At 42.0% G+C, this 121,219-nt stretch overlaps 1 protein-coding gene and 1 long non-coding RNA gene across 2 annotated transcripts; one reads left to right on the top strand and one right to left on the bottom strand.

The window, feature by feature from the left end:
- Nucleotides 1–1,431: 1,431 nt before the first annotated feature.
- On the top strand, nt 1,432–81,665 carry RYBP (RING1 and YY1 binding protein). The gene is made up of 5 exons (XM_072785378.1): nt 1,432–1,616; nt 2,497–2,622; nt 76,863–77,039; nt 77,130–77,228; nt 77,633–81,665. The coding sequence occupies exons 1-5, from the start codon at nt 1,585–1,587 to the stop codon at nt 77,883–77,885; spliced, it is 687 nt and encodes a 228-aa protein (XP_072641479.1). The 5' UTR covers nt 1,432–1,584; the 3' UTR covers nt 77,886–81,665.
- Nucleotides 81,666–111,275: 29,610 nt separating this feature from the next.
- Nucleotides 111,276–114,004, bottom strand: LOC140611284 (uncharacterized). The gene is made up of 2 exons (XR_012012563.1): nt 113,073–114,004; nt 111,276–112,542 (listed from the first exon to the last, which is right to left on the bottom strand). It is a non-coding gene; the product is annotated as an uncharacterized lncRNA (long non-coding RNA).
- Nucleotides 114,005–121,219: the final 7,215 nt, after the last annotated feature.

Consider the following 121,219-nt stretch of genomic DNA (forward strand, 5'->3'; position numbering starts at 1 on the left):
GATCCTAGGACTTCCTGCTCCTTGGGTGATTCGGTCTCAGTGAGCTTCCCCGGGGTCTGGTCTCGTGCCTCCCTCGGTGATGTTTCCCTTCCAGGGGGCAGTCCTTGATAACCCACTTTGTGTTTGCATGTAAATATATCTCAGTAGATGTCGTGGGCCTGTCTTATCTTCCCTCCACACCCCTATCCCCACCTCCCAACTTCTGGCATCATTCTTTGACCAGTTCCCTACCCCCTACCCGGAGCTTCCGCCCAGCCGAACCTTTTATCTAATCATCTAGGGTCCTGACTCCCCGAGGGCAAAGGGGCCTGAGTCACGTTCAAGTCAATTTGGCGAGCATTCCCGAAGCTGGGCAGAAAGCAAAGGGTACTGACTGCTGCTACCTGTTCCTCGCCTTCAGGAATGTTCTGAAGCTGGGGGAGCCGCTCGGTGCTCAACCCAGACCCACTTAACGGTAGTTCTTAACCCAGTACTTTGGACTGGTCCTTCCTCAACGCCAGGCACCGGCTTGCGTGCTTTCGGTGGATTATACCCGAATTCCCCGAACGGTCCTGGGAGGAAGGTTGCTCAGCCTCACCTTGCAGGCAGGCGAAGGAGCTGAGGCACAAGGTTAGGCTGCTGGCACGTGGCCGCCGGGGATTTGAACAGCAACTTCCCTCGGGAAACGCCCCAGTTAGGCTCCGGCGGGGCGGGGAGGGAGTCGGCGGCCCCGAGCTCAGCGCCGGGTTTCGGGGGGACCCTTCAGCCGTGCCACACCCTTTCTGCACAGTCCTGCCCTGCGCCGCGGGCCGGGGCGGGGGCTCGGGGCCGGAGTGTCGGCAAGGAGGCCGGGGCTCCAGCAGGGGCCGATACAAAGCCCCGCGTGGCGGAGCAGCAGAAGGGCGCGGGGGCACACGGGCCCAGAGAAAGAGGCCCTGCCAAGCTCCCGGGGCTCGAGCCTCGAGGCGTTGCAAGCGGCGCGGGGCGGCGCGGGGCGGCGCGGGGCGGCGCGGCAGTTGCGAGCCCCGGTGGCGGGCGCCAACTACTGCGCCCAACTACTTCCCCGGGGGCGGCCCGGCGGCCCGGGGTCCCCGCGACAGCCCCGCGGGGCGGGCGCGCCCGGGCGGCAGCCCCGCGCCGCCCCCCGGGCGCGGCCACGTGCGCCCCGCCGGGCTCGCACGCTCCGCCGCGCCGGGCCGCCGGGCCACCGGCAGGCACGCGCGCCCCCAGCGCGCACACACTCCCGGGCACGCACACCGACGGCCCGGCCCACGTCCGCCACGCCCCGCCCTCCCCCGCGCCCCGCCCCCGCCCTCGCGGCGCCGGCCGCCGCGCTCCCATTGGCCGCCCGGCGCGTGACGCGCGGCGCCCGGCCCCGCCCCTCGTCAGTCACTCGGCGGAGGCGGCGCTGGCGGGGACTAGTCTCGTCCGGAGACTGGCGGCGGCGGCGGCGGCGGCGGCCGGAGCTCGAGCCCCAGCGGCGGAGGGCGGGCGGGCGGGCGCGGGGGAGGGAGGGGGGCCGGTCCGCGACGACTCCCCGGACGGCGTTTCTCCTCCGAGCGGCGCCGGGTTCGGCTTTGGGGGGGGCGGGGGTACAGCCCATCCATGACCATGGGCGACAAGAAGAGCCCGACCAGGTACCTGCTCGGAGCGGAGGGGGCGGAAGGGGCGGGAGGGCGGGGGGCGGGCGGGGGCCGGCGACGACTAGGCCCCGGAGCCACCCGGGGCGGGGGGAGGCGCTGCTAAGATGGAGATCCGGGGGCGGGGGGAGGCGGCGGCGGCGGGCGGTGGCGGCGGCGGCGGCGGCGGCGGCGGCGGCGGCGGCGGCGGCGGGAGGCGGTGTCGCTCCGGCTCGGGGCCGGCGGCCGTGCGCGCCGCAGCCATGGCGGCTCCTCCTCGGCCGCCCTCCGCCGCCGCCGCCGCCGCCGCCGCCGCCACTCCTCCCAGACAAAGGGAGATTTAACCAGGTGGGGAGGGAGGGAGGGAGGGAGGGAGGGCGCGAGCAGGGGAGGGGAGAGCGAAGGAGCCGGCCCACTCCCCGCCGCCGGCCTCGGGCTGCCCCTGCGCGCCCCCTCCAGATCCGGCCCGCGGCTCCCCTGCCGGCCCCCCCAGCCCCACGCTCAAGTCCACAAGTCCGCCCGCTTCCTGCGCCCGCCGCGGCCCTTCCCGGGGCGCCGCCGCCGCCGCCGCCGCCGCCTGCCGCCTGCCGCCTGCCGTGCGAGGCAGCGCGGCCCCGGCCCGGAGGTTGCAGGGTGCCGGCGGCGGGGGCGCCCCCTGCCCTCCTCCCTCGGTCCCCGGAAAGGGGGGGAGGGGGGAGGGGGGAGGGAGGAGGGAGGCTGGGTGGTCGCCCGAGCGAAGTTTCCAGCGCTGGATCCCTGCGGAATCGCGACGGCTCACCAGCGCCTGTGTTGTGTTTTTTTTTTTTTTTTTTTTTTTTTTGCCGTTTCTCCCCCCCCCTCCCGCCCGCTCCTCGTCTCTCTCGCCTCCCCTTTCCCCCCACTCCTCACCCCTTCGAAGGCCAAAAAGACAAGCGAAACCTGCCGCAGACGAAGGCTTTTGGGATTGTAGCGTCTGCACCTTCAGAAACAGCGCTGAAGCCTTTAAATGCAGCATCTGCGATGTGAGGAAAGGCACCTCCACCAGGTACTTGAGGATGTGTGTTAGCTTTTGTTGAAGGACTTTTCCTAATTTTTTTTTTTTTTTTTAAAGGTGGGAGAGAGGGTACAGAGCTATACTTTGTGCCCCCTCTCCAACTTGTTGATTATGGCTTTTTTTTTTTTTTTTTTTTTTTTGGCATTTGGGGGTGGGTGATGTGTGGTCTTGGTTGTGTGTATTTCGTGTTGGGTGCAAAGCCTCCTATGCACTGAATGATTTATGGGAGGGAATTTTTCCAGGTTTTCGTCTTATTTCAAACAGGCTGGATTTATTTGACACTTGTATCCATTGGCTTATTGGTATTGGCTCAAAAAGAGAGGAAGCAGTGCTTTTGCTGTGGATTGTAGGACTTTAGACCTTTTATTTTTGCCATGTGTAGAATGTTTTTAATTTGCCTGAACTGAATTATTTTTTTTCTTCTCTGAGCCATTTATAGTTATCTGAGGATGCTGGTGGTTGTGTGTGTGTGTGTGTGTGTGTTTTCTGCCTTGAGCTGCAAACGTCTGTTATTTTCTTGGGCTTGAAAATAAATGTTGGGGATTGATAAAGTGCATTTTTTTTTTTTTTTTTTGGAAGGCCGAGCTGTCAATTTGTGTGTGTTTTTTTTTTTTTTTCCGATTAGCTTATGCAGAATGGTGATGGAGGACGATTTTGCAAAATGGTGAAATGGATAGACTGTTTTGAAGTTTTTTTTGTGTGTTTTAAAGCTTTATTACGACGCAAAGAATGTTGAAAGAATTCCTTTTCCTTCTTGGGAAGGTAGTAAATCCCATCTGGTATCAAAACGAGTTGAACTGCTCCACATTTTAACATTTAGATATATTTGGGTAAAACGTCAAAGCTGGATTTTGTAGTCTTCTGGTCATCTTTTAAACTGAATCTGGAATTTGTGTCAGTGATGTTAGAGTTTGAAGTTAAACTATTCTTGATACTCATTTAATGGGAAGACATTGTGCTATATGTATGTGAAAGCTGGGGAGAAGGAATGAGTTCCTAGTGGATCCTTGAAGGCTTAAGTTGATTGCCAGGAGTCTTCATTTCATCAGGTACTTGTTTCTGAGTTGGTGGTGTTCCAATATGACTGTGTAGTAGTACTCCATAGTTCTAACTGGATGTTATTCTTTGACTAAATGAAGGTGTCCTGTTAGGGTTTCCTTGCTTTATTTATACCTGGGATTACATAGGATATTGGATCACCTGAAGAATTTAATTCCGGGATGAATTATATTGGTCCAATTACTTTACTGGTGGAGCAGTTCTGTGACTTCCACTATTTAAATAATGAGTGATTTGAAAAAAAGTACTCAAGAACTAAAAATATTTCTCCAGAAGTTGTTTTTCTAGCAAATTCATGTCCGTTTTTGTATTAACCATAGAACAAATTTAGTTAAAATAAAAAGCACTTATTGGGAGCTTAATAGATTTTGTTTTGCTCTCTGAAACAGGGAATTCCATCAAATGGCATGAAAGTTTAGAAATGTATTTATTATTTAAAGCAATAGTGATTGTATTATATTTATGAGTAATGTTTTTTTACATGTAGAATCCCTCAGGGGCCAAACCTCTTTATTGTGGTTTTGCTTTGAGTGTTACCGTAGATGATGTTCAAGTAAATGACTAGGAAACTCCTAAGAACTTGAGAACTTTACTGGTGAAGAGCAAAACCAAATTCAAGTTTATATCTGATGTATTGCTGGGAATGATTATCTTATAATGAAATGCATTTCAGTTTCTACGTGTATTTAAAAAATCTGACTTATCAACTTTTTGGAAATAATGTGGGAGGTTTTGATTTTAAAAGCAATAGAAATGTTTATAAAGTTTTTTTCAGAGTTACAGATGATGACAGTGAAATTCAGTTTTTTAACAAATTGAAGATGAAATATTTTAAAGTCTGTTCAGGAACAGGATACTTTTCTCTTTAAGGGTTTTCCTGTAGTTTTTTGAGGTCTCTTATTGAGTAGAATTTGAACACAGATTTCCAAGATCCAAGGACTTAGACGCTTATCAAATCGTGATACCTGTATGTGGCCTAAGTTTGTTTCATCTTGGTTATTATCAGTGTTTGGATGTTTGAGATCTATTCTTGAAGGCATCATTAAGTGGAAAGTAAACAGTATTTTGGCTTTCTTACAGTATGAATGGGTTTCATGTAGAAAGGTGAATATCACAGGTCTTCCTTCAGGCTTATCAGGTGTAGAAAACTGTTGGTTAATTTCTCTGCCATACTAGTTACTGCTGTGTGATTTTTCCTGGGTCTTACTCTTGTACTGTATTTGGTACCTCAAAGACTTTAACATTTTCTGCCTTGCATAGTTTTAACCAGACCTGGTATTGATGACAGTACAAAACTTGTTGGGTTTTGGATGCTGAGTAATAGGCAGAAATTTGTGATTTTAGAATGACTTTTAAAAATAATAAAAGGGCTTTGTTAACCTCTGTTGACTGGTATAGAAGTTGGGTTTTATTGCTCAGAGCTGGTGTTTGGTATTCCTCTTATACAGCCTAGCTGGTGGCCTCGCCAGTGGTCATTTGGAGTTTGTTCATCATTTTTGTCATTGTTGCCATTATCTACCAAGTCAACCAAGGAAGTCAGGTTTTAATTAGTAGGTCTGGTAGGACACAGAACTGTATGCACTCTTTGAGGATAGAATTGATGTTACTTAATTTGATGAGGAAAATATTGAGTGTTCTACAAAGAATGTTTATTAAGCTCCTAAGATGCAAAATACTGGTCAGGATAATTGGCGAGGGGTGGGAGGGTTGGTTGGACATGTACAATGATGATCAGAATCCAAGCTATACAGGCTCTGAGAGATGTATAAGTGAAGTGCTATGGGAGATTGGAGCAGTCTGAGTTGGGGAATCAATTAGAAGGATTCCTTCTCCCCATTTCTTCTGAAAAGGGAATTGATTTCTAAAAAATCACCTGCCAAATTTTTATGGTTATTGTCACGTGTATGTTATATATTGAATTCTGCAGGTAGATTTGTGAAAGTGATGGATAAGGCCTTTTTTTCTTCTTGCAGCAGCATAGAGCAGAATGAAAGTCGAGGGTCAGATGCTCCCAAGGAACATGTTAGGGGAAGGAGGAAGAGATACTTAATGAAAGGCTACTTGGAGGCGCAGGGGGCAATAGAGATCTGTATTTTGGATGTGTCAATTATATGGAGGGTCTCTGGGTCTTAGATACACTCCTTTTTCTAACTATATCATCCCGCTCTCTACCTTTTGCTGGTGATTTTTTTTTTAAATATAGTTTTATTGAGTTTTATATACTATAGAATTCACTAATTTTAAGTGTATATATGATTCATTGAATTTTAGTTATCTTAAAGACTTGTGCAACCATCACCACAAACCAGTTTTAGAAGATTTCTTCATATCATATGGTTTTCTCCTGCCTGTTCTGTGATACAACTTAAGAGATTGGAGGGGTCACCTGCAGCCTCCTCCCTGTGCTGAGAGAACTCCAGAGTAAGCCGTACAGTATAGGAAATAAAGGAGTGTGTATATAAGGTGGCTGTGGGTGGGGAGGAAACACTATCCCTTTCCTAGGTGATAAATTGAAGATAAAGTGGGATTTCCCAGCCTTGTTTGCCAGTCTCATGAAAGATGATAACCACCAGTTTTCTGAAGGAAAAACGCCTGCAAATTAACAAATTTACTTAGCCATTTTGTTAAGTTGAAGCTCTTGAGTGTTGAGCAGAGTAACTTCCTATACTTGGTGATGAATAAAATATACTTAGCTTTGGTTTTGCTACTTTTATGAATCCAACCATGTTTTTGTTGGAGATACAGATTGCCAAGACCCTGCTGCAACTCTAGCTGATTGGTGAGTGGTTCTTTGATCATAGTGCTGCATTTTGACCTTCAGCTACCGCTTAAATGACATTCATTTGAAAATGGGTAGATTTTTGCTCTGGGTAGTTACCATAGATTTAGAACTTATCCAGTCTTTAGTGCCAGATTTTATCCTGATACTGGGTTCAAATCATGTTTATTTGAATACCATCCCCCTGAAAAGTGTACTGTTTTTAGAGCTTTTGCAGACAAGTAGAGGTGAGGAATTTACTTTAGATATGTAATAAGATCATGGCCATTTAAAAATAAAAAATGTTGGTATTCCGTTTGTAAAATGCTTTTTCCTTGTTCAGGAACTTGTATTTCAGTGTTGTAAATTTGGATGTTTTCTCTTCCTTAAGTTCAGATAGCCTAATAACTGAATATCCATTGAATAGTCATGAAGTACTTCAGTTTTAGGGGAAAAAAATACATGATTTGTGGCAGTTCCAATCTCGCTTCAAAAGTGCATCACCCTGAGTTACTTTTCAGATAGGAAAACTCCCAGAAAGCAGGGGTGGGGGTGTACCTAATCTGGAGCAGAGCCAAGCCACTTTCCTATGGTTTTGGATCATCCACCACAGTGGTTTTGCTCCTTAGGTCACATTGGTTTTACTGTAGTGTTTGTCTTTCACAGAATTTCTCCATAAAATACATGGAAAAATTACCTGTCTTCCGAACCATCAAACCTTACCAAACCTTTCGGCCTCAAAGCTGGTAGAGTTTTTAAAGATCACTCTTATCCAGAAACAGTGATAATTTATTTTGTATTTGCTATTACATTGGACTTACTGATTTATTGGTACTAACTTGATCTTATGTATACTTGGTGACCTTAAAGTAAATTACCTGGGTAGTTGTGGTTATTTGACAAGTTTTTATTGAGCTCACAGCTAAATGGGCTCTGGATATACAGTAGTGGAAAGACAGACAAGGTGCTTGTTCTCATAGAGTCTGAATTACTATGGAGAAGAAGAGAAATAAACAGAAAAATAAAGTAATTTTGGCCAGTGGCAAGTGTTTTGAGAAATTAGAGCAGAATGTGGAACTATAGAGTGATGAGAACTGGGGGAGTGACTGCTTTCTAGACAGTGTTAAGATACACATTTGCCTTTTTAGGCAGCATGCATGCTGCTTTCTTTTGGAACAAGGGGATAGTTATTTCTGTAGGTTATTTCTCTAGCCTGTGCCATCTAGCTCATTGGGTTGGGGACAGTTTAGAGTTGGAACCTTTGTGTACAGGCTACTCAGCTTTTCCTTAGTTGCATGCCCTATACTGAGGCCAGGCCAGCTAACTTGTCAGTATATCCTGTTAGTTACTGGGATGGGAGGTTTGAATGGATTATTCATGTGGCATACATTTATCCTGTGCTGTCAATGCTGAAGAAATGCCAAGATTAATAAAAACTATTTTGGTAAACAACAGCTACTTGAGGAAGTTGTCGGCACTAACTCAGTTCATTATTAGTACTTCAGGTAACAGTGGGTCTCTGTCTCCTTTGCAGTTTGAACTAAAACATTCTACAGTCTTTCTGGCTCTCATTTTCTCTTTGGCTCTGTCACCAGGGCCTTTTTTTGTTTGTGGCATCTTTTATCCTCCCCATCAGAAATGTTCCCTTCCTCTTTTTTAGGTAAAGAGGTTTTTTCTTTTTTCAGGTTTATTTATTATTTGAAAGATTTTATTTGTTTTGAGAGAAAGTGGGGGAGGAGCAGAAGGAGAGAGAGCGCACTTGATTTAACGGAGTGGGATTAAGGGCTCAATCCCATGATCTGAGCCACTCAAGAGATGGATGCTTAACTCACTGAGCCACCCAGGTGCCCCTTTAAGTAAACTTTTTGAACAGTAGCGTACATATGGAGAAGTGCACAAATCAAAATTAAAAGGCTTGAGGGACCTTCATAGGATGAAGACACCATGTATCTTGTACCCAGGGTAGGAAAACATTACCAGGACCCCAGAGTCCATTGTACACTCTTAGGACGGTCACTTCAGCCAGTGTCCTAACTTCTAACGCTGGAGAGGAGTTCTGCATGTTTCTGAACTTCGTATAAGTCATACAGTTATGTTCACTTCTGTGTCTGGCTTCTTGAGATTCATCCATGTTAGTGTATGTGGTTCTTGTTTTTTCAACCAGTGTTGCTGTTTTATCCTAAGAGTATCTTAGAGCTCAACTCTGCATGTAGACCCTTCAACATTCTAGAGATAGGATCTCTCCTTGATAGCTTTTTATTACCTATTTAGTTGAACACAGTTGTTTTCTTTCAGCTGTAGTGTAAATTCACACATCATTAGGTGTAAGGATAAAACCTGGTATGTGGAACTTTCTACAGTACAGAAATGGAGTAAACTTTTGCTTCTCATCAGATGTAGTGTTTATCAGTCATTTATATTTCAAGTCATTGGTTAAGTAAACAGAAAATTCCTGCTTTCAGAAAACCTAACAAATGTTGAAAAGGTAAGACGGTAAAAAGATGTTCAGTGATGTAAATAGGCATGGAATGAATGAGCACATGGTAGAAATAGTCTGTATGGGTACATTGGGAAAGGCCTCACTGAATCTGGAATTTAAATGAGGCCTTTATGATTCTGTAGAGTTTCTTGTACCGGCTAATAGAAGTTGTTTGCTCCCTCCTACATCCTTTTCAGCTCTTCCTCATTTCAGATGTCATCCATACCTTTCCATTTCTCCCCACAGGCTGGTAATTCTAATACACTATTAACCATCCATCACCACCCTTATGCATGCATGTTCATGGCTATCAAATCCAACTGATTTTGGGGCCTCTCCACTTGGTCAACTTATATCAGCTCCTATTCTTATTGCCTTCAAGATACAAAGTCCAAATGCTGAGCATCACAATAGTCCTTTCTTGTTCCTTTAGGATTTCTGGAAGCAGACTGCCACCACACCCCATCTGCCCTCCACATACAGCATGTGTGTGTTTCATGCCAAACTGCTTGTTTCCCAAGCATGGGCCTATCTCATTTCCATACCTTCACACCTTCCCTTCTCTTGATTTTCTCTGAAGTGCTTTCCCTTGCTTCTGTGTCCTGCCTAACTTCTATTTGTCCTTCTAGATGTTTCAGGAGGCCTTTCCATTGCCCTCCAACCAGGTGTACCTCATCGTAACACTTGAACAGAATTTTTATTTGATCACTTACTATGTTTTCACCTTTTCGGAGGGCAGGACCTTTCTTTCTTTCTTTAATTAATTAATTTTAATTTGAGAGAGAGACGGAGATTGAGAATCTAAGCAGTCAGTCTCTCCGCGCAGCCTCAGAGACCGATGTGGGGCTCCATACATCTCATGACCCTGAGATCATGACCTGAGCGGAAACCAAGAGTCTGATACTTAAGTGGCTCAGTCAGTTAGGTGCCCCTTAAGGGCAGTACCTTTCGTTTCACAGCTTTATTTTTCTTGAAAATCTAGTACAGTGCCTGGCACTTGACGGGCTCAGTAAATGTATATAGAATAATGAAGACTAAGAGTTTAAATTGGGAGTTCTCTTTAAAACTGTTCCAGTTTAAAAGTTTTATCTAGGGCAGCCAGGGTGGCTCAGAGGTTTAGCGCAGTCTTCAGCCCAGGGTGTGATCCTGGAGATCTGGGATCAAGTCCCACATCAGGCTCCCTCTGCCTGTGTCTGTGCCTCTCTCTCTATCTGTGTTTCTCATGAATAAATAAAATCTTTAAAAAAAAAGTTTTATCTAAGAAATATGCTTTCATACTGAGGCTTGGATCATGTATGTGTAATGTTATTGGTTTAGGGGAAAGTTGTCTTTATGAAGTATGTCCTTAAAAGTGGTATTCCTGTTTTTCTGGTTTTGTTTTTGTAAACGTGTGCTGGTAATTAAACACGAACCTTCAGCGTTCGCCGCTGTAGGCAGTGCATTTTTTTTTTTTTTTTACTTTTAGGCAGTGCATTTAAAGTACTTCCTGGAGTGGTTTGGAGCTTTATAACATAGGCACATTTACCTAAATAAGAACTGTGACGATTCTTTTTGGGTGCCTATGTGGGAACTAGATGGGTGTGCTTGTTTGTAAGCTGGCATTTAAAGGCAGTTTAAAAATGGGCACAAAACGTTTTGAGTGTTATTATGCTGTCCATTGTATAAGTTGTGTTAACGTACCTATAAGTTGGAAGTTGTACCTTGTACATGGAGAATATTACTATCCTGTTGAGTAATTTGGATTAAGCACTTCTGTTAAATTGAAGTTTTGACTCATTCACTTCATTTATTTAGCATTAATTTCAGTTCCATGCAGTGATTGACACAGACTGTTGTGTCAAAGAAGAAATCTCAGTTAAGGCAATGAATGTAGTAAACTACAGTGTTAGAAATCATGAATAGTTGAAATCACAAGGTAAACAGGTGAAATTTTAATTTTTCAATAGCATTCGATACTACTGCTCTCCTTCCCTGCCTCCATCAATTTAGAAAAACTAAATTATCTTTTGGTTGGAAAAAGAAATGGTGGAAGGGATATGTAAAAAATAAAATCTTAAAACTTTATAATTTAAGAACATTAACAATATATATTAAGATGAAGTTCACTTTGAGAGGGACAAGAAATTAAAGGTGATGTAGGATGCTAATTTCATCAGCCTATATTGGATCTAAAACCTAGTCAGTACGTGGTGGTTAGTCATGGAGGAAACAAACTTGGTGACTGCTTTCTTTTTGTTTTTGTCTTTTGAAGACTTTATTCATGAGAGAGACAAAGAGAGGGAGGCAGAGACACAGGCAGAGGGAGAAGCAGGCTCCATTCAGGGAGCCCGATGTGGGACTCGATCCCAGGACTCCAGGATCACGCCCTGGGCCCAAGGCAGGCACCCAACCGCTGAGCCACCCAGGTGTCCTGGTGACTGCTTTCTAAGAAGAGATCAGATTTCACATATAGGTTATAAGGTTTATACTTGTTCATTCCTTTATAGAACTAAGAGTTGTTTAGTATCATAAGTCTGCCAGAATATTCAGGGTTTCAAGAAATAATTCAGCTCAAACTATCTTAAGTCAAAATAAAACAATTTTGTTGTCTTGGGGCATCTGGGTGGCTTACATGTCGGTTACATGGTTGCCTTTGAGACTCAGGTAATGATCCTGGGGACCTGAGATCTAGCCCCACATCAGGTTCCCTTCTTACTGGAGTCCGCTTGTCCTCCCCCAGCCCACATTCTCTCACGCACACATGCTCACTTTGAAGGAAATAAAACAATAAGGTCTTAAATTGTTTTTGCTGTCTTAACCAGTAATGAGAAGGATACCATTTAAACTCAGAATCAACTGCAGGAATCAGGACTCCTGTTAACTTGCCCAATTCCCGGGCCATTCTTTGTTTCCTGGAGGTTGGGACGGTTGGATTGGCCAAGGCTAACCAGTCTGCAGAGTCTTACTTGAAGAAAAATGGAACACTTAACCAAGTGGATAGGAAAATAGCTACCATAGTAACACACCTTTGTAACTGGGTAATAATACTCATATATTCAGTTCGAGTTTCAAACTATAATAAACTGGATGATTGGAACTCTGTTTACCTGGTACTTACCCATTTTTATCATACAGATAAAGGAAAGATTATCAGTGCTTTGGTAAAATTTAAAAAATCTGTATGTTATAGGTTAATTTCCTGTACTATTACCTATGATCATGGTTCTCTTATTTTAGTTCTGAAGATGGTAATACATGCTTATTATAAGAAGTTTGAGGACAAAACAAAAACATAAGCAAAGGCCACCTATATTCTGTCATGCAGAATTTTTTTTTATTTGTTGACCAATTTATTCATGCTCTGGACCACAAATATTTGAGTCGCTATAGTTCTCCATGTGCTGTTTAATATGCTAGTTCATTGAATTTTCAGAGTATTGTAGGTGGTAGTTCCATGTAGGAATAGGAATGTCAGGCAGCGTGCGATACAAAACATTTAATCTCTGGTTTGAAGGATATGCATTCTGACTTGTTAGTTTTATGTGGTTTATTTTGGGTTTTTCTTCTAAGGGAAATTTTTTGTGAACACTTAATGGTTTGGGGGATTCCTTTTTGCACGAAATAAAGCTAACATCCAGTTTCCAGTTTTCTTTTTGAATTGTTTTAATTTGGGGGAGAATGAAAATACATCATTGAATTCTTAATATCTGGTGTGATTAACTTTGCTGAAGTCTTTCATGCAAAGAATAATGAAGTATACAAAGCAATCCAGATTTAATGTTTTTATATTAAATTCGTTTAGAGTGGTGATTCTCATACTTTGGCATGTATCAGAATCACCTGGAAGGCTTGTTGAAACACATTACTTGATTCCCTACTCTATCCTCCACTTTCTGGGTTTTTATTAAGTAGGTCCGGGTAGGGTCTGTGAATTTGCATTTCTTAAAAGTTTTAGGTGATGTTAGTGCTGCTGGTGCTGGTCTAGGGAGCACACTTTTCAGAACTATTGGTTGAATGACCTTTAATTCTCCTAAAGAAAAGCCAACTTCTCTTAATGAAACTGGAGATAGTTTTTGATATTTGTTTTGGAAAATTATGTGTTGGCATTTCACTGGGATTTTAAGAGAAGTGATCAACATTCGTGTTTTTAATGAAGAGCTGGCATTGGAGGTGATTTCTTAATAAATAGGTTGTGTGTAATATAGGAATATTTAAAAATTGCTACCATATCAACTAGTTTCTTTTATACATTGGAAAATCAGGATACTGTCTTGCGTTAATACATCAATTGGATTTCAGATATATGTATTTTTAAAATCTTTGCAAAATATGCTAGAACCAACTTTTACAATCAGTAAACCAACATTTCAGTAAATAGTTGCCAAAGAACAGGAATAGGTAGTTAATAAAAGAACTACAAATTAAGTCAGTAAACATGAGAAATTTACAGCCTTCCCATTACTTAAATAAATACAAAGTAACATTTTTGATAAGCCACACTTTAAAGATTAAAAATTTTTTAGTGAGTCTAGGAAGAAGTGGACATTCTCACAGACACTTGGTTGCTGGGGAAGTTGCTTTACGTTTTCTGAAGGCCATTATGACAGTTGATATCAATTCCTTTAAAAATGTTTGTACCTTGTAACCCAACAATTCAGTTTCTAGGAATTTAGGTGATCTGCATATAAAAATATCTGTGTATATATATTAATTACATCATCATTATAACAAAATGACTGGCAGGCTGATGGACTCAACAAGTGTTGATAGTGTGCTACATGAGGGGCAGGTCTTTTGCTAACACCACAAGGTCTTTGGCCCAACAAGTGGAGTTTGATAGTAATTCTTGCTGCAAGTTAAAAAATTACCTGCATAGGAATCAGCAGGGAATTGTTAAAAACTATGGACTAGCTCTAAATATTTTGCAGATCTAAAAAATGTTTTGAGTTCTTTCATACATTTGTGTTAGAAATGTAGAATGATAAAGCCACTCTGGAAAGTAGCTTGGCAGTTGCTTGCAAAATTAACCATATGCATACTGTATGACCTAGTAGTTGCATTCCTGGGCATTTATCCCAGAGAAAGGGAAACTTAGGTTCACAGAAAACCTGTTAACCAATACTCATGGCAGCTTTATTTGTAATGCCCTAAAACTGGAAATAACCCACATGTCCTTCGGTAGATGAGCGTTACGTTTATACCTCATGGAATACTACTTACTCAGCAGTTGAGAAGAAACAAACTCTTGATACATACAGCAACTGGCATGGATTTCAAGGTGATGATGTTGAGTGAAAAAAACCAGTCTCAAAAAAAAAAAAAAGAAAGAAAAAAAACCAGTCTCTAAAGGTCATGCACTATAGGTGACCAATTAACATTTTTGTAATAACAAAATTAGAACAGATTATCAGATTATTGGTGCCAAGGATTAGGGCTGTTGGGGTGGGAGGGAGATGGGTGTGACTCTAAAGGGATACCAAGAGGGAAAGTTTTACGTTGATGAAATCTAATCTTGATAGTGGTGGTGGTCACGTGAATCAACGCATGTGATGAGGTGAAATAGAATGGTTACACACACATCCCAATGTGAACTTTTTTTTTTTAAAGATTTTTTTTATTTTATTTATTCATAGACACAGAGAGAGAGAGGCAGAGACACAGGCAGAGGGAGAAGCAGGCTCCACACAGGGAGCCCGATGTGGGACTCGATCCCGAGTCTCCAGGATCACACCCCAGGCTGCAGGCGGCGCCAAACCGCTGCGCCACCGGGGCTGCCCCCAATGTGAACTTCTTGGTTTTGATGTACTATAATCCAGAGAATGCAACCCTGCCTGAGAAATGGGGTGCAAGTTATGTAGGACCTAGTACTACTTTTGCAATGTCTTGTGACATTTATTTCAAAATAAAAAGTTATTTATTTCAAAATAAAAAGTTATTTATTTCAAAATAAAAAGTTAAGTTTTAGAGTATGTAATAGAGGAAATGTTCATAATATTAGCAAAAAAACGGTTCAAAATGATATGACAGTAAGATCCCACTTTATATTTCATGCCACTGGGATCCCTGGGTGGCACAGCGGTTTGGTGCCTGCCTTTGGCCCAGGGCGCCATCCTGGAGATCCGGGATCGAATCCCACGTTGGGCTCCCTGAGTGGAGCCTGCTTCTCCCTCTGCCTGTGTCTCTGCCCCCCCCCCTCTCTATCATGAATAAATAAATAAAATCTTAAAAAAAAATGTTTCATGCCACTTAATCTAATATATACCTGGAAGTAATGAGTGATCAAAATATTAATTCTGAGCAATAGCACGATGGATTCTTTCGTGTGTGTGCTTTTCTGTAATTTCTGCAGTGTAGATTAGTTGGTATCACTTTGTAGTTGGCAAAACCAATTTTCGTGATAGGAAGTTCAAAAAAATTAATTCTGGAATATTTAACATTTTACATTGAGATTGTAAAGTTTTGTTTATATTGGTTACACTAATTTAGCATTTAAATAGCTATTAACGGAGATTGGAAAATATATTTATACTCTAAAACATGTTATGTTTGTAAATTTAAAGCTGTTTTGTGCTTGTGGTATTACAAAAACATACAGTATGATGTTCTAACATCATAACTTATGCTGTCCAACATAAGTATATGCATTGCAAACCACACGAAATTATAAACTTCATTAGCCACAGTGGGAAAGTAAAAAAGCAGGTGAATTATTTTGAAGAATTTATTTTAATCCATTATATCCAGAATACTATCATTTCAATATATGATCAGCATAAAATTGCAACGAGATATTTTACATTCTTTTTAGTGTACTAGGCCATCATACTTTGGTGTACATTTTATAATCACAGTGCAACCAAGTTCAGACTAGCCACATTTCAAGTTCTCAGTAACACATGTGGCTACCATATTGAAAGTAGTAGTAGGAGTTGAGAGCCAGGGCTTTGGTGTCAGGCCTAAGTTAAGTAACACCAACTCTTACTTGCTAATCTTGTGATCTTGGGCATGTTACTTAACCTTGTGCTTCAGTGTTTCATTTGTGAATAGTAACTTCTCCATGGTGGTATTATAAGGATTAAGTGAGTGAATGTGTTTAGCAACTTGGCACAGGACCTAGCACAATAAATACTGTAAAAAATGATAAAGCTGTTGATGGATTGTATTGTATTGTATTGGATTGAATGACTAATCATTTTAAAGGCACAACTGGTTTCTTAATAATATTACCAGTGAAAATACATAAGTAGTACGTGAGACCTGCGTTTTCTGGAATTCAACTTTTGGGACCTAAGTTTTAAATGATGATCGAATAAATGGACAAATATTTGAGCACTTATGTGCAATGTATTGCGCTAGGCACTTGAACATTTAGACTGTAAATCTTAAGATGATATTCTCAAATATTATATATTTGCATAGCACTTTACATTTACCATACCAGTTTTTTATCTGTTTTCCCAATGTAATACTCAAAGCAATCCTGAGATAGAGTTGTTATTCCCACTTTCACAGTTGAGGAAGTTGAAGATCAGAAAAGTGAAGTAATAACTTAGTTGATTTCATACCTAGCTAGTAGAATAGAAGAAATAGAAAGTTGACATAATTAAATGGACAAATTAATATTGTACCAAAGTGTTTTAACTGGCTTCTTTTAATTCCTTCCCTTTCTCCTTTGCTGTCTCAAGAGAGAATACTTTTCCAGGGCCATTTAAATTAGATAAGGGCAATAATATAATGTCCACTTTATTGAGAATTATCCTGAGATTTATTAGCTTAACCTTATCTATAATATAAAAGGTTAAAATAAGTCTATATAGGTTAGGTGATTTATTGTGCTTATTGTGATTTTTTTTTTTTTTTTAGAACGTTGACTTTTTCTCACTCTGTCTCTTGGTGAAATATACTCCGAAAATGGGCTGAGAATATGCAGTATATACTGTCTGAAAAATAAACTTTGAAGTAGTTTGTCATGTGACTCATTCAGAAAATGACACAATTCTTTGAAAGAACCTGGCATGCCGCCATTAAAAATCAGTGGTCAGAGGCAGCAGTGGGAGGTACCTGCTCCTGGGCAGAGTCTCATGGAGCACATGTCATCAGGCATTAGGTATCTGTGTTCTCTAATATGTAGAATCTGCTTTCAGTGTATGCATGGCTGTCTGTTTGTGGGATTTTTTTTTTCCCTCCAGTTAAGAAAATTGAGGGAGTCACAGGAGGTCTAATTTGCTGTTGAGTACTCTGGGACAAAATGTATGACAGTGAACTTATCCTGACATGTACTTTTGGTGTGCATCATTGAAATGTATTTATAAGAAGGAGAATTAGATTTTGGTGCTCAAGACAAGAGTGATAATAGGGGGAGGTGGGAAGGTAGGTAGAGTGTTCTTTGTTCCCTTGGTTTTTTCTCTGCCTTTTCTTTTTTCTGGCTCAGCATAATGTGCCTGACAATGCGTCTCTTCTTGTCTATCTAAAAGAACCCCTCAGAATTCTATATGAAAAACTCACTTCTGATCTTTGTGAATTTTAGCAATGTGAAATTCTGCAATTAGAGTTTTCTTTCCCTTCATTGAAGGGTTGTGAGGCTTGTGGAATGTGGTTCTCTAGACGGACTGAAATTCGACGTAATAGGATTCAAGATTTTTGTTTTTTCTCCATGCTAAGGATGTCTTAAAAGCTTGACTGTACATAGTTCCTGTATATTGAAAGTAATTGATTTGCAATGTCTCATTTCTCCACCCTCAAGATATGTCAGTAGATATTTATATATTTCAGAATCTCTGAATGGGAAGGCTTTATCTTGCTAAAACTTTTGGCAACGGAATGTGTAGTTGAAATTTCCTTATTTAAGTTATAGTTAATGCGTTTATTTTGAAATCCTTCATTTATGTACTTAAATATCTTTATCCCTCTCTTTCCCAGTCTAAGAAATTAAACTCATCACAGACTGACCAAAACAGTAGATTCAGTTAATCTCCTATTTATGGATCTCTAAGATAAGGGCTTTCTGTCACAACACTTGATGTAGAGGGTATATTAACTACAGACAGGTGTACTACAGCCCTAAGGGTATTCTTAGTCTTTGTTATTTCATTTAATTAAAAGAAAACTCCAATGCTTCTCTTGGGGGGCGGGGGGGGGGGCGGGAGTTTGTATTACTGAAATAGTTAATATTGTGTCATGCCCCAAGGCAAAGCTTGTTTCTAATAGAACAGGTGTACATTTGTACTTTTTTATGCTTAGCTTTTATTGAACAGCCATTATTGAGTGAGTTAAGTACTATAACTGAAACACAGACCTAGGAATTTCATTGGTTAATAGGAAGAAGAGTGAGACACAGCTCTTAAAAGGCTTCATCAGTGACCTGCAACTAACCCAATAATAATGCTGATAAGGGCCAGCATTTAATGGGCATTTGGCGAATAGCAGGCACTGTATTAAGCCTATTTCATGGATTGTCTCCTTAGTCTTTTTTTTTTTTTTAATAGATTTTAATTACTTATTCATGAGAGACACACAGAGAGGGGCAGAGACATAGGCAGAGAGAGAAGCAGACTCCCTACAGGGAGTTCAGTTCGGGACTTAATCCCAGGACCCTGGGATCATGACCTGAGCCAAAGGCAGATGCTCAACCGCTGAGCCATTCAGGTGTCCCTCATTTAATCCTTTTAATGGTATGATATTGTATCTCCATTTCACAGATAACAAAATGAGGCTTAGAGTTTATATCCCCAGCCCGAGTTTATATAGCACAGTTGCACTTGACTCGGATCTTTTCCAGCTTCACATTAATATTATTTCTGATGGTGACGCCCGGGTGGCTCAGTGGTTGAGCATCTGGCTTTGGTGTAGGTTGTGATCCCAGAGTTCCAGGATCGTGTTCCACATTGGGCTCCCTACAGGGAACCTGCTTCTCCCTCTGCCTATGTCTCTGCCTCTCTGTGTCTCTCACGAATAAATAAATAAAATCTTTTTTAAAAAAAAATTGTTTCTAATGAGTTTTTCTCTGAAAATGGCATTACCATCTATACATACACCAGTCTATGGACATCACTTTAGACACTCAGCTATAGCAGTCAGATGTCAAATTCTGTGGCTTTATTCCTCTTGTATTCCTGTTTTACCGCCTTTAGGTCCTCAATATTTCATTTTTTATTTCAGTGTGAACTTCATTAATTGCAAGTCTCTATAGTCCAGGCCTGCTTCTGGACTATTGTAGTAGCTTTGGTCTGCCAGGTATTCAGTGATCTCTAGAAAACACATAGATCATGTACCTTGTCTGTCTAGAATCCTTGGTTATTTACTGCCTTATTGCCCAAGGAGGTATTGCCTTGTCTCCTTAAACGACCCGTGAGGCCTAGCATGATCTGGCTCTGTCCTATGTACCAGCTCATCTTTGCCACTTCTTACCATGCACCTTCTGGTCAAACTTGTGTTCCATCAGCATGTTCTTTCATGTCACTGTGCTGCCTGGAGACTTTTACCTTAGTATTACTTAGTAAATGCCACCCGTAGATGTAAGATACAGCTCATGTCAACTCTTTTGGGAAACCTCTCTTGATTCTTTTTTTTCCTGTGATCATTGAAGAACTTTGTGCATTTCTTTAGCATAGCACGTCTTCATTTTGTAGTGAAATTTGTTTACGTTTGTTGCCCCAAATTTAAATTTGAAGCCCTCATGGGCAAGGATAGTACCACTGACACATTGTTAAATCTTCAGAGGCAGGATCTTAATGCCTCTACTGCTTTGTACTTTTAGGTGTACCTTTTAAAGGTTAATCCATTCTTCCAATCTCCAGTTTAAAATGTTTCCTTTTTAAAATGTCATATTGGTTAACCCTTTCTGCAAATAGGTTATGTCCATTAAAAAAAAAAAAGGCACTTGAATGACTTGGAAATACTGCCAGCATTCATTTACTTCCTCTCTTTAGTTTCTAATTTTACTTTTTGCATAGTCTGTTAACATAGGTCCTTTTATTAGCTTCCTTTCAAGTTCATACCTGCTCCTCTGCTCACAGCTGAGACAACAGTTTATTGCAAAATCGAGTTCATCTGAACTAGTGTCTGTTTTAAAAAGGTTCACCTTCTCAGGAAAACTAAAAAATGCCTTTCTCTTAATGTTTTGTGCTTGCTGGCTTAAGGTTTTAGAAACAGAGCTATCTTGAAAGGTTTGTAGAAAAGTGACTAGAGTGGTCTAGATGCACTATGGCTTAAGGAGGAAAAGGGTTAAAATGGACAAGATGGTGAAGTCTGTCTTGGAATTTTGCAACTGAATAGGACTCAGAATGGCTGGAGTTTTTTTAGCAAAGGATTTTTGAGAGGTGGGCTGGAAAGTTTTTTGAACTGATAAGTAATGTAGATACTGGTGGTTTTATCTATTATTTTTCAGGATTGAAGTCCTAGATGCTCATTCCCTTTCAGTTGGTACTGTTTTGTAAATGAAGATCCTTAGTTGTATATCAATATTTTTCAAAACTCATTGATCTAAAAATTTCATGAAAGAAGATGCATCTGATGAATTGGAATCTTCTGGTAAAAAGAATTTGTTACATTTTAAATTAATCTGTTAATGGGGTGCCTGGGGTCGATCACTTCGTTAATCTGCCTTCTTTTTGCTCAAGTCATGATGCCAGAGCCCTGGGATTAAGTTCCATGTAGGGTTCCCTGCTCAGTGGGGAGTCTGCTTCTCCCTCTGCGTGTCCCCTACTTGTGCTCTGGTTCTCTCTTGCTCGTTCTCAAATAAATAAAATCTTTAATCCGTTAGCTATTAATAAGCATTTAATTACTGGAGCACAAACTTTGAGAATATATAAATTCTCAAAAATAGAGACTAATGCTGAACTGCAAAGTTGGCTTCTAAACAGATTTGCAGGCAAACTTTTGCAAAATCCATACTTAGTTTTAAAAACATTTGCATCAGGGAATGTCCTATACAAACATGAATAAATTTAGTACACAGCAACGATGTTGATCCCTAACTGGGGAACTTTTGCTAAATTTAGTATGGGGCTTAATCCTATTAGTTAAACCAGCTAATGGTAACTTGATGAATCATTGTGATCCTCTTGTGGTTTTGAAAGGTGTATTTTCAGAATTAATTTTATTCATAACACGCTTAGAAAATTGTATAAGGATATTGCTTTGTTTTTCTCTGTGACCAGTATAATCTTTACTTTTCAGTTTTGTTTTGCAATCACCATAAGTTTGTTTTGTTTCCAGTTCATTGATTTGGTCAAGTAAATAGGCCCTAATTATCTTATCCCATTTCTCCTTCCTTTATCCAGGCCCTCTAGTTTTATATGATATAATGTTTTAGAAATGATAGTTGTATTTATAACTTATAGTTCTTAGAACTCTTTGCTTTTTCAAGTGTCTTATCCATAAAGTGAAATTTAAATATTCAGTAGATGTCTCCAAAGTCTTAGTAATAGTGTGGTAAAGTGGAAAAATCTTTGAAATTCTAACATAATGACAAATATATCTTGGCTATTTTTGTCTCATTTTAACTTTTCTAACTTTAGTACTAACAAATCGGATTTTTGAGGAAAGACTTTGACTTCATGGTGGTGTCTGCTGCTACTTAGTCTTTCATTGTAAAACCCTTACCTTTATATAATTGAGTAAACATATCTAGATTGTAGAGAATAAATCACAGAATGCAGCTTTTTTTTTTTCTTTAGTGAACAGCCTTTTGGGCTGATGGATTGTCCTTTAGAGTAATAATATTTGTAGTTTTCAGGTAAATCAGACTTCTTCTATAAGTCCATTTGTCCTAGAAGATTATAATTTGACATTCAGGTTAGCAAATATTTGTATTAAAGTGTGGAATACTATTTATTATATACAAATGAATACGTTTTTTAAATCTTGCCACTTGGCTGTATTCAAAATCAAGAAAACAATCTTGTCCTCCTGCCTCTGCTTTACAGCAAAGAGTGGCCTAAGAGTGATGAGTGCAGAACAATTAGTGCCATTTTCCACTTGTTCTTTTATGATTTAGACTTCACATAACCTTCACATAACCTTCACAAAACCTGAAAAATTCATTTTAATCATTAGTTTAAGCCTTTTCATCACCACCTGACCCCAGCCCCCAAAAACCAACCAACCAACCAACCAACCAACCAACCCAAGCCCTGGAATTTAAAAAAGAAGGCTTCTGGCAAATTAAGAGTTTCTTCCCTTACCTCTGGCTTTTCAAGACTCAGGGATTCAAAAGTAGTGAAAGAATACCCACCTCTCCCTGTGTCCAGCCCCACAAAAACTTTGAGATGCTATGAAGCAAGAAAGAGGTAACTAGAATATTGACCCTTAAGTAAACTTAGCTTGGCTATGTTTTTTGCCTTTCCTGTCTTTTCACATGTTTTAGACATAAAAATATTTGGACCAGATACTGGTATGGAGATCAGGAAGAGGATTTTACTCTATTAATAGGGAATATAAGAAATAGCATAGTGACCCCGAAATTACATGAAGCTGTAAACAAGTTAGGTTAATGAACTCTTCCAGCCATTAGGAAAACCACTTTATGCCTTGGTGAAACCCTGGTGGTACAGATTGTTCCTGAAGAGGTGCATGTTATAATTTATGGGGTGTGTTTTGTGTGTGTATGTAATGGTAATGATGGTATTGATAGTAAATTTACAGCTAAAATGTTAGGTACTATTGCCAATTAAAATTACTAGAAATGAAGATAGAGCATTTAGAAAATACTTAAGAGCTAGTGAGAAAATACTTTGCTCTATAAAAAATGATGTATTTTTAGCATTTCTAGAATGCACTCTCAAATAGTACTAAACAAGTAGATTTGACCTCCTGATTTTAAAAAAAATGATGAATAATAAAACATAGATTAACTTATATAGTAATGGATAATTACTCTATTAAATTCTGTATTAGCCCCTTAAGAAAAACTAAAAAGTACTGTAATCAGGAGAAAAAGCATGGCACCTTGTTATCTGGGTTTAATTCTTTTTAGCTTTGTTAAAATGTAATTGGCCTATAAGAAACTTCACGTTTGAAGAATAACCTGGGAAAAGTACCACAAATAAGATAAATATTATATCTTTCCCCCGAAAAAATCTTCTCTTGCCCCTTGGTAGTTCCTCCTACCTTTCTGTTCCCAGTCTACCATTAATCTGCTTTCTACAATTACACATTAGTTTGCATTTTCTTGAATGTTGTATAAATGTGATCCCATGCTATGTACTTTTGGGTTTTTCTTTGGTCTCTTGCAGTCCGTGTGCTTATTTTGAGTTCATCCATATTTAATTCCTTTTTGTTGCTGAATACTATTTCATTGTATGCCTGTTTTGCTGTTTATCTGTTCACCTGTTGATGGTCATTTGAGTTTCCAGTTTCTGGCGAATAAAAATAAAGCTGCCTTCTACATTCCTGAACATATGTGTAGACATAGGCTTTTGTTTCACTTCGGTAAAGCAGTGGAGTCACTGGGTATGTTTAACCTTTTAACAAACTGCCAAACTTTTTTTTTTTTTTTTACAGTGGTTGTATATTTTAAATTCCCAAAACAGTATGTGAGAGTTCCAGTTGCTCCACATTTTTGCCAGCCTTGATGTGTAGTCTGTGTAGTCTTTTTAACTTTAAGCAAATAGAGGGAGCCTGATGGTATCTCATTGTGGTTTTGTACCTTTTCCTAATAACGATCATTGTTTTGTTTTCACGTGCTTATTTCCCATCTGTATATTTTAAGTTCCTTTTTAATATCTTTTACTCATTTTTAAGTGATTGTTCGACTTACCGAATTGAGTTCCTTGTTCTAGATTCCAATGTATGTTTTAAAGTATTTTTTTAAAATTTTTTTTTATTTATGATAGTCACACAGAGAGAGAGAGGCAGAGACACAGGCAGAGGGAGAAGCAGGCTCCATGCACCTGGACCCCGATGTGGGATTCGATCCCGGGTCTCCAGGATCGCGCCCTGGGCCAAAGGCAGGTGCTAAACCGCTGCGCCACCCAGGGATCCCCAATGTATGTTTTAAAAGTGTTGAACACTAGGTTAGATGAAGTCCAATTTGTTATTTTTTCTTTTATTACTTTTTACTTTTTGTGTCATTTTTAAGAAGTCTTTGCCAAACCCAACATCACCAAGATTTTCTCAGATTTTTGCTTGTATGAGTTTTATAGTTTTAACTCTTATATTGGGTCCTTAGTCTATTTTGAACTGATAATTGTATACAGATTTATAAGGATGAGTTAAATGTTTTATTTTAAACATACAGCCATCCTGTTATTCTGGATCATTTATTGAAAAGATTATTCTTTCTTCATTGAATTTCCTTGGCATTTTGGTGAAAATCAATGGAGTGTATATATGATGCTGTTTCTGGACTCTCTTCCATCAATCTGCTTGTCTTTACATTGGTACTATGTTTCTGGACTCTGTTCCATCAGTTTACTGTATTTTACATTGGTACTGTACTGTCTCAGTGTGTGTGTGTTTAAGGTCTTGAAATCCGGGATTTTGGGACTTCTAATATTGTTCATTCTTAAAGTTATTTTGGCTTTTCTGGGTCCTTTGTATTTGCAAATAAATTTTAGAATCACCTTGTCAGTTTCTATTTAAAAAGCCTGCTGGGATTTTTATTGGAATGCATTGAATTTGTAGAAAACTGACATCTTAACCACATTAGATTCAGTATTCCAATCCCTGAAAGTCATGTAGGTCTCCTATTTAGATCTTCTCAACAATGCTTTGTGTGTTTTAGTCTATAAATCTTTTGCATATTCTGTGTCAAATTCATCACAAAGTGTTTCACATTTTTTGTGCTGTGTAAGTATTTTTACTTTAAAGATTTCAATTTTTGGTGGTTTTTAGATGATTTATACAAATAGTTATTTTTTAGTCTTGTACTGCATCTTTACTAAACTTTCCTATTCTACTAGCTTTTTTGTGGATTTTGCGGTTTTTTCCATAGATGATTTTATCTGAATTTTCAATTTTACTTTTCCAATTTGGATGCCTTTTATTTTTCTTGCAAACTAATTAAGCAGGTTAACTCTTCAGAACAGTGCTGACTAGAACTAGTAAAGAGTTGACATCCTTGCACTGTTCTTAAATTTTAAGGGAGTAAAGCATTCAGCCTTTTACTGTTAAGTATGGTATTAGCTGTAGTTTTTGGTAGGTTGAGGAAGTTCTTTTCTAGTTTGCTAAGGGCTTTTGATTAAAGAATTGACAAGTACATTTCCCTGCTCTGTATCTCCTGCATCTATTAAGATAGTCATACAGTTTTTCCATACTTAATGCTGAATTACATTGTACAATTACATTGTACATAATCAATTACATTGATTTTTGGATTTTAAACCAACCTTGCATTTCTGGGAAAAATCCCACTTTGTCATGATGTATTTTCTTGGCAGTAATCCATGATAGATTATTATTTTTTTATTTGTATCTATACTCATGAAGGACATTGGTCTAGTTTTCTTACCTTGTAATAATATATGTGGTTTTGTATTCAGATTGATGTGGGTCTCAGAAGGAGTTGAAAACTCATGATTTTTCTGGACGAGTTAGTATATAATTGGTATTATTTCTTCTTAAAGGTTTGTTATAATTCACCAGTGAAGCCATCTGGGCCTAGAGTTTCTTTATGGAGGTTTTAACTACAAATTAAATTTCTGTAGGTATATAGGAATATTTAGATTATTTGTTTCCTTTTGGATGAGCTTTGGCAGTTTCTGCCTTTAAAGGAATGTCGGAATTTGCTCATTTTATTGAAGTAAAGCTGTTGATAATATTCCCATATCATCCTTTTTAATATCTGTAGCAGCTATGGAGGTATCACCTTATTCCTCACTGGTGATTTGTGTCTTCTCTTTCTGATGAGTCTGGCTTATCAAAATTGTATTGATCTCAACAGGATTTTGATTTTACTGGTTTTTTTTTTTTCTTTGTTTCTCTTGTTCTCCATTGATTTCTAATTTGATCTTTATTTTGCTTATTTTGAGTTTCATTTGCTCTTCCTAGTTTCCTAAAGTATCAGTGTGGTCATCTATTTAATAACTCTTTTTCATGTATAGGCCTTTTTAAAAAAAAAAATTTATTTATTCATGAATGAGAGAGAGAGGCAGGGACCTAGAGGGAGAAAAGCAGGCTCCCTGTGGGGAGCCTGATGTGGGACTTGATCCCAGGATGTGGGGATCACATCCTGAGCCGAAGGCAGATGCTCAACCACTGAGCCACCCAGGAGCCCCTAATGTATAGGCATTTGATGCTATAAATTTCCTTCTCAACTATGACTTTAGTTACAATCCATAAAATTTGATAATGTATTTCATCTTCATTTGGTTCAAAATATTTTCTGATTTTCCCTTTCTCTTTTGGCTGATGGATTATTTTCAGTTGTTGCTTCAGTTCCAACTATGTGAGGATTTTCCAGTTATCCTTCTGTTTTTTACTTCTAGTTTAATTTCTTATATGGATAAAAATCTAGAATTGTCTTGAGGAACTGAGCCCTGTGTCATTATGAAATCACCTGTGTCACTGGTAATTTTTTTTTGCTGTGATACTACTTTGTCCTATATTACATAGATTCAATAAATGAGTAGGGTTAGCATGGTATATCTTTTTCCATATTTGTATCTTTATATTTGACATGGATTTCTTATAGGCAGATATAATTGGGTTCTTTTTTGTAGTTAAACATCATAGTCTTTGCCCTTTTTAAGAGACCATTTACATTTAATGTGATTATTGATACAATTGATTTTATTTTATTTTATTTTTTTTATGCGATTGGTTTTAAATCTCTCTTGCTGTTTGTTTCTATTTTTCCCACTCATCCTCTTTCCCTTTACCTCTTGCTGTCTTTGGCTTAGTTGAGTGTTTTTTTAAAAATCCAGTTTATGTCCTTTCTTTTTAGCTATAACTCTTTGGTTTTAGTTGTTGCTTTAGTATACATCGTTAATACCACAGATTATCTTCAAGAGATAAACTTCTTTACATATCCAATTGACCTTTGAACACCCTGGGTCTCAGGGGTGCTGACCCCACATGTAGTTGAAATCTAGATATAACTTAGGAATCCCCCAAAACTTTAAGTACTTAATAGGCTATTTACAGGAAGCCTGATCAATAACATAAACAGTCAAATTAGCACATATTTTATATGCGATATGTATTATACAGTGTATATTTATAATAAAGCAAGTTAGAGAAAAGAAAAAGTTAAGGAAATCATTAGGAAGAGAAAATACATTTACAATATTGTGTTTTTCGAGGGAAAAAAAAATCCACTTGTAATTGGACCCGCGCAGTTTAAACCTGTCTTGTTCAAGTGTCATCCGTCGTATAAGAACCTTAGTGTCGTTCACTTCCACTTTCCCATACCTAGCCTTTCTGCTGCTACTGCTGTTGCCATCCTGCATAACGTAATTTTTATGTAGTCAACTTATCTTTTAATGAGATTGCAAAATATGACAGAAGAAATCTTTTATACTCTTCCACATATTTACCATTTCTGGTACTCTTCATTCCTTTGTGTGTGCAGATGTCCATGTGGTTATATTTCTTCGGCCTGAAGGACTTCCTTTTAATATTCCTTATAGTTAGGGTCTGCTGGTGATTCTTTGGTTTTTTACATCTCAGAAGTTTTTCTTGCTTTCTTCTGATAACAGCTTTTTGAAGCTGCGATGCATATATTATACAGTTCATCTATTTAAAGTGTGTAGTTACTGGTGTGTAGTATATTCACAGAATCATGAACTGTGGCCTCATTTCATCACCCTCAAAAGAAATCCCGTACTTTCTAGTTGTCACCTTTCAGGGTGCCTCCACTCCCCACCCACCACACAGCCATCCCCACTCCTAGGGAACCACTGTTAAACTCTCTCTAAAGATTTGCTGGTTCTGGGTATTTTGTGTTAAGTGGAATCATAGGACGTGGTTTTTGTGACTGGATTCTTTCACTACCATAATGTTTCTAAGACTCACCTTGGAAACACGTATGTTGTAGCATGTGTCAGTACCCATTCCTGTTAATAGCCAAATAATATCCCATTGTATAGATACACCACATTTTGTTTATTCGGTTGGTGATTATTTTGAATTTTTCCACCTTTTGGCTATTATGAATAATTTTGCCATGAACATGAGTATACACATTTTTGTATGGATACGTGTTTTAATTTCTCTGAGGTATATACCGAGAATTGGAGTTGATGGGACAAATGATAACTCTTCAATTCTTTGAAGTCTACCACTCTTTTCCAGAATGGCTGCACCATTTTATATTAGACCAACAATGTATGAGGCTTCCAGTTTCTTGTTCTTGTTTTGAAAGTTGTTTTCAATGGGTATAGAATTCTAGGTTCAGTGGACTCCTTTTACTAGTTTAAAGGTATTATTCCATTATTTTTGGGTTTCATTATTTCTGACGAGTAATCTACTGTCATTCCCCTTTTTTCCTTTCTCTACGGAGTGTGTCTTTGGTTGTTGCTTTTTAAGATTTCTCTATACCTCTGGCCTTTAGCAATTTGATTATGATGGCCTTGATATTGTTCTCTACGTGTTTTTTGTGCTTAGGGCTTGTTGAGCAGCATTGTGCTTTCTACTTAAAGTCCATATGCAATTGGGAAATAAATAATGTACAGTTTTATAAAACTAGCTAATGTTAAATCCACATTCATAATGGCTGTAGTCCTATCTGGCCAAGAAGAGCTAGAATTTTTTGAATTGCCCTGGGCTACTGTTCTTCCTCCATGGAAAAATTTCTTTCTAATGGGCCTTTAGAGATATTTTTATCCAGCCATTCCATCTAGAAAAACTAGAATTTGGTGAGATTAAGTAAGTGACTGACCCCAACTCATGAAACAGGTTAGTAGTAATGGAACCTGGGCTAGCTTTGTCTTCTTGCCACTCAACTGTACCACCTTTCTGACAAACTATGCATTAAGAAGATGATTAGAGGTATTTCTCTGCACTCTATGCAGTATGAGTGTGACTGCCTTAGATTTTAGGGTTTTTAACATTTAAGATTCAGAACTATGGTAGGCACATGTGTCTTTCATAATGAAATAAGAATGGTTTCTTAATTTCCAGCTCTCATTTTTCTCTCTTTAGGCACTTTTGTGAAATACTCCTGTAGTAGCTCATAAACTGTTTTAACTATCTTAGACTTTCAGTGCTTGTATGTTGTCATAAGAAGTCTGTGATTAGGTTTGCATGACAGGGAAATTTGATATGAGGGGATTCAGGGTGTGAATTAGCTTTCTCTTGATATGTTTCTGTTCTGCTCACCTAATTTCTCCCAGTGGGAGGTATGTATGAGTGTGGGTTGGAGGTTTTTTGTTGTTACCATCACATGTGTAATACGCCCTTACCCTTTGTAAGATTTCCTTTGTTTTTAGGGATCCCTGGGTGGCGCAGCGGTTTAGCACCTGCCTTTGGCCCAGGGCGCGATCCTAGAGACCCGGGATCGAATTCCACGTCGGGCTCCCGGTGCATGGAGCCTGCTTCTCCATCTGCCTATGTCTCTGCCTCTCTCTCTCTCTCTCTTTGTGACTATCATAAATAAATAAAAATTAAAAAAAAAAAGATTTCCTTTGTTTTTAGAGACCTTTTATTTGATTATTCCTCTTGATGATTTTCTTCATAGATAATTATGGAGCACCTGTAGTACTTTGGCAGAGGTGGAATGTTTTACATGCCTTTATCCTTTTTGAAGCTTATCTGATTAGCTATACAATACTATGCATTGGAAACAGATTGTCTAGTCATATGGAACATTCGGTTGTCTTTTGGAGTTGGTTTGATCAAACTGGTTTGGTTATATGAGGTTTTAAGGGGGCCGTTTAGAAGTACATGATGAGAGGAGTTAGAAACGTTTGGATTGAATTTGGAAAACTGAAACGTTAAACAATTTGAAAGAAGTATATGAGAAAAATATGAGAATTTCTTTTTTAGGTCAGATGTATAGAGGTACTCATATACAGTAATATTAATCCTTTTTGGTTACAGGTCTGTCAATTTTATGAATTTAGCCTTGTAATTACAATCAAAACAATATTTGCATCATCTCCAAAAGTGCCATTTTGGTTTTGATCAACAGTGTAGAAATCCCCGTCTCTATGTGTCCTCAGTATTTGACATTGCCAGTTGTTTGTTTGTTTTTAATAACCAATATATTAGATGTTAGTGGTACACCATTGTAATTTTAATTTGCATTTCCTTAACAACTAATGAGAAGTCTTTTTTCATGTGTTTATGTAAGTCACCCATGTATCTCTGGAGAAATTACTTCAGATTTTTTTTGCCCATTTTTAAATTGTGTTCAGCTTTTAGAAGTTTTCATATATTCTGAATAACAGTTTTATTAGATACGTATTTTGCATGTTTTTTATCCTAGCCTGGGTTTTCATTTTCTTAATGGTGTCTTTCAGGGGGAAGAGGGAATTCGAGGAAAGTGGTCAAAAGGCACAAATAACCAAGTTTTAAATAAATACTAAGGATGAAATGTACAGCATGATGACCATAATTCTGTTATGGTGTATAGGAAACTTGTTAAAAAGAGTGAATTCTGAAGAATTCTTACCACAAGGAGAAACTTTTTTCTTTTTATTGTATTTATATGAGATGATGGGTGTTAACCGAACTCGTAGTCATTTTATGATATGTATAAATCAAACCATCATGCTCTGCACCTTAGACTTATACGGTGATGTGTGTCAGTTATTTCTCAATAAAACTGGGGAAATGGTGTCTTTCAAAGAATGGAAATTGTTAGTTTTTTGAAACTCATGTGTATTTCTTCTGCAGTTTATGCTTTTAAGATCCAAGGAATCTTAGCATAGACTGGGGTCTTAAAGATTTTCCTTTGTTTTCTCAGAAATTTTATAATAGCTTTGAAATTTTACATTTAGGTGTTTAATCCATTTTGAGATAATTCTTAATATATGGATTAAGTATGGATTGAAGTTCTTAATTTTTACGTATAGACGTCCCAGCTTTTTCTATACCATTTGTTGAAAGACTCTCCCTTATCGAATTACATTGGTATCTTTGTTTAAAAATGATCATATATATGTTTGTATATATTTCTGGACTTTGTTATCCTTTTGCCAATACCACACTGTCTTTAAATACTGTAAGAAGTCAGCATAAATCATGAAATCCAGTAACATCAGTCCTTCAGCTTGGTGCTTCTTTTTCAGAATTTGTTTTGAGTATATGAGGTCCTCCTGTTCCATACTTAACTCCTGTGAAATTTGGTGGGATTTTGACAGGATTGCATTGAATCTGTAGATCAGCACAGTCCAATAGCGATAGAACTTTCTGTAATGAGGGTAATGTCCCCCCTCCCCAATTCTATACTCCTGGGCCACTAGTACAATATTGACTAGAAGGCTTAGTTTGCTGGCTTTTTAAAAGTTATGATTATGAATCATGTTGAGTTTTATTGATGCTTCATGTATTACTACGAGCATACAGTTTTTCTTTAATATATTGGCATAGTGAGTTATTTTCGTTTTTCAGATACTGAAACAATTTTGCACTCGTGTAAACTCACTTGTTCATCATATATTACCTTTTTAGATATTGCTGAATTCAATTTTCTAATTTCTTAAGTTTGGGTTCCATGTTCTTGAGAGAGAGCTCTATAGTATTCTTGTGTTGTTATTTCTGTTCTAGTAATGCTGGTTTTATGTCATTGAGTTGAAAAGTGTTCTTTTTCTTGTGGAAGAATTTGTAGAATTCTTAAATTTTTGGTAGAAATTCAATGACGTCGTCTTGGTTGGGGGTTATTTTGGTTTTATTGTTTTACTTGTTGAAGTTTTTAAGTACACAGCAGTTTTTAAAATATATGTAGGTTTATTTATTTAATACGTCTATTTATGTTACCTGTTATATAAACTTTGGTAATTCGGAAAAGTTTTATCAAACTTACACATTAATTGTTCATAAGTTTCCCTTATCCTTTTGATACCTGTAAGACTTGTAATGTCTCTTGATTTCTGAGAGAACTTGTATCTTTTTTTCTTGGACTTAATATACTACCCCCTTTTAAAACATTAGGAAAAAAAATCTTTTAAAATAATAGAAAAACACAAAAAGTAATATATACCTATCACCTAATTTTAATAAATGTTAACATTTTTCCTATATTTGATTTGTATAGTTTTTATTAAAATGTTTAGAGAACATCTAGCAGAAATTTAAACAGTGAGAACCTCTACTGACTTTTTTTCCCCTCAGTGCCTTTCCCAACAACTATTACTGAAGGAGATGTATATTATTCTTGCATATTTGCCTGTTTTTTTGGTATGTGTTTGTATGAATTCATCATCAGTATAAACCTTTTTTTCCCCTCTAGTTTGGAAAGACTAAATGCTGTACTGCGCATAACTTTTTGCACCGTGTGTGTGTGTGTGTGTGTGTGTGTATGTGTGTGTGTGGTTTTCTTCCCAGTTAGCATTGTCTGAGATAGAACCATGTTGATAGGATCTAGCTTGCACATTTGAACTGTTATGTAGGGTTTCCTTGGATAAAATACAGGTTATCCTTTTAGGTAGCTTCTCCTTGTCCTTAATACGAATTCCACTGTTGTGAGCATCTTTGTATACATCTTGTGACAAATACAAGAGATCTTTAGGTTAGAGATCTTTAAGTGGAATTACTGGATTATAAGATATGGGCCTTTTCAGCATTAAGAATTATTAAATTGGCTTCTAAAGTGTTTTTGCGAGCAGCAGAGTTCCAGTTTTCCTATATAATATCAACAGTTGGGGTTATCAGATTTCAGATTTAGAAAAGAGAGTGGAAAATGTAGGGTGGGAAATGGTATTTTTATTCTTTTAGTTTACATTTCCCTTATCCAGAAGTTTACTTTTTGTATGTTTGTTAGATGTTTGAAATCCTTCTCTATTTGTTAACCATGTTGGAATGTTAAGAAGGTTTAATCTTCTAGATATTGTCCCCTGAGTTATAATTTGAATTCTGGTGTTCTTTTCTTTTGGTTCCTTTATAGTCTCTTCTCATGTTTTCTATCCTTTGTCTTTAGTTACCGGTTTATTTCAGGGTGCAAAAGGACTACAGTATGTGCCCACCTTGCTTTTCTTTCTGTTGTTATAAATATCAGGTAATGTTATAGTTTTCAAATGGCTCCTTTACTCTTGCTCTTTACTTTGAAATGGAGAGGAAGGTTTCCCACCTTTACTGTCAGCCCTCCTTTTCCTGGCAGCTGTCCATTGCATTTGAAGACTTGCTGGGTGCCAACAGTTACTAGATTGAAGGGATATAGCTTTGCACACTTTATGTGGAGTTGAGAGATGAAGATGAAATTGAGCTCCTAAAAAACTAAAGTATAAGCAGAATGGCAGTTTATTGTGATACTTCTCTCCACTAACCAGGCATCTTAACAGATGGGAGTTTAAGGTGTTAAGGCACTAAGAACCCAGCTTAGTGATTTGAACTCACTTGATAAACTTGAAATTAATAATGAAAGGTGTGCCTTTTTGTGTGTCCTATAGTCTTGAAGGCATGGCTTCATCTATACCACACTGTAGAAAATACCTTTCTGAAGAAATTGTTCCTGGGTTTTTGGTAAAAATTTAAATCTACCTCTAGAGATTGTTTTATGCAGCTTGGTGTAGAAGTTTTAAGTGCTGAATTTCTTTCCTGTCTTTGTTCTCTCGTGTTTAAAAATCAGTAGTTAATGATTGATTTGGTCTACTGCTGTTCAGAAGGTTTATACCCCATTAAAAAAAAGAGTACTATATTGCAACATTTAAATGTAATGCAGCCTCAGAATATTTGAGGTATCGGTATTCCAAGAAGTAGCAGTACAAATATACTATGTTGATTATTTTAACTTAAAAAAAAAACTTTATCTTGAAATAATTGTAGATTTATATACAGTTGTAAGAAATTCTTTCAGAGACATTTCAGAGACCCTTTATCCTGTTTTTCCCAGTGATAACATCTTGAGTGACTGTAGAACACAATATTACATCCAGAAAATTTGACGCTGACACAATCCAGACTTTATTTAGGTTTCTAAGTTTTACTTGGACCTATCTGTGGTGTTGTGAGATAGAGGAAGTGAGAGAGAATGAGAGTGCATGTGTGTATACATATTTAGTTGTAGGTAATGTTACCATACGTGTAGTATGATGGCCACCATCATAGTAAAGATACAGAATAAGCCATCACAAGAAACCCCCATGCTACTCTGTTAAGAGTTACAGTTCCCTCCTCTGCTCCCAGCCTCTCTGACAACCACTACTAACTGGTCTCTATCTCAATGATTTTGGCATTTTAAGAATGTTTTGTAAATGGAATCATATGTTACCCTCTAAGATTGGATTTTTTTCACTTCTAATCTGTTCATGTTGTATGTATAAGTAGTTCATACCTCCTTAGTGGTATTCCATCATATGAATGTACCAGAGCTGTACATCCACCCACTGAAGGACATTTGTGTTGTTTTCAGTTTTAGACTATGATCAAATAAAGCTGCTATAAACATTTATATACAGGTTTTCATGTAAACATAGGTCTTTCTCCAGAGTAAATGCCCAAGTGTACGAGCAATGTATTGATTGGGTTTTGTATAGATGAGAATGAAATATCTTTTGTGTTTGGCATTGCTAAACAATATGCCTTAAAAGGAAAACTATCATCTTGAATTCCTTTTAGTTCTAATACAATTTGTGTTTGAAAACATCTGTTATCTTTGGTAAATATGAGAGTATTCTGAAAATTAAATTAGCTTCTATATTAACTTTTTGGAGGGTTGGGTTAAATTTTTCACTTATAACATCTTTTTTTACATTATAATTTACTATACAATTCACCTGTCAATTTTAATGAATTTTAGCAAATTTATACAGTTGTACAGTCGAGTTCTGGAATACTTAGATCACCTCAGAAAGTTCCCATTTGCCTGTTTGCAGTCAGTCCTTACTCTCCAGGCAGCAACTGAGCTTTTAGTCTCTGTAGAAATAACTGGAATAGTTCTGTGTGTAGTCTTTGATGGCTCACTTCTCTGACTTAGCATAATGTTTTTTATATTTGTCCATCTTATTGCTGGGGAGTATTTCATTGAATGGTTAAGCTACATTTTCATTACTCACCAGTTAATGGATCAGGATTGTTTGCAATTTCTGGCTGTTAAGAGTAAGAGTAGTGCTGCTATAAATATTTGCACAGACTTGGGTTTCTCTTGAGTAGATAACCTAGATAAACTGCTGACTTGTAATTTCATGTCTAACCTTTGAAGAAGCTGTTGAACTGTTTTCCAAAGTGCTTGTACATTTTATATTATACCAACAACATAGGAGGGTTCCAGTTTCTCCATGTCCTCACCAGCACTTCTGATTATAGCCTAATTTTTAGTGGATGTATTGTGGTTTTAATTGGTATTTTTCAAATGACTGATATTGAAGATCTTTTCTTAATGCTTATTAGCCATTTGTATATGTTCTTTGGTCAGATGTCTATTCAGATATTTTGTCCATTTCTTGAACTGTGGTGTTCAGAGTTTGTAATACTTTTTTCTATATCCTGGATATACTGTGTCATCTATCAAATATATATAATATATATAATTTTTCATTTTCTTACCTGTGTCTTTTGAAGAGCAAAAGTTTTTAATTGTGAAGTCCAGTTATATTTTTTGTCTTATTAAAAGGTAATTTTGCCAATGAAAGAACAATATATATTTATATTTACATCATGAACTTTTATTACTGTTTCTAAAATGATGCTGGGTTACTGCCTCGAGTCTTTTCTTTTTTTTTTTTTTTTTTTAGTTTTCTTACCCAACAATGGAAAAAACAGCTTATAGTATCTATGTTTCTGCCCCAGAACCTTCTGAATGGATTCTAAATCTTGTGTGAGCAGTTTTGTTTTCATCATTTGTTTACCATGAAAAAGCAAGTAATACTTTCACCGTAGGCCTGTTCAGGACATTTTCTTGAAGAAAAATACCAGCTTAATTGAGATGCACTATATATATATATACACACACACACACACACACACATATATATATATGTATACACACACATATACACGCATTCTAGAATGAGTGCCACATGCCATCCGATTATTATTAGAAAAGCAGGCTAGTGGGGAACCAGTGTCTCTGAACTGTTTCTATCTTCACTCTTTTTAGAACTCTTAGGAGAAGAAATAAAAAGGCTCTCATATTTCTCCTTTTTGAGGCTTTTTAATGTAGACTTTATTGTTGCAACAAGCTTTTTAAAAATTGCTATCTGGAAATAAATTGCAGTGTAATTGTGGCTTCAGAGGTATTAATTTTTTGTCATCTTTTTTCTTCCCTTCATACCTGAATGTCTCCATTTCATCTTAGTTTGCCATCATCAGTTTACTAGTAAAATTATCAATGCAGGGCAGATTTTTGAGTAAATACTGTTAAGGATAATCTTTAAGGAAAAGAATGCAAATTATAACCTAGTTATGGCATTAGTGTTGGACTTCTTACCCATTCATCATCTTAATACATAGAAGTTAGCACGGATGAAAATTAAAAGTAAACCTCTTGGGTGCATATCAAAATGGGTACAAGTTAAAAAGATACTTGAGTACTTCTTCCATATACTTAGCACTGCCTCATATCAGCCATTTTTTATGAACTCTTCTGTGCCCAGAACAGTCCTGCTTTGGGATCATATAAACATATACAGACTTACCCAGTTAAAGTGACTCTGAGAATGATCATGAGAAACTGGAGGGGTTCAGATCGCCTCTCAGGACAGGATGGACTGCAGAGTGTGCACTGCTGGCTTCACAGGCAGATTGTTGCTTGCAGAAGTTACAGATTTTTCTTGGTACTAGGAAGCAAAACAACAGATCTCAAGTTTAATGAAAGGATGAGGGGAGGTTTAGTAGGAATTTAGTAATTGCTTCACTGAAAAGCTTCTTACATGAGAATTCTGTGAAAGAGAGAGAGTGCGGCATTTGGAGTAGTGTTGGGTAGAGTAACATGTTAAGCTCATGGGCAGAGTCATTCCCACCAGAGAACTAGATGTGCCTTTTTGCCAGGTGTCTCCTTTGCTGGATATTATACACGGCTGTGTGGAGGTTCATCTTGTAGATATGGAGGGTTGGCTTCTGTAGACCCACAACTTAGTTAACAGGTTTTTTTCCAACGTAATTGATACACAGAAGTAAAAATACGGGAAGGTGTTTTAATAAGCATGCTATAATCTTTTAAACATCTACTGTCTTGGAGTTTGCCAGAAACAGATTTCAGGGAACAGTTTTGAGGCCTTCTATGGTGACGGGTCCTATTGCGTTAACCCCAAGCTTTTAGTTAGGCTGCGGCTAGCACAGCAGCACCTAGCTGTGTAGGCAGTCTGATTCTGTCCTCTTGCCACCTATTGTCTAGGAAACTGAGTGGATAGGGTCCTGCTCAAAAGCTGACGTGGATGCTTTCCCCCAGTTATGAACCAGGAAACATATTTGTAGGCTGTTGAAGAAAGGTGGGTAGTGGAACAAGCAGGTGACTAGAATTAATAACTTCCTTGCTTTAATTTTTTTCCCCAAGCGCCATGGTTTTGCTCACTGGCTACATTTTCACTGTATGAGTTAAGTTTTTCTTCACAGCATTTAGTTGGAGTTGATGATGGGTTTTGTTTTTCTGTTTTTGAAGAATATTCTCTAATAACACTTGTTTGTTGGTGTCTTTGGGAGTAGGAAGGGGAGGGTGTTTGGGCAAGGAAGGCTGCTGGACTACATTTAAGGTATAAATGTGCTGTAAAAGGTAAACCTGCTAACAAATAATGGAATTTCTTTTGGTGCAATACAGGAAAAAATGTGTATTGTTTCTTATTCACAAGTTAGTATAGCTGCACAAGGATTGATTGGAATCCTGAATCTTCTGACAATGATAAGAGTGAGCCACCTTCATTTTTGTCTCCCTGTAGATCTTGGCCTTTAGTTTAGCATTGCCAATGTGTGTGTATGTAGTAATGGTCACTTATGAAATGGTTTCATGGTACGTGGGAGAATCCTCTTTTAACGTTAGTTTCTAAAGATACCTATTAAGGAAGCTGCTCATCAGATTTATAATTGGCTAAATTATCCTTAATTTTTGCTATTCTAGAATTTTTCATCTGTGCTAGAGTTGATTAATCATTTTCCTTATCTGTAAGTTGTTCTTAGGTTTGTGTTCTGAGGTATCTGTGTAGTTTGGGATATACTTTAAAGTTTCTAAATACATCACAGCAACCACTAGGGTAGGTAACAACCACTATTAAATGAAATAATGACAATACTTTGACTTGAGTCAAGTAAATTCAGACTTGGATTATTCATTCTGGTAAAGCAAGTTAAATGAGACACAAGATGTTATTACAGTTGAACTTGTGAAATATCTTCTTATAGAAACCATAACGATGTAGTGGGTTTTTTTTTTTTTAATTCCTACAAAATTGGTATCTGTAAGTTCGATGTTCTTAGCATATTAGAAAATACTTCTGGTAGTAATCTGTTTCTCACTGATGAGGGCAACAATGTCAGTAATAGAGTAAACACATTAATAGTATTTTTAGACTAAACTAATAGCGAAATACAACCAGTTAAGCTTAGTTGTTGTAAGATGTGTTCGTGTGAATGTAAATACTGTTTGGGGAGTGTTATAAAGTAATACTTTTTGTTCCTCATCATTGCTTTTGCTCATTATTGCTTCATTATAAAGTCTGTTTTTTGAAGTGGGGTATGTTTCCTAAAAAGAGGACAAGTCGTTACATGGAGAATGCCTGGGAAGTCTGGAGTTCAGTGTGAGGACTGCCTGAGCACCACCTGTGACTCTGGGCAAGTCGCACCTTCTCTGGCTTTTGTTTTCTAATTTGTACAATGAGAGGCTTCTACTTATTAGAGCTCAGCAATGCTTTTCAGCTCTAAATCCTCCAATTTGCACTCTGTAATTTTTTTTTTTTTTTACAAAGCTTTGTTTTAAATAAATACATCATCATCTGAGAGGCTTACTAATTGCATTATTTGCAGATATCTCAGGGACTATGGAAAATAGTGTATCTTACTGCTTTTTTCCCTCTCCCCTCTGAGAGAAAAACACAACAGCAATGGAAATTCCTCACCATTTACTAGCATTCAGATAAGAGCACAAACCTCAGGTTGAGTTATATATCCGTTCTGTGTTCGGTACTAAGATAAGTGCAAACACAGCGTTCTTAAGCCCAGCAGCCTTTCTTAATCGGTTCTGGAGAGAATTGGCTCCACTGCTATAAGGCTTCCATTGGGTAGTGAATTACCTTCTCTGTGCATTTGGAATCATACTGGTTATTTGTATCCTTGGGAGAATTGAGGAAATAAAGGAAATAATCTCTGAAGTCATTTTTTGAGTTGTGTGGTTGAGGTGGAGACAGGCTGTGGAGCTAGAAGAATACACCATGATAGAATCAGTTCTCATGTGAATTTACCACTGCAAAACAAAGCTGGCAGCAGAGATGGTCTTTGTACTTGAGACATCACCACCAGGCATATGCTTGTCGTTTTCCAGTAAACCAAGTACTTAGCGCCTGCAGTCCTTTGTAATCTTCAGTGATAATGTGCTTTAGCTGTCCAAATGAGTGGGGGGTTTCCCACACTTACTTGTCTCTCTCCCCTTACATAGATATTTTTCCCTCCTCGGGATGTTCACTTGGTTCACTCATTGAAGATTCCCTCATCGTTTCCTTCCCTCATCTCCTAGGGCAAAGTTGGTGTTCCCTCTTTTTTTTGTGCCACAGTACCTAGTATCCTCACCAGCATCTTTACATTTGAAATTAATGTTTTACAGAATTGGCCACCCCTGTTCCTATCCATCTCCAGAAGGCAGGTACTGTTCAGCTTGTCAGCACTTAATGTGTGTTGGTTGACTTTTGGCTGAAGCATTCCAGTCTCTGGCTCTGGATGATGGTGGGCATTTATAGGAAGGTTTTGCAGCAGTAACAGCAGCAGCATATCTGGGCACCGAACAGGAGAACATCTTAGTCTACATGGAGATGGAAATGCAATCTTGGTTTCTGTAACACCACACTCAAACCACTCAAACCCAGAACTACTGCTACTGCCTGAAAAGAGCACAAGAACATGAAACCATGTCCTTAGTGCTGTAAAACTATAATGCATCAAACGCAGGTATGTAGTTAGTGGCAGAGGATAAGCCGAGCAGGGTCTTCTAAAAATAAAAAATTAGGGATCCCTGGGTGGCGCAGCGGTTTGGTGCCTGCCTTTGGCCCAGGGCGCGATCCTGGAGACCCGGGATCGAATCCCACGTCGGGCTCCCGGTGCATGGAGCCTGCTTCTCCCTCTGCCTATGTCTCTGCCTCTCTCTCTCTCTGTGTGTGACTATCATAAATAAATAAAAAAATTAAAAATAAAAATAAAAAAATAGAGTATCAGAGGAGGGGTGTACGAAGAAGATTTAAATAAGGTTACCTGCATTGTCATTAGCTAGGTCTTAAAAAGGTCCATACCATTGGTGAATCGCTCATAGTTTTCTCATTTGTGAAATTGTTGTTTTGTGAGAATTATTTGAATGTATGAGCAACTATGTTGAAAGTGAGAAAGCAACAAAGTACAAGTGTGAAGTGTAGTGAAACTGAAAATTCTAGGTTTGAATTGTGGAGAGGTTTCTAGCTGTCAGTTCCTTACTGTCAGTAAGAGGGGCTAATACATAGGTCCTTACGTATATCCACTATATAAATATTTGTCAAGTCAACAAAAGGAGTCTCAAGGTATAATTAACAAGAATGACCTCATGGGTTGAAGTGGGCAGCGGAAAGAGTCGTCTGGGAAAAGGGGACCACTGGAAAAAGTCTAGAAGTGCCAGTGCTACTGAGGAAGGATGGGTCGTGAAGTTAACAGCTTAGATCTAGCCCCATAATGCGTGTGGGGAAATCAGGCTCATGCTTTTTGAGTAAGGGAGTGGTATAATAATCAGTGACCGTGAAAGAATGAACTTTGGAACCCTGTGATAAAAGAAAGGGATGTACTCTAGAGGTGAGGAGGTTTGTTTGTACTAAATAGCTCAGGTGAGCTGTAGTTTGATCTATAGCAGGAGGTGGGATAATAACTATTGAGTGAACAATAAATCTCCAGTAAGTTTCCCAGGCCTGGGAAAAGGCATTTTTAGGTGACTCCTTTACAGTAGTCATGAAGGTCCCTGGTATCACTCTCATTTTAAATCTTTTTTTTTTTAATTTTTTATTTATTTATGGGGGGGGGGCAGAGACCTAGGCAGAGGGAGAAGCAGGCTCCATGCACCGGGAGCCCGACGTGGGATTCGATCCTGGGTCTCCGGGATCGCGCCCTGGGCCAAAGGCAGGCGCTAAACCGCTGCGCCACCCAGGGATCCCTCACTCTCATTTTAAAGATAAGAATAGCCTTAACCCATCCAGAGCATACATATAGTCAGTATGATATACTGACTTGAGTTGCAGAGGAAGGAGCTACAATGAGAAAAGTGGGGAATGGTCTCAGTGTTGTTGTGGAGGATTGCCCTTAACTGCGGCCCCACCTCTTCAGGCTTTGCCTTTCCAAATATGGTGGAGAACGAAGGTGAAGCTGATTTTGATGTCTTTGGAAACATTACTTGTTTTTACTCAAATTATTTAGTAGTTACTATCTCAATAAGTCAGACCTTTAAAAGTCTTTTTGTTACATTGAACATCAGTCTTACTATGAGGAAGGATCTTTATGTTGAAAATGCATAACCATTTTTAAAAGATCATCTGATATGATGGATAAATGTTAAAAATTTGTGAATTTGGGGAGAAAAATAACAGCTACATACTTTTGAAAGTAAAACTAAGATCTCTGTCCAGTAATAAACTTCCCACTTTGAGTAACTTAAGCTATTTACATTAACCACCCAAAGAAGAAATGAGAATACAATTTTTACCATTCAGGTACTTGGCTGAGCACACACTGTCAGTTTTATATTCCAGAGCCCCCTTTCTTGAACAGATTAGTTTCTCCCTCTCAGGTCTTCACACTTCTTTGCCTTCTGTGGATGGTATAGATTTCTACACAGTAATCCACTTCATTTGTCTCCTATTCAAGCCTTCTTTCTAATTACATTTATTTCTGAAATGTCTTTTATCAGCTTGTTGCCCTCCACCCTTTGTCACTAACCCCAGAGATTTGAGTCACATAGATTCCTATAAATGTGTTCAGCTACTCTGTAGGAAATCTTTTTTTTTTTTTGTAGGAAATCTTTAGGATGTATTGCAACATATTGCTATTGCTAAGTATTACAATATACTTTGCATATTAATTGCTATTACAGTATACTTTTGCCTGTATATTTACCAGTTCACTGAATGAACTATTTAGCTTGCACCAGATCTTTTGTGTGTATGAGTGTGTGTGTGTGTGTGTGTGTGTGTGTGTGTGTGTGTTTTAACTTTGAATGCCCTGAATGTCTTGTGTTGTCTGTTGGTTTAGAATATAATCTCCAAAACAGAATCAAAGTATCTTTCATTTGTTTGGCATTGAGCTTAATCCAGTGCAAGCAGGCTCATTACTTTAAAAATAGCTTTTAGTAACAAGTAGTAGTTTAACGTTTGTGTGTTTTCACATACAGTTGGACGAAATACTAAAGGTAGAGGAAATGATTTGAGTAGTATGAAATTTCTGACTTTTCAGGGGCACCTGGGTGGATCAGTCTGTTAAGTGTCTGCCTTCGGCTCAGGTCATGATCTCAGGGTCCTGGGATCAAGCCCCATATGGGGCTGCCTACTCAGTGGGGAGCCTGCTTCTCCCTCTCCACTGCTACTGTGCTCTCATGCTACTGTTCTCTCTCACTCTCTCTCAAATAAATAAAATCTTTAAAAAAATTAAATTACTGACTTTACAGAAATAATTTTTAAGTAACACACAAAGAGAAATGTATTTGAAAATGCTGCCTGAAGCATGATAGAGTAATTTTGCATTGTTTTGCCAGTCCTAAGATTTATATTAAATTAATATTTTAAATACAAAGACATACCATTGCCTTAATGGTGATGATGGGATAGAACATATTCCCAAGAATGCAGCCATTGTTAAAAGAAATACTTAACACAGAATGGTGTTTTTTCAGTTATCCTTTTTTTGAGAGTGTAATTATGTTTGGGGAAGGAAATAAAAATCTAATTGAAATGTGTTTTAAATTATGTCATCAAAAGGCAACCTGCCATGCCCTTGTTCTGGATTTAAAGAAAAAGAAACATCTCATGTATGTTTGAAATTTAGAAGTTTGGATGTGGGAGGCATTTGCTGAGCAGACATTGTTTATTTAGTTCATTCATTCAAGATTCTCCTTAAAACTGTGTTAGACTGACAAACTACATGTGCTACATATACATAGTTCAGATGCTTTGCCAAGTGTTCAGCCTTTTTAGCTAATAGGAAGTAAAGGCATTAAGAAGCCCAATAATGCATTCTCACTAAGCTCTATATACTCTGGTCAGTGGAACCCAAGAGAGATTGTGCGCATTAAGTGGGATGGGAGGGATCCCTGGGTGGCTCAGCGGTTTAGCGCCTGCCTTTGGCCCAGGGCGCGATCCTGGAGTCCCGGGATCAAGTCCCACGTCAGGCTCCCAGCATGGAGCCTGCTTCTCCCTCTGCCTGTGTCTCTGCCTCTCTCTCTCTCTCTCTGTCTATCATAAATAAATAAATAAATCTTTAAAAAAAAAAAAGTGGGATGGGTAATGAAAGGCACTTCTGCCATTGATGTGAGATTCCATAAATGAAAATGACTTGAAATAATGGTGCCAGGATGGTGTGATTTACAGTTGGCCCAGGTTCATCTTATAACAGAAAGTTCTTGGAGAGAGCTAATTTTTCTCATTGTGTCACTTGTCATTGTTCTTAGAATGGGTTTAGTTTTAAAACAGAGAAGGTGAAAGTGGATTGCATAAATTTTATCAAACCCTGATTTTTTATATGTAAAATTGCCTATATTGTGATTAAAATTTCTTTTGTGCTTTGCACCTCAACCCAATACTGGAAGACGTGTGCACAGATAATCCAGAGTAGCCAGTGAAATCTAAAATTGTTCATAACATGCACCTAATTTTGATTTATTTTAAATATTACCTTTGTATATAACCAGCATTAGGGATATAATCTTATTAATACAGTAACATTGATTAACAGTTTTCTTCTATTACAAAACAAAAGCTATAGCCAAAATCTCTGTCCTTGAATTCAGGCAATTTTAATAGCTTAGGAGTCAACCTACATTTGACTTATATTTAAGGGTGTTTTTTTTTTTTTTTTTTAATTTATTCATGAGAGACACAGAGGGAGAGAGGCAGAGACAATAGGCAGAGGGAAAAGCAGGCTCCCCCAGGGGAGCCCATAGTGGGAATCCATTCCAGGATCTCAGGATCACACCCTGAGCCACCCAAACGTCGCCATATTTGAGTTCTTGTAACTGTTATATGCCTACAACTTTGGGAGCAATTTTGAATGTATTCCTCTCTTTTGAATTTCTTGGGACTCTGCTGCCTATACTGTTCTTTTAGTTTCTCAAAGCTCTTTGCCTGGGAAACAAGCAAATATGAATCAAGTGTTTTCTCTTTTCTAGTTTTTTTCTTTTTTGCTAATGATGTGGCAGATTGTTTTGTCTTGGACAGAATACACTCATCTCATTTTGTCTGCCACCTTAAGGATTTTACCCCTTTTGCACAAATTAGAATTTTGACTAGGGTATTCAAGACTGAACTGGGTTACTTTAAGGGTGGTTTTTAAATTCCAGTTCAACTCCTCCACCCGCTCTTCACTTTTTATAGCAACTTGCTTGTTTGAAAGGGTGTAAAAGAATGAATATAGTTTCTGGAATGTAGGTACACAGATGTGTTTGGGAACACCAGCAGTTGGGTTAAACCTGGGGGGTGGAGAAGAGGGGAGGAGGGCGTATGTCTACTGCTTTAAGGAAGAACTAGGAGAAACACAAAGCTATTTCTAAGAAGTTTGTTGGGAGAACTATCTCTAAGATAAATGGTTCTCTACCTAGACTTCACATTAGAGTCTCCTAGGAGTTATTTAAAATAATTTTGCTCAATAAAATACATAGGAATAAATTTTGTTAATCCAGGAGGTGAAAAACCTCATATTTCCCCAAACTGTAAGGCATTGAAGTTGAAGACAACACATGGAACGGTATACCATGCTCATGAATTAGACGACTTAGTATTGTTAAAACGTCCATGCTACCCAAAGCAGTCTACAGATTCAGTACAATACCTATCAAAATACCAATAGTATTTTTTCACAGACCTAAAACAATTCCATAATTTGTATAGAAGTACAAAAGACCTCGACTAGCAAAATATTCTTGAGTAAGAACAAAACTGGGGGTATTATAATCCCAAATATGAATAAATAGTACAAAGTTACAGTAATCAGAACAATGTGGTACTGGCACAAAAATAGGCACAGAAATGGAACAGGATAATGTCTCCTCAGGCAGGGGATACAAAAGCAAAAGTAAACTACTGGGACTATACCAAAATATAAAGCTTCTGTAAAGCAAAGGAAACAATCAAAATAAAAAGGCAACCTAGTGAATAGAAGGTATTTACAAATCATATATCTGCTAAGGGATTAATATCCAGAATATATAAAGACTCATCACCAAAAAACATTCCAATTTAGGAATGAACAGAGCATCTGAGTAGACATTATTCACAAGAAGATTTACAGGTGGCCAACAGGCACATGAAAAGATGTTCTAACATCTTTTCTAACATGTAATCAGAGAAATGCAAATCTAAACCATAATGAGATATCACCTTTGCCTTTTTGAATGGCTAAAATCAAAGACAAGAAGTAACAAGTGTTGACAAAGGATATGGAGAAAAGGGAATCATCATTCATTATTAGTGAGAATATAAATTGGTGCAAACACTGACAGTATGGCGGTTCTTGAAAAAAAAAAAAAAGAAATACCAGAGGATCTAGTAACTCTACTGACTTTTTACCCAAAGAAGCAGAAACACTTAATTCGAAAGGATATATGCATGCCTATGTTTACTACAGCATTATTTACAGTAGCCAAGTTAATGGAAGCAAGCCAAGTCTCCATCGATAGATGAATAGATGAGAAAGATAAGGTATGTTGACATTGAAGTGTTACTCAGCCATAGAAAGGAATAAGATCTTACCATTTGCAGCAACATGAACAGACCTAGCAGGCATTATGCTAAGTAAAATAAGTTAGACCAAGAAAGACAAATACCATGTGATTTCACTTATGTGTATAATCTAAAAAACAAAAAGAACAGAAAAGGGAGACTTAAATAGAATAAATTGGTGGTTGCCAGAAGGGAGGTGGGTAGGGAGATTGAGCAAAATAGATGAAGAGGATTAAGAAGTACATACTTGAAGTTAGAAATCATCAAGTCACAGAGATGAAAAGTACAGCGCAAGGAATATAGTCAGTAAATTGTTATAACATTGGTGACTACACTTATTGTGAGCATTGAGCAATGTATAGAATTGTCAAAATCAATATGTAACATGATACTGTAAGCCAATTATACTTCAGTTATAAATAAAAACAAAAGCATGTAAACCAGGAAAAATAGGTAAAATAAAATGCATTTGCCTAGGTGGCCCCCATCTTTGGCTCATTAAATTGGTATTTCTGTTGGTGGAGTCAGAGCATCATTGCTCTTTAAAGGCTGGCTCCCTGATTGATTCTAAAGTGCAGTTAGATTTGAGAACGCAGATTTCTAAGGGTAAGCATGATTGGGAATCATTGATACAAGTTTGATAGGATTGGCGCCCAGGCTGCTTATTTCTTTAACAACTTGAGTATTTAGTTTAATATTTCAGCACATTTTTGTTGATATATTTAACTTCATTCAGCAAGTAGATTTTAAGTTTTTGACTATAATAGAATAGGGAATTCATGGTGAGTGGAATATATGATCCCTAATTAATAGAGCCTATCTGGCTCCCTGCCTGCTCTTCTGGCCTCATTTTTTGCTGCCTGGTCTTTGCAAATCAGCCACCTTGGTCTTAGTATTACACAACACCAGAAGACTTTCTTTCTACCACAGTGCCATTTTCTGTGTTTCCCCTACCTGAGACTTCTGTCCTTGACTCTTTCCTCCTTATATCCCTCAATGACTCCCACACCTCAAGACTATGTTCTCTGAATATGCCATTGATTGTTTCTTTGGAACATTTTCCTCCTTTGTAATTTTCTGTTTGTAATTATTTGCTGGATGACTCTATTTAGATGAAACTCTTTAAGAGCAGAAATCAGCCTGTTTTTAGTCACTGTTGTATTTCTAGCATCTAGCACAACGCTTGAGATACAGCATATGTTGAATGAATGAAAAATGTAAGTGCAGAGTAACTGGAAAAAAAAATTCCACTAGTTATATGTGTCTATGGAATGAAATAAAGAGTAGGAGAGCTAATAGGAGCTGGAGGACTGCTGAGGCTGGAGATCATATCATGAACAGGAGTAGTCAGGAAAAGCTTTGGAAAGGAGGTAGGAAAGGGAATGGTTGTCATTTTAGGGGGTGAACAGAGTCAGTAGCCAGACTTCAGTCGGTCAGGGGAAAGACAGGGTGTAGACTGATGTTCCATTGTGGACTTTAGGATTGACTTTATAGATAGTTGAAAGGCAGTGAAGATCTTAGAGGAAGGATCATAGCCATATTTTAAAAGATGATTTTGGCATTAGTATAGAGACTAAAGTGGGAAAAACAGAAGGAATTGGAAATACCAGGCATGGGAAAGAATAGACTGGGTTTTCTTTTACAACTTCTTGGAGTGTAGTTTTTAGGATTCTGAAGCCTTATCTGGTCTCTCTCATGTTTGCTCTGGATTTGGAAGGGAGAGAATGGGTGCTGGTTATGTGTCATTCCTATTTGTGGGATGAGTGGTAAGGAGGAGTCAGTGTGAGAAAACTTGTAGAGGAGAAATAATAAAGAGCAGTTATTTTGTAGTGGAACTGTTATCAGATGGTAGCAAAATCTATTGACTTAAGATATGTGTGACTTCATTGGGTGGGTTATTTTTGAGATGGAGATAATTTTAAGTCCAAAATTGGCAGGCAGACCAATTGTTTGTTAATTTTTTGATTCTTATTGATGGCAGATGAGTCTTAATACAAATTTCTAATATGTAGGAATGTTAAATTCAGGATATTTATATGAAATTTTATAAGGAAGGCAGTGTTAGGCAATACTAAAAGGCATGACCACTGTACCCCCAGGAGTTAGGAGAGACAAAATAACAGTGGAACATTTGGAAAAGCAGTAAGTATCTGCATTTCATTTTTGTCATCTGTAAAACAAAAGAAATTGGAGTAAATATTTTCTAATTGTGAAAGAACCAATAGAACATGGTTACCTGCTATTCTTTTTTTGTCTGGATTTACCTCACTGCTTTAAATAAGACACAGCCTAATAAACTGAGGAAAAAATTATAATCATGGTTGGCTCTTTTTTTTTTTTAAGTTCTTTCTGTTTTTAATTGTCCAGGGAATAAAATACACAAAGATTTATCAGTATTCTTTGCTAATGACTGGCCTTGCCGGAAGCTTATGCTTATTTAGTGGTTAAACTCACCGGAAAGCATTGGCAAAGCCGGAATATCCATGGCAGTATCCTGAAGACCTTTCTGTGATGCTGGTGGGCTCCTCTTCTGAAAATTTTCCAGGTGAGAATCACCTTAAATGGCCTATGATGCAAAACTCTTGGGAGGTCAGTTCAAGAACTTGTCCATGTGCTGAGATGGGCTCTCCAAATTAAAAACTGAGACACTGCCTATAGCTTTCTCTGCTCTTCACCCCACAAGTGGGTAGCTGGCCTGGTTTTAAGTGCCTTAATTGTCATACCTCAGCACTTACCTTCTGTTTGATTGCTAGTATCTAGCCCTTATCCAAAATTTTCTGCTGTAATTGATTGATTAGTTTCTCCCCAAAATTGACAAAAACAAAAAATTTCTGATATTAGAGGAATATTAAACTCCTTAGTCCTTTTACTCTTAAACTCTCTTCTTTAATGTCAAGTGGCCCCAACCAGAATCTGTTACTCAGTGGGTTTCATATGTACCCAGGAACCCTGGGAAACTCCAAGCCAAAATTTGAAGTTTGATGAAGTATAGCAACAGTTACACATTCTTTGTCCTAGTCCTCATTTTCTGCTTTTGTTTTCATTTAATATTTTTTTAATATACAAATAGTTCATCTGTGATTTAAAAAAACATTGTAAGCCATCTCATCCTTTGTAGAACACAGAAGAAGGAAAATAATGGTCAGATTTTTTAAAGTCCCAAATCATTTAAACATTAGTTTCATTTCCACTTTACTCTGAAACATTTAAGTCTTTTCTATTCCTTCTTCAACCCTCATTAATTTGTGGAATAGATTTTATTTGGAAAATGATGATTAAACATGGCACAGCACTAAATTTATTAAGAAATAAATTCAAGAAAATGTTTTTTTAAAACATTGAATTTTCCTAAAGCACTTAATATTTTTCAGTTTTAAAAATTTTCAATATGGACTCAAGTACATTTGCAACTTTATGCTAAGTATATCTAAAATATTGAAGACTTTAAACAGTTTCTCAATACATAGTATGCTTGGATTCAGACTAGATCCTTGTTGTCACCATATGCCAAAGATAGGATAATGATGTCTTCTTCAAATGCTTTTGGTCACCAAGCAGGATACTGTGTAGCCAAGTGTAAGACTATATATAATTTCCCAATAACTTGATACTGTTATTTTCCTGTAGGCTTTTCAGGGTCTTTGATTGGCCCGCCAGACTGATTTCAAGTTCTTGAGTGATATTTTCCTTTAAGAGAGTGCATTTAGCAGGAAGCCTTTATGGGGGGGGGAGGGGAAGAATTCTGTGGAGATTACTGGGTCTGTAATGTTAGAGGCTGGGACAAAACATTGTCTTAAGGCAAATTAATAAGGAATTAGACATTGCCTACGGAAAACGTTTCACTGACTTAGAGAATTCTCCTAGTATGAGCTCCTAATAAGCAAATGGAGTATTTTCTAGACCTTAATTTCTTTATATTTTCTTGCCTTTTTTTTAGTGTAGCACTTGCTTACCACCTATTATCGCTTAAGGAGACAGAACTTACTTTAGGCTTCTTACCTGTTTAAAATATATGTCAGTCATGAGTTTTTAACCACTCAGAAGATTCAGGTGTAATAAATTGTAGTTCTGTCACGTGGAATATGAATCTCAAAGAAAACAAACAGCTGGGCAAAGACTCAGCAGCTAGTCCAGAGTGTAAGGATTAGATGTTGGAGGTCTCCTGAGTCTTCCATTGTGATGAGAGCTAATTTAATATGATTAACTTCATTCCAGGGACCCATTGGTGTAAGTCAGTCGTGTTTACAGAGCTGTGTGCTATATATATTATATAATATTATATATTAGATATATATCAATAAAACCTTAAAGGGAAAAAGAGTGTAAGATATACATTTAAGTTGCTATTTGGGGGATGATTTGTTACACAGCCATAGATAACTCATACATAGACACACACACACACCTCTCCACATTTCCCAAATATACAATAATTATGTATGCACACAAAATATTGGCTAACCCATTCGTCATTTTTGCTACTCAGACCTTTTGTTTAATGATAAATTTATTTGCCGGGAGTATTCCCATTATTGTGCTCTTGTCCTTAATATTCTTACTGAAACAAGTTTGTATTTCTTCCAGTTTGACAGGAATGCTATCTTTATTCTTCTGACTTTCGTGTTGAGATATTGTTAACTTGGGAATGGCCTTACTGTCTTAGGAAAATAACAGCCACTATAGTTTGTAAGGTTTGTTGTTTTTTTACTAATATTTGCATAATGTGCAGCCTGTGGGGAGGTCCTCTGAGAGACACTAAAAGTTTGGGATTGCTTTAACATGAAAGACCATCTACTTCTTGTAGTCTATGCTAACCACCTGTATTTAGAGGGCCTGGGATTTCAGAATGGTCTTTACATTTTTAAATGATGATTATATAAGCATGTCCATAATCTTTATTTTTGCCTCTTGGCCTACAGAACCAAAAATTGTTGCTATGTAGTTTACATCAAAAGTTGGGTGACTCCTTGTCTAAAGGAATACAGTAACTATTGTGACAGTACCTGATTAAATATCTGAAGAGTTGACTATGAGATCAGAGCTGGCTTACTTAAATTTAAGATTCACTTCTAGCTTCTTCGGATTAACCTTTATTCTCTCTAGAGCAGATGTGATCAGGATGTTTAATCTTAAAGGTTTTATAGAAAATAGTAGATTTTTAAAGGCTTTTTTCCCCTTAACTTTATTTTTTAAATTACCATATATTTGGAAAATGTGGGAGGTATGTGTCTATATATGTATGTATGTATGAATGAATAAGTTAACTATGGCTGTGTAAGAAATTATCCTCCAGATAGTGACTTAAACATACTATCTTACACCCTTTTTTCCTTTAAAGTTCTATTGAGATATAATTGACATAACAGAACTAGTAAGTTTAAGGCATATAACATAATAATTTGTCAAATGATGACCACAGTAAATTTAGTTAACATCTGTCACCTCATATAGTTTAAAAAAAAAATGAAGAGGGAAGATTTTTCCTTGTGATGAGAACTTTTAGGATTTATTCTTAGTGACTTTCAGATATACCATAAAGCAGTGTTAATATATTCATGTTGTACGTTACGTCCCCAGTACTTACTTAATCTTATAAGTGGAAGTTTGTAGCTTTTAACCACCTTTATAATTCTCACACGTTCTTCAAGAGTTAAGAATCTAGGAATGGTTTACCTGGTTCTGGCTCAGGGTCTCTAGGGACCTGGTAGCAGAATGTTGGGTTGGGTTGCAATCATCTGAAGGCTTGACTGAGGTTGGTGGTCAGCTTCTCAAAACAACTTTATGTGACTTTGCTGAAGAGCTCAGTTCCTCTCTGACTGTTGGTTGGCATGGCAGGAGGTCTTGGTTGCTCACCATATGAACCTGCCCTTAAGGCTTTGTAAGTTTCCTATGACCATGACTGCTGGCTTCTCACAGTGGTCCAAGAGTGGAGCAAGGAGGAAGCCACAATGTTTATATTCTGAGCTCAGAAATCTCTTAACTCATACTCTGTTAGATTCTTGTCACTAGGTGTAGTTCATGGTCAAAAAGAAGAGATAGTTAACAGTGGAGTACTGTTTTACCTGGAAGAAAGGCTGCTTGATGGGAAAGAGTAGGCTCTTATCAGGCATGTTGAGATTTCATTTGGAGGACATCAGGAGAGGCCATATCTCTGCTCTGGAAAGCTGCTTTGCCCTGAACTGGGATTATCTTGCCTTTCTGTCTGTGGCTTTAGGAAATGTGGAGAGGTGTGTGTGTGTGTATGTATGAGTCTTCTATGGCTGTGTAACAAACCATCCCCCAAATAGCAACTTAAATGTATATCTTACACTCTTTTTCCCTTTAAGGTTTTATTGATATATATGTATAATATATGTAATATATAATATTATATAATATATAGCACACAGCTCTGTATTATATATTATATAATATATTAATTATATATATTATATGAATACACAGGTCTGTAAATAAAAAGAAACTCTTTGGGAAATGTGGAGAGGTGTGTGTGTATGTATGAGTCATCTATGGCTGTGTAACAAATCATCCCCCAAATAGCAACTTTAAATGTATATCTTACACTCTTTTTCCCTTTAAGGTTTTATTGATATGTATGTATAATACAATATAATATATATTATTATATAATATATAGCACACAGCTCTATACTATATAATAATATGAATACACTGGTCTGTAAATAAATTTTTGAAAAGGGCTTGTTAGAATATATTCCAAAATATCTCTATTTGAGAGGACTTGAGAGTATAGATTTTGAATTCAGGGCTAATGTTCAAGGTGTCATAGAAAAGAAACACAACTTCTCTCAATCCTGTGATACTAGATGTTGGTAATCCCCTTCATCTTCAAGGTAATATTTTACAGAGGCTCAGATTTCAAAAATAAATATATGAACTATTCTTGATCACAAAATAGGGAAATTAAACACACAAGCAAAAACTCAATTTTAGAATATATCAGCAAGTTTAAAAATAAAAACTGTGCTAATTTCTTTGTAATAAAAGGCAATGACATGGCTGGGTGAAGAAGGAAAGATAGAATGATTCTTGGATGTGGATACTAAATTAGACCTTAGTGGAAATAATGTAGGTGACTTACAGAAAAAGGGTAGGATGGTATTTGTGTATGTATGGCTGTTCTCAATCATTTTAGTTTAGCTATATTTTTGGATACTATTCAAGGTATGATCCACCTTAAATGCTAAATTTGTAGTTCTCCTAGAGGATAAGAGAAGATCAGTGAGCTTGAACATTAACATTCTGAGATTCTGCAAGTTACAGATGGAATCTTGGCCAGTCCTCCCTATTCTTGTTTTTCTATAAATCGATATTTGTTGGACCAGTTGTAACAGTGGGACCTACAAATCTGAAATTGCACACAGATACTTACTTGTTTGTGCACTTTTTTTCTGAGTAGGTTAATAACTTTCCCAGATTCACAAAAGCTTCCATAAAAGACCCCACCCAACCATGCATGTTAAGTACTGAAGAATTTATTTAAGGTAGTATTCTTTATTTCTGTTTCCTAGACACTTAGCACAGTGAATAAATCTATCCCAGGGACACAAGTTTGGTATTTTTCTGGGAAAATTTATTACTGTAGATATCCCATAACTCCCTCTATTGATCCATGCTCTTGCTTTTCTCTTTGGGCCCCAGAACAGCAGAATAAAACGCAGATCAGGTTTTTTTTTAAAGATTTTATTTATTTATTCATGACACACACACACACACACACACACACACACAGGCAGAGACATAGGCAGAAGGAGAAACAGGCTCCATGCAGGGAGCCTGATGTGGGACTTGATCCCAGGACCCAAGGCAGATGCTCACCCAGGCGTCCCAATGCAGATCAGTTTTAAGAATACTTTTGCTGGGTCATTTGGAAATTTTTAATTTTTTAAGGTACTTTTTTAAAACAGTTGACAGGCATATGGTAACAGCTACTTCCCTGAAGCTTTAGGTTATGTATTAACTATTTTGGAAGGAGGGAGTCCAATCTGACTTTAGAACTAGAATATTGGAGTATTTTTAAGTTAATTCAGTTTTATTTTTAAGCACTATATCTATCACAGTGTTAACTATCCAAGGCAAGTGTTAAGTGATCCGTAGGAATAAATCAAATCATACCCTATTTTGCCTGTTCTGATACAACACTTTCTCATACTTTAATCTATCTGAAATAGTAACACATATTACAATTGTTGACATTGCAGTTGGTGTTAGAAAGTGGGAAGTGTAAAAATTTCCCTTTGACACTTGGTAATATTAAGAAAACATGACATCACTTGGGCCTTGGAGTAGATGAGTAAGACTTGTTTTATTTAGCAGTGACCCTTCTATTATAAACTGAGAAAAACGTTTACTGGGAGGCTTGGTTAGGTACTTATGTGGTTGTTACTTTGTGTTAAATGAAACTCAGATTATTGAGAAAATTACTAGTTACCTCTAAGCTTCGTTCATCAGTAAAATAAAGGAAATTATTACTATGAAAAAGAATAGATCTTTCTTGACTTACAATGGACTTATATCCCAATAAATGCATTGTGAGTTGAAAATATCTTAAGTCTACAGTGCATGTAATAGTACCTAACCTGTGGAACATCACAGCTTTGCCTGGCCTACATCAAACATGTTCAGAACACTTAGATTAGCCTGCAGTTGAGCAAAATCCTCTCTGACAAAGCCGTTTTTATAGGATGTGCATATTTTATAATAATACCTCCTGTAAGGGGTCCTGGGTGGCATAGTCAGTTAAGCATCTTGACTCTTGGTTTCAGCTCAGCTCATGATCTCAGGCTCGTGAGATTGAGTCCCATATCAGGCTCTGCACTGAGTGTGGAGCCTGCTTAAGATTCTCTCTCTCTCCCTTTCCATCTGCCCCATCTCTTCAAAATAAAAATAAATAAAATAATGAGATCTCTGGGTGGCTCAGCGGTTTGGCGCCTGCCTTCGGCCTGGGGTGTGATCCTGGGGTCCCAGGATCTAGTACCATGTCAGGCTCCCTGCATGGAGCCTGCTTCTCCCTCTGCCTGTGTCTCTGCCCCTCTCTCTCTCTGTGTCTCATGAATGGATAAATAAAATCCTTAAAAATAATAATATCGCCTGTAATTTGCTGAATTCTGTCCTGAAAGCAAATAACAGAATGGTTGTCAGTGTATTGGTTGTTGACCCCTGCAGCTGCCCAGCAACACAAGAGAGGATCATACCAAATACCACTAGTCATGAAAAAGATCCACATTCAGAATTTGAAGAATGACCTCTACTGATTGTGTTGCTTGCTTCCCCAACCATCAAGTCATACCACTGTAAGTCAGGGACCCTTTTCTTTGCACTTTGAACAAAAGAGAGAGTATTGAACTTACTAGCGCAAGCTCTGTGGGTATTCTCCTCTATTAACAATTTTGGAAGGCATTTATAATCCTGTAACTACAATAAGATTACTCTGGGAATTGTAATGTATAAAATGTTGGCAATTGGCTACTAACTCAAACATAGGCAGAGGTAAAAGCAGGCTCCCTGCAGGGAGCCTGATGCTGTAAGTAATCCCAGGACTCCAGGATCACTACCTGAGCCAAAGGCAGATCCCTGGGTGGCACAGTGGTTTGGCGCCTGCCTTTGGCCCAGGGCGCGATCCTGGAGACCCAGGATCGAATCCCACGTCGGGCTCCCTGCATGGAGCCTGCTTCTCCCTCTGCCTGTGTCTCTGCCTCATTCTCTCTTTTTCTCTGTGACTATCACAAATAAATAAAAATTAAAAAAAAAAAAATTCAAAGGCAGATGCTCAACCACTGAGCCACCCAGGTGTCCCTGTACTTTTTTGGGTAGATATCCTATAGTACCTCATTCTGGTCCCTGTCATATTCACCCTCATTTTGTTGCAATATTTAGTATGAGACCAAGTTTGCATTAGTAGACCCTGAAAAATGTATAGACTTGAATTTCCATCCTCCCTCATAAGGAATTGAAGTATCTCTCATTTCTGTTTTTTTTCCCTAATAAGTGCTGTTGATTTCCTCTTAGTGGTGCAGCTTTGCATAGGCAGAATTGGGGCTTCAGGCAAGATCTTTTTGATCAAGAGATGGTCTTATCATGAGCTTGGGTGCATGTGGAAGTTGGCAGTAGCCCAGCCCTCCTGTCCAGTCCAGTCATTGCAGACTGTGTGTGGAACTTGGAATGTAGATAACTACTCGCGACTCAGAAAATTAGGATTGGGGGAATTGCTGTATGCTGTGTCGTTCCCCCCCCCCCCCCCACACACACACAGTTGAACCACTTGCTCTGCTTATTATTCTGTTCTAAGCATGTTCATATATTTCTTAACTCCATGAGATAGTTTGTTCAGTTTTGCCAAAAGCTGGTGAGCACAAGGGGCTTATCACATTCTTCAGCAGATGAAAAGATAGAATGACGCTAATTCTATTATTCACAACAAATAAGTTAAATTGATAATATTCATTAATATTTAATTTTGTGCTTTTCTAATAATTAAGAATTTGCTGATTCTTTCAAGAAAAGATGGGTCATGTGTTGGATAGAAAACACCTCTGTATGATTAGGATTTTAATGGTTAGTCCTGATAATGTCCTCACCCATTTCCCTACCAATTAAAACTATATTTGCTAGCTGCTGTTTGAAGGGAACAGATTTGGTCTTGATTTCCTGTATTTGTCATTCCTGTGAGGTATTTCCTACTTTAAGAATAAAGATGACTATTTATGTGTTTGTCTTTTTCAAGTTTTCCTTACTAGATTTTAGATTTGGGGTGTGTATACATATTGAGATAACATGACTGTGACTTATTACTAGAAGAGTTTATAATTTAATTTTTATTTTTTTAGAGATTTTATTTATTCATGAGAGACACACGAGAGAGAGAGAGAGAGAGGCAGAGACATAGGCAGAGGGAGAAGCAGACTTCTTGTAGGGAGCCTGATGTGGGACTCGATCTTGGGACTCCAGGATCACTTCCTGAGCCAAAGGCAGACGTTCAACCGCTGACCCACCCAAGCATCCCTTAAGTATAATTTTTAAATGTATGTTTAATGTTTGATGGATTTAATGCAGTAATAACTTATTTAGGAGAGCAAGTTTCTTGAAAAGTCGTTTGGGAAAGACGCTGGATTCGTGGTCAAAAATTGAACGCATAGTAATCTGCTTCTGAAACAGTAGTATTCTCAATTCTAGCATGTTATTTTATAAGTGCATTCCAGGTTCCGTGGGTGTGGATGGCTCCTTATTAACAGTAGGAATGATGGACAGCTGCTAAAGTAGCAGAGATGGCACTACTGTGGCACTATCATCAGCATATACCATGAAAACTGGCATGGACTGTAGGGGGTTGGAGCTGCTCTGCATACTTCTCCAGGGAATCTCACTGTAATCCAAAAAAGGCTAAATTATTTCCCATGTAATGTTTAATAATACGAGAAATAAAATTTATAATTTTAAAAAGCTGATTTTATTATTATTATTTATTTAACACTGTTTGATTCTGGGCAGATTTACTTACCTGGAAAATTGACTTATCACTGGTAGTATGCAATAAATGTAGTGTGGCAATGAAGGCTTACCTTTTTTTCTTCTTGGGGTATTTATGTATCATCAACCCTCTGAGGCATATATTGATGTGAAACTTGGGGAAATATTCTTCCATTTTTACTAAAACCAAAGTTTTAAAAACTTGAATATGCAAAAATGTGTGAATGTGAAAACCAAAATAGGTCTTCTATTCTTGTCTCCCCAAGTGTTTGTTTTGCTGGCCCAACATTTTATCCTTAACCTTATGAGAGGAATGTGGGACTGGTGTTTTCTCTTTAATTGAGGCTGAAGGCTGTCATTCTTCTAAGTTATTCTGCAAATTGATAAAAGAACCAGAGCTAAAATTCCATTTTCTTAACATCCAAGAATCTTTTCACTAAACCAGTTATGTTTAGATTAAGAAATACAAGAAGCAGATTTTCTCTATTAATAATCTATTGTGTGAAATCTTATTATCTGATCTCAAATCCATCACTCCGGTTTGCCTAACCTCTTCAGAATTTCATTCTGTCATATAAACTGGTAGCTCTTCTTTTCAGTCTTGTTACCTGTCGACTCTCTGCATCTTATTTACTAATTTTTACAAGCTGTTATATATAGTGTGTACACTTTTACTCATCTGGGTCAAGTGGGTAGTTTATAAGAGTTCGTTCATAATAGTTTCTTAAATGTCTAGTTCAGAGAGTCAAAATTGCTTTATTTCATTACTCTGACAAAAGCAGACAAGTGGTTTCTTTACCTCATTCTCTTTGAGTTCTTGTATATCAGTTAAAACATTAAGACATTTCTCTGGCATGCAACCCCAGCAGGTTTCTGGTTTATTTTTAACAAATGCAATTTAAACACAAAAGTAGAGACAACATTCTCCCTACCTATCACCCAGCTTCAACAGTTAACATTGGCAAACTTCTTGATCTTCAAGAATATTATAAAATCTTACTGTTTCTGGTAAGTCATCAACTGCACTTGTATAAAAGTACATCCTAGGCAAAAAGTTGACTGAACATTTTTAGTCTTTGGGGAATTGCATGTTAAAACCACATCGAGATACTACTGTACACCCACTAGAATGATTCAAAAAGACTGACAGTACCAAGAGTTATTGAAGATGTGGAGCATTTGGAATGCCCATACTTTGCTAGAGGAAATGCAACACAGTGCAAACCCTTTGAAAAATAGTTTGGCAGTTTCTTATTAAGTAAAATATATGCTTGCCATAAAGTTTAAGTATACATTTGCCATAGGAATTTTAGCCAAAAGAGATGAAAGAAATGTCCAAAGACTTGCACATGATTGTTCATAGCAACCTTATTCATGATAGCTAAAAATTGGCAACAGCCCAAATGTCCATCTTTAAGAGACTGAGCAAGCAAAACACAGCACCATGGGTGAATCTCAGAAATATTTTCAACAAAAATAGCTATACACAAATGAATATATGCCATGTGATTTCACATAAATTAATATGAAACTGACAGATTTATTTTTTTTAAAAGATTTTATTTATTCATGAGAGAGACAGAGAGAGGCAGAGGCATAGGCAGAGAGAGAAGCAGGCTCCTTTCAGGGAGCCCGATGTGGGGTTTGATCCCAGGACTCCGGGATCATGCCCTGCCTGAGCTGAAGGTAGACGCTCAACTGCTGAGCCACCCAGGTGTCCCGAAACTGACAGATTTAATCCAAAGTGACAAAACAAATGGATAGCCTCCTGGAACTCAGAATGTGGGTTATCTGGAAGCGGTACACAAAGGAACCATGATTGGGGGTGATTACTGCTGTATACATTTGTAAATTACATTTTGTTTTATGTAAATTGTGCCTTCTTAAAATGCATTCTAGGCAAAAGTTGTTCCCGTTAGCAGAACACAGCACCTTTTACTCTTCTACCTGCTTCCCTTGATTTCTATCTGGATGGCAGGTGATTGTGCACCTATAAGCAATTGGGGAGTCATTTTGGAGATGCCACTAGTTGTTTTTTCTAAGGCTGTGGACAGAGCTGCACCGAGGGTACAGGAGGGGTTTCTTTGTTTCCCACACTACAAGCTGCTTATTCTTTGGAACATGCACTCAGCTTTGGCTTTTGTACCCTTTCCTATTTCCAGTTTCTTCCAGAGCCTGAAACCTGCCTCCCCTCCCCCAGTGCCAGAAAAAGAAGTTTTATGTTTTAGAGAACACTTTCTGACTAACTAGAATCCATCATCATTCCTCTTGACAATTTTACCTCTGGCCACAAAATGTTTGATGATCAAGTGTGTCTTTAGAAACGCAGTAGTTTTCTGTTAGTAGAAGCATTAGATTAGTGAGTATATTTGGAGAAAATGTGCTCTCTAGCACTCCCATTTGCTCAGACATCAACCAATTTCTATTAATAGTTCTGTATGGAATGTAACACTGATTGGTATAGGATGTAATGATTTATCATTTTATGTGACTGATAAATGAGAGTTGTTTATTTTCTAGCTGGGCTAAATGGCTTTGGGTACAGTGCTTAGGAATGTAAAATAGTCCTACAAACAGTTGATCCTAAAACCTGGATTTTAATGGCTCAGAAAAGGATGAGGGCATGTCCAGAGAACTGAACCTGAAGGAGCTACTGATAGCCAAAGCTAAGACAATTTGAGCAACAAAATAAATAATGTAGTTTTGGATTTTAACCTATAAAATAAAGTGTAAATATCCGTGAATTTCTACTGATATAAATAAGTGGAGAGGAGACAGCTCTAACCTATAGAATTCTAGTTAATAAACATAAAAGACGGAACCAGAAAACCACCATTAGGCAAAAACAAAACAAAATAGTAATTTTTGCATAATCCACGTTTAGACACGTTTAGATGCTGAAGTTAACGGGTGCAAGTTTGAGAAGAAACTGCATGCATACATACATATATACATATATACACACACTCAAGATACCTCTTTTAGGATCTTTATTTGAAATACAATACCTTTAGGGCACCTGGGTGGCTCTGGCTGAGCGGCTGCCTTCTGCTCAGGTCCTGATCCTGGGGTCCTGGGATCAGTCCTGCATCAGGCTCCCTGCAGGAAGCCTGCTTTTTCCTCTGTCTCTGCCCCCTGTGTGTGTGTGTGTGTGTGTGTGTGTGTGTCATGAATGAGCGAATGAGTGAATAAATACATAAATTCTTAAAAAAAGACAATGGCTTTAGAGAAACCTGATTGGCACCACCTCAGCCAAGTGTTTATACTAAGACATGTAAACATGAACCCTTTGATACTTGATACAATGCATGCAGGAGGACACGATGCATGCAGGAAGACACGTATATTGGCTGTGGTGTAGTCAAAATGGGTAACCTCATTTTGATCATGAGAAAACATCAGACAACCAAAAATGAAGGAAATTACAACAAGATAAGTGACTGGTGTGCTCTTCAAAGTTATCAAGGCCATCAAAAACAAGGAGACCAAGTAGCTAATGAGAAGTAACAACAGAATGCAATGCAGGGAGCCTAAACAGGATGCTGAAAGAAAAAAGGGACATTGGTGAGACAAGTGTTGAGAATAAAAAAGGGTTCAGGAGCATCTGGGTGGGTAAGTGGGTTGTGTCTGACTCTTGATTTTGGTTCAGGTCATGATCTCAGGGTTGGATCAAGCCCTGTGTTGGACTCTGTGCTGGGCGCGCACAGCACACCCTGCTTAAAATTCCCTGCCCCACCCCTCTCAACTCACGTGCATGCATGTGGGCTCACTCGCTCTTAAATGTCCAGTTCAGTTAACAGTATTGTACCGTGGTGTTAATTTTTTGGCTTTGATAGTCATGTTTATGGAAGAAGTAAACATTAGGAGAAAGAAGCTGGGTGAGAGGTATATGCTAACTTGTTACTATTTTTGCTACTCTAAATTAGTTAAAAGGGAAACATTTACATTTATTTTCAGACTTAATGAAACAAAGCATTTGAAAAATCTGTTTTATCTTTCCAAGTTAGTGAATCAGATTTTGAACAAGAAAGAAAGATTTATACAAGTTTGGCTTAAGAGCGGGGGGAAAAAAGTCTTTCAGAGACGCTTAAGAATCATTTTTGGAAATCTACAGGCTCTTTACCTTGTTGGAAACTTGTTACAAGGTGTGCAAATTGACTTGCATTGATGCTGAAGGCAGATACTTGATTTGTAGTAGAGTGCCAACCTGAAAATTTTCTTCTATTGAAATAGTGTGGATATTTGGCATGTATGCACTATAACATCACCTCAAATTTGTACAAATACCTTTTTTTATGTAAGCAAAGGATTTAGATAAATCTGTGTAATTGGAGAGCTTGCCGGAAGTAGGGAGACTCTCACTTGATGACATAGTACTTTTGTGATGTGGATTCTGTAAAGTTAAATAACCCAACTTATTAATTTTGCTATGCTTTGAGAAGTCATTTGTTACTACCTGTAGATCTTACTTTGCTAAACAGAAAAGATCAAGAGTGTTCTTGGGCTTGACTTCCTAAGAATTTTGTGCCAATTCCTTGGCCCTAGATATTTAAAAATAACAGCCATTGTACAATAGAATGTCAGAGTCTGTCTTCTTCACACATACATAGTTGTGAGTGTAGGTTGGACATGTTGGAATAGTCGGGATATTTGAGGTAGGAGGGGTATATATGTAATGTAGTGAAGGAATGGAAGAGAAGGGGTATATATGTAATGTAGTGGTATATATGTAGGGGTATATATGAAGGGGTATATATGTAATGTAGTGAAGGAATGGAAGAGAAACCTCTTTTGCAAATGCAGCTCCTTGATTAGCAGATTCATTCAGTCTTAGTTTGCTGCTGCAGCTTTAAATATTATTGGCTCTTCTTTTCTGGAATCAGTCTCGCTCTTGGTATACTATTCCCTTTTGTTATCCTCACTTTCATTGGCTTGGGTTCACTTCAGCTTCCTAATCAAGGTTCACTGGGTGGACAGTGTGGGTTAGAGGAAAGAGCATAAACTTGGATTAAACTCTACCAACTCTGGCCTTCCGTTTACTGTTGGACCTTCAGGCTTTGGTTCCCTCGGTGACTTCAAAAAGTTGTGAGAATTGTGAAATGATACATGCAGGACATGCAACACAGTGCCTCTTTCCAGGACGCATCTCATTGCCAATTAATTTCCTTGCATCTTTCTTCCTCTCTTTTAAATTGGGAGCTATTCTGTCCTTTGGGGTAGGTATTTATATTCATTGAGAACCTACTGTGTCCTAGGCTTTTTGCTGGGGAATGGCAATATAAAAGATGGGTTGTACAAAATCCCTCAGTTCTGAGGCCCAGAGAGACTGTTAAGTACAGTGTTCTAATACTAAAATCTTGTGTTACATGCTGATACAGCATCTCCTGTCTGCACCATGTGGTACAGAGGACATAGATTCCTGTAGCCAGCATTAACCAAGGTACCGTCAGGGAACAGGCAATTACTTTGAAGCAAGTTTGGGAACTATAACAACATTTAAAATATCAGTATTGCCTCAGAGATGTTCATAATCTAGTAAGAGACAGGTAAATAAAGTGGTATTCTAAGGTAGGGTATTTAGTAGTAGTGGTAGGTCAGAGCCATTTGGGTACCCTGAAAATCTGGCCATAGCCTGGAATTAGGGTTTTGCACATCAGATGTGGGGAAGGACATTTCAGAAGCTAAGGGATCTGTAAGAAAGGCAAGCAGAGCAAGTGGTAAAAGGTATCTTCTGAAAAAGCTGAGCTAAAGTATGCGTGGCTTAAGCTCTTAGAACTCAGGAGGAAGCTGAGGTAGGTGGTGGTGAATGTGGAGGAATGGTGAGCTAGAGAGGAATGTTGGAACTGAATGTGGGGAGTCCTTCACATCAAGTTAGGGAGTTAAGACTGACTTCTGTAAGCCACAGGCAAGGGCAGAGCTTTTAGACCGAGAAATAAGCGATTGCATTTGTTTTTCAGACCCTTGGTCTCAATAGTGTCATGTGAGATTAGCTAGAGGGAAGACTGAAAGTTACCAGTAGGACCCTGAGGAGGGAGGAAGTGCTTAGGTACTGAAGTAGAATGGAGGAAGACGTGAGAATGGAGAAGATAGATTAGGGTAGGGTGGATTGAGGTAAGTGGACAGTGTTCTGAGGTAATGATGAAAAATGAGGAGAAGGAGAATATATGAGTATTCCCAAGAAGGTGTTCTGAACACATTAGTGTGTTTGACACCGAAAACATCAGGCAGCACCCATTACACCCATTATAATAACATTTGTATGACATCGGTTCGCCACACTTTCTTGCTAGGAAAGTTCTGAGAATTTTGCTCAAAGAAAAAAAGTACTCATAGGAGGGTCTGTGCATAAACTAAACTTTTTATATCCAAATGTTTGTTACTGTAATGTCCTAAATACCTATTTTCTTTGGCCCTTCAGAATTCAAGGGATCCATTCTATAAAGAAGTGGCTTTCAGTGTTTTCCAACACATTTTCTTTATCTGAAGCAGATTTTGATACTTGCCCGACTAATTTCTTAGGCACTGAGATAAGGTGCCTGCTTAGACTTGTTTGGGTGTGATATGTGACTGGTGACAGCATATCTCAAAATATTCTTGTCTTTATTTAGGTTTCTATTCTTATTCAAATAATTCTCCTTATTTTCTGGTTAATTCAAGATCTGTTTCATTCATTGTAACAAATAGGACAGACATTTAATTCACAGGTTTATTGTACTGTTTAAGTTGATACCTGAATTCCTGTCTCCAGCCTGTGCTACACTATTCCACACTGCACCGGCAAAACAAAATTGTACTTATTGAGTTGAAGGAATTCGCAGACTCCATTGCTTGTTTCTCTGAGAGCTACCGGTGGTTTCAGAGTCTTCATCTTCTTTCACGTCTAATTTTTCATCTGTTTGAGGCAATGAAATACCCTAAAATTTCCCTTCGTTTATTGAAAATAAAAACTGTGATTCACCTAAAGTGCCTGAAATCTAGATGATCTTAGTTGTCAGAATTGAAATTGTATAGAGATTATCAAATAGCCTTTCCTCTGGCATCTCTTGGTGATGGATCAGACTGGTCTCATGATTATTAGTATCAGTTGCTTTACAAAGCCCTTCAGATGCTTCTTCCTAGATCCCAATCTCTGATAACCCCCAACAATTAGAATAATGAACACATTACAGATGTTTTTGGTGGATATATTTTGATAAAATTTTAAAGGAACTACTGTTATCTGGGCTCCTGTCCCATGTTTATATTTTATTCTTGTACACACCAGTGGTTTTCACCTGGGAATGAGTTTGCCTCCCAGAGAACATTTGACAGTGTCTGGAGAAATTTTTGCCTATCAAAATTTAAGGGTGGGGTGCTACTGGCATCTGGTAGGTAAAGGCTGGGGATGCTTCTAAATATTCCTCGGTGCCTAAGCACAGCCCCGGCAGCAAAAAAACTTTGAGGTCCAAAATAACAGTGCAGAGGCTGAGAAAACCATGCAGTAGACTGCCTTCCAGAGTGATGGTGGGCTTTATTGTTTTGATTACCAGTGATTTAAGAAACTCATTATAACATGATAATTTGACCAGGAACTAGTTTGTTAGTTAGAACTGTTATTTTCTAGTAATGTACGTTTTTTGGTTTTGTTTTTAAGGATTAGAGTTGAAGGAATCCTTAAAGATTACCTTAATTAAGACCAGCCCTTTAATTTTACAAGTGAGGAGGCCAAGACCTGAAGGAAGGTTACTGACTTGTTAGACTTCAGATCCTTTGAATTATCTAATCCCTTTTTCCCCTTTGAAGATTTACTAATTCTTTTTGTATGCTTTGCAGGTCCCAGTTTTGTGACATGAGCTGTGATTTCAAAGTGGTTAAATATATTTTAAATGGGATCTTTGACAGCTATAAAGTAATGTGCAGAGTAGATTGGATTGCCTTAGTATAGTGTTTCTTGGAGAGAGAAAGACTTGGTTCATCATTGGGCTTATTTGCATCTGAAAATGTGGTTTGCTTAGAGATCTGTGATTTCTCTTAAATTATTGATATGATTTATAAGGTAATTTTTTGTGTGTCTTTTGCAGGAAGAAAGGTCCTATCAGAGTCACTAAACCAATATAGTTGGTATGATGTACCTCATGATGTTTAATCCTGTTTTTTTTGTTTTGTTTTGTTTTGTTTTTTAAGAAAGAAGCTAAATGAGTTACAGCATAAACTGAAAACTTGCCTCTACCTTGAGAACAAACATTCTGTTTAGTTGTCCTTATTAAATATTGAATACAGGTGTCTCAGTTAAAAGAGCCTTAGAGATCACTGACCTTTAATCAAATCTCCTTTGCCAGTCAGGAAACTAAAGTTTAGAGAAGGTACTGAACTCATCCAAGGTCACTGGGTTAGGTTCCAAAATAAATACAGAAAGAAAAGAGGAGGAGACCTTATGCATCTCACCTGTTAAGTCCTATAATCCAGCTTGTGTGACAAGGATCACCCCATAAAACACAGAGGACCCTCACCAGTGATCTGGGCCACTGGAATCTATTATGTCATACCTTATCAATTCTTTGGAAAATGAGCATATATTCCCACACATCCTGAGTGCACAGCACCCTGACTTGACATATAGTAGGCAAAAAGAAAAACATGTTCAGTGAATTTGAAAACAAAAGCCAGAATACCAGAGGTGAAACTGGGAGAGAAGACAGCACAAGCAAGGCATGCCACATCTCTCCTCCTTTACTTGATGGGGTTTGAGAGGTAGAAGATGCTAGCCCAGAAAATAGGGATTGGATTCCTGCGTGGACTTTTCCTCCTCTAAACAGGGCAGGTCTCCACCACACCTGTAGTCTCAAGGACAGCAGCTCCAGTGATAACGCTACCTCCAGTGTGGCAGTGATCCTAAAATCCAAATCCTCAGTAAGTAAAAGACCCTTTTCAGACTGAACACTGAAGTCTTTTGCTATCGAATTAAATTTATATTGAAAATGATGGAGGTACCAAAAAAAATTCAGTTAGCCATCTTGAAGAAGGTCCAGTTTAAAAACAATTTAGGAAACAGTTTTCTTTACATAAAGTCAGCTAGTACATTCTTTATCAGTGAGTGGGCTTACTTTTGAGAAATGGCTGTGGGAGATCTAAAGGGTGTGTTTAGGGATCCCTGGGTGGCGCAGCAGTTTGGCGCCTGCCTTTGGCCCAGGGCACGATCCTGGAGACCCGGGATCGAATCCCACGTCGGGCTCCCGGTGCATGGAGCCTGCTTCCAGAGGGAGCTCTGCCTGTGTCTCTGCCTCTCTCTCACTGTATGCCTATCATAAATAAATAAAAATTAAAAAAAAATAAAAATAAAGGGCGTATTTATTATGGGACATTTACTTAAAATATTTGAATGACCACAGTAAAAATCTGTTACGTTAGGCACCACAAGAGAGAGGAAATAGAAGGAAGCCAGATTTATAGTCTGTGGTTTAAATAGTTTAAGCCCACTCCTTAAAAGTTGTTCTGCTGTTTAGTAAAGTTGAAAATTTTTCTTTATTTTCATACCTTTTTTAACGTGAATTGGAAGTATTGTTGCTTTTCTTTTCTTTTTTTAAAGTTTTGTTGAGGAAGAATTTAAGCTTGAGTTATTTTAGAAGCTGCCTTTTGAAGTGTCTTCTTTCTTTGCTTGTAATACACCAGACTTGCACAGTTAGAAAATCTGGCATGGTCCTAGGATAGCAGTTCTCAAGCTTTTTGGTCGGAAATTCCTCCAACTGTTGACACTGTTGATAAAATTATTATAGACCCCAAGAAGAAGCTTTTGTTCATACTGGTTGTATGTATAGATATTTTCCATATCAAAAATTAAAACTGAGAAATGTTTAAAACACAAAACTATATACAGTTGACCTTTGAACAACATAGGAGTTGTAGGCACTGACCCCCCCCCACAATCAAATCTGCATATAACTGGACTCCCCTAAAACTTATAATTAACTGCTTACTTATAGCCTACTGTTACCATTTCTCACTGATAACAGTTGATTAACACGTATTTTGTACATTATACGTATTACTGTATTCCTACAATAAACTAGCGAAAACGTTAAGAAAATCCTAAGGAAGAGAAAATACATTGACAGTACTGTACTAGAAAAGACCTGTGTATAAGCAGTCCTATTTAGTTCAAACCTCTGTTGTTCAAGAGTCTGCTATACAAACATATTTCATTAGGTGTCAGAGCAGTGATGTCACATGTCATGTAATCTTTGGAAAGTGAAAAAGCAAAGTAATGTCTTAGAATTGTGGAAATAATTATTATGGAAAATAAAATTATTATGGAAATAGTTTTGGCCTTTGTAGTAGGTAGACCCTCCTTGAAAAGGTCTGGAGGACCACCAGGAGTCTCAGGACCACACTTTGAGATCCATGAGGCTAAGACACTTACTGCTACCAGGTTGTTTTATAAACTAGGTATCTTCCTTTCAGGACCCCAACCTGTAGCTCCTTTTGCCAATTGAATGTGTTTCTAAGGTCTAGAAAAGTTATATAGTGCCTATACTTAGCGGTTATTTGTAAAGTAAGTGTGTTTTCAGGGCATAAGAGACATTTGAACATTCAGAATGACCATTTTGTATCTAGAATAGAACATTGCTGAATCTGCTGTTTATTAATGATGTTTATGTTAGTCTTTTGGAGCCAATTGTTCCTAACCAAGTTGTATCTGGTGAGAGTTTATTTATGTAATACCATAAGTATTGTGCAATTGAAGTCTGGTGGCTTCCCCTAAAAGCATCCTCTTTTAAAAAGAAATATCTGCAAAACCAGAATTCTCTCTGACAGGCAGAAGTATTGGTAGCTATGTTGATGAAGGATCCTTAGTGCTGCTGTTGCTGCTAAGTAGTATAATTAACTTTAGGACACTAACATATGTGAAGGATTTATGTCTTGAGCTAACTAGGGCAAGGCTTACCAACTTTTTTGACTTGTAAATCTTGCCATTTGCTTCCCAGTTTCTGAGGAAGGGTGGTAGACACATCTGCAGCTGGAAAAGTAGTGCTTTGAAATGTATATATTACTTGTAAGGGGAATTATTTTGTTGAGTATCTATGCAATCTGTGTACATGTACTTTGATAAGCTAAGTGAACTTTGCCTCTTTTAGTCTTGACTTCAATTGTATTAAATTAGATATGGCCCTGTTTCCATTTTGAGTAACTATGACTACTGAGCTCTCAGTAGTAGCAGGGCCTATTTAAAGTCCAAGAGCTGTCCTATCTATGTCTTAATCCCAGAGTCTGTGCTCTCCCTTTCAGTTGTGTGTTGAAGATGGCAGAAGGAAAAATATAGGAAATGAAGGGGATGGGTTTTGTTTTAACTGATAGTTGGAGTCAGGTTTGAAAGTTTTAGTTTTTGGTACAGAGTAGAGTGGTTACCCTGAGTCAAGGATGTATACTGTTGGGAAGGAGTAACCTAGGTTGGTAACTAAGACCCCTTAGATCACTTACTTAATGGTTCATTCTAAAAGATGAGCCAAAGGATTTGAGAAATTTCATGAAGACAAGTGTCTACATGAGAGAGGAAAGAACACTTTCTGTACATTTAGAAGGAAAAGAACAGCAAGAAGAGATACTATTTGGGAAGCAGAGATAATAATGCCATACTGTGTGTGATCCTAGCAAAGTTGGGTGATTCTTAAAGTTGTCCGTATTATAATAGTTGGCTTTAGTGAAGGTCAGTAGGTCATGCAAGTTTCTTTTTACCCTGGTGCAGCATTGCCTGATGATGTGGCAAGCAGCTCTGGGGAAGGCCATGAGTACTGATCTTCCAGAGCAAAGCCCAGCTAGGTCCTAGTAACATTGACATGGACCCTAACCGGCAATCTTGAAAGGGCACCCTCATCATTGAGACTAACAGCTGGTACCAACAAGGTCTTGTGTGTCCTGCATCAAGGAGGAATTAGGTTGGAGGAATTAGGTTTCATTTATATTCCCATAGCTGAATGTATGAATATTTGTTCAACGGTCTGTTAAGATAATCAGTCCTGGGATCCCTGGGTGGCGCAGCGGTTTGGCGCCTGCCTTTGGCCCAGGGCGCGATCCTGGAGACCCGGGATCGAATCCCACGTCGGGCTCCCGGTGCATGGAGCCTGCTTCTCCCTCTGCCTGTGTCTCTGCCTCTCTCTCTCTCTCTGTATGACTATCATAAATAAACAAAAATAAATTTAAAAAAAAAAAAAAAAAAAAAAAAAAAAAAAGATAATCAGTCCTTTGAAATAGCGGAAAGGAAAGCATGTACGTAGAAACTCCCTTGGGATTTAATTTTTTTTTTGGGGGGGGGGTTACTTTTAAACCAGATTATCTGCTGTATTTCTTCATCTGTTATTCTTCATTGGGCTAGTTGATCATGTTGGTGATTCTTAGTAGTTATACACTACCCTATAACACTGCAACAAATATGTAAAAGTACAGCAATTTTTAAGAGATTAAAATACTTTATTTAAAAAAGTCTCAAAAAAAAAAATAAAAAAGTCTCAGCCTCACATGATATAGCTGAAAGAATGCCACGCTAATAGTCTGGAGATTCTCCTTCTCATTGTAGTTGTTAGCCTTCTCATTTTTTAAAACTGAGACTCTTATTCTCTAACTTACTTTTTATAATTGTTGAGGATAAAGTGAGGCAATAGTTGTTATAAATTAAAAAAAAAAGCATATGTGGAGGGGGAAGAGCCCTAAAAGTGGCCTTATAACCTTAAATCTATACATGTCTAGATTTTATTTTTATTTTTTTATTTTTTTAAATATTTTATTTATTCATGACAGACACAGAGAGAGAGAGGCAGAGACAGAGGCAGAGGGAGAAGCAGGCTCCATGCAGGGAGCCTGATGTGGGACTCGATCCCGGGTCTCCAGGATCACACCCCCGGCTGAAGGCAGTGCTTAAACCACTGGGCTACTGGGGCTGCCCCACATGTCTAGATTTTAAAAGTCTTACATCACCTTTTAAGTTTCCACGGTCATTGATGTTGGAGCTGGAATTCTAACTACTTCTGTTTCTGTTTGCAGCATTTCTCCTCTGCATTATCTTTGGTATTTAAAAAAAAAAAAAAAACAAAAACAATAGGTCAGGAGCTGGTGTCTATAATGAACAGAAAACAGGTTGTACTTGTAGGGCCTCTTTCTATACTAGTCATCAAAGCCAGGGCTATTAGTGTGTCTTGGACATTGTTGTTGACCCAACATGTACATTGCCTTAGAAGTAAATGCAGACCTTGCTGTGCTCCGAGCTGGTGTATTTTTGTTTGGGGGGATCATTAATGTAAAAATTCAGTCACTGTTTTTTTTTTTTTTTTTTTTAAATTCAGTCACTGTTGGGTGGGGTAGAATCTGAGCTGTCCCAGTACATATGTGTAGGATGACCTTTTGCACATGGGACAGGAGAATGGGTCATGTGAAGGTTCCTTTTATATTACCATGCTGATCCATCATAAAGAATCATGGGCTCCTGATAGGAATGAGCTAATAGTGGAAAGGTACTCTGAGAACTGTTAAATCCTTGATGTTGCTATTCTTCAACTAACACATTGCTAAGGGAAGTAAAGGATTGGGGGGGAAATGTAAATGTCCAGAGAACTTGAGGACATTATAAGCTGACTTAGTGATGATTTGTAAGTTTGTAAAGTACCTTTTTTTCCCTTAAAATGGATGAATTGGTTGTCTGATTCCAGAGCCTTGGGGGGGGGGGGGGGGTATTTTAATTGAAAACACCAGATGGAATTCTCTAAGTTGGCAAAATGCACAAATGATAATTTAGGAAAAGCTGAACATAATCAAGGAAGATAGTTTGTTAGAGATTTCTTCTTGTTCTTTGTTGCCTGAACCACAAGAAATGGGTTTATCTTGTTGCTTGTTTGGTAGCTGAGATACAAAGAAGTGCAAGAGAGAGAAGTACATTTCTGAGTACACAAGCAGACACAGAAAAGGGTATATATGGTGGAAACACCTCTTAAAAATAGGTTTGACTAAAATTAAAAAAAAAAAAAATTGTGCTCCTCCAAAATGGCATGAGTACACAAACATAACAAAAACAATTCAGAAAGATAGTTTTGTGCTCATTCATTCACGTATATTCAGACTCTGAAATTTTTCATTTTCTAAAATTAAGGCTGTCCCTACATGAAGATTTGCTTCGCTTGTTATAGAATGGACACTTTTCTGAAATATTAGCTGTGTTAAATGTAAATAAACAGGCATACTTTTCTGATGTTTATTGAAATTTCACAGCAAATTTCCATTTGTACAGGTTATTGAAACAGCAACAATAAACCTATAAAATAATATTAAGAAGACTTTTTTCCCATTAAGAAGTCTTGAAGAAGATACAAATAACTTGGTTGGTGTCAACTTTACTCTGTAAGGAAAGTAGGCCCCCTGTTCATAGCACTTCTCAAATAGGGTTTTCCATTGTTAGTTGATTAGCTTTAAATCAAGGCTTAAGGCATCTAAAGCTTAAGCCATGTGTTTTGATCTACTGCTTTCCACTGTATTGTGAAGGCTATTAATTGCTTATTTTAAATTTGTTAGTTGGGAAACAGGTAATTTTGAAGAACTCGGAGTGGCAGCTGCATATTGAAGAATTGACTTTTTGCAACATGTTAGAAGTTTTGTTTGTTAAATGCACTGTCTGTTATAGGACACTTAGAAGACACATTAGGCAATATAAATCTGTGGGAGGTAATGATTTCTCACTGATCAGCACTATCCCCTTTCATGATAAAGGTTCACTCCTTCCTGGGAATGTTCTATAGACAGTGGAAAGCATTCTTGCCAGCCCCCGACCCAGCCCTCTTTAAGAACAACCTAAGTAGTCCTTGCCAGAACAAGGATGGTGAGGCTAATTAAGCTACTGACATTCCCTTGTCTAGCAAAGCTGCAGCCTGGATTGACCTGGGCTTTTCATCCTTGGTACCCCAGACCCAGTGCATACACATAGACACACATTCTACACACACACACACACACACACACACACACACACACACACACGTCTGGGCTCTACAACAAGAGTCCAGATAGATTTGGGTTAAAAATCCCCCAGCTCAGCTACTTGTTAGCATTAGATGAGTTTCTTTATCTTTCTGCTCTTCAGTCGTTGTAAGATGGAGACAGTCCATCTCTCCTGTAGAGGTGCTGTGCCCAATCTTACTGCATGCTGTGCCTCTGCCACTCCAGGCTGTTCTCAGTGTCTTGTCTGGAGAAGCTGGCATGGCCTCACTGGAGCAGAGTGTGCTGTTCTCACTGTAGATTGGACATTCTCCTGCCACATGCAGTCACAACACAAGCCTAGGAACAAGAAGAGGACAGGTGGCAGGAGCTGCTGGAACAGTTTTGACAGGGTGGCACTTTTATTTGGTAGGTTGACACTAATGGGCCTTCTAGTTTTCTTTACTTTGCCCTTCCAAAATGTTGGCTTCACTTTTTTGAACCAGTAACTATGCACTTCGTTCAGAAACACTGCACCTCTTAAAAATTGGTTAGGGGGCAGCCCAGGTGGCTCAGTGATTTAGCGCCGCCTTCAGCCCAGGGCGTGATCCTGGAGATCTGAGTCCCACGTCGGGCTTCCTGCATGGAGCCTGCTTCTCCCTCTGCCTGCGTCTCTGCCTTCTCTGTGTCTCTCATGAATAAATAATATCTTTAAAAACAAAAAATTTAAAAATTGGTTAGGTGTGGGGCACCTGGCTGGCTCAGTCGGAAGAGCATGCAACTCTTTATTTAGGACTGTGAGTTCAAGCCCCAAGTTGGGTATAGAGAGGACTTAAAAATAAAATCTTTTTAAAAAGTGGCTAGGTTTATTTCCTACCTCATCCTCTGTGCTCTAATTCTAGAAGTTCTATAGGACATGTTGGTGGGGGACAGAGAAAAAGCTGGTTTGGTAATTTAATAAATGCTTATCTATCATTGTGGAGGTTGTGTGTATGTGTAGGATGGAAGTAGTACCCAAGGAGTTAGGTTGTTACTTTAGAATATATATGACATAAAACAGCAATATTTTTGAGATGACACAGATGCTTTTAGCAGACACCTTATATTTCTTGATTCTTTGCTTATTATTGGATCCCAAATAGCCTTGGGTCCTTTTCATTTATGATGTGTTGTGGCTTGGTTGGCTTTTGGAGGAGAACAACACTTCACTATTCTAGTCAAATACTCATTTTCTTAGGAGCAAGTAAGAACAGTCCTATGGCTGTGTGTACATGTGCCGCATATTAAGAATTACAGCTGGATTTCACTTAAGTACATGTAGGGTTTTTTCCTGTAGATACTGGATCATGGTGCATGTGCTGAAAAAGAAGTCTGACAGTGTATTTGAAGTGTTAGGGAATGATCACCAGGGGAAGAAACACACGGACACCTAAGCTGTTGTCCACAGTGTGCCCAGAGCCTCAGCAGGCTGGCCTCATTTGCGGATACTCGGTCCTAGACAAGCATGAGGTCTGGCTGGTTGAGACCTGGTTGATGGGCCCCTACACTCATGCCTTTAAGGGCAGTTTGTGATATACAAGTAACTTTTTGATGGAAGCTACACTATGGAATTGTTGAATCACCTGACAGTAATATAACATTGTATCTCAACTTTACTCACATTAAAAAATTAAAATGAGCAATTTCCTTTTCTCTCTGCTCAACATCAGCTCTCTTTTCTGCTGTTAGTGCCTTCTACTCAACTGAACCAGACACCACTTCTAATGTCCATGGTTTCAAAATCTCTTCTCTGACTTCTCACTTCTAATTTCTCTCTTCATAACCCCTCTTTATCTAGCATCCCTCTCCTGCCTCAGAAGAAAAGTGTCCCTATTCCTTTCTCAGGATTTTTCTCAATTGTAGTTTGTCTCTGTCCCAGGAGTTAACTCCTCTCATTTGCCTGCCTTGAGACTCTTTCAGCATATACAACATGATTTAAGTTTCCTTTTCCTATAGAACGGTGAAGCGTGGCCTACTGTTTTCGATATTGGCTAGAGCCACTCTCTCCCTCAGCACCATGATGCTCAGAGAAGGGTTCCAGTTTCCCACCTCTGTACTAGTCCTCGTGCAGCCTGTAGTCCATCAAGTCTTTGCAACCCTTAATCTCATGTGGCCTGCTCTCCTGGAAGTAGTCATTGATCTCCTTCTGATCACCAAAGCCTGGGCCCCCTTGTCCATCCTCATTTTACTTTGTCTTTCTCTGCTATATTCATTTATTCTTCATTCATCCAGTAGATAATGTTATTGAATACCTGCCACTGCTGAACGACATGGTGACAAGAATGATTAAGATGTGATCTTACCACTGAGGAGTGTATGGTTGATTGGCAATTAGAGTACAGTGTTGTAGGTTACAGAACTTTGTAGGGTATTCTAGAGTGAGACAGACACCTCTAACTCAGATTGGGTGGCCCTGTTGATGAGGCTGGCTGTGACCTTTGATTCTGTCTCCTTTGAAGGTTCTCATAGACTCCTGTCCAGGTGTCCCCTCTTGTTTTTGCACCTCAGAGTTCCCTGGAGTAAAGTACATATACTGGCTTAACTGAAATTCTCCCTCAAGGTGTAGTTTTTTATAAAGTTTTTATGGTTTATTCACAGTATTAACTCTGATCGAGTTATTTCATTTTGATGCCTGAGTAGTATATGGCATTTTGTTCTAACTGATTTAAACTCCTCCGTAATCCCATTAGACAGCTGATCTGTTTGCGTCCCCGGTGAGTGCTTGTGAAATGTTTGGGTAGTGGTGATTATCTTCTTTGTAAGTATTAACACATTCATATTTAATCTTAGGCAGAGTAGAATGTGTTAGAATGGCTGCTGTTGCTGCTACCTTTCTCAGAACCTGTGGGAAACAGACCTTTCACATGGTGTCCTGTGTGTGTTTAGGGACTGGGGGCTTAGAGTAAGTACATTCCTCCCTTTCCTTAGGGTACTTTACTTCTGTGTTTGAATCTCTTGCCCAGTGACAAGAGACTGTGGTCCAGGCTGAGGTGTACCTGTTGACTGGGTTTCACAGTGTGCCTTTCCATGACCAAGGCAACATGCTCTGAGATTGTGCCTTTGTTTGGTCTGTTTTCAGACAAACCCATACTAGCTCCAAACAGGTACTGAAACACTCAGAGCAAACCCAGCGCCTTCTGTGTTCAGGCTCACCTTGATGAACTCACAGGAGTTCAGGAGTAAGCCATTTATCTCCTTGTCCACACCACACTTGCTCTTGAGGAGCTCCAGAAACTTAAAGGTTAACTTAGGGGTTCAGCATGTCATGTATCTAGCAGGTGTTTGTTTTGTTTTTCCAAATTTGTTGGTGATGTGTCCTCCCTGCTCCCCCTGCAGTGTTCCACCACTGGCCTTCCCACTGATGAGCCAGACCTATGTTGTCTGGTTGGTTGTTTTTTATTTCCCAGCCCACTTCTCTGTCCTGAAGGTGATGATTACATTGTGGCAGCCAGTCGTTCACCTCATTAGTGACGCATCTGGGTATTTGTTTCCTACCTTGTTTTTGGAGACATTATTCTATTACAAATGGCAAACTGGATGGGAATGTCTTTGAAAATGAATATTGTATAGAAATAATGCATAGGCTCCTCTTTCTCCCTTTCCTGTTTGGGTCTGAATGCTCATGCATTGTGTAGAGTGTTTGGCAGCACTTAGAATTTGTAAACAATAGTGTTAAGAGCCAGTGTCAGTTGGAGATTGGCGGGGACAGAATGGTTGATGGCACAATGAATGTATCACTTGTCTGAGGTTTTTTGTTTTTTGTTTTTTTTTTTGTTTTTTTTGTTTTTTTTTTTTTAAATAGTGACTTTCCATCTTTCACCCCCTTGGGAACTAGTATGAACCACAGTTACCTTTTATTGCTCTATGTGTGTTGTCCATGCCAATCACAGAGCTGCAGGGGAGCAGACCAAGTTGGAATAATTAGATTGAGGAGTGAATGTCACACTTCTAATTTCATTCTCCTTTCAAGGGATTACCAGTGTCCATTTAATAAAATGAGATTAACCCTCTGCAGCAGGAGTATTTGAAAGCTGTCACTCAGTATAATCTTGACAGCTCAAAAGAAGTCTGTTCTCAGCATTCTTAGAAACAGTGTAATGTTTTATGGGCTGAAAGACTTTTTTTTTTTTTAACTGCAAAGGGATGTGTATGTTTGAGCACATGTGTATGTGTCATTAAAGGTAGATAAGTATATAGGAGGTGATTGAAAGAGGAAAAGTTTCATGGACTTACTCATACTGCACAGAAGCGATAATGTAGAAATAACAAGTAATTTAGTTTTGAGGTCCCAGATACCAGTAATAAAATATCTAAAAATGATAAAATTTTTAAAAATGAGAGAAATAATTTATAAAGCAAAGAGTGATGTGTCTTTTCTTGAATGTTTTAGAAAACCTCGGATCAATTCTCAGCTGGTGGCACAACAAGTGGCACAACAGTATGCCACTCCACCACCCCCTAAAAAGGAGAAGAAGGAGAAAGTTGAAAAGCAAGACAAAGAGAAACCTGAGAAAGATAAGGAAATTAGTCCTAGTGTCACCAAGAAAAATACCAACAAGAAAACAAAGTAAGTTCCCAGCTAACTCAGCACACTATATTATTTTGCAGATGAATTTAAACTATGTTTTAAATGTCTCTTTTTGTATCCCCACCTTAGACCAAAGTCTGATATTCTGAAAGATCCTCCCAGCGAAGCAAACAGTATACAGTCTGCAAATGCTACAACAAAGACCAGTGAAACGAATCACACCTCAAGGTACTTGAAACTAGAATGAAATATAGCATTGGTGCTCTGATTTATTCACTTTGCCTAGTCAATAACCCCCGGGGGTGGTTTTGTGCCTGTGGGTTTGCAGGCTGAGATGGGTGTTAGGAGGATGAGCTGGATGTGGGCTTTTAACTTTGAAGACACACCTGTGTATATGCAGGCTACTTCTGTGTCACTGTGGCCACAACAGGAGAAAGATAAATTGATGATAATTGCTTTGGTGCAAAAGCTTTGCTTATTGGTGGTTTCTATTGCTAAAGTAGTAAGCTTTGGACATGCAGTGACAATTTAGATTCATTGCCACAGGGTCATGCAGTCTCTGTATATTGATGCAGAAGTCACTTGAATCCATAGCTTATTTAATCGGCTGTTCCCTGGGGTGTTGTTTTCAGGCCCCGGCTGAAAAACGTGGACAGGAGCACCGCACAGCAGTTGGCAGTGACTGTGGGCAACGTCACCGTCATTATCACAGACTTTAAGGAAAAGACTCGCTCCTCCTCGACATCCTCATCCACAGTGACCTCCAGTGCAGGGTCAGAACAGCAGAACCAGAGCAGCTCGGGGTCGGAGAGCACAGACAAGGGCTCCTCCCGTTCCTCCACGCCAAAGGGCGACATGTCAGCAGTAAATGATGAATCTTTCTGAAATTGCACATGGAATTGTGAAAACTATGAATCAGGGTATGAAATTCAAATCCTCCACCTGCCCATGCTGCTTGCATCCCCTGGAGAATCTTCTGTGGACATCGGCCTCTTAGTGAAGCTGCCAGGATAATTTCTGCTTGCCATGGGCATCTGGCCACCAAGGAATTTCGCACCCTGACGATTACTCTTGACACTTTTATGTATTCCATTGTTTTATATGATTTTCCTAACAATCATTTATAATTGGATGTGCTCCTGAATCTACTTTTTATAAAAAAAAAAAAATCTGCTGTGCACAATTTTCCATGTACATTACAACTGGTTTTTTGTTTTTGTTTTGTTGGGGGGGGGGGTTGGGAGGGGGAGGGAACTTTTATTTATTGTGTTCACAAACGCCATCTTTTCAGCATATCCTTTTAAGTTTAGTTCTTTCTTCCAGTTATACTATGTACTATCAGTTTTGATATAACTATATATATATAAATATAAAATTATATATAAAGGGTTATTTGAAACCAATCCATGGCAACGCTGGTGCTTGATACACTGTGAAGTGAATACAACATTGAACAGTTACAGATCTGGGACAGTCCCTTCTATGAAAGTGCTGAAATTAAATTAAAATCAGTCTTACATGAAGTATGTTCCAACCCACGTGGGAACTTGACTCTCTCATCTGTCTAAAGAGTACTGGACGATAGAAAAATATATATATTTTTTGAACAATGTGATCTCAAATTTAAAGACTGCTCCAGATAGCCTGCATTTGCAATGGAATAACTGACAAATCACAAATGGTTTAGTGGGGAGGGCTTTGATCATTCACAAGTAACTAAACTAGCTCCAGAATGCCAAGTATTCGTATAAGTTCCGGTTCCATGTTAACATTGCTGTTCTTACATAGGCACTCATGAAAATATGGTATTCTGTAACTCGAATTCCATCCATTTTCCAGACCTCAACTCATGACTGAGGTAAATCTATAAATCGTCTCTTAGTTTTAGGATTAAAACCGTCTAAACTGTATTTTTGGTCCATACAAGAAGCAACTCCCTATTTCCACTTGGCACGTGACATTGCAGTCATGGTTTTCGTAATTAAAATTGGTTTGCCTCGTGTCTCCCCTCCTACCAATTTAGTTATGAGAATTCTTTTTCTTTCTTAAAATCTACTCTTGTTTGTTTTACTGAACAAAGGTTATCAACCGCACATCCAGTCCGGACATGGAGCTTTTCAGTGTTTGGAGACATTTCTCAATTCCCTGCTGTGGGAAGGAACTCAAGTGGTGAATGGTTTAAGCACTAGCAGCCAGAATTGCAGGGAAAGCTCATACTTCCTGCAAGCCTGTGATCTTTTTCTTTCTCATCATAAAGATAGCTTGAGCAAACTCTTTCGAAGTTTCTTTTCATTCATTTTTTTTACTGTCTTGCAAAAACAAACAACAAAGACCACTAATACGATTCCACTCCCTCCTTATTTTTCAACTGTTTTGTTTTGCTTTGTTTGGAATTAGCGTCTCTCTTCTGTTCGACTCTTAAGGTTCATATCCACACAGTTCATAGGCTTCAGAGTCATTTCAGGCATGGGAACTTGGTGTTACCTTCCTTTATTTGATCATACTGAAGGACTCACGGGAGGGCAGCCGATTTGTGATGAAGCACCACCATTTTGGTGTGGTGTGAAAAGCCTGGTTTGCTTAAGAACAGAAGTACGTGTCTGGAGGCAACGAGTAAAAAAAGAAACAATTAACAGCTTGATTTGAGTAGCCAACAGGAAAGGTTCCTTTCACATTTACATTAAAACTATTCTGTAGTCACTAATGTACCATAATTCAAATTCTGTTCTCAAAGGTATAGATTATAAAGCAGTGCCATTTGTTGCTGTGGTCCTATTCTCAAATGCATGGACAATTGTTCCCCTCTTTTTAAAATAACGCTTGTATCTGGGATGCAAGCTATGCTATCTTTTTAAATACATTTTTAAAGTATTTATTAATGAACCAAAGGAAATCAGATGCTTTCTGTAAGCATCAGAATATATAATACATAGTGATTTGACTATGAATTTTAAATCCACATTTTAATATTAGTGGGATATTGCAAAGACATTCCTTCTAAAGTTTTAATATTCCTTTTATTAAGGGTCTCAGGGAGGGTAAATTAGTCAGCCATATTTATTTTCCAGAGATGTAAGGAATTGCTACGTTTTTTAATTAACTTTTTAAAAAAATTTTAAATGCCACCAAACTCATGTGGGTTGCACTGCTTTTTGAACCAATAAGTGTTGGTATGCACTTTGTTCAGAAACACTGTGTACTTTTTCAAAATTAGTTTCATGTAAAGTGATTGGACCCCTAGATTAGTGGAAAAAGCTGATTAACCAGCTACTCATAGGCTGCTAATTAATTCATTGCCAATGTCTTGGTTTTTTCAGTTTTGCCTCCGTGATAAATCAGTAAATGAAAGAATGGGAAGGGGTGAAGGAAGGGAGGATTGCTTTAGAACAGGTGAGATGAAATTGGCATTCTGATAGAAACTGCAGCTAACAGTGGGACTTCTCTCAACAGATGTTATCGGGCCAGTCCTCTAGCTGCCGTTGTGTATTCTGTTGAGGTAGTGAGGTGGTAGGTACCTTAAACTTTTAATTTCTGAAATTGAAGACATCCCTCAGGCATGTATTCTGGAAATGGAATTCCTGTAACTTCCTGCATTTGCAGTTTGCCCTACAGTTAGTAGGCAGCGTGTAAAAACACTAGTGTAGATTATAAAGATATATATTAAAAGAGGACCAGAAATACTTGGTATTCAGTGGCACAGTAAGCAGGTTATAAAAACAAAACAAAAAAAAAAACAAAAGCACAGTGTTAACGCTTGCAAGTTTCCATTTGTTTTAATACCACACGATCCTTCACACTCGTGCGTGCGCACACACACAGAGCTTACCTGACTTGCTCTGCTTGAGTCATGCAGTTTTAAAAAAAGGTAAAGACGTCTTGACACCCACAAAATATTTTAATCAAAACCTTTCAGTTTCAATCTGGATCTTTAAAAACATTGGCAGAAGCTTCTGTGAGTTTAGTTCCACTAAGATGTTCCACCTGCCTTATCAAGACCATTCTCAGTCTACTTTTTTAAGCTACAGTATCTTAAATTATTGAAAATTTATTAATTGCTGAATATATAATAACCTTTGCTTGTATGTAACCGAAAATGGTTTAAGAGCCAACATTTAGAGTATGACAATGGAGCTGAACAGTTTTTAATGCGCAAGCAGTTCTGTTCTTGTGTATGACTTGTAACCTTAATTTACTGTGTAAAGATGGTTACATTATTTCCTTAGCTTTGTTTGTTGGAGACAAATAGAGAATGCTTGTTAAGTATGTCAAAACATAATCTTATCTTGTGAATTTTTGTTAATGTATTATACGAGCTATATTTTTCATTTGCCCAGAAAGACAGCTTGTATAACGCTTTGGGAAGTTTCTGCTCTGTAACGTCTTTAGAGCTGACAGTCTGTTAGGTTTGTTTTTTTCCTTCATGCTAAAGTGTCAGTTGGTGGTTTTGTGAACTGGTCAGAAATTCACAGGTCTTAAATGTTTTGGGAAAATTTATATTGGACACTGCTCTTTGTCTAGCAAATAAAAGATGTTAATATATTCCTGTTACTGGCATGTGCACGACTATGTTATTAGAAGCCACTTTATCATTTTCCTGCTTTAAATAGAAATGTCTATTTATGAATTCTGCTTGTAGTTTTTTCACAAATAAAATAGTAAAATTTACACGGAAATCTTTATTTTCTTGTGTATAGATTTTAGCCCTGAAGAAAATGACCACTTTTCATACAGATTTTTAGCTTGTGGGATTTTTCCAATGGGAACAGGAGGCTAAGGAGGAAGACTCCTTGTTTATCAGAAGCGCAAGTTGATTTGGGTGTCTCAGGACACGTCTCTTAAGCTACAGCAGCAAACGTAATTGAACAAAAGGATGTCGAGGTGAGGGGGAAAAACCCCACTAACCTGTGTGTGTTCATATTTTGAGATTGGTGGCAGTAATTTAAAGCAGGAGACGGTGGCCGAGGACAATTCAGTGGATGACTGGACACCCGGAAGACCCATCAGTTTCTGGCCCCGTGCAGTCAGCTACTCTGACTTGGATGTCCGCAAAACACAGCATCAGATCTAAAAGTCACACCAACAGAGCTGGGGGGCTGCTGACCAGATGCCTCGGCAGTTGCTGAACCCTTCCAGAGAACTCGGAAGCCACTTGAGACGCTTCAAGATCTGCCCCTACCCATCACTCTTCTCTGTCCTGAGTTTGCACTTGTACTGAAAGGAAGACCATGTAAAGTGCAGGATGCCGAGTTGGAAAGTGGTCCTGCCCTGGTGAAAGGAGACTTAGCAGACTATGGTCTCCTCTGTCCTAACCCAGTCTGGCTCCCTAAAACTCTCAGGTCCTGGAAGGTTGGAAGGGCAGGGATCAGATGCTGTCTCATGTTTCCCAAGGGGTGGAGGGCAGTGTGGGCATGGACAGGTGATGGCTATGGACTGTACCCCTCCTCCCTCAGCTTTCTCTGCTGCCTCAGGAGTCCTGTGTGAGGGTCCCCGCTGCTGTTGGCACTGACTCCACCCTTTGGAGGAGGATGGAAACTGCCCTTCACCCTAGATAGAGGCCTACAGCAAGAGGTTGGCCCTTTCAGTGAAAGCGCAAGGACTTCTTTTAGGGAAAGAGTATGGATCCTTCCCAGTCAGGACAGGAGAGGAGGCAAAGGCTCCCTCCCTCTTGCCCTCAGCTAAACCCCAGCGTTGACCCATGTCCAGGCTCCCCATTGAGGAACACTGTGGCTAGGGTGTGACAGCACGGTGAGAAGTGGCTAAATTCCTCTTGGTCAAGGATGGGATGATCTCTGAAGCTGGAAAGTGCCCAGGCTTGTGCTCCGCTTTCATAGTCCTGCGACAGGACAACCAGCCAGCCCCAGCCTGGGGCAGCGAAGAGAAGATGAAGGGTTTCTCTTCTTGGAGGCCCTAGGTCTCTCTCATCCCTGACCTCCCAGCAGGTCTGGAACCTTAAAGTCACAGGAAGGAAAGGCTCGGAACCACCATTGTATTAGAATGAAAAACTTGATCAAGATCCTACCAGGAAAAAGAAAAAAAAGATGCTACCAGAGATGCCAGGGTCTAATCTGGCTACTCCTAATGGTGTGTGTCGGGAAGGCACAACCTTTTCCCCAGCAGTCTGGGCTCTGCTAAGTGCAATAGAAATGGACCCTCGAAAACTGCAGGGAAGGCTCTGCTCTGATTTTTCTATCAAAGGTCATTAAGTCATGTCTGAAAAGATGAAGGAAGGGCTCCGGTCTGGTCAGACCCTGGAGTGACATCCAGGTGATCTGTTCAGCCTGGTAAACCTGCCTTCCCTCCAGACGTCAGTCACAAACACAGCAAAGTGCGTGAGTGTGTGGATTCAGACTGAAATTGGCCCAGTCTTGCAGGTGCTTTTGACCTGGCGTACCAGCGACAGCCTCCACCCCGTCCTCCCCATCTCGAGCCTATGCCAGGTACCACGAATCAGTTATAGGACTTTTTTTTTCCAGCTGAATTCAGACTCTGAATCTTCAACACAGCTCTAGAGGCTTCATGACCCCATGTTCCTGTGTGATAAAACTCATTTACCATTCCTGCCCTGGACCAAACCCACCCCAAGCAGTTGGGGGAACCCTACAAGGCTGATTTTCATCAATTCTTCAGTTGTGGGGCACTCCTGGGGCCAGAGGAATTCCAAGCCGAAGGCCAGCTGAGAGGCTTGGAGGAGTTGAGGAAAGAAGAAAACTAAATATCCAACACCAACTCTTCAAAAGGCTCAGCTTTCCTGTTCAAAATGGGACCAGAGGAGGCGGCCAGTGCGGAGCACTGCAGCTTTAAATGCCAGACCCAGAGGCCTGCTGACAGTGATGGGTGTCACCATGTAGGCTAGACCGGGACCTGCCCAGGCTGTCACACCGGTTCGGCCAACCCCAGAGACTCAAATAACAGGGCAATATACCAAACGGATGTGATTCCTGGAAGCAGCAAGATACACCCTTGGAGTTAGAACTGTAGAAGGCTCTCACCTCTACCTGACTGGGTGATCTTGGGCAAGTCAGCCTCTTAAAGCTCATTTTCCTCATCTCTGAAACAAACCCTCCTCCTCTGCCTTGTTCTCTGTTCCCAGGGACAATGGGCCAGTGCCCCTGTGGTGGTTTCTATTTTGTCTTTTTTTTTTTTTTTTTTAAACAACAGGGAGCAACATTCATCTTGGAACATTTACTAGAATGCTTCAGTGATGTCAACACTGTGAATGAGTGAGAAAGGTCTGTTCTGTTTTGTGATTGTTTTACCTTTTTATATTTTATATGTTACCCCTGGCCCAGAGCAGTTGGGTGCAAGCCACATGTAAATCGATGCCGGTGGTATTTTTTGACAGCTGCTTGGTGTTTCTGTATCTACAGTGTTACAAGTATGGCTTTTCTTCTTCATTAAAAGTTTGATTTTTTTAAAATGATGTTCACTGCTCTGTTATTTCCCAAAGAGAAAAAGTTTCAAGTCAGCGGGAGAATTTAAGATCCGCTACATTATGGAGTGCCTGGCATCAGTACACCATAGGAGCAGCTAAGCATTAGTTGCGGGTTGTGCACATGTACTGTACCTGCATATGTATATACGTGCCTACGTCTGTATATATGCACATGTGTATTGATGGAGAATGGGATTTTTCATTCATGCATAAATGTCACGAGCTCCTAGCATAGAGAAGTTTGAGCTACAGGCCACTAGATCAGCCACAAATACACTCATGGAGAGTGAATTGTAGATGAGAACCATTTTTTCAGCCTGAGTGATTCAGCCATCAGAGCAGCCCCAGAAGGAGGAGAGCTCCGTGTATGGGAGCAAGGCAGATATATAAATTGTATTCATTGCCTCTTCACATTTAAAGGAATTTGTACCCGTTTGGAGAAGTCTACAGTAGAGTTATCTCATTGGCTGGAATTATAACAATCTGCCAGAGTGGAAAATGTGTGAATGTGAGGCATTCCCAAGAGGCAAGACCCTCTAATAAATTATACTGTAACGTTCGAAGTGACTCCTGCGTGCAGAGATCATCCTGACAATGCAGACGAAGGCAGCAAACAAATAGGCTAATAAGAGGGAGGATTGCGAGCACCTCCATTCATCTGGGAACAGTCAGCAGCCGCTGCTGGACAGATGGGCCAGCTCGCCTGTGTGCTTGGCAAGAGGTGGGGACCACTCTGGTGGCTGCTGAGCAGAGGCAGGGTGCCAACAACTGGCTGGGCTTGCTACTCTTCTGTAGAAGCCCGTAAATCCCAAGTGGGAACTTACGCTTCAATGGTACTGAGTGAGCTGGGAATGGTGGGTGTGAGTGGCAGATTCTGGGAAGGACACTTGCCTAGGACCCTTTTTTTTTTAAATCGATTATTCTCAGCTTTATGAAGATTCCTCATTTCATCCTGACTCTGAATCCATTCTACTCTATGTGCAAGGGCATTACTTTAGCAAACTTTATTTAAGTAGCAAGGACAGCACACTTTCTTGGTACTGTTTTTAGGGCCTTACTTAATCCTCACTTAATATTACCTCCCTTAATCCTCACAGAAACCCTATGGAATTACAGTCAGGGTGGGCAAGCTATAGCCCGTGGGCCAAATCCTTCCCCATTGCTTGTTTTTGTACAGCCCATGAGCAAGGAGTTGATTTTGCACTTTTAAATGATTGAAAAAGAATTTTAAAGGATAATATTTGTGATGTGAAAATGATATGAAATTCAAAGTTCAGTCTCTAAATGAAGTTTTATTGGAATACAGCCATGCCCATTCGTTCAGGTATTGTTTCTGGCTGCTTTCCTGCTACAAAGGCAGAGTGGGGTTGTTGCAATGGAGACCCTGGGCCCACAGAGGAAAAACCGGACTGGCCCCCTAGGGAAAAACCGGACTGCTCCCTGGAACATACACTGCCATCTGTCACATTCTATGAGGTAAGCACTGACATAGCCCTCAGAGTCTAGAAGGGTTACTGGCAGAGTCCGTGCTGGATAAATGGCTGTGGAATGAAGGAATCGCTGCCCGCCTATTTTACAAATGAGGAAACTGGAGTGCGGAGACCTTAAGGAACTTGCCCAAGGCCACCCAGCTGGTAAGTGGAGGAACTGGGATTCGAATCAAGGCCGTCCTATCCAGAGTCCTGGCTTTTCGCTTTCAAGAGCCTGAATGGACAGCTTCCTCCAAAATATGTTCCTTGAACACAACTTAGGCCAGATGCCTCATGGGGCCAAATAAATTTGGTGGAAATCCTGTTTAATGTAGGAGCCCTCTTGGAGTTTCCCGATGGTCATTAGCATATGAAAGGCTCTGAGAAGTCATGCAGGAAACAAACCCATTTCACTTTCTTTAATATGGTATTTTAAAAACTTATTCCAGCAACTAGTATAACTCTGAGGGGGGAGCATTTGTGAAAAGACTTGTAGTTCAGCCACGGATGGCCCGTGGCCGTGAGAAAATTATGGAGCCTCTTTGAACCTCTGTTTTATTTTCTCTCTGTACAATGGTAACAGGCATGATAAAGATTTAGTGAGGCTGGTAAGTTCCTGGGTCCTGGTAGACACCTACAAAATGTCACTTCCCCGTTCCGCAGGGTGACTCGGCTGTCCTGCACACCTGCCATTTCCTACCTTTGAGGCCCCACATGGAGCCACAGAAGCTTTCCAGAGGCATGGCTTGTGTCACCTTCAGGTGCCTATCCGAGGACCACACTGGGCTCTAAAGCAGAACCCCCAGTGCAGGAGAGGGGAGGTCTGGCATCCTAACTACGGACTCTCCAGCCAGTGCAGCCAGCAGCTGGCTCAGCCCTGCCAGCCTGCGCTCGCCTCGGGGGCTTCCCCTCTGTGCCTGTCCCCTTCTGGGGACATCTGACCGTGCGCTCCGGAATCTGCTCTCATCTCAGTCACACTCCTGCTGAAGTGAGTCCTTCTTGACTCCCTGGCCCCCCGCCTTTCTCCCTGACGGCAGGTGATGCGCTGGCAGCCTCTCCACGTGGCCACCCACTTCAGTGCCTGCGAAAGCGCCCGCCGCCCGCCACCCAGGCATCTCGAGAGTTTGCTTAATAGACTCGGCTGCGCCAAGGAGGGGTGTCGGGGCGCGGGGGGCGGGGAGCTGCTGCGCCTGGGTCCCCGCCCGTTGTTCCCTCACCGGGGCCGCCTGGGCCCGGCCGGGGAGGGGATGGGGATACAGGGACCCGGCCCGGGAAGAGGGCGGGGCCGGGATGGGACCTGGGCCAGGTCCGGGGACAGGGCGGGGAGGAGGCCAGGGAAGGGGACCCGGAGGGGGGAGGGGGAAGGAGGGGGAGCCAGGTGGCTGCCCCCGGGCTGGCAGGAGGGGCTGCCCCGCTGTCCTCCCGCTGGCCGCGTGCGCTTGAAGGATGGAACCGCAGACCTGGAAGCCCTGTCGCGTGCCCCAGCACCGTCCTTCCAGCCTGCCGGCGCGTCCCTGCCGGGCCGGGGGGAAGGAGGGGGACCTCTGCCTGGCAGGTGGAGCCGGGGCCTCCTCCCAGGAGCGCCTCTGGCAGCCCGCGCTCGCAGGGAAGGCCGCGCTCCGGGGCCGGCGCTGACCTTGCAGCCGCTGGGGTCGAAGGGACAGAGCTCGGGCGCTGCAACCGGAGACCCTCCCTCCCTCCCTCCCTCCCCCCCCCCCCCCAGGCTTGGGGAACCGGCTCTCCCGCCGGGGTCACAGGAGCGCAGGGGCAGGCGTCCCAGGAGGCCACAGCTCCTCTGGCGGGGACCCAGCTGGGGGCCAGCCCTCCGCCCCGCCGCCCCCGGCTCGCGCGCCCCTCTCGGTCGGCCCGCCCCTAGGCCCCGCCCCTAGGCCCCGCCCCCTCCACAGCCCCGCCCCCTAGGCCCGCCCCCTTCACAGCCCCGCCCCTCTCGGCCGCCCTCGCCCCGCCCCTAGGCCCCGCCCCCTCCACAGCCCCGCCCCCTAGGCCCGCCCCCTCCACAGCCCCGCCCCGCCCCTAGGCCCCGCCCCCTCGGTCGGCCCGCCCCTAGGCTCCGCCCCCTCCATAGCCCCGCCCCCTCGGCCTCGCCCCGCCCCCTCCGACTTCAAGCCTCACTTTTGCCTGCCCCTGCCTGGCTGCTCTCCGTCGGCCCCGCTCGCTCGAAGTGTTTGCCTGCAAGAGTCCACCCTGGAGCGAGTCCGACGGACTCCCGTGAAACGACCATCCCAGACCCGACAGGATCCCCAAAAGCCTCACACCCTGACAGCCCTTGCCGCGTGTGGCCGGGGCACGGCGGGGTGCAATCAGTCCGATGAGAAGGGCCAGATTTGATATAAAAGCAGAGACATCTTCCAGTTTCGCAGTAGAGACCCCTAATGTCCTGGGATAATGGGGGGGGGGAGGCGAGCATACTCTTAAGTTTGCGCGATTCCTCAGACTTGGGGCTTGGAACTTGAAGGTGATGGCGGGAACTCTCCGTCATCACGGGTCGTGAGGTCACCTTGAGGATGGAAGCTGCATAGTAAGAGTTAGAAGAGCTGAAAAATACAGTTCCGATGAGTCCATGGAGCGGTCTGTCGTCCCACGGTGCCTGCCTAGCTCCCGACCCCTTATAGGTGAGGCATAACTACTCTTTTACTTAAACCACTATGTATTAGTTGGGGCTCCCCAGGGAAAAAGAACCAACCGGTAGGAGATGTGAGTCTGCCTATCTATCAATCATCTATCATCTATCAATCATCTATCATCTATCTATCATCTAGCAATCATCTAACATCTATCTATCTATCTATCTATCTATCTATCTATCTATCATCTATCTATCATCTATCTACCATCTGTCTATCTCCACTGCAGGCCAAGAAGGATCCAGACAATTTTGGCATGACTCTCACTTCCTATAAATGACTTTCTCCCTGAAGAACAAACGGTGTGTATTAGGCAGAAAACGTGGTGGGCACATGAGTTCAGGGGCAGCTATCAGGCAGCTTCAAGCGACAGAAATCCACACCCAAATCAGGCAGCTCAGGCCATGTTCTGGTGCTGTAACAAGACACCTCAACCCAGCGAAGCTTACAAGAGCAAAGGTTTGTTTCTCACCCAGGCTAAGAGTCTCTCTCAGCCCCATTTCCTGTCCCCTTTCCTCTGGAACAGGGCTCGCTGTAGGATGTGATTGTCTGTCTTGTGGCAGAAGGGATAGCAAAACATGCCTGGCTCCTTCCGGCCTCTGTTAGAAGTGACACACCTCACTTCCACTCACATTTTATTAGCCGGAGAATCACATGGCCATACAGGATAGGGATGTATAATCATCCTCCAGGCTGGATGCCACGGGGTGGGGCAGCAAATGTTTTGCACATTAACTGGTCTACCACACCATCTTGCTGGACTACAAGAATATAAACAGAAACGGACCTAGAATTAGAAAGAACCAACTCCAACTTCACTTGCCCCATTCCAATGCCTTCACCCAACTGTAGGCAAGGAGAGACTCTGAACAGAAAAGCCAGTTTCCCATTCTGGCTGCATTGTTAACAGTGGGAGGCAAGTGAAGCCCGGTGGCAGCACGTGGAACTCTGGGAGAGCCAGGCTGAAGACTAATACGGCCCCATGTTCCCACTTACCTTTTGCTTCTAGTCCAATTCCTCTAAACTGAAAACTGGGAAATGTTCCTGAAGTGGGGGAATTCTGTGGTCTGAGGTTTGGGTTGGGGAAGAGATGAAATTTCAGTTACACATGTAATTGCTTCTGCTCTGGAAGATCTTTGTGTGAGTCTGGTCCATCTCTGGAGCCCTTGATGCTGAGTCTCTGGTGTGATCCAAAGGCAAGACTCATGAGAAGCATATGTGTAACCGATGTCCACCCTTACCCATCTCTTTATGCCTCAGTCCTGGCCTTTATATAAAGATGCTTTAGCATATAGTGGATGCTCCCTAGGTACCCCTACTCCACAAGCCCATAGTCCAAAGAATCTCCTGGATCAGCAGGTCATGTTAAGTGTTATGGATTGAATTGTGTTCCCCAAAATTCATATGCTGAAGCTCTAACTCCCAATGTGACCTATTTGGAAATAGGGCCTTTATCTATCTATCTATCTATCTATCTATCTATCTATCTATCTATCGAAATAGGGCCCTTAAAGACACATGTAGGGGCACCTGTATGGGTCAGTTAAGTGTCTGCTTTCAGCTTAGGTCCTGGGATTCACAGGTGTTGGGCTCCCTGATCAGTGGGGAGTCTGCTTCTCCCTCTGCTGTTCCCCTTGCTTGTGTGTGCTCTCTCCCTCTCTTTCTCCCTCTCTCTTTCTCCAATAAAGTTTTTTTTTTTTTAAAGACATATGTAAAGTTAAGAGTGAGGTCCCTTAAGGGAACTGGTCCTTATAAGAAAGGTAGAGACACCAGAGACCCGTTGCTCTCTCATCACACACAGAGAAGAGGCCATGTGAGGCATAACAAGAAGGCAGCTGTCCACAAGTCAGGGAGAGGGTCCTCACCAGAGACCGTCCCTGCTGCTGTCTTGATCTTAGATTTCCAGCCTCCAGAACTGTGAAAATATAACTATCTGTTCTAAAGAAAAAGCCACCCAATCTGTGGCGTTTTGTTGTGCAGTCCTAGCTGACCAGTACTTTAAGAGTAACAGCAACCCCAGCTTCCAGTCCAACTTTTCTTTTCTTCCATTTCCCCTTCTTTAGAGGAAACTCTTTTTTTATTCTTTATCACTATTACTTTGGCATTTCTTTCCATATGTCATAAGAATCATGCCCAGTGGGTTCCTTCCTGAATTTTCCATCTTCCATGGTACTTCTTGACTTCTGCTATGGCAAATGAGATTTTAGCTCTCTTTTTTTCTGCCCATTTTCACTCTACAATGCGGACTTCTCCCTGCCCCTGACCTGCTCTCTGTATTATTATGTCATATTTGATTAGATTAATAGCAGTACTTATATTATTTTGACTATATATGTAAGTGTACATCATGGTGGAGTGTTATGGCAAAACTATGATTACTTTGTCTTTTTGGTTTGCTTTTCTGGAGGAATGATTTTTGTGTGTTTGCTTATTTCTCTATGCATTTATCACCAATTCAAAAACAAACATACACAGGCTTAGGTCCCTGGTCAGAAAGAGCCTGTCACCAACACATGGGCTTTCAATCCAAGGACTGTACATGAAAGGTCTATTCAGAGAGGTGTGGACAAGGATGGAAGGCACCCCTAGACTTTAGCAACAGTAGGAAACCATTACCAGTGTCAGGCCTGAAGAGCAAAGGGGGAAATAGGGTTACTGGATCCCAGCAGATTTGGAGCTGTAGAGGAGGGGCAGCCTTGCAGGATTTGTAGTCAGGGAAGGATAATGTAGCCACTGCCAAGATGGTGGCATCAGAGCAGGAAGAGAGGGGCACGAAAGACACTTGACCTCCCTTGCTTCCTTGCCTCTCATCTTCTGCCAGTGTTGCTCATTAGCCAACCCAACAGGAAGCTGAGGGCAAGGGAGCCCAGAGTTACAATCCACAGAGATGGCCTCCTGGAAGCTGCTGGTCAGGAAGGGGAGGAAATGCAGAGGGGACGGTGAAACTAAAGGCTAACTGGCCTGTCCTCTCATTTTTTGCCAAGGATTCATTGGCTTCAGGTGTCCTAGTTTTAGCTTCCTGGAGACATCTGTCCTAGAGTGTCCTGACCTGTTCCCATCCACACTCTCACTGTGGGACCTCCCTTGACCATCATCCTGGCATGTCCTTCCTTCTCTGTTGTATCTCCCATTTTCTGTCACCCCAGTCTTCTTCTTTGTGGCTTTACTTCTTCATTTTAGGGGAGCTCATCCTCCAGTAGCTTCCTGAGAAAGGATGTGCATGTGAGAACTTCATTCTTTGAGACCTTGCAAGACCAACAATGTCTTTATTCTTCCTTCACACCCACCTGGCACGATCCAATCTTGGAAGTAATTTTTCTTCCTTACATCTGGTAACACTGATGAGAAGCCTAAAGCCCCCTGGTACCCAATCCTGTGCATTGGACATATTTTTTTCTCTTTGTACATTTAAAGAAGCTTATCTGGGGGCACTTGGATGGCTCAGTTAGTAGAGCATGGGACTCTTGACTCAGGATGTGAGTTTGAGTCCCACACTGGGTGCAGAGTCCTTAAAAATAAAATCTTGGGAGGCCTGGATAGCTGAGTTGGTTAAGTGTCTGACTCTTGACTTTGGCTCAGCTCACAATATCAGGGTCATAGAATTGAGCTGTAGGTCGAGCTCAGTGGGGAATCTGCTTGGGATGCTCTCCCTCTCCTTCTGCCCCTCCCCCATCTCTTAAATAAAAAAGTAAATCCTTAATAAAATAAAATAAAATCTAAATTAAAATAACAAAGATTTTCTGTGTCCCCAGTACACTGACATTTCATGACTATGCTCTTTGGTGTGGGTCTGTTTTCACAACTATGCCGAATGCCCAGTGGGTGCCTTCAATCCCTAAATTCAAATCATTCATTGTTGGGGAATTCCCTTAAACTAGTTCGCTGATGACTTCATTTATCTTTTTATTTCTAGAACTTCTGTTATCCAGATATTGTACCTCCTCTGATTTTCTTGTGATTTTTGTTTTGTGTTCATTTTATGCTTTTGTTCTTTTTAGAAAGAAACGACCTCATCCTATGAACTGCATTATGCCCTGCAAAAGATGCTGAAGTCCTAATCCCTAGAGTCTGTGAACGTGACCTTATTTGGAAGTAGGGTCTTCACAGAGGTCATCAAGTAGAACTGAAGTCAATAAGGTGGGTCCTAATCCAATATGATGTCATTATTGCAGGGCCAGTTTGGACACAGGGATGGACCTGCATATAGATAGAATGCTGAGTGAAAATGAAAGCAGAGATTGGGGTGATGTTTCTAAGCTACAAGACACCAAGAATTGCCAGTAAACCACCAGAAGTGAGGAGAGAGGCAAGGAACAAATTCTCCTTATAGAGTCCTCACAAAGAACTAATCTCTGCCAATACCTTGATTTTGGGCTTTTGGCCTCCAGAACTGTGAGACAATAAATCTCTGTTGTTTTAAGCACCCCAGTCTGTGGAACTTAGTTAGAGTAGCCCTAGGAAACTGATACACCTCATCTTTGCCTTCCATTTCTTCTATTAAGTTCTTCATTTCTTCTGTCATGTTTCCAATTTCTAAGAGCTATTTTTTGTTGTTGTTCTGTGCATTTCCTTTTTGTCATTTCCACCTCTTATTTCATGTCTGCCGTATATTTTCTCATCTGAGAAAATTAATGATGATTTAAAGCTTTCTTTTCTCAGACTAGGTTGCTGTTGTTAAGTTCCTTGTTTTATATCCTGGTAAAGGCTCTTCTCAGGTGTCTCTAAATCTCCTATTTAAGAGAGGAAGGCTAAGAGGCTAAAAACACCAAGCCAAGAGTAGAACTTGTTAAATGTAGAGGAATGTGAAGGAATTCTTTTTTGGGGAGCCTGGAATGTAAATGTCTTTAGGTCTTTCATTTTGGGCTCATCAGATCCTTCCAAACTCCTGCTTGGAGGTAGAGATATACAGGAAGCAATCTAAGGCCTCAGTCTTTATCATGGACAGTCACACATCCTTTGCCTCACACTCTCCTGGGGAAAAACCTCCTTTCTGGAGGGGGGTGGGGGAGGGGAGGGTCCCCTGCATCCTAAAGTGAGAGGTGAGCCTTGGGAGCAGATGTGGGAAGCCATCACTTTTTTTTTTTCCTTTTTTTTTTTTTTTAACTGGCTTTTAACCAATTCCCTTTATTCAGTTCTCCCCACCCTTCACCTCCACTTCTAGAATTACATGAGCAATGAATTCCCGACTTTTTTGACGATTTGGTTGGTTGTTGGTTTTTGCAATTTGGCTTAGATTTGGTTTTCTGCAGGCAGTGGTTGCCTACCCATCTATTTTCCAGCTTAAAATATTTTCTTCTATTGTCTCCTCTTCATTCTCTCAGAACTGTGGTTTTTTGCAAAAAACAAAACAAAATAAAAAACTTTTACTCCACTTTAGATGGTGTTCCAAGAGAGAACAAAATGATATGTGTATTCAATGCTCTGTCTTTATCTGAAAGTCTTGAGGTCTCTTTTTAAAACTAATTTTCACCTTTGTGATATAAAAACAATCAACAAACTAGGAATAGAAGAGAACTTTCTTGGGGCCCCTGGGTGGCTCAGTCAGTTAAGCGTCTGCCTTCAGTTCAGGTCATGATCCCAGAGTCCTGGGATCAAGCCCCATGTTGGCTCCCTTCCAGCAGGGAGTCTGCTTCTGCTTCTGTCTCACCCTCTGCCCCTTCCCACTGCTTGTGCTCTCTCTCTCTCTCTCTCAAATAAATAAAAAAAATCTTAAAAAAAAAAAAAAGAAATTCCTCAAACTGAATGAAAGACATCTATGAAAACCTCACATCATACTACATGATGAAAGACTAAATACTTTCCCTCAGATCAGGAGAAAGGCAAAGATGTGTGCTCTTACCACTTTTATTCAACATTATACTGGAATTTCTAGCTAGGGTACTTAGGCAAGAAAATGAGATAAAAGGCACCCAAATTGGAAATTAATAAGTAAAATTATCTTTGCATCTGTCATGATCTTATTTGTAGAAAATCCCAAGGAATCCACTAATGAAGCTATTGCAACTAAGTTCAGCAAGACTGCAGGAAAAAAGAACAATATTCAAAAACCAATTGTATTTCTATATATCAACAATAATAATCTGAAAATAAAATTAAGGAAATTCCATTTTACAACAGCATTTAAAAAATAAAATACTTAGAATACTTTTAACAAAAGAAATGCAAAACCTATACTATGAAATGCAAAAACTATAAAAATTGTTGAAAGAGACAAAAAAAGACCTAAATAAATGGAAAGACATCCTATGTTCATGGATCAGAAATGTAATACTGTTAAAATGGCAGTACTCCTCCATAATCTACAACACAGTGCAATCCTATCAACATCCCGGTTGGCCTCTTTGAAGAAATTGACAAGCTCATCCTAAAATTCATATGGCAATGCAAAGGAACCAGAATAGTCCAATCTTTAAAAAAACAAACAAACAAACAAACGAACAAACAAACTTACAGGACTCACACTTCATACACTAAAAACTTATTACAAGGCAACAATAATCAAGATATTGTGATACTGGCATAAGAATAGACATATAGAGCAATTGAGTAGAATTGGCAGTCTAGAAATAAACCTCACAGTCAATTGATTTTTGACAAGTGTACAAAACAACCGAACACAGAAAGAATAGTCTTTTTGACAAATGCTGCTAGGATAACTGGATGTCCACATACAAAAGAATGAAGCTGGATGCTCTACCTCACACCATATACATATTTAATTCAAAATAGATTGAAAACCTAAATGTAAGAATGAAAACTATAAAAGAAGAAAATACAGGAATAAATCTTCATGATCTTGGATCCAGCAGTAATTATTTACATATGATGTCAAAAGCACAATCAAACAATAAATTGGACTCCATAAAAACTAAAAACCTTTCATGCTTCAGAAGACGCCATCAAAAAAGTAAAAAGAAAGGGATGCCTGGGTGGCTTAATGATTGAGCATCTGCCTTCGGCTCCGGGCATGATTCCTGGGTCCTGGGATTGAGTCCCTCATCGGGCTTCTCCCTCTGCCTATGTTTCTGCCTCTCTCTCTCTGTGTGTCTCTCCCGAATAAATAAATAAATAAATTTTTTTAAAGTGAAAAGACAACGCATAGAATGGGAGGAAATATTCTCAAATCATATATTTGATAAGGGACTTTATACAATATATGAGGATCGCTTACAACTCAATTGTAAAAAGATAATGTAATTGACAAGTGGGCAAAGGATCTAAATAGATGTTTCTCCAATATACATATACAAATGACCAATAAGCACATGAAAAAATGCTCAACATCATTAACCATGAGAGAAATGCAAATCAAAACCATGGTGAGATACACCCCTTAAGACGGCTATAATAAAAAAGATGGATGATAAAAAATGTTGGTGAGGATGTGGAGAAATTTGAACCCTCATACATTGTGGGTAAGAATGTAAAATGATGTAGACATTTTGGAAAATAGTCTTGAAGTTCTTCAAAACGTTAAACATAGTTACCATACAGCCAGCAATTCCTGGTACATACCAAAGAAGTGAAAACAGGAAAACACGTACACATGATTATTTAGAATAGCCAAAAACGTAAAACAAACAAACGAACAACCCCCCACCCCCCACCCCAAATATCCATCAACTGATGAATGGGTAAAATAGAATGCAGTATAACCATAGAATTTCCAATGTTAGCAATAAAAAGAAACACAGTACTGATCCATACCACCACACAGATGAATCTTGAAAACATTATTCTGACTAAAAGGAGCCAGACACAAATTTTATATATTGTATGATTCTATTGATATGAAATGTCTAGAACAGGCAAATTTATAGGACATGTAAAGGGACTGCTCAAGGGTACAGGGTTTTTCTGGGGATGATGAAATGTTCTTTTTAAAAAATATTTTATTTATTTATTCATGAGAGACACACAGAGACATAGGCAGAGACATAGAGAGAAGCAGGCTTCCCGCAAGGAGCCTGATGTGAGACTCAATTCCGGGACTCCAGGATCACGCCCTGGGCTGAAGGCTGGTGCTTAACCGCTGAGCCACCCAGGGTGTCCCAACGTTCTGAAATTGATTTTGGTGATGCCCACACAACTCTGTGAATATGGGAAAAGTCTCTGAGTTGTGAATTTTAATGTTTGAATTCTGTAACGTGGGAATTATATATAAATAAAATTGTCGTTAAAAAACATCAAATTTAGGGGCACCTGGATGGCTCAGTCAGTAGAGTACATGATTCTTGATCTCGTGGTCATGAGTTCTAGCCCCATGGGAGGTAGAGACTACGTAAAAAAATAATCTGCATTTCTACTATGACCCTTTATGTTAATTTGGGCAGTAATTGAGCTATGCATTACAAATCAGCATAATGATGGGGTGCCTGGGTGGCTCAATTAAGCATCTGACTCTTGGTTTCAGTCCAGGTCCAGCCCTGGGACAGGCTCTGCATTCAGCATGAGTCAGCTTGAGATTCTCTCTTTCTCTCCCTCTGGCCCTCCCCGTCCCTGCTCACACTCTCATTCTCTAAAACCAATCAATCAATCAATCAATCAATCAATTGATTGATTTTCTTAAAAAGAAATTGATTTTCTTAAAAAGAAATTGATTGATTTTCTTGATTGATTGATTTTCTTAAAAAGAAATTGATTGATTTTCTTAAAAAGAAAAATATCAATGTAATGACACCATGGATTTGGATGGAAGTAGTCGGGTCATGGACAGGGGGTCAAGCACACCTGTCACTTATTAGCCATGTAGTCTTGGAGGACTGACTTAACCTCTCCTCTCCCAGCCTCGGTTCCATAGTCTGTGGAATAAGATTAATAATAGAAGCAGAAGAAGGGATTTTATGTTCATAGTCAGAACGCTGTTAAGTAGACTATAGGAAATTTGTTGAGATGCTTCTTGCCTGTCTTACACCCAAGCAGAATGTATGGAGGGACATATGAAGCAGGACTCCTTTGGTTGTGAAAGATAGACAACAAAACACAGTAGCTTCAGCAAATAAAGGGAATGAATTGGTTTGTGATGCTGGGAAATGCAGGTTGTAGCTTCAGGCATGGCTAGATCCAGGGGCTTAGCTGATGACATCTCTCCTTCTGTCCCTTGCTCACTCGATGGTAGCCTTAAGAGTGAAGACTCTGGAGCCAGATTGCCTGGATTTGAATCTCACTTGTTCTGTGACATGTGGCAAGTTACTAAACCTTCCTATGCCTCAGTTTCCTCATCTATGTAAAATGGAGATATGATAAGAGTACTGACCTCAGAGGAGAGTTGTGGGGATTCCGGGAGGTAATATACATACAAAGTATGTTTAGCATACTGCTTGCCAGAGTCAATACTATATAAGGATTTAATATTATTATTATCATTGTGATTTATTTTGTGGTTCAGTTGCAGCCAGGATCACTCCATCAGGCAAGAACACTGGTTCCTAGAAGCTCAAGTGTATATCCCTACAGGGAAAAATATTTTTTTTTTTCTTTCCAAGAGGAGGGCCATCTTTACACACTAGGTACGAGTCCCAAGGACTTTGGGTCACGTGCCCACCTCTGACCTGAACAGAGGGATGCAGTCCTCCAAATGGCCCAGCCATGATGCCCGGGGACTGGGTACCATAATGACCCCGTGGAGACATACGGAGCTAAAGAGACCAGAGGAAGCAAAAAGTGGCCAGGCAGACAAAAACCTGTCCACCCCACACCTGCTGTAAGGAAGTTTCTAAACATGTTTGGAGAGAACAGAAGGCTTCTGGGAAGGCTGCATTGGGGCCACGGCAAGCAGGGAAGTTCCTGGCGCAGCTCACGGTGGGGAAGACGCTCAGCCTTGGTGCTGGGGCCCTACTCTGTGCCACGCCACTGTAGTTATCACTAGAAAAATGAGGCCTCGCAGGCTTTCTTGAGGCTGAGGAATGCCATGTGGTATGCATTACCCGCCAAGTAATAGACCGTTTACCTTCTCCAGAGCTGGGAGCAAACAGACCTAATTGGTGTAGCCACTGGAATATTGTATGTCTCTCATTGTGGTCCTGGAACTTGAGACCCTCTTACTTTTGCAACCAGGACAACATGTTGAAAAGATGGTGGTCTTCAATCTAAATGGAAAAAAGCACCACCACCACATTTTAGACGGGTTGGGGTGGTTTGAAGTGGTTTCTGGCCAGCCCAGCTCCATCAGGCCATCTGAGAGGTTTGCTGCATCTGGGGGCCGTGGAAGGAGGAAGTGATTTCGCTAAGCCAGCCCGAGTCTGCATTCCCAAATATGGAGTTCAAGGACTCATCTTGAAGAAAATGAAACAGAAGCTTCCAACAAAGGGTTCTTAGAAGTCGGTTTATAATTAACCTTTCCGTGTAACATGAGATTTCTGAACTAAATGGAGGGGGAAAAATAGATTCAATTTTTACAATTAACAGATACTTGTAAACAGCAATGTGCTCTACAGAGCATTGATTACCATATGCTGGGGATATTAGTCGAAGGGCATGTCTAAACTAATCCAATGAACGTCTTCTTTTTGATTCGGGTTTTCCCCTATACTTGACAAACAGGCCGGGCCTTGTCGGGCTCTGCAGGGAGCCACTGCCCAACCTCTGGAGCCTGGGGTACAAGCACCACAGGGAGGCCCTGGCTCCAGTACCTGCCCTCATTTAATCTGTGACCTCGAGGACTCATCTCCAAACCATAATTGAATTCCCATTTGATCTGCTTGACCTCTGCTTCCCGCAGAGCCAATTCCCAGTGGAGAGCATGTGGCCGGGACTGGGGAAGCATGGCGCTGCCACCTGTGCCCTCTCCCCCAGGATGCAGCCTCCAGACAAATTTCATCTGGCCCATCAGGGTTGAAAAATGTTTTTGGATGCAAATGCCTTCAGATGCCGCCTAGTCTGCTCCTGCTGCTGTCACCAAGGACCATAGACTTGGGGTGGGGGGTGGCTTCAAGGACAGAAACTAATGGTTTCACAGTTTGGGGGGGCTAGAGGTCCCAGATCGAGGTGTCGAGGTGTCAGCGGGGGCCTTCTGAGGAGTGTGGGGGCAGGATCTGTCCCAGGCCCCCTCTCCTTGGCTGTTTTCTGTCCATGTGCCTGCACATCACCTTCCCTCTGTGTGTGTCTCTCTGTGTGACCACATTTCCTCTTTTGATAAGGACACCAGTGAGTCACATTGGATTCGGGCCCACACTAACAACTCTCATCTTAATTTAATCTGCAAAGACCCTCTCTCCCAAGAAGATCATATTCCGAGGTACTGGGAGTTAGGACTTCAACACAGGAATTGCCAGGGAATACAGCTCAACCTATAGTGCACACTGTGGGGCTTCATTTTGCCACCGTCTCTTTTATTCACTAGCTCCTGAAACTAGGTGCCTTTCACAAATTCTATTTCCTCCAGACCTCTGTACGCTTCTGGACTGTGGCTCTGCCCCTGTTGGGTCATTCAGTCATTGATTCATTCATGTATTCCATCAAACATAATAGTACCGACATTGCAAGATTGTTGAGAAAATGAGAAAACGTATTTACATTTTTAGCTTAATGTGTGGCATATGATAGTTATTCAACTGTGTTTATTCAACCATTCATTAGCCAATATTTATCCTTTTTTTTTTTAAATCTTTATTTATTTATGATAGTCACACAGAGAGAGAGAGAGAGAGAGAGAGAGAGGCAGAGACATAGGCAGAGGGAGAAGCAGGCTCCATGCATCAGGAGCCCGACGTGGGATTCGATCCCGGGTCTCCAGGATCACGCCCTGGGCCAAAGGCAGGCGCCAAACCACTGCGCCACCCAGGGATCCCCCAATATTTATCAAGCACATCGAATGCCAGGAACGGGGCTGCACTTGCAAGGCCAGGCAGTGTCTCTGCCCCCAGAGTGTAAAGTGAGCTGGAGGTTGCAGACATGCTCCAGGAGCCCCAGCAGATGCATGTGAACAACTGTGGTAAGGTCTCTGTTAAGCTGGGAGCAGGAGTCTGGTGAACATAGTGGCTGGAGCAAAAAGAGAGGGGCAGGAGGAAGGCACATCGTGGGCTCCTGGGGACAGGCCATGCAGAGCTGTGGCCTACAGAAAAGTGGTGAGCTTCCTCTGAGTGTTGGGAACTCTTCTGATAGCTTCTCAGTAAAGAAGCTGAGACATAATACTGAGAGATAATCAGAGCAGTGCTGCAGGGATGAGGTTGGAGCTAGGTGAGAAGGGGCTCCAGGAGAGCCCCCGGGGAAGCAGCAGCAGGAGCCCTGAGGGAGGGGTGGTGAGGATGGGCAGAAGCGGTTTGCTTATGGAGATTAAGGGGAGACTTGGCAGGCCTAGGGAGTGGGTTGGTGGGAGGTGCCAGGGTTTACAAACCTGGCCAGGGGGTGTGGCTTACAGCTGAGAAACACAAGAGGGTCTGGTTTGCAAGGACATGGTGAATTTGAGGCAGAGGAATCTGGACTTGATAAAGCATGAAGAGTTATTGTCAACCATGTATTCATTCATTCCCCAAATATTTATGGAGCACTTGTGCACAGCGAGTAGAATGTTGGGTGTCAGGGATGCCTCAGTGAGCAATTCAGAGTGCAGCGGATGGATGCACTCTGGATGATCTCACTGCGGACTATGGCCAGGACACATGGCCAGGTGAGGTAAAAGGGAGCCACGGGCGCTACCTAAGTTTTATTTATTTATTTATTGATTGATTGATTGATTGATTGATTTATGATAGTCACACAGAGAGAGGGGAAGAGACACAGGCAGAGGGAGAAGCAGGCTCCATGCACCAGGAGCCCGACGTGGGATTCAATCCAGGGTCTCCAGGATCACGCCCTGGGCCAAAGGCAGGCGCCAAACAGCTGCGCCACCCAGGGATCCCACTACCTAAGTTAGAGGAGGAAAGGAAAGGCCTCTCTGAAGAGATGACAAATGAGCTGAAGCCTGAAGGGGAGGGTGAGCCAGATACAGATACAAAAGAGCTTGGGGCGGGGGTGGGGTGGGGTGGGGAGAAACATCCCAGGTGGAGGGCACAGCATGTGCAAAGGCCTGGATGAGAGAGAGGCAGGTTCGGGATGAGGGAGTGAGAACCAGGGGCCAGGTCACGCAGAGACCGAGAGGCTAAAGGAATGCATTCACATTTTCCCCAGGGCTGCAAAAGACCTTTCAGGGGGCCTTTAAGCAGGGGAGCACCAAGTCTGAAAAAAACTGCAGTGGAATTCTAGGGACTCGGCCCGTATATCTCTCCTTTTGGCTTAACTTGATTTGAATTGAGTTTTTGTCACTTGGAGCCCAAGGGTCTTGATGAATGCATTTGGGAAGAAAAGCTTTTCTGGGGAGCATTGTTGAGATCCAAGAATCACACAGAATGTTAGAGCTGGATGGGGCCTCAGGGATGAGCCAGGTTAGTAATGTTCTCACTTCTCCCTGTGAGGACTGAGCGTGCCAAGACCCAGACCTCTCTCGTGTGCAACAGCTGCTCGGTGGTTATACACATGGAAGCCTGCCTCTGCTCTCTCCAAATGGTGTCCTCGCCTAAAATTGGAGACCTTTGAGCCAAATGTATGCTACTCCATTATAGATGGCCAAACTGAGGCCCAGGGAGATTTGTGAATGCCTGAGGCCATGTGACTGGGAAGAGGTCATGCCAAGAGCAGGACGTGGGTCTGCAGCCCCCTTACAGTGTGCTTTGCAGCACAGCAATCTGCTCGCCACCAAGGCCTGGACTGGGGATCTTGCTGCAGGGCCGGAAGGTTCAAGGTTCAAGGGTGCTCTTCCTAGATATGGCCAGTGATGGGCTTGAAGAGGCTGCAGCTTTGGATCATCCTTCCCCGGAAAGGGATGGAGCCATGGCCAGATTCAGAGACTGGGGCAAGTAGTACAGAATGAGGAGAAGGAAGGCCCTGATATTGAACTTCTTTTTGGGGTTCCATATAAGATGGAGGTGAGTCTTGCCGACCCAGCATCCTCTGGGGCTGACAGTGCCCAGGACTGGGCGGTACAGCCCAAATTAGGGATTTGGGGTGCAGGCTTTGTCATCGGAGCTGACTTCAGGTCCTGGATCTGCCCCCCTCTGGATGTGGGGTGTGGGCACATCACCTGAAGCCTCTGAGTCTTTGTTTTTCATCTGATGTAAAGCGTACAGCAGCCTCGCGGGGATGGGGTGAGCGCTAAGGAGATGCTGCACAACCAGTGTCTAACGCGGTGCCTGGTACCTGCCGAGCACCGGATTTGCTACTGCTTTGCCATGGTCATTGAGCCAAGGCCAGGCTTTTACTCTGAGGTCCACACAGCAGGGCTAGGGAGAGGCAGAGCCGGATAAAGGCTGGCCCAGTGGCTGCTCGGCCAATGGGCATCAAAGCCCCACCTCACAGGAAATTCCCAATGGACATGAAAAATGGGAGTCGAGTGTCTTCCCAGTTAACGGAATTGAGACTTTTCATCCCGCCATGGTTCTTCCCCACGGGTTCAAGTTGTAGCAACTGCCAGCACTGTTCACATGTCTTTGTTTTATTTTTATTTGTGTGATGAACCGTCAAAGTAAATAAATCGGCTATGTGATTTCAAGTAACTGAAACAAAACAAAACAAAACAGAAGAGAAAAACCTGCCTTGCCAAGTTCCAGATTCCTTTCCTCCCAGGTTCAGGCTCCCGGAGCTTCTTTGCTGTGGGATACACACATGCTTCCCGCAGGAATTTCCCAAGGCTCGGCGGAACAGACTGGACACATCTTTACTCCTCCAGGCATTTAAAAGATAGAAGACTGACATTTCACTACACCAGGCGCCGGAGTTGTGTTTTATGTATATTCTCTCAATTAGTTCCCCCCAAAGCCAAGGATTAGTATTATTCCCTCTTGCAGATGGGGAAACTGAGGCTCAGAGTGACTCGCTGGAGGCAACACAGCAGCTGGAAAAGATCCTGAGAGGGATGCTTGGGTGGCTCAGTGGTTGAGCATCTGCCTTCAGCTCAGGGGTCCTGGGTTCAAGTCCCACATTGGGCTCCCCGCATGGAGCCTGCTTCTCCCTCTGCCTATGTCTCTGCCTCTCTCTCTGTCTCTGTCTCTCCATGAATAAATAAATAAAATCTTAAAAAAAAAAAACAACGATCCTGAGAGACCCCAGATGGAGTGTAAGGCAAATTGCAGGACTCCAGAAAAGATGCTGAACCCCCTTTTGGCCTGGGGAGACTTTCTCGGAGAGGAGTTGGGGTATGACTGCTGTGTTAAACTACAGTGGCTTTCTGGGTTCCCAGGGGATGTTAGCAGAATACATACCAGCCACAGCTCACAGTAGTAACTTCCTGAAAGACTGTGGACTTCAAAGAATCGCGGTCTCCTCCTACGTAAAACCTCCTAAACTTTCAAAGTGCGTTCATCAAATTTTGCTGTCAAAATGCCAAACAACGAGCAACTCCCCCCAAATCTTAGGAGCCTAACAAAAACAACAATTTATATGTCCTGCTCTTGGGTCTGTGGATCATCTGGGGTAACTCTGCTTCAGGCTGGGTCTGTGATTGGGTATGTTCCATGTATTTCTTTGCTCTGCAATCTGGAGTTACCCTTTTCTGTCTTTCTTTTTTATGATTTTATTTATTTATTCATGAGAGACACAGAGAGAAGCAGAGACACAGGCAGAGGGAGAAGCAGGCTCCCTGCAGGAAGCCGGATGCAGGACTCGATCCCAGGACCTCGGGGTCATGCCCTGAGTTGAAGGCAGATCTTAACCGCTGAGCCACCCAGGCGTCCCCTTCCCAGAGGATTTCTTATGGTAAATGGCAGAAGCAGAGAAGACCGAGTTAATAATGAAGCAAACACCTCTAAGACTTCTGTTCCCACACACTCACTTATACCCTGTGGACCAAAGGCAGTCGAATGGCCAAGCACGCCATCAGTTCAGGGAGAGGTACAAGCCACTTGCTCGACAATCCAATCCACCACACAAAGGCAGCTCACCCCAAGGCCATCTTGCCTTGCTGCCGTGGGAGAAGGCTTTGCCTCCTTTTTTCATGAGGATGAGGCTGGAGATTATCCAGTGGAACTTTACCAAAGACTAAAGGGAGAAACAGGCGGTCATGGATGCCAATTGGTTCCACTTGCCAAGAACCTATTCTGCTGGTAAATGATTCCTGATTTCCCTGTGCTGAATCACCTCCTGGCAGAGGTTGCTGTCCTGACCCCTCACTGCAGGGGTAGGTCCATTTCTGGCCAGTGGGAATGAAGGCTGAAACCCCTTGATCAAATGATGGGTTCTGGGCTGGTCATGTGATTCCAGCTGGGCCAATGGGAATGATACCCAGGACTTATGCTAATTAGAATTATTAGAACAGAAGGTCTTGTTTCCAGTAAATTTGTAAAGCAGGGTAGAAACCTGGAGCCTCAGGTAGCCACCTTTGGACTTCTGGTACTATAAAGTGAAGCGGATCCTGAGGAAAACAGAGCCAAGGGGTGAGTCAGAATTGTGAGAACACTGAGCAACTAGATCCAGCTGTGCCTGAAAGCCCAACACTCTTACAATAAATTCTTTTTGGGAAGAGAGGTGGGCTTAAGTTTGAATTGGATAATTGTTCCTTGCAATCAAAAACACCTTACCAACTCAGAAATAGAGTTAAAGGTAGTAGAGTGAGGTGGCTAGGGTGAGCCCTGGGTTCAAATCCTGACCTTGTCACTTAGAGCCGTGTCAGCTCATTGTGCCCCTGTCTCCTCATCTGTAAACCTGATGACCGTTGTGCTGGTAAACCATATAAAACGGGTCGTCTGGGTTTGACAAATTGTTGATCCTCAATGCATGATGTTTATTGCAACCAAAGGATTCAGAAGCAGGCTTCCTGTCCTCCCTGGGCGAGTATCCAGCTTCACGGTTTGTTTGCCCACAGATCCCACAAGTCACACGACACCCCTTCCTGTCGCCCGTGGGAGGCTGGGGTTGGCACAGGCTCTGAGCTCTGGCAGGCTGTCCCTTCTCTCCCGGAGCCTCTCTCTTGCCTGCCCTCCCAGCCAGCTGTGGGCACAGCGGACTCGGCACCTGGGACATGCAAGCCGGCCAGCCCCAGCCCCACAAGTACCCCTGGGAGGAGGCCCCCCCTTCTCCCCCGAATCACAGGCTCTTGACCGCAGGGGACCAGGAGCACTGGGAACTGGATGCTTTCTGCTTTGGTGGGGCTCTCGGGGCCTTGAGCCAGGAAGTGGCACACCCAGAATTCAAACCCTGTCTCTGCCTCCACCCTGCTCCCCTGGGAGGGAAGGGCGGGGCTGTGTCAGCACTTCCCCACCTGGGGGTCACAGATGATTTTAGGGGACATGCCAATACACGTTGTGACTTTTAACAGCTTTGTATTTATTTGGGCAGTTATCCTCCAGCCTGTTCCACAGGAGGATGCCCGGCCCATGAGGATGGGGATTCACGTCTGCGTCACCCCGACTGCGTTTCCAGAGCCTTGAATGGCATCCAGGACGTAGTCAGTGGTTCACTAATGTTTTGGGTGGGGGTGGGGGGGCGGACGTGATGAATTGCAAGTGGTACCGGTTTCCCCTACTCACAGGTGAGGTTCTCCCTGGAAAGACACTTGAGTAGGGGAGCGGGTTGGGTCCCCTGAACACACATCGAGGGAAGAAGAGCAGAGCGGCATGTGGAAGTGAGAACAGTGATCAGGTGGAGTTGGGGGGCCTGGATTCAGCAAATGTCAGGTGACTTGGCCCTGGTGCCCCTTCCAGCAGGCAGTTCTGTGGTTCTCAGAAGCCTGACCTTCACGGGCCGAAGCAGGCCGTGAGCCTGCCCTCCCCAGGTGTATGGGTTTCCTGCGGCTGTCCGAACCAATTAGCCACACACTGGGCGGCCCGTAGCTCCAGAAATGTATTGTCTCAGGGTCCTGGGGCCGGGGCATCTGAGATCAAGGTGGCGGCAGGGCCACACTGTCTCAGAGGGCTCTAGGAAAGGATCCTTCCTTGCCAGTTTCAGCTTCTGGGGGCTCCAGGTGTTGTGGGGCATGTGGCCGTGTCTCTGCCTCTATCTATACATTGTTCTGTCACTTAAAAGGACACTTGTCATTAGATTTAGAAGCTCCCCCAATAAGCCAGGATGATCCCACCTTGAGATCCTTAATTACATCTGAAAAGACCCTTTCCCAAATACAGTCACAATCACAGTTCACAAGCTCCAGGCCGCAGGGGTGGGGGGGGGGGGGAGGGTGAGTGTGTGTGGGGGGCTTGGACGTGTCTTTCTAGTGACCACCATTGAGCTCCCTTACACCTGGCATCTGGATCTGTCCAGCACCAAACCCAGTCCTGCAGTGTCACCGTCTCCAGGGGAGCCCAGCTATGTTCCAAAGCCTCTCAGGGACAGGGAGCTTGGGGGGTATTTGGTGGGGCCCGAGTGAGGAGCAGCCAAGTCCTCCCTGGGGAGGGGGCTGGGCTCGGGAACCCATCAAGGGGGAGTCTCTTCTCTGGCCAGTCATTTCCAAAGAAGGGAAGAGGTTCAGGTGCTAGAACCTGGTCCCTGGGGAATTCATTGAGGGCAGGGGCTGGCCTGTGCTCTTCTCAGGACTCATCTAGTCCCTCTGCAGACTTTTATGAATCTTGGTTCCTGAGTGCTTGTGGGAAGGACAAGGGGACAGGAGTATCTGCTTGAGGAGGTGGCTGGGAGTCCCGTAGGCCTGGATGCCAGCATGCGTGTGCTGAGGTCACTCAAATATTCATAGACCAATTTATAGATCATCTACTATGAGCCAGGCAGAAGATAAAGCACTCATCAACACAGCAACAGCCCTTGCCCTCGTGGGGCTTACAGCCTAGGGCAAAAGAGAGATTAAAAGTGAAAATAGAGATAAATTAATGACAAACTGTCATCACTCTAGAAAGGAAGCAGACCAGGTATGGGGATGCAGAATAACAGCAGGGGAGGCCTTTCAGAGGAGATAGTATTTAAGCTAAGACTTAAAGCCCGGGGTGGGGACACCTGGGTGCCTCAGGGGTTGAGCATCTGCCTTCAGCTCAAGGCATGATCCCAAGGTCCCAGGATGGAGTCCCGCATCGGGCTCCCTGCATGGAGCCTGCTTCTCCCTCTGCCTGTGTCTCCGCTTCTCTTTCTCTCTCTGTGTCTCTCATGAATAAATAAACAAAATCTTAAAAAAAAAAAAAGCTGAGGGTGGGGTATGGGGGCAAGCATTCCAGACATGGGAACAGCATGTGCAAGGGTCCTGAGGTTAGAAAGAGCCCAGTACATTAGGTAAATGGAAAAATGTCCTGTGTGCTGGAATGTAGTCAGTGGGAGTGAGGGTGGGAGAGGTTAGCAGCTACCAAATCCTGCTGATGCTGTGGGTTATGGGAAGAAATTTGGACCTTATTCAAAAGATTTTAAACAGTTTGCATCATGACTTGAATTAACATTTCAAAGGATCCCTTTGGGGAACAGGCAGAGAATAGATTATAGGGCAAGGGTTGTGATCTTTCTCTGCAAAAGTCCAGATAGTAAATATTTTTGGCCTGGGGGACTGTGTTGTCTCTGCTGTGACTAATCAGCACTGCACCAAGCAGCCAGAAGCCATCCATAAGTGACCAGGTATGGCAGTGGTCCAATTAAACTTTATGAAAAGAGCAGCTAGATTGTCCTCTGGACAGTGGTGTGCTGATTCCCCTTGCAGGAGGACAAAAGCGGAAATGAGAACACTGTGGCCCTGAGCAAGTGACCTAACTTCTCCGAGCCTCAGTTTTCTCATCCATGGAATGGACACACCTTATCTCACAGGAATGTTGTGAAATTGCTGAGTCTTAGGAGAGATAAAGTGCTCAGCACAGAGCCCTGGCTGGTGGTACGTACCGGCCATACCCTCGCAGCAGCTCTATTATTATAGTGATCCGGGGTGAGTGTGTTTGTAAAGCAAAGGCTTTAAAACATGGAGTTAGGGGCACCTGGGTGGCTCAGTGGTTGAGCATCTGCCTTTGGCTCAGGGTGTGATCCTGGGGTCCTGGGATCGAGTCCTGCATTGGGCTCCCTGCAGGGAGACTGTGCTTCTCCCTCTGCCTGTGTCTCTGCCTCTCTCTCTGTGTCTCTCATGAATAAACAAATAAAATCTTAAAAAAAAAAAAAAAAAAAAGACCATGGAGTTAGTAGAGTTAACCAAGTGCTGGTCCTAGGATGCTTTAGTGACTGATTGAAATGTTTGTGTGCACAACTAAACAAATGCTGCAATGACAGTGATTGGGGCCTCCCCTAAGTAAAGCCAAAAGGCCTTCTGCAGATCCTGTCATCCTCTTCTTTGGGGAGACACCCTTGCAGCTGCCACTGCACTGGCCCTCTGGGCTGCAGGCGGGGCGGGGGGTGGGGTGGGGAGCGGTTAATTAACCCTTGATTACACCTTCCCATTGCTTTCTTCCCTTTCTCCCAACATAGGAGATTCGTAGGCTTCAATTTCTGGTAGCTTGGTAGGAAAGAAAGCACAGAGAGGGCCAAAAGGTATGTTTTTCTTGAGAAGTCCTGGCTGGGGACAGGAGAAGTAGGGACAGAAAAGTTGGGAAAGGTCTGAGAGCACATTTGCCTTCATCTTCTGGCCAATGCTGAGGGTACGAGGCAGGAAGGCTAATGCAAGGCCTTTCCCACTACACTGTGGGGGTCACGGTCACAGGTATTAACCTTTGAGAGCAGGGACTTCGGGGTGGGGGGTGGACCCTCTTACGAAATCTGGAGATCCAGAAGCCAGAGGGATGTACAGAGAAGCAGGGGGGTGGCCAGGATCTCGGGGCAGAAAACTGGTGGTCCAGAGGCCAGAGAGGGGAACAGGGAAAGAGAGGGAGAGCGAGAGAGCGAGGAAGCAGCAGGTCTTTGTCAACAAAGATTTTGTGGACTCCATTCATCCGTCAACAGAGATTTCATGAGCACCAACGATGTGCCAGGCATTTGTCTGGTGCTGATTACACAATGCCAAGTGAAATAGGCACACTCCTTGCTCTCACGGTGCCCTCATTCTGTTGTGAAATCTAATGCCCTGGGCCAACAGAAACTATTTTTATTCTGCTGGTTATTTCCTAGGGTGAGTCACACAGAAGCCCACAATTACCCCATCATCAAGCAGGAGAAGGCAGAGGGCAGGGCCTGAAGGCCTGGTACCCGCAGAAGTAAACTTTAAGAGGCTGACGGGTATCATTGAGCCAAACCATTAATGTAGCAGGGTCAGACCCACTCGGGTTCAGATCTCTCGCTTGGTCACTTACTGGCTGTGTGGCCCTGGACAAGTCACTCTACCTTTCTGAACTTCAACCATTTTGTTGAATGTGCGTGTTGAGGATATGGCAGTGAATGAGGTAGACAAAAATCCTGGTCTTTGTGCAGTTTAAATTCTTGTCGGAGGAGACAGAAAATAAACAAACACACACATCTCTAATATACCAGTTGGTGATGAGTGGAATGGAGAAAAATAAACCAGGATCAGAGGAATGAGGACTACCAGGACATGGATGAGGGGTTTCATCTGAGCAGACTCTTGAGGGAGGTGAAGGAAAGCTCCATATGGATATTTGGGGGGAAAGCATAGGAAGCAATGAATAAAACAAGTGCAAAGGCCCTGAGGTCAGAGGCACTTGGCAGGTGTGATTAACTGAAGGATCTTGAAATGGGGAGATTATTCTGGTGAATCCAAGGTAATCACAAAGGTCCTTATTAAGAGGGAGGTGGGAAGCTGGGGAGGCAGAGGCAATGTGCAAATGAAAGAAAGAGAGGGGAGTGATAAGAGGCAGAGACCACAAGTCAAGGAACAGAGTTGGCCTCTGGAAACTGGAAAAGGCAAGGAACCAAGAAGAGTGCAGACCTGCCAATACCTTTGATTTCAGACTTCAGACCTCCAGGACTGCGAGAGAATACATTTGTGCTGTTTTAAGCCCTTAACTTTGCGGCAATTTCTAACAGCTGCAATAGAAAACCAATATAAATGTAGCTTCTTTCTTTTCTTTTCTTTCTTTCTTTCTTTCTTTCTTTCTTTCTTTCTTTCTTTCTTTCTTTCTTTCCTTTCTTTCTTTCTTTCCTTTCTTTCTTTCTTCCTTCCTTTCTTTCTTTCTTTCTTTCTTTCTTTCTTTCTTTCTTTCTTTCTTTCTTTCTTTCCTTTTTCCTTTCTTTCTTTCTTTCTTTCTTTCTTTCTTTCTTTCTTTCTTTTTCTTTCTTTCTTTCTTTTCTTTCTTTTCTTTCTTTCCTTTTTGTAAAATGGGACAGTGATTGCCCCTGCCTGAAGCCCTGGAGTGTGAGGGGAGTGGGGAGCCCAGCTGGGACTGGCTGAGGGCCTGGCCAAAGCCTAAAGGATCATACATACAACTTCGAAAAGGACCTAATATCGTAGGTCCCTACGGCCTTCTTCAACCAATCGCAGACGCAGTAAAACTCTTCACAAAAGAACCTCTACGACCACTTACATCCTCTATATCAATATTCATTCACTTATATTCTGGGACTCAGGAATCAGGGTCTTCGTTCTGCCCGCATCCCACCCCAACCAGGGCTGAGGGCACCTTTTCCTGCCCACCTGGGATCTGGGGTGCCCCCAGATGCCCATCCTGTCTAGCCTCCGGGTCTTTGCATGGACTTTCCCCCTGTCAGGAGCCCCCCAGCTGATGCCGTCTGTCCCTCTGCTTAGCGCTAGATGTCTCCGATGCCTTCTATCCCTTCCTCCTTCCTTCACTGTTTCTCCCATTAACGGAGGTCGCTTTCCTGCCTTCACTTAGCCCCTAGCACATCCTTCGTATTTAAATGCTTGTTTCCTTCTTTGGTTTGCCCATAAGAGTAAGACAAATAGTTCCTGTTTATTGAGCCTTTATTGTGTGCCAGACGGGGGCCCTATGAAGAGCTGTGGAGGAGGCCGTGACTGGTCACCTAGGACATGAGTCGGGGCCGCAGGATCGATGAGAGGTGGCTGCAACTATGCTAAGTGCCTGTTAACTCTTCCCGACAACCCTGTGACCTTATGGGTGCTTACGTCCCATTTTGCGATGATGAAGCAGTTGTGGGGCCGAAGAGAGAAACTCTCAGCTCCTCGAGTCTTACATTTTTTAAAGCATTTAATGAGCATTTTGTCAAATCTTCACCATGACACTGTGAGACTGGTGCTAGAGTCATCCCCGTTTTACCGAGGGGGAAATTGAGGCTCTGAGCCAAGAAGTCACTGGCCTAAGGTCACCGATCCAGTAACTGGCTGAGCTGGGATTCAAAGGTAGGCTTGTAGGAAATCTTAAGCCGCACGAAGGAATGAATGAGTTAGAGGGCAGCCTTCTGTTCCTTGGCTGTGCCGTTGGGGAGTCTTCATTACTTGGTTTTAATTTGCAGCTATGCGTAGCTGTGAAGGTCAAATGAGCTCACATCCTCAGCAGCTCTTTGAGAACAGGGTGACTGTGTTAGTGTGGGAGGGATTTTTTTCTGGGCTCATACCTGGGTTCTCAGCCTGCCCCGGTTCAGAGGAGAGCCTGGGTTTTCCTCCTGGCCCTGGAGGGCCCGAGACCCTGGGTCTTCCTGGAAGAGGCCCCATGCCCCACGAGGGCCTCCTTATGACAGGTAGGTCCTTGGCTCTTCCCAGGGGAACCCCAGAGAATTTCTTCCTGTTTTTACCTCCCCGTCCCTGGGGACCAGGCCCCAGTAGCTGTAGTGTCAGGAGCAGCCCAAGCCCCCAGAGAGTCTGTGGAGTCCTTTGGGGGGTGGGGGACAGGTGGCATTTCAGGGTAGCTGGGGACAGCCTCGCCAGGCTCAGGGAAGGAAGGAGCGGTTGCCAGGCTGCACAGCTGCCTTCCAGCACTTTGGGGCTGAGCTTCGTGGCTTCCCAGGTACATTCTCAGGGAGGATCTTCACGAATCCTTGCATATGCCCATGAGATGAGTATCCATAATCACGAATGCTCATATTCCTTGGTGGTTTACTAAGTGCCAGGCACTGAGGTGAAGTCTTTGGATTCTGTTTTCTCCTCTCTCGAGTTTATAGAGGAAGAGCCATTATTCATATAGTTCGCACTTGTGGGTGACAAAACCATGCATACGGCAGGTGGTAGAGGCATCTGAGCTCTGTCCAACACCTTCCTGTTAGAAATGTGTTTAACAGATGAGGAGACTGAGGCTCAGGAGGTGGAACGTCTTGCCCAAAGTCCTCAACTCTGCCCTTGAAAACCAGCCCCCCAGCGCCTGCTGGGGCAGCTGAGGGAGGGCGGGAGTTCACTGTTATCCTGGGCTCAGATGGGGAGGCCCCAGGAGTGCCGGGTTTTGGGAAATGCTGTGGGCCTCTGTTTCCTCAGCTATAAAATTGAGGAAGTAAGAGAGGTGTGCCTGACAGACACACTGCTCCTTCCCAAGGCTTCCCCAGCCCCACATTACAAGGCCTGAATTTTCCAGGGCAGAGTTTGGCCCCTGTCCAAGCCCCCTAACCAGCCGGCCCGCCCCCCCCTGGCTTTCCTTCCTCCCCTTCCCCTCACCAGGCTCCTATAACGGAGTCCTGTCAGTGAGTTATTGGCTCAATATTTTTATAGGCTCCCCCAGCAACCTTCCTCCCCCTCCGCCACCCCGTTCCCCCCAAATAAAGGAGCTATAAGACTAGAGCCAAAAACACAGCTCACCGAATGTGCGCCAGGGACCCAGCCCCTGCAAGGGTGAGGTGGAGAACTTTCCATCTGGGCCCAGCCCTGGGCAGGGCCTATTCCCGTTCTCCCTCTGGCGGCTCCTGCCTCCGTCTTCCTGCCCCAGCTGCTCCACAGAAGCCGCTCTGTCCCTCAGGCTGGGCTTACTCCCTGTAGGGCCTCTCACGGTTCTGGGACAGGTAGGGACTGTGTTTACAGGCCAACCCAGAGGCCGTCGGCCAGGAAAGCCGGTCAGTCAGCCTGTCACGGTCTCACAGTCAGACTCTGACCCGCAGCCCGGGCCACACAGTGAGGCAGGGCCACTCGCGACACGAGTCGCAGCAGCTGCGGTCAGCCAGTCGCCCGGCCGGCCTCCACCAGTCAGCTAGTCAGGCAGTCAGCCACTGACTCACAGTTGGACTCAGTTACACCCAATCACAGCTGTTCACACCAGGGGTCATGGTCACAGCCAGCCGCTCAGCCAGCCCGCCCAGCTCAGCCAGTCAGTCAATCAATCGTTCGTTGTCTCAGAGGCAGACTCCGCTACACAGCCAGGGCTACATGGTCAGACGTGGCCTCTCACAGTCTGAGTCACAGCCGTGGTCAGCTGGTCTCCCCCAACTCTGGTCAGTCTCAATCTGTTGACCAACCGGCCAGTCAGCCAGTCGAGGCAGGTCAGTCAGCCTCCCTCATACAGCCAACCAGGCCCCCCGTAGTCATCTGTCACCCAACGGCCAATCAAAATCGGTCAGCCAGTCAGCACATTTAAAGCATGTCAGTTGGCAGGGTGCTGTCTCACAGCTAGGCTCTGTTCCCCTGGTCATCAGGTGGTCTATAGCAGTCAAGGCAGCCAGACACTCGATTTTCAAGGACTAAGGCAAATAGCCATGTCACCCAGCCAGACCCATCCATTGGGCATAGTCAGTTTCTGCCTGTTGGTCAGTCACCAATAGTTATTGGCAGCTACAGCAGCTACAGCTATTAGCCTGGTCAGTCATGGCCATGAAGGAATAGCAGCCGGCCAGCCAGTTGAGAGTCAAGTGTGCACTAAAGGGCACCAGTCAAGGTTCTGGGGTCGTTGTCAGACATCCAGTCCTCAGTCTGAAGAAGGCTGTCAGTCTGAAGAAGACAGCCACTCCCCCAGCCAGCTAACGTCACTCAGGCAAGATCATCACTCCATGCTACTGGGTAGATCACTGTTAGTCACCCAGTTTTCGAGTCAGTTTGAATTAGGAAGCCAACATGTCAACTACCCACCAAGTGCGTTGTTGTCAACCAGTCAATCAGACTTGGAGTCAGCAAGTCCATCTTCTGGTCAACCAGTCACCTAGCCAGTCAAGCTCGATCCATCCACCCAGTTCAGTTGTCCTAGTTAGTCACAGGCTTCCATAGCCTGGGGCCTGGTCAATCCCAACGACAACCAGCCAGCTACCACCAGCCCGTCCCTCATCTCAACTCATCAACACCAAGACAGGCTGGCTTCTTACAGAACCAGATGAATCATTAGTGAATCACAGACAGAAACCCTAAGTGGAACCAGAAACATGCCCGAACCCCTTGCAGCAATGCCCAGAATTAGTGGTCCCAAATCAGCCTCTTGCTCTTGATTCATCAGGAAGGAGGGGTGTGGGGTGGGAAATAAGCCAACATGTAACTCCGATAAAACCCACTTGTCAGCCAGAGAGGCCACAGGCTGATGGCCAAGGAGATGGGGGAGTCCTTGGCCAGCTTTCTACCCCCACCACCTGGATGATCCATGAGGCTTTCCTCAGAGCAGGGACCCCTGTGCTCTTCCAGCGGAAGGAGGCAGGGGACAGTGAGAGCATGAGATGCCCCTGAAATCCCTGGGGTCTTCCTTTTCCTCCCTCCCCTCCCCTTTCTCTCCCCCTCTTTACTGCCCCCTCTATCCTCCATTATGAGCTCCCACCTGCCCTGCTCAGATAAATGCCTAACCCTCCCCATCTGTTCACATCCTGCCCTTGACATCCCATTGTGCCACTCACCTTCCCTACACACGTGCGCACACACACATATACACATGCGCACACACACGCACACACGCCTTGTTTCTTGGCTTGCCTCCTCATTTCAGAACATCCTGTTCCAAGCAGCCTGGGAGAAAACACTGGGCCCCCTCTCTGTCCCGGCCCCTCCCGTCTGCTCTTGAAGCAGTGCAGGGGCCCCTGCTGGATCCCCATCCTGGCATGAGCATCCCTGACCTGGACCTGGATACTGGACGCGGGCAGGATTTTTCCTCCTGCAACCCCTCCTCCTCCAAGCCGGAGGAGAGGAATGTCAAGGAAAAGCCTGGGAGGGAGGTGTCTCACGCACTGAATTCCTGCGCTTGGGCCTGGGGCTTTCCCCGCAGCCAGGCAAGGGTTCCCCAGGCATTCTGGTACCTGCTGGCTGGTCCAGCCAGGATTTCTACGCCTAAGGGGAGAATGTTCATCTCAGAGAGACTAAAGTGGCTTTCTGCTGGAAAGGGGTGTGCTTTTGGGAGAGAGGACTCTCTGGACCCCTTCGAGCACCTGAGCTCAACTGCTTATTAGCCTTGTGACCACACTGGGCACGCTGGGTGTTTAGAGCCTGCGCACCCTCCTCGTTCAGATGGAGATGAGAACAGATCCCACCTCCTAGGCCCTGTGCGAGGATGAAATTGAAAAAGTGTGGAAAGGATTCAGGGCATTCTTGTGACTGCCAGCCTGCTGGGACTGGGTTTTTCCAAGTGGGCAAAATGATAGCCGAGGCCAAAGGGGCTCCTAGAAGCTTCCTCCCCTGCGGCTTCCCTCCGCCTGATTCCACTCACCCCTGCTCTGTCAGAGCTTCTAGTGGCTGAGGGCTCCCTCTGGGTGCCGCACTGCTGTGTGTGCTGTTGACAGTTCACACCGCCCCTTACAGTAACCCAGGAAGTCCGTGCGCTGGCTATGCCCATTTCACGGAGGAAGAAACTGAGGTCCCAGGAGTTGGGAGCATTTGCCCAAAGCCACCGGTAATGAGGGGCAGAGCCAGAACCTGCTGACTCCTAAGGCCCACGAGATGATATAGGGCACCCCCGCCCCTTGTGCTGAAAGCCGCGTGTGTATCCTGCCCCTGCACCCCATGCCCTGCTCCCCGACATCTCGCTCTGGTCTTTCCCCTTCAGAGATGCCTTACACCTTTAGCCCCCCTTTCTTCCTGGCTCCCCTATCGACATCGATCTCTTCTCCCTCTCTCTGGGAGCCTGATGCTCTCTGCTTAATGTCTGTCAATATTCTTCGTTCTTTAGAAATTGAACTTCCAAATGTTAGGGGGCACCAGGCCTCCTGAAATAAAGATGACGTTCCTCAGCTCTCCTTGCTGCCAAGTGTGGACAGATAGCTAAACGGTGGCTGATAGGGCCCAAATAGGGGCTACTCTCTGCCTTTAGGATGTCCTTTTGGTGAACTGGAAAGAGCTCCTCCTCTGAGCAGCTGCGGCTCCTGGGCCCAGGGCTTGGTGAGTCTCTGCGGGATGGGGTCAGCAGGCGGAGGGTGCAGCCCCGCGTCGGGCACTCAGGTGAGGGGCAGGATGGAGACTGGCCTTTCTGTCTCCACTCCCCCAGCTGGGGTGCTGGGGTGAGGGCTTAGGGGGCTAGGTCCTCAGGACTGTCAGCTCTCGGGCTCTGCGCACTTCTCTGCAGAGGGCGGGCAGGGTGGCGGTGCAGTACTGCCCTGAGCTGTGTGGCCTGGGACCCCAAGGCTGCCTGTCCTGGGGCCTGCGACTGTCCCTCTGTCCCCATGAAGCTTGCTTGCCTCCCTCCCACCCTCCTCTCCTCCTTCCATTCTTTCTCCCTCCTTTCCCCTCCTCTCACCTGCCCCCTCTCTTCTCCCTTCTTCCCAGTTGGTCTGTTCTCGGTCCTCCGCCTCCCCTGACTCTCCTCCTCCTCCCTCCGCCCTCTGTCTCTTCTTCTCCCGGTCTCTTTCTGTAGATCTCTAATCTTCTCATCATCTTTCCCTCAAGTGCTCTCTTCCCCTCTCCCTAATTCCGCCTGTAGGTTCCTTTTGTCTGTTTCTGAGTCTCCTTTGGTTTTCTTTTTCCTCCTCTGGGGAATCTGCATGCTTCTGTGAATTCAGTTTTGCAAGAGCTGCCGGGGCCTGTATATTCCCCCAGGTAACCCGGGCCTGACTCCGGGCCTGACTCCGAGCTCCTGTCCCAGGGCTGGTGGGACTGGCCCTATGGAGCCACCCCACCTCTTCGCTGCAGGGTTGGCCTACAGAACAGAACTTCCAGGCCCTTCTGGCCTTTCTCCACACCTTGGTCCTTAGACATCTCGGGGCTGCTCCTCATCCATCACCATCTGCCCCAGCCTGACCGCCCCCCTGCTGGTGCCCTGAGCATCTTCTGACTCCATCCCCTTCCTAGGAAATCATTCCTCTTTATTCCCCCTGGAAACCCAGCCTAATCTAGATTTCACGGCAGCGGGGACAGGCTGTCTCCAAGCCCTGCGGCCACCCCAGAGGGCCTGGCTACCTCCTGGGGCCTGCTGAGAACAAGCCCCAGACAGGCTCTGTCCTGATTCTTTCCCAGCAGCAAAGACAAAACAAACACACACAGACTGAGGTCTGAGTTAAACACCTCTCACACCGCCCCCCTCGCCTTCCTTCTTGACCTACTCTTGACCTCTCTTGTGCCAAGCGGGATGCCCGGGAGGGGGCGGTGCAGCAGGACCCCCTGGGGAGAACCCAGTCAACCAGGCCAGGGGGCAGGCTCCTGTCAGGTCGACCACTCAGTCTTCTAGGCTCCACCAAGGAGAATCTTAGGGCTTAAAGACCCCCTAAGCTTCTTGGAAAGATTGCTAGGGCCCCCGGGGGAGTGGCTGCGTGCTGTTTCCTTGGCTCCTGGCACACCCCTGCACTCCGCTCCTCTCTCCCAGCCTCTGCTCCATCTTTCAGTTCCCTGGCAAGGTGCTCGTGGACACATCTATTCGTCTAGGACTGGTGAAAAACCGAGTGGGTACTGGTGGAGGCAGGCGGGGAGGTGGCGGCCTGGGGACACCTCAGAAACTCCCGTTTGGGATCTGAAAGGAATGTAGGGGAGGACTCTGGGAGAACTAAAGAGGATTTTGGGACGTCATGGTGGTGCTAGGAGAAAGGCTTGTGGCATCCAGATTGCCTCAACCTGTGGGGCCCTGCTTAGATAACAGGGATCTTAATGACTCCACCTGTCAGCTCCTTGCAGGTGGGAGGGGACATCTGAATCTAGAAACCTTCCCATTCCCAGTGAGGACCTGAGGGTTCACCCTTGGGCCTCCTGAGACGGGGCCACCCTGTAGGGGAGATTTCAGTAAGCCACCCTCTGAGGGCCCTCCAAGCCACCCCCAGCAGCTCAGTGGAGGCCTTTCTTTATTTGGATTTGCACTTGGCAGTGAGGACACTTTTTGAGGGGCCTGTGGGGTGGAAGTCAGCCCAGTAGAAGCCCTTCCTTCCCAGGCCCGAGGGGGCTTTGCGGAGACAGCGCCTCTCCCTCCCGCTGAGCACAAACCCACCATTTCCCTCACTTCCAGGCTCCAAGGGGGAGGGCCGGGGCCCAGTGTGAAATGCTCTTAGAGGAATCCCGCTGGGGTGACAAGACTCACAAGAAAAAGGCAGATGGCTCCCCACTGCCCTCGGGCTAACATCCAAATGGCCTGCCTGCCGATTAGCACAGGAGCACAGGCCGCCGTCCTCTCCCGCCTCCTCGCCCGCCGCACGCAGCCCGGCCCAGCCAGGCGAGGTCTTGGGTCTTCAGGGCAGGCCGCCCGGCCCCCGCTCCAGCTCCACCGCTCCGCAGGGACCGCCCTGGCCTCCTTTACCTCTCGGCTAACTCCTCTGCATCCTTCAGGACTTAGATGCCACTCCCTTCAGGAAGCCTTCCCAGAATGCCTCACGGGAGAGGCAGTAGAACGTGATTAGAGTTCGGGCCCACTTGGGTTGGACTCCCACTCACTGGCTCTATCAGTTGCCTAGGGCTGCAGAAACAAAGTGCCAGACTTGGGGACTCCAACAAATGAGATTCATTGTCACACAGTTCTGGAAGCTAGAAGTGTGAGATCAAGGTGTCAGCAGAGTTGACTGTCTGAAGGCCCTTGCAGGAGAATCCGTTCCAGGCTTTTCTTCTAGATTGTGGTAGCCTCAGGCATTTCTTAGCTTGTAGATGGCAAGCTCCCTGTGCTTCCACCTGGTCTTTTCCCTGTGTGATGTGTCCAAATTTCCTTTTTTTAAAAAAATAAGGATGCCAGTCATATTGCATTAATGCCCACCCTAATGAACTCAACTTAACGACCTCTTGGAAAACCCTCTTTCTAAATGAGGTCACATTTTGAAGTGTGGGGTGGGGGTTACATTTCAATTTATCTTTTTGGGGAGATACACTTCAGCCCATAACACTTGTGACATAGAGTATGTTGCCGAATTTCTCTGAGCCCTGATTTCCTCATCTATTAGATGAGGATTGTGAAAGGGAGAATTGCCCCAGGACCCTGGGGACTTTGGTTCAGGCTCAGTTCCATTGACCAGCGCTGTGACCTCAGGCGACTCCCCTAACCTCTCTGAATCTGTGATCTGCTGCTGATCTGTGATCCCCCAAGTTTAGTGGCTTAAAACAACCATCATCATATATTTTGCTCACAAATCTGCAATCCGAGCTCAATGGGGAGAGTTTTTCTCAGTTCCCTGTGACAAAAACTGAAGCAGCTTGGTTGGGGCTGGAGGGTGTACATCTGAGATGACTCAGTCATGTGGCCAGCAAGTGGGTGCTGGCTGTTGGCTGGGGGCTGAGCCAGGGCTGTGGGCTGAAAGCTCTGGTCCTTCTCCATGGGAGTCTGTCCATGGGGCTGATTGGGCTTCCTCCCAGCATGGTGGCTGGGTTCAAAAAGCAACTGTCCCCAAAGAGCCGGGACAGGTGTATTATCTTTTCTGACTCAGCTTTGGAAGTTACATAGTGTCACTTCCGTAGAAGCCACAGCCTGCCCTGATTCTAGAAGAGAGGACATAGACTCTTAAAAAAAAAAAAAAAAAAATGTTATTTTTAACTAATCTCTACACCCAGTGTGGGGCTTGAACTTATAACCCTAAGATCAAGAGTTGTGTGCTCTACTGACTGAGCCAGCCAGGTACCCCTAGACTCTACTGCTTATTGAGAAAAGGGTCAAAGTCACATTGTAAGAAGTGTATACAAACTAGAGGTATTGTTGTGGTCACGTGTGGAAAATACAGAGGCCACACTTTGTCTCGTCCTCTCCATCCGGGGCTCCCACTTACACAGACAGTGGGCTGAGGCCCTCATACAGAGTATCTCCTTCAATGCTTATGACAACCCCATACTGCTGATTAGCATCTTATTTCACAACGAGGACATGGAGGTCCAGAGGGGTGACTTGCCCAAGGCCACCTACCTAGACAGAGGCGGAGTCAGACTCTCCTTGCCTCTAGGACCTCTGACAGCTCAGGGGGACATCAGCAGTCTCTGCTGTCCTGAAGCTCCTGCCCACCTCCTCCCCCTTACCCCACTGCATGGCCCCTGACTTGGGGGCTTACCTGTGTTCTTGGCCTCATGAATTCTACCTGTTATGCCCTAGTCTCTTCTCATGGAATAGGGCCTGGCGGGCTGGTGGTAGAGCGAGGTGGGTATAATCCTCTGAACTGGCCTTAAGCATGGACCTGGTGGCTCAGAGAGGATCTCGTGGCCTGAGAACACTGTTTCCATGGGAAAGGATCTGGGATTCAGCCCACTGCCTCCCAGACACTTTTAGGGCTGAGGCTGAGGCTGGAAATGGCCTCCTACCAACCAGTCCACCTATTTCTTTAGATACAGCCACTGGGGCCGGGTCCCGATTCTGGTAGTCCTAAGGCATTGGTTCATTATCACAGGACAAAGAACTACCCTTGCTACCACCCCGTTTTAGACATGAGGAGTCTGGGGCTCAGAAAGATGAGCTGACTGGCCTGAGGTCATAAAGTACATAAAGGGAGGAGTAGAGAATCGACTCTTGGGGCTGAGTCTTTTTTTTTGGGGGGGGGGGCTGAGTCTTTTTGGCCTGAGCTCCTCCCCTTGTAGCTGATTCTGTGCCTAGTTGTTGGGTGATGTGACAAAGGCCGCTTGGCTGGCGAGGGGGTCTGGGGGGGGCAGTGGGGAGGATGGGCGGCTGTGTA

This window comes from Canis lupus, chromosome 19, assembly GCF_048164855.1.
Source record: "Canis lupus baileyi chromosome 19, mCanLup2.hap1, whole genome shotgun sequence".
NCBI classification, from domain to species: Eukaryota; Metazoa; Chordata; class Mammalia; order Carnivora; family Canidae; genus Canis; species Canis lupus.

Bases quoted from the DNA above. Each gene is read 5' to 3' on its own strand.
- RYBP (XM_072785378.1), top strand. From the start codon at position 1,585: ATGACCATGGGCGACAAGAAGAGCCCGACCAG. The intron at 2,623-76,862 runs GTACTTGAGGAT...TGAATGTTTTAG, and splicing joins AGGAAAGGCACCTCCACCAG to AAAACCTCGGATCAATTCTC. The intron at 77,229-77,632 runs GTACTTGAAACT...TGTTGTTTTCAG, and splicing joins GAAACGAATCACACCTCAAG to GCCCCGGCTGAAAAACGTGG.